Raw genomic sequence first — 142,335 nt, forward strand, 5'->3', positions numbered from 1 at the left:
CTGCCACTGAGGAGCCCCCACCGGGAGGCCACGAGCCAATTGTGTTCACACACAGACGCCCGACAAAGCCGGATGCACCATCGTGAATTCGAACCCACAACCTCCGTGGTGGTGCGTGGGCAGGGACTTTACCACTGCGAGGACTCCCACACCCCACTTTCAGAACCAATAATGAGCATATTCTTCTAACCTGGTTGATATGGAAATAAAGATGTACTTCTGTGGCAGTGGTTAATTCTCAAAGTGGGGCCTGGGTTCCCCCAGGGGGTCCTCGAGGAGGTTCCATGGGGTCCCCAGCAAAAGTAGTTAATATAGTATCACATCTTGTGGTCACTGGCACAACATATTGTCCGTGCGGTCAGTGCGGCTGAATACATTCATTTTGGGGGTCTTCCTTGACATGAAAAGGTTTGAGGGTCATCATGCCACTAGTGAATGTGAATCTATCCATCACATCATATTTGTAGGTTTCATAGATAAATGATTGTTCTTTGTTACGTTCTTTGTTTAATTTCTGCTACATTTTCAGGACAGGAGCATCATGTATAGAGTAGATATAACAAAAGGAAGTATTCTGTGGGTCCATAAATGCATGTTCCCATTTCTGAAGCAGCATAAGAGTGTATATGGGATCATGGCACATGGTTTTGAGTCTTAATTGGTTTCTGTGGGAGTGAATTGTTCATTTGCACAAAACATTCTTGGACTGCTTAGGGCTGAAAAATAGCAATTCCCATTTGAATACACGTTCAAATACATTGGATTTCAGTGATCACGTAGGTTAAAACAATTGCTCTGTCTCTTTGCTGCTACATCCGGTAATGTACTTTTACAGGCAGGCATTAAAATCACAATGCAGATAGATTTTACTGATTCAGGTGACAGGCTGCCATCTGGGTCCCAAAGCTATAATAAACTGTCATATTTAATATCCTTAATAAATCCTTCTAAACCACTTATGTTTCTAATTGTCCTCTGGTGTATCTGAAATTGTGTTTGAACGTGGCTTGGTAACGTCCAAAAGAGCTCAAAACTTAACTAAATGAGACCGTGTTTTCTTTTGTGTCATTAGCTCCAGAACCAAGCTTGACCCCCACATTGGAGCTTACTATATAATTATTATTTTGTACTCTTGCAGTCTGTTGAATAAATAACTGCTTTGACTCTGCGCACTTGCACATGTAGGCCTATATGGTACGCTCAGAACCGTAACAGACTGCACGAACTGACAAGAAATATACTTCAAATTCATTCAAATAGGCTATTCGTTGATGTTATGTATTCATTGGTGATATACTGTACATTTGTGCTCATTCATATTCAGGCCTATTGATGTTTGTACATGTTAACCCATTCATTCAAAGACCCATTGCAGATTGTGTCAGCTTCAGGCTAAAATGAGCAGTCACAGAGCAGCCTCTAGCAGACAATTATTTACCCCCCATAGGTTTCAAGTTCAACAGTACTGAATTCAAATGTACCGTTATTATGTATGAAACTTGTAGATTCCCAGTCACACAGAAGGTGCTCATTCTATTGTGACTGGAATGAGCGGCCTGTTGAAGCCTAGCTGTGTGTAGAACGGGTGATTGGTGCCTGAAGGTCTGATTGAATTTGAGGGGAGCCTGCTCAAAGTGCTCATCCTGTTAGTTGATTGACTAACATGGGGAGTGTCTTGGGTGGATTGCTATTATACTGTGGTTGGTTGATTAGAAAAGGAAGGGTGGAGTCTGCAGGTATAGGCTATATAAAGGAAACGGGCAAACAGCTCAGTAACACCATATAGGCTGCCATAGGGGTGGTGTTGACAAGCTGCCTCTCCATTTAGTTAAAGCCATCTGTTGGAGTTTCCCCACTTTGTGTTGTCGTGGCATGGGTTAAATAAAATCTTCATATTTATTTTCGGTAAGCTTGCATAACATGCAAATATGTTTTACTGCAGTTGCTGACACCTAGCTGGAATTGCAGGTTTATTTTATCTTATTATAACATGTAATAAGACAACTTTCACTAGAGCAGTTTTTTTTGCACTTTAAAATATATCATCTAATGAAATTAGTAGTGCTGTTTGCTGTATACGAGGATATTAGTAACTCTGCCATTGGTGGCCTGCTGCCTGTGCTTATTGCCATGCAAGACGCACTGGACGGACTACTTTGTGCTGCGCACAGTTTTATGCGGGCGGAAGGATACGTTTATAAACGTCGCGCCCAGGGAAGTTGCTATGGGAAGTTGCGGTTGCGTTATGAGAGGCCGCCTATGATTGGCCAGAGCAGACCTGCAATATCATGCTCATTGTACAGAGGCCGCAATTGGCCACGCAAGATCTGCAATGCGTCAAGGCATTGACTGAGAGTGCAACATGGGGTACTGTATTTTGCCTCATTGGCTGCTAGGCAAACCTCAAACTCACTGAAGGCTGCGAGTTTGTCTGTTGGTTTAAAAGGTGCCTTTAATTCTTGTTTTCAGGGCAAATAAATCCTTATGCGCTACAGCGCTAGAGTGGACCGTGGACGGATACGTTGTAACCAGATTTTATATGATCACTCACAAATAGTGCGTGTCTAATATGCTACTGACTGACAGAGTAAGTAAAGTCCAGAATTCAAAAAGTACAAAACACAATATATATTTATATAATATTTATTTCAAGTTTTCAAATGTATAAAATATGTTAAATAGCAGATCTACAAGCTCTTTGATATGCCATTTTCAAATGGATAAAAAGTATATTGGGCTGAAGTGGTTAATGTATGTTTTGTAATAAAAAAAGGAAAAAAATCGACAAAGTAAAGTAACTAATGTTTTCAAATGAATGTAGTGTAGTAGAGTAAATGTACAATATTTGGATCCGAGATGTAGTGGAGTACAAATGTAATGGAAATTGGAAATACTCAAGTAAAGTACAAATACCTCAAAATTGTACAATTTCCACCACAGCTGACTGACATCTCAATCCTGTCTGACAATTGGCTCTGTGAAGTTGATTGAGTGCTTATGGCTGCGATCTGCTGAGCAATGATAGAGATGATCATTGATTGAAAATGACATGTCAGGGTCCAACCCATGATGTTTAAGATTGAGGAGACACTATTTATGGACGAGACCCGGCTCCAAAATAAACTGCAGTTTAATTTGTGAATTAGGGACGGACAGGGTTTATACAAAACTATATCGCTTTTTTGGCCCAGATTTAATGCTGCAATGCAGATGGTGTGAGAAAAAAAACATCTCTATAAATGTAAAAACGTAAATTTAAAGGCTGGAGTTGAGAAATGTACATTCGAAGCCTTATATTAGTTTGCGTTTCACCCACTCAAAAAGGAACTGTTTTAAACAACGTTGAATAGACTACAGTATGTACGTCTATTGGTAACAGGTACCGTTGCCCATCCATCTCCCTGTCAAGTCATTCAAGGACAGCTTTGAGCCAAAGTCATATGGGACAATAAACAGCAGCAGACACCGGGCGTTCTTCATTACCATCTGGTCTCATTAAAATCATCACTCTTTATAGTAGTCTGGAACCGTGTGTTCAAACGATGCCAGGGGGTCCGTGAAAGAATGAAGACTTTTACTTACGTGCTACACAGTATAAAATGCAATATTAGGGCAACTTTCACACACACACACACACCAGGCACTCTTCCAAAATTCTGGTTTATGTGGGAGTCCTTCACATTTATTTTTGAACATCCATAGCGGCTGAAAAGTTGGATGGAGGATCACTCAGTTCTATCCATCTTGGGGTATTTTTTGGCAACGAGGCAGTGCTGATACATTTTCATTCTTGGCAGTTTCTCCCTCTCCGATCGCAGCATAGGCCTATTTATTCATTTTTATCCCCCACAGTACTTATTTTGTTCTTTGTTGAGCTCATTGAGGTTATGATTACTCAAGTGACTCATAAAGGAATACGCCGGATATCTACTTGACAACACCATTTTAACACGAGCCCCTTTATGTATGAGGTCACTTTCAAGAAATCATGTCCAAAGTATCTAATAACAAAGCTTCAACACACAAAATTCAACTTACATCAGAATATATTCTTTTATTTTACAATTTATAGTACTACTAGAAGCCATTTGTCTTGGCTTCAAACTATAGCCCTCTGCAAGAAAACAGTGTGTGTGCACGTCTGAATATCAACAACAGGGTGAGGCTGGGTTTCAAACTCATAGGACTGGAGTTCTAAACCTGCCAGGCAGTGTGTCAGAGTGCCACAGGTGCATTATCAATCAAGCTAACTGAAAACGGCCTCTATGCACATATGCCATTTTGGAAATAACTCTTACTACTTACAGGCGTCTTCCGAATTCCTTCACCGTTTTACCGATGATACTGATTAATCTGTTCCATGTAGTGTATAGTGGTTCTCAAACTTTTTAATTTCAAGGACCCCCATACCTCTGAGAGTGTACAAATGGAACTAAATGGAGTGGCGTCATTTTAGCAAAAGCTAAGGTATGGCAAGTTCCCAACATGCAGCGCGCATGCATGCGTCCTGCCCAATTTGTGTGGTTATTTGCCTCTTTTCTTCCATTTTGGTAGTTATGTGCAGTTATTTGCCTATTTTTTGGCATATTTTCTTTCAATTTATTATTTATTTGTTTCCCCTGGAGCTAAGGTATGGCACCTGCCATAGCTTAGCTAGCTTGCCGTACCCAATTGACACCACTACTTACCGGTTTTCATTTGGTTCCATGTGTACACTCTCAGAGTTACACACCTCTACAGGGCCATTTGGAACCCACTCAAGGACACTTTGAGACCCACTGGTGTAGCAGATTATCATCGGTAACAACTGTGATGGAAGAGGCCCGGAAGTAGGAAGAGTTATTTCCAAAATGGCATATGTGCATAAGAGCCTGTGTGTGTGTCCAGTATTTTAGTCCAGTGGTTCCCAACACTCCCCCAAAGAGAAATTGTATAATTTTGGGGGTCCTTGGGACAAACACTGATTTGTCCTTGGGACAAACACTGATTTAGAAGGCATGTTAATGGGTTTTATACGGTAGACCAGTGTTTGTGTGTGTGTGTGTATGCGTTCAGTCCTCTAATAGTATATCGAGCTCTTCTAAGGGCAGTCTGAGTCGTAGCTCTTTCTCCGTCATCAGATCCACAAACTCCTGCAGATGTTCAGGAAACAGCTGTACGGCGTCCAAGTAGAGACCCTGACCACACACACACACGCGTACACACACACACATACACACACACACACACACGGAAAGAAAGACGTACGGTACACACGCATTTGAGCATGAACGAATGCAAACACACATGCATAGATGTGTCCATACACACACCCACACAATCAAACGTAGATGACGGAGACAATACATTTAAATATTATAGTAAGGCAAGGGGAACACTGGTTGACATAATGAGGATATGATGGCTTTGTATAAAGTGTGTGTGTGTGCATGCACACACCTCTGGTGCATGACACCTCTGTGCATGACACAAAAATAAAGAATATATCCATCCATCTATCTATCATGGGGCTCACCTTGGCCCAGGGAATATTCTGTAAAGCCCTGTAGAACATTCCTCTTGCCTTGTCCACGCTTCCCTCTGACACCTACAGACAGACAGACAGACAGACAGACAGACAGACACACAGACAGACAGACACACACACACACACAGAGACAACCTTTTAATTTCAATTAAACCCAAGTTCGGTATCGTTTAGTCCAGGGGTTCTCAACGTTTTTGGCTGGGGACCCCCAGAAATGCTTTGGTCGTGTCTCGTGACCCCGCCCCGCCCTCCTCCCCACCCCCAATACAAATTGGCCGCTACAATAACCATAATAATAGTGGAATACATCATAAATAAATACTGAAACCAGATATAATCATTAAGGAACGTTTATGCATGTACTATTTGTACTATGTAAACTCTTACTTTCTCTTTTCCAGCCATTCAGTTACAAAAAAAAAAAATTTGGGGACCCTCCAAAATAATTTGGCGACCCCCCCGGGGGTCGCGACCCATGGGTTAAGAACCCCTGGTTTAGTCGACACTCAACAGACCCCCATAACTCTGAAAGTGTACAAATAGAACGTTGTGTGCTCGGCCTAATACGCAATCGTCACAAATGTTCCCCATAAATACTGGAACAAATTTGTTTCTATTACCTCCGCATTACCACCCCATGTTTTCTTTTTAACAATTCAAAAAGGGGAGAGTCGCACAGAAATGAAAGTACAATGATTTCTGTTATTGTTCCATGTGCCTCCAATTGACAACAGACGGTTCAGACATCCAACCTTCATCACCCCATAAATTATGTTAGTGGCCACTGTGTTCTCAAAAGTAAACCACACAGTCATAAAACGAGTAAACAGTGTTTTGGTGTGATTTGTTACACTTTGAAATCTTATTGACAATGTAGCATCTGCATGGCTAAAGTTTTTATCATTGCTTTACAGAACTGATCGATAATTTAGATATGCTAAGTTAAGTATAGAGTTAAGGCCTAACAACCAGTGCCACTGGTAAACTAAACTAAGTCTCCTATACAACATGAGAAACAAGCCCTGTGAAAAGGCTTAGAAAGACAGGTTCTGAGGCAGACTGGCTCTATTTTAGGAAGTTAGAAATCATAAACCAAAATTATCATTCATGATATAAAAAATACAATTCAAACAATGGACATTCCTGAAAGCCATCAAATCTTCATCTGCCGGTGGAAACGATAATGAGTTGTGCTAATGAGCATTTTGTCTTGTGTTCCGTGGCTCACTGCTCACCGTTTGATTCTATCTCCAACTCTGCATCTGTGAACACCGCAGTTTGTGATACAGACTATCTATGCTAGGGGTTCTCAACCCGTGGGTCGCGACCCCTCGGGGGGGTCGGCAAAATATTTTAGGGGGTCCCCAAATTATTTTCAAAAAAAAGATTTTTTTAAAATTTTATTTTCACGATTTTTCAAAAATAGCAGACCTACAAGCTCATAGCGCGCCACCGAGTGGCGCGCTATGAGCTTGTAGATCTGCTATTTTTCAATAGCTAAATTATAACAATGCTTAAAACATCAAAAGGGGTTCCCGCCCAAAATGGTTTAAGGTTATTGTAGCAGTCAATTTATATTGGGGGTCGGGAGGGGGCGGGGGTCCCGAGACGTTGCCAAAGCATTTCCGGGGGTCCCCGGCCAAAAACGTTGAGAACCCCTGATCTATGCTACTGATCAACCCTTTCTCCTTCTCTCCATGTTCTGTTGATGAAGTACATAACAGCCTTAGACGAGTTATTAAAAACCTGCTGGTCCAGCCGCCGACGTTCAGATAGCTGCATGTTGAATTACACTCTTCCATACATATCATTTCAACGTCACCCTAAGCATTAAGTTGAATTGCAAAACATGAACGCTGCATATGTTATAACACTATTAGCTCAAACCCACCCTAGCACTAATGATTCCCAAAATATACAAGGCAGCCTAAGAATAAAGAGATCCACTTCATTAAATAATCATATACTGTAGGCCCATCTCTAAGTTGTCAGTTCTGGTTAAGATCACTGCAAAGCTGCTTGTAAGAGAACAGTTATACGTAAAAAAATAAAATATATCTATTCTAAACATCAGTCTGGTTTCAGAAAGTAACATTAGCACCATTACCGCGACGCTGAAGGTGGTGAATAATGTCATTGTCATTTTTTGATAAGAAGCAGAGTTCTGCAGCTCTATTTACCGACCAGTTCAAAGCTTTTGACACCATGTTAGGAGAAACCTGCGAACACTTTATTACAGCTCAGGGAAAGAGGCATTTGGCTTGATGACCGCCTTTCAGCCATGAAGCCAAATACCATACCTATTGTTTGCCGCCAGATGGAAAGGACATTAAAGACCTAATGAAATGAAAAATATGTTTTCCCACACTTTCAGAGCATATCTGCGGTTATAATGAGGATCTAACAATAGATGTCCCAAAACATTGAGTGGGAACATTGGAACGGTGAGGATGCCAGGGGAGTAGAGGTGGTGAAGGTAGTTTAAATGCCTGGGGGAAGTAATGGCGAGTGCGGCAGAGAGGTGAAGAAGAGAGTGCAGACAGGGTGGGGTAACCACTTGTATGTGGAGGAAAGTGTCAGGAGTGATTTGTGACAGAGAGTGAGAGGGACGATGTATGAGATGATAGTGAGACCAGCCATGATGTACGGCTTGGCAGCGGCGACAGGAGCTGGAGGTGGCAGAATTGAGGATTCTACGTTTTGTATTGGGAGTGACAAGGAGGTACAAGACAAGATCTCTCTTTTTTGAGTGGTGTAAACCACTCCTACAACTGGCTTTTGTGTGCAGAAAAAAATGAGCATGGTTGCTATGTTCAAAATAATTTCTGACGTAATTAAATCACACCCGGGTGAACTGGATGACCGTAGCAACCATGGTAATTTTCTCTGCACAAAAAAAGCCAGTTGTGAAATCACATCCAGGTGTGATTTCATTACGTCAGATCAGAGCTGATCAGGCTATATAATACCTTACCTTATATAATACCTCACATCGGACAAAAACTCCAGCTGAATCAACTTCATGGTCACAAATCATCACATCAGAAGACGAGTCTACCTAGCCAAAGATCTTTAACGTCAGACATTACGTCAGACCACAGCTGATCATGCTATATAAAACCTTACACCACTCTGTTCACACGGGTGTGATTTTTATTTTGACTACATTAGAGGATCAGCCCGGGTTAGAAGGTTTGGAGACAAAACAAGAGAGGCGAGGTCGAGATGGTTTGGACATGTGCAGAGGCGGGACGGAGGGGTTTATTGGGAGAAGGATGCTGAAGATGGAGCTGCAAGGCAAGCGGAGAAGAGGAAGGCCAAATAGGAGGTTTATGGATGCTGTGAGAGAGGACATGCAGGTGGCAGGAGTGACCGAGGAAGACGCAGCGAACAGACGCAGCGAACAGACGCAGATGGACACCCACTGTGGTGATCCCGATGGGAATTATTAGGCAAAAGGAAGAAGAGAATACACTAACCACTTTCAAGTTAACTGTCCCTATTTTTGGTACGTAAGTATAGGAGAAGGTATATCCTTCTATATAGGTGTGTGTGTGTGTGTGTGTGTGTGTGTGTGTGTGTGTGTGTGTGTGTGTGTGTGTGTGTGTGTGTGTGTGTGTGTGTGTGTGTGTGTGTGTGTGTGTGTGTGTGTGTTAGAACAAAAGAGTACTCCTGCACATCCAAAAAATCCTACAATACTGTAAAAACGGACAAGGAAGGAACTGCAAACCCCAGAGAACAGAGGTGGACAACTTACTACTGCATCAAATGATTTATTAGCATGGCGTGTTTCATGTTTATTAGCAAGCTCACTGCAAAACTTGATGCAGTAGCAAGTTGTCCATCTCTCTTCTCTGGAGTGTGCAGTCCCTTCCATCCACTTTGACAGCATGCATCACCAAAGCAGGAAGCACATTTCTCTGGAGACAACAGCGTGGTTTTCGGGAAGCTGGTCACTGGCATATGTTTTGGGACTGTCCAGTGATAAAGCCTTTCTGGGCAGAGATCCACAAAGCACTAAAAGGCATACTTAACATTGATCTGCCCAGCTCAGGCAATTCTACATTCTGTACGGCCTATTTTTAGGACATGCAGATTTCCAGGAAGGACAACCTGATGAATATGTATTTGGTCTTAGCCTGGCCCAGCCACGTTGGAACATATCGGTTCACCGATATGATCTTTTTATTGTTAAAATAATATTTTTTTTACTTTGTAGGGCAACGGCAACAACTAAGTATGCATCTAGGACTTATTTCAGAAACAAGTCCCGTTTCTCCTTTGGACTGGTCCCTGAAACCTTTTCACCAGTACCACTCATTATGGTGATCTGCCGTTACGCGAATGCACATGTTAGATAACCGCAGGGCACTGAGATTTGTCACAGACATGTGAAGCCCTGGCTCATCATTATACTCTTTATTGCGGAGCTGGTCGGACATCTCTGACCTTTCGTAGCTTCAGTCATCAGTGCTTGTTCCATTCATGCAAGCTATGCTAGGGGAAACGCCCATCTCACAGTTTGCACTTTGCACAGAGATCGGACTGTAGTCTGCATTCACAATTTGTACTAGAGATTTAAAATCAGGCAGAGAGGCCAATTCCCTTTAGTTTCACGTGGTCTTGTGGCTGGTATTTTAATTATATCGGATGCTTTTATTGTACATTTCCTTTTTGTTTATTGGTGTTTTTGTCCGTTACATTTCTATGTTGCTGTCTTGGCCAGGCCTCCCTTGTAAGGGAGATAATTGATCTCAGTGGGACTAACCTGGTAAAATAATCCTAATGTCAGAGGAGAAAGTGAGATGGGATGTTCTCACAACGCTATTAAAACAGATGTGTGTCTGCGCGTATGTGCGTGTTTCCCGTCTCACCAGAAAGTGCATGTACATCCTCCAAAGTAGTGGACAGTGAGCTCCAGTCTCCGTTGCTATGGTGCTTTCAAATAGGCCCCGGATGCGGTTGCTAAGGCCATTCTCTGGCAGGATGGGCAGGGTATCGCCATAGGAACCAGGCCTACGGAAGCAGGGGAACAGGCTTAGGGCAGTATTATGCGTGTCTTAAGTACCAGGTCTTATTACTTCACGCCTCCAGGTCTTAAGTTAAGTAATAAGACCTGGTACTTAAGACACGCATAATACTGCCCTATGACTCTAAGGGCAGTATTATGCATGTCTTAAGTACCAGGTCTTATTACTTAACTTAAGACCAGGAGGCGTGATCAATGCCATTTGGCTATTCTGAGTGGCCAAACAGCATTGACCACGCCTCCAGGTCTTAAGTTAAGTCATAAGACCTGGTACTTAAGACACGCATAATACTGCCCATAGAGTACTAATACAGTTATATAATAAATAGTCATGCAGGTAGTGGCAGTCCAAGTGCTAAAGAAAGACCATAACCACTTATACCCTCCCGTATCTCTGTACGTGGTCTGCTCTTTTTCCGTTTACACCAAATTAGCCATTCTACAAACTTAGACAAAAAAATAGCCGTTCTACAAGCTCACAATGCTTACTACCTCTGCGCGGCGTCGACCAGTCGCTTTCTTTGTTGTTCGGCGACGATGGCGAAGAGACGAGGCACGACGCTACCGCTGCACCGGGTCACGGAGTGGAAGAAGCGGCGCGCCCGGCCTGCGCTATGGTAACGGTTCTCCACCTGCGTCACGTGAGAGGTAGCGCGCCGAAGAAAGACAGAACGGAGACAAGATCACAAACCAGATAAAACGATTTGACACAAAGGGACAAACAGTCAACCAAAGCTACAATAAAAACAAAAGACTAAAATATGCCAAAAACTAAATTTGAATATGACTAAAATTGCCGTCAAAATGAAGCTTCGACGGGAGCTCAGAAAACAAAACGTGGTCTTTATCGTTATTCGTTATCAAAAAACTCCCAGCATTACCTGCGTGTACAAACTCCACAAGGGGGCACTGCCGGGCCAGGCAGAGAGGGCAGACGTCAGAGTCCGTCTCAGCGTCGCCAGGGGAAACACACTGGTGACGGTGTGGCGCCTCAGCAAGGCCGCCTGTTGCAGCGCCAGCGCCTCACACTCGTGAGCTAGCCGCCACTTAGTGGCAGTTGCAGCGACCGCGCCCGTCCGGCTGCTTTCCTCGCCAACAGCGGCCGGGCCGGGCGCGGCGGTGGCGGCGGCCTCCTTAGCGTAGCCTAGCGTGCCGTGCAGTCCCTCCAGTCTCTCTCTGGCCTCGGCGTAGACGCCGTCGGCGGCCTGGATGCCGACGGTGAGGTACTGGAACAGAGCGTGGCAGCCCACCAGACCGCTGAGACGCAGCCTCTCTCCTAGAACGTCCTCTTGAAGTCCTTTTAAAAAAGAAAGTTAAAGAGGAGTTCTTACTGTATGGTGTGTGCGTGATGTGAAAAGTGAGTTTACCGTGATCACAGTAATCCTTAATCATGTTCCATAATATTCAAGGGCTTTTGGAGAGAAATGAGACAGACTCCAGTCACTTTCAGTTCAGAGCATTGCAGAGGGCAGGTGTGTGTGTGTCTGTGTCTACCTGACGCTCGTTAATGTTACATGCATCAAGACAATTATGTTTCTGCACTGTCAAATAGGCCCACATCTAATCTATAGCATTAAAGCCATAATATTTTTTACAAGCAAGTGACCCTCTCTGGTTTATAGATATTTTGTTCACGCTGTTGTTAATAACTAGGCTACACTGTTGGTAAGGTCCAGATGACAAGAATATGATTTTAGTGGAAATTATATTTATGCAGTTACAGTTATTATATTTGTCATATGTCCTTAAGCTTAAGGAAATGTTTTCGTGAGACAGACAGACACACACAGATTAATTTATAGGAACATCTACCTGCATTCAGAACAGTGTCATGTTTTGCTTTTAGTGTTAATATTGGTACTCAAACGTTTCAAAGTGTGTACAATATCTTGTCCTTCGCTTGTACCTTTTTCTTCGTCGCGCGAGTTGTGAAGAGTTTGGTCCAGTGCCGACAGACCGGCTGCTAGGCTCTGCTCGTATGTCCTCCTGGCTTTCAGAATGGAGACGGGGGACAAGGGTTGGGACGAGGCAGGGGAAGGGGCCGTACCCTCCGCTAGCGAGGTCAGCACGCGCACCGCCGGAGAGCTGGTCACCTCCCGTTGGGCTCCTCTTCCACCTCCCTCCGCTCCTTTTCTCCTCGCCTCCTCCTCCTCCTCCTCCGCCTCGACCTCTAGCTGGGCCCACAGCAGGCAGAGCTCGCAGAGGGCGGGGTGGTCGGCCAGTGGCGGCGGCGCCGCCTTGGCCCCGGGTGCGCCACCCGCCGCTGCCACCGCCGTGGAGAGCACCTTGCGGGCGTCGTCGCGGTTGCCCAGCAGCCACTCCAGGTGGGCGTACTCGCGCCAGAGCGCCAGCGACGAGCGGTTGTCCGTTTCCTTGAGCAGCCGCTTGGCGACGCGCTTGCTGCCCTTGCCCTGAGAGCGGAGGCGCTTCTTGCTGCTGCCGCGCACGCAACGCCAGACCTGGTGCACGCGCGTACACAAGCGCACACACACACACACACACACACACACACACACACACACACACACACACACACACACACACACACACACACACACACACACACACACACACACACACACACACACACACACACACACACACACACACACACACACACACACACACACACACACACACACACACACACACACACACACACACACACACACACACACACATTTTATGTGAGACACTTTTTCATCCAATCTCATCTCACAGATCTATTATCTATTCAGGGAAGACCATTGAGAGCAATCTCTCTTTTTCAAGGACGCCCTGATCACATAATGTAAAACATGTACAGTTATACAATATACATCATATAATGAAAGACAATAAGACACATTTAAACGAATCACAGATGCAGATAAATATAGGGTTACGTAAAGCGGGTGCAGTCACTATGTAATTAATTAATTAACAAGTCTCTATGGAGACCGATCGAGCCAGTTTCAGGGAGTCCTGAAGTGTGTTCCATTTTTGTGGATGCATATTAAATGAAAGCAGTCTTTCCTTGTTCACTGTTCATTGGATTGATACATCTAATGTGTGTCTGTGAGCATATTACATGTGCAGTATTATTTTATTTTACAAGCAAAGACAAATACAAAGGAAGCTTACCATACAAGGTCTTATAAATAAATACAATACAATGTTGCTCTAATTGGACCTGAATCAAAGTTGAGGTATTTTTTTCTTGCAATGTCAGCTCAGCTACTGTTTGAGAACAGTTATATCACCATATTCATTCATAGACCACAAAAACGGTATTCGATATGCCGCCATTGTGTCTTGTTACCACTAAACCTTAACTACACAATTCTACAACACACAGTACATTTCTATCACACTTCTGACTGAATGAGACAGCTAAAAGTAGAACGACGGAGAGATAGAAAGGAGAAATTAATTTTTCACCTCATTCCCTCGCATCAATAATAAATGTATTACTAATAAATAATACATGGATTCTTCTTATAATAATATCTCATGACTTTTTCCGACTATCAAGGGCAACTCTAGCCCCCCCCCCCTCCTCAAGGGGAAGTTATGCCAAAGTGACGTGTGTGTGGCTCTCAAAAGTTTTAATTTCATATTTCCTATAACTCTGAGCGTGCACAAATGGAACCAAATGGGCCATTTGGAATCCCCTCAAAGAACCTTAATGGCACTTAGTTGAGACCCACTGGTGTAGCAGAGTGTTTCCAGTGAGCCAACATGCACGGTATCGGCATTAGTATCATTGATAAGACCTGTGAAGGAAGTAAGGACAATTAGTGTAAATTGTCCTCACCTTGAGTTTCTCGTAGCGCATCCAGCTGAGCGACAGGGCGGCTCGGTGGCGGGCGGGGACCAGGGGGAGGAGCATGTAGAGCGCGTTGGCGACAAACTCTTCGCCCTGCTTCCCCAGCCCCGCCCACTTCCTGCTTCCCAGGAGGGTGGTCATGTGACCCACGGGGTGGACGCCGGCGTTCAGGAGGTCGTGGGAGGTCAGAGGTTGCTGGAGGTCGTTGTTGCCTGGCAGAAAACAGGAAGTGAGACTGGCGACTTTGTGGAGACTGTACTAGGCGTACAACATAATAGATAAACAAACTAATCGATGACGGTATAGGGCGGCCTACAGTATATATATAAGTTGCCTTTTTCCCTTTTAAAATAATAAAAGCTCATAATAAAAGCTCACAATGCATTTTGAGCTTGTGGATCGGCTATTTTAAAGATTTTTTTTTTTGCGTTTTTTGCCTTTATCGATAGGGTACAGTAATTAGACAGGAAAGGGGAGAGAGATGGGGAGAAGACATGCAGCAAAGGCCGATGGCCTCGGGACTCGACCAGCACAACTTAGCTGTGTTGGTCACGGAGAGGATGGCAGATAGTCAGATACTGGACACACTAAACAACCCTCTGTATCTAATATAAATGTATTCCAAGGCAGCACGCGTTGCTCTTCCATAAGGCAAGGTCCAGGGCACAATGGATTATGGATAATGGATCTCTTAAAGGCAATGGCACCTGGCACACTGATTGGTTTAAGTTGCGTAACGCCCAAACCACACCTATGCATAATGTAATGGGTAGCGGAGGTGTTTTAAGGATTTAGGTGGTGGCATAAGATAGCCAGTTGAAAGCGGGAACGCCTCTCACACAATACTAAACCCCCAAATTAAGGAAAAAGGGCCCCTGCCGCAAGACAGAGCCCCTAGTCTAAAATCGTAGATAGACTAAACTAAAACATTTCATATGACTAAACTAAATGGCATTTTATTCAAAAGACATAAATAAAAATGTGCCGTCAAAATCAACAATGAGTGTAGTGCACAAATATACAATAAAGCATTCACTGTCAATACCCTGAGAGAGCAGAGAAAGGTCGTCCAAGAGCAGGCTGGGCTGACAGGGGGCGCCAGAGAGCACAGGGTCCACGGGCAGACCCAGGAAGGCCAGGAAGGAGAGGAGAAGACGCAGCCGGAGGTCTGGAGAGGACAGCCGGATCAGAGACGGGCCGACGTCGTCAAACAGGACCTGCGAGGTAGGACACAAGACACGCAAGGAAGAGTTAGAAAAGCTTGAATTATCCTCTTTCTATCTTCAAAGTGTTTGTTTCATTAAAAAAAAATGTTATGAGCTACTTTCTGTCAGGAAATTTGTGTTTGAGTTTGGAAGTGCTTGTTGGATATCACTCAACAGCCCTGCAAACCAACTGTTTTGAATTTGCACATAATGCAAGAGGCAGCAGGATGGTGCTTTACTGAAAACGAGTGCTTCCAAACTCCATTGGCAAGATGGCTGAGAGGTCTGAGGCTCATGCTCTTGGCTGAAATGCATAACCGTTACATTTATTGGCATGGGCTGATACAAAAAATGAAAAAGTGAGTAGCTTAGTCCAGGGGTTCTCAACCCGTGGGTCGCGACCCCTCGGGGGGTCGCCAAATTATTTTGGGGGGTCCCCAAAATATTTAAAAAAAAAAAAGAAAAAACATTTTAAATTTTATTTTCACGATTTTTCAAAAATAGCAGACCTACAAGTTCATAGCGCGCCACTCGGTGGCGCGCTATGAGCTTGTAGATCTGCTATTTTTAAATAGCTAAATTATAACAATGCTTAAAACACCAAAAGGGGTTCCCGCCCAAAATGGTTTAAGGTTATTGTAGCAGTCAATTTATATTGGGGGTCGGGAGGGGGCGGGGCGGGGGTCCCGAGACATTGCCAAAGCATTTCCGGGGGTCCCCGGCCAAAAACGTTGAGAACCCCTGGCTTAGTCCTCCTGATTGATAGATTGGGATGTGTTACCTTTTGAGTGTAAGTTGTTACAAAAGAGGACTGTGACGTCTTTACATCCACCCACATGGTCTAATAGAAAGCCAGTGCATTACACAGTAAAATACAGAGTGTAAAAATGGACCCATTTATGTCAGACTTAAAGTAACACCAGATATTATTGTATGGAGAGAACCCCAAAATCTGATTAAACTACTACTACATTTAGTAGTAGTAATCTAATTATATTATCTTCTTACTCCACCCATATCTCTCTCTCTCGGAGGATGGAGGGAGGCTCCATCCATCTAGCCTGGCTAATAAGCCAGACCGAATCAGCCGTTGGCAAAAAAAATTGCCTGCCGGCGGATTACGGTCTGGAGAGGCTCAATTGTACACCCATTTCCTACACCAGAGAACTGGTGTGGCCAATCGGGACACGGTATGCAATATGGGCGGGCTTTGGTACAGTGACGTTCAATGCTTGAGACCTTTGACTGACAGTAGCTCTGACCAATTGCGTCAAAGAGAAAATGTTTGAACCCGCCCCCCGGGAAACAAGATCCATACACAGCATCTCCAGACTCAAATACCACACGACAGTGTGATTTGAGTCTGGCTTATTAGCCAGGCTACCATCCATCACCTGTCTGTCTGGGTCTTCACAGTCCTCCACTGATTGGCCTTTGGTTTTGTCCGGCCTCCAGGGCAGCCAATGAGCTGCTTCGCGGGAAGTCTCCACGTCCAACCAGATCCTCCATCTGGGCTGGCTGCGGTCCTTCACCTCCTCTACATCGTCTTCCTCCTCATCGTCCTCCTCTGAGGACACGCACGCACAATTATACAGAAAGACAGACACAAAATGGTGCATGAGTTCAAGTCCAAATACTAACGTACATTTCAAGTATTTTTGTCAGCCAAACAAGACCACAAAGGACCTTTACAATACCACTGTCTTTGCTCTATTCTTCCCCTCATTTAATATTGGAAGAACTATGAATATATACTGCACGTTTGATTCTCCAGAACTCCAATAAGATTGAATATTACGAGTATCCACATAGAACAGCCTAGCAGAAAAAACAAACGCCTTCATATTACCTATGCTGCTGAATTTGTCTGAAGGAAGCGAGTTGCGTGCCCTGCTGCATGAACCCAGTGCTACGTCTCTAAAGAGCAGATTTTAGTTGTAAAATACTACATTAATGCTTTGGATATATGCAGAGCACAAGAAAGTACCAGGATTTTCACAGCTTGAGGGGGAGCCGGACTTTAGGTTCATGGGTATGAGTGTGTGTCGGGTGTGTGTCGCTACCTGCGTCAGGTTGAAGCCATCCTCCTCGCTCCTGCTGGAGCATCCAGGCCTTCCAACCACGGGCTCCCACCTCCCCGACCCTCGCCTCTCCACTGTCCCAGAACGTCTCAAAGAATTCCACCTGTTCTCACACACACACACACACACACACACACACACACACACACACACACACACACACACACACACACACACACACACACACACACACACACACACACACACACACACACACACACACACACACACACACACACACACACACACACACACATTATGCACATACAGCTAGACTAGCAGGCAGTTACTTTGTCACCACTGGTGTATGTCTGTGTGTACCCGTGTTCACTTTGACAGCACATTTTGATTTAGTTTTAGCTAGTCTTTTGAATAAAATTTAATTTCATTATAGCCATATTTTACTATCACCTGCAATGTTTTAGTTTTTGTCTAGTTTTAGTTTAGTTACTCTATAATTGATTTAGTCAACATAATTTTATTTTGGCAGGCCTTGATGTTGTCGTAATGCCAGCAGTGCCTTGTATACCTGCAGTGTGTGTGTGTGTGTGTGTGTGTGTGTGTGTGTGTGTACCTGCTGCCTGGTGGACAGGTGTTGGACGCTGTCAGGCTTGTAGAAGGTAAAGTCGACGAGGGCCTGGAACAGAGCGATGGCCTTCTCCGACTGACCGCTCTGGCGCAGGAAGTGACACTGCTGCGTGAAGATGTCTGCACACACGCACACGCACATGCACACACACACACACACACACACACACACACACACATACCAAACAACGTGCTGTTTATTGACGTAGCATAATGTTGGGAGGAAACCACCTTTTTTGCATAAATCAGTGCTATTGAAGTTGAACACCCTTTGCGTCTGTGTGTTGGTTAAAACAATATTGAAACAATGAAAAGTAGTAAATAGCGCTTCGGACAAAACCTCTTAACTCCACTGGAGCCTCACACACAGCTAAATCAACTAACTCCACCACCTTTCCCCCTCTCATGCAAGTAATTGACAATAATATAAAGTCACATTTGATGAAGCAGTATTGCAATGACATGCCAAGAAATAGGGATGTGGACCAGGTTGAAAGTAGCCTCGGAAACCCAGACGTTTTTATTTCCAGGGAGGAAAAAAAAAGTCTGGGGCCGAGTCCACTTCAATTCGGCATACATTAGCGCAAACGTCGCTCACTCTCTGCTGATTTCTGACACACACACACACACACACACACACACACACGCACACACACACGCACACGCACACGCACACGCACACACCTCTCTCTCTCTCTCTCTGTCGCTCTAATTAATTAGTCGCATGTCCAGCAGCTGTGCCTAGTTTCTCCCGGTGGATCCTGCCGGGAGCTGCCTATGCCATAGAAAGCATAGGTGAGTTCCAGTCTAGGTTGAAAGTGGTTAAGCAGCATGAGCAGAGGTTCAAAATAAAAAAGAGTGCCTTGGAGACACCCTGGTGGCCCTGACCTGTTAATGCACCTAGCCACAATGTTCTGGGTTTGAACTGAAGCCAGACTGAGAGTTGATGTTTATGTTGTCTTTATGCTACGTCTATCAGGCCCTTTATGTTTCCTGAGAGTCAATGTATTTAAACTGTATTTTCTTATATGACACGATCTAAGATCACCCTATCGTATTTCCAATAGAACAAATACTTCTGTGACTTCCGTCAGGACTTCGGTACTCTATAAGCCAGTGGTTGCCAAACTTTTTCATGTCAAGGACCCCCAAATTGACACTAATTATCCTGCGGACCCCCATTTGAAAATATATGCCAGGGACAGGACCCCCATAAGAGAAGGCTCTAGCAGTGATTCTCAACCCGTTTCATTTCAAGGACCCCCAGTTTGACATGCATTAGTCTATACGGACCCCCATTTAATGGCATTTCTATCTCTGGAACCCCAATTTATATTGTAAAATCAAAGTTAATTTAACTCGGAGTGTACAGATGGAACCAAACGGACCCTAACTGGTCCGTTTGGTTCCATTTGTACACTCTCAGAGTTACAGATCCATAAGGGTCCATTTGGTTCCAAACTATCATTTAGCTGTGGAGTGGGGACCCCCTGAAACTCCCTCAAGGACCCCTGGGGGTCCCCGGACCCCACTTTGGGAACCACTGCTACAAGCGTTCAAAACCAACAAGACAGTGTGTGTATTATTACCCAGCATGCCCTCCTCAGTCCCCGGCAGGTTGGGATGGGACACCATGCTGCCGTCCTGGACCGCACTGAGCGTGCTCAGACACTTGCCGTACGCGGCGTTGACCTTCGACACGGTGAAGGTGCTGAAATGGCTCTGGGTGAACAGGAGGTACCGCCGCCACAGGGGGGCGCTGTTTGGGTGGAGGAACACCTACGACGACAGAAAACAGTTAATTGTTTACCTGGTATCCTATAGTTCCACTGTACTGTATAGTTACAGTATGTTTTTCAAACGTAACAAATTTTGTCGATATGTCTGCTAAATCGCCTAAATAGTAAGAATTAGTCTCGACTGGAACAACGGATTAGGCATCTAGAGAAGACTGCTTATATTACTCAAATATAATATCTAAATGCCCCATTCACCATTTACTATTCAGTGTTGAACTGAAATAGCTCTTGAAAGTGCAAAGCAAAGCATTCCTAGATAATACATAGAGTGACTACATATAGATTTAACTACGTGTATGTGTGTCAAAGATGCATAATCGTCATCAATCATTTCCATTCCCGTTTCATTTCCAAAAGGTTTCAGATATTTTCAAGCATTTGAAAAAATGGTGGAAATAGCAGATCTACAAGATTCAAACAGTCAGTGTGGCACATTTTGAGCTTGCAGATCAGCCATTAACACTTTTAGTAATCAAAGTAATTCATTTGTATGTTATTTGTCATAAAAGCCAAAACAGAAATGTAATTGGAATTCATAACGTTCCAACGTTCAAAGACAGAAACGAATTTCAATTGTTAACCGCATTCTTTTGAGACAATTCATTGTCAAGTAACATTTCATAATTCCGTGACAGCTCTTACCAGTTTCTTCCACTCTTTGGCCAGGGCAGAGGGTTCCCACAGCTCTTGGCAAATGTTCAGCCTCTCCAGCTGCAGGGCCACGCAGCTGGGGTTGGCGGCCAGCGCGCGCTCCGCTATGCTCAGCTTCTTCTCCTGGACCGCCCGATGCGAGGCCCTGTGGTGCTCCACTCCCTCCCCCTCGGCCCCAAACGCCGCAGCACTCTGCTCATCCTGGGGGAGGGGAGGGAGAGAGGGGGGGGAAGGTAAAGCAGGACGGAGTTTGGTCACATCTTAATCTATGGAAAACATTGTATTGTCATAATAACATGTTAAGGACCCCCAAATTCGTAGGTATTTGGTAACGGGACTAATTGTTTTGAAGATAGCAGTAGATCGGCTATTTTCAAGTAGCCAAAGTATAAACTAGGGGTGAAGTGGTTCAACTGATTGAATGCTGTATTAACTCTGTATTAACTCACCCCCTAAACTCTGAAAGGACCACTTGGGGGTCCCCGGGCCCCACATTGAGAAATGTGCGTACTGTACCTGGTATTGTATGAACTCTATCCACAGCTGAGTGTCTGTTGGCTGCTCTCTGAGCCTCCTATTAAAGCCCTCGGTCCTCCCGGCCAGCAGGGGGCCACCCTTGTGTGTGTCCTGCGGCTGGCCGTCCGTCTGCTCCCGCTGTCCCTTCCCTTGCAGCCAGCACTCGGTGGAGGCGTCGTACACGCCCAGGGGATTTACACGCGACGCCTCCGCTCTCGCCCCTGTGTAGACAAGCAACAAGTCAGTGCTGCAGGTTGGAGGGTTATGGCCGGCGGCTAAGCGAAAAGTCAGTTATTGCCCTGACAGACAGCGACAGGTTGATTTCTTATAAATGTAAACGTTACACATTTTGAAACTAAATCCCCTTCCGTTGTATACCAGGCATCCTCTACTTTCAAATCAATGTACAGATTATCATTCTTGATATTATATCGTTTACACTGATGCCAGGTTCTTGATTTACCTATGATACTAGTTCGTATTCATTCGTACTAATTTGTATTCATTAGCCAGATTTTGATGAATATCTCATTTTAAATGAACCACCTTTCATGTCTATGTGTGAATATGCCTGCATTCATGCAAATAAAGCACAATTAATTGAAAAAATCACACCCGTGTGAACTGAGTGGTGTAAGGTCTTATATAGACTGATCAACTGTGGTCTGACGTAATGTCTGACGTAATGAAATCACACCTGTGTGAACTGGGTGACCATAGCAACCATGCTCATTTTTTGGTACGAACAGACACGTAAACTAACAAAGCCAGTTGTAGGAGTGGTTTACACCACTCAAAAACAACAACATTCTTACCCATCGTTCCTGTGACCTCGCCACCCAGAGGGAGATAGGAAGTGGGGCTGATGACATCATCACTGCCCTCTGGAATTGTGGGTAACGTAGGCACGGCGGGCTCAGATCGCAGCATTTTGCGACTGGCCGAGGAGAAGTATCTTTCCAGCCTCCTCTTGTCTGTGGCCTTCTTTTTCTTGTTTGCCTCGGAATCCTCCCAGCTCACTTGCTGTTTGCGAGGGTCCAGACCCAACGATGAGCTGCCCTTTCTCCTGTACCTGCAACACACACAAGAGGAATGGGAGACCCACCGAGTGACACAGAGAGAGGAAAAAGTGTCTTTGCTACTGCAATTGCCTGCCTGCCTACGTCTGCCTAGACGAGTGGTTCTCAAAGCAGGGTCCGGGGACCCCCAGGGGTCAGTTTGGGGGTCCTTGATGTGATTAAAAAGGTTTGAGAACCACTGGCCTAGTCATTCAGAGAGGACGACGCGGCTCGCGGCAAAAGTGAAAAATCAAAAGGACAAAAAGAAAGTGTTTCGGAGGACGCCCGCCAACGGTGTCGGGTACGCTTCATAAAATATGGTGTACTCCGATTGGGAAGACGAGGTTAAGCGCATTCACGTTCATTTACGTTTTCTGCGTACGGATGTGACACGCAGTGCGACGCAAATTGGCCTTGGGGTGGATGCGAGTGTGAGGGTGTAGCAGAGGCCAGAGAGTGGGGTACGTACATGGCTACGTCTCCCCTGTAGAGGGACCTGTAGGTCCAGTTGGAAGCGTCAGGTTTGGGGTCCACGCAGAAGGGCTGCTGTGTGGGAGACTGTAGGTCATCCAACCAGGAGAAACGACTGGCCAACGGAGCAGCCTGAGGACTGGTCACACACACACACACACGTTTGTTAATCAAAGTCATCAGAAAGTACCACAGCAATACAATAAAGATCTACCTCCTCGCATAAACGGTACAATTATCAGTGTCTCGTTTCATTTGGTTCCCAGTTTTACACTCGTGTTGATTTAACACAAAATAGTTCACTGTGTACTGTATAGATCTGTGGTTTTTTCAACCCGTTTCAAATCAAGGTTCAATATTTATTCGGATCAGATAGGACTTTTCTGTTTGGATGTATGGGCTGTCAAGGCCAGAAAGTAGTTTTTTGACACTCGGTAGACATTCCCGCATAACGTCAAAAAACAGATATTTAGTTTGTTTCTTTCGGGAGCTCCTCAAACCTACGTTTTTACATGGTGCTGCACACACCGGAAGTCCCCTCGATAGACGAATCCACAGAACGGCAATCGTAGCTGCGGTGCGGAGCGGCACCGCTTGAATACAGCGACATACAGGGCAGCGCTCTGTGGATTTGTCTATATGCAAGCAAACTATCATACAGATATATCGAGCGCAATTTAGATATGATAACATATATACATAGGCATCGGTGTGTGTCCAATGTCCATGTGTATGATATTTCAACATCTCTCTCTGTTTGTTGTTTAGTGTATGCAGATGTACAGTATGTATAATGTGTGTGAATTGTTTAAGAGTACTAACTGCATGTGTATGCTGTTAATGGATGTTTAGTATTAGTATTATCGACCGATACGTTGGTATGCCCGCCGATAATCAATAGATCAGCTGATGTCTAATGGGAGATTGATTTTCTTTTGCGTTATCGCTGGTGTGAAAACACCAGTGATTCATTCTGCCTGGCAAAATGTAAATGATTAATGAAAGGGTAATAAAGCAAAATGAGTCAATTAAAAGTTTTATCAATTATGGTCGACTTTGCCTTGTTGCTCGCTAGGCGTGCCATTCTGCTCAAATGGAAGGATGCTGCCCCGCCCGTGCTCCGTCAGTGGCTTCGTGATATAATGTCCTGTCTCGAGTTGGAGATGTTAAGGTTTTCAATTGCCGGCTCTGAGAAAAAGTTTTACAAGACCTGGGGCCCTCTACCACAACACACAAACTGCATAGTGTGCCGTGCCTATGCCTCGGCCAACGCCAAACCACAACAGAAACAAAATCTGCTCTGCTATGAAAAATCTGCATTTTATTTTATTATATTTTTATTTTTTGTAATTATGTATGCATGTATTTTGTGTGTATATATATATATATTTTTTTTATTTCCTCCAGACTGTTTTTCCGACTATCCTTGGGATTGTGGGTGGGGGGAGGGTGGGATAGGGGATTGAGTTTTATTTTTATATTTTATGTCTGTTTAATACTTGCCCCTGGGCTACTGTCAAAAACCTGAATAAAAAGATTTTGAAAAGAAAGAAAAGTTTTATCAATGGAAAATGCATTGGAATATGGAGCAATATGGAGCATGGGTCTCTGGTGTGTATAGTATGCGTGTGTGTGTGTAGTACCTGTCTGTGTCCCTCTTCAGGTCACTGGGGTAGATGGTGTCAGAGTCAGAGGCGCTGCTGTCTGAAGAGCGCTCACTCCTTTTCTTGTGCTTTTTCTTCTTTTTCCTCTTCTTCTCCTTCTTCTTTTTCTTCTTCTTCGGTGGCTCATCTCCCTCTTCGTCTTTCTCCCCCTTCTTCCTCTCCTCCTCCACCTCTTCTTCGGAACTCGCCTCTCTGCCTAGGCTGAGGATCAGGAAGGTTGAGCACAGTTGTGATGTAAGTCAAAAGAATGACAAGGTGGGCCAGCATTCTGAAGCAGAGTGGGGTTATGATTGTACACGGTCCATTTCGTTACGTTTGTACACTCTTGAGTTACAAATGGATAATACATTAAATGATTGAATACTGTGTAATTGCCACTCCAATGCTACATTCAAGACAACAAACAGCATTGGGGGTACCAGTGGAGTAACACATTATGATAAACGCCGGACCTCCTTGAGGTCCCTAAAAGGATCAAACGAAAAACCTGGGGCGACAGGGCCTTCTCTGTGGCCGCCCCTACCCTCTGGAACGCTCTCCCCAAACACATCCGAGATGCCCCCTCACTTCCCACCTTCAAATCTGCACTGAAAACCCACCTGTTCACAATCGCATTTCCAAGCTGATGTGTTTTTAAAACTTGTTATATGCACCGTTTTATTGGTTTTATTCTTATAATTGTTTTTTCTAATAAAGTTGTCCTTTTTCTTGTTCCCCCCCTGGCCCCAACACATGTAAAGCGTCTTTGAGTGTCATGAAAAGCGCTATATAAATCCCAGATATTATTATTATTACAGTATAGTCGCTTATTTTGGGCTTGTTTTTCGTAGAACTGGGTGCTTACTGTAGTTCTCTCGCAAAATGTGGCACCACTGTTCCAGAATCCTGTTTTCTCTACCTTGGGTGCTCTTGGTCTGGCCTCTCGGTGGTCTTCTTCTCCAACGTCCGTAGGTGGAGAGAGAAGGCATCATCGGTCCGAAAACTCTTATTGCTCAGCCAGTCTAAATCTGACAGGTGGTGGGAGGGAACACAGAGAGAGAGAGAGAGAGCATCAGTAATCAGCTACAAAAGCAGTGCATACTGCATATTCTGGGTGATTATTACCAGTTGTCTACATAATAATGTAGACAACATGTGATGTCTTGACTTGCTGTTGTCGCCACATATTATGTGGCGACAACAGCAAGTCAAGACATCACATGTTTCCATTCAATGTGATTTGGAAAAGCATCCACTGCACCTCCAGCATCCATATTCTGGGGAGAACATTAGCCACAGACAAAACGATTTGGTCTACATACAGTACTGTATGTATATAGGTACGTCTATAAGTACAGTACAATACAGACAGAGACAGTCGTTATGTATGTCTCTAAATGTTATGATGAATTGAACATGGTGGACCCTATTGTAAACAAGTGTAATGCTTTATGGTGTCGTCCACAGTTAACAGTTTTGTATTGAGTTGTGCTTAAATTGAAACTGTAATTCTCCAATCTATTAATCAATCAATCAATGATCAGGGCTGGCTGGGCTAACCACTGAGATATGATATAACACTAAACATGCATGGCTATGGCTATTTATAGCCGCCCACCCATAGCCTGAGATAGTAGACAGACAGCCACGGTGCAGCCTGAGCTCACACGAAGTAACATTCAATCTGTTTGTTCAACGTAGTAGCCCATGTTGGCTAATAGTTTAATATCAGCTAGCCATATATGGTTCACATGACGCTCGTATGACAGCTAGTCACTCATGCTTCAGGGCATCAGCTAATAGCTGGCTTTGGGGTTGCTATTGTCTGATTTTGACAGAGCACAATAAGACGCAATGGTTCAATTAATACTTTGAATTGAGTTTTGGACACGGAATGTATGATCACCTTTAGTCGAATCTTCAACTTTGTTCGCCGCTCCTCCTGCAAAAGCTGGAAACAACGCCATGTTGGTTTTGTCGCATGTAAACAACAGTCGCGAGGATATGACGCCTATAACAGCTAGCCTATCTATATGTAGTAATTACTATGTACTACTACTACTGCTGCTGCTGGTGTAACTATTCAACAACACTGTCTATGAATATACAACTCATATATACTATCTATGATGATCTTCCCCCAAGAAGTGTTGAAACAGTGCTACTGCTACACTTGTTTTTGGCAACGTCCATTTCTGTAGACTTTTCATTCATTAATTCCTTAATTCACTCACTCACTCACTCACTCACTCACTCACTCACTCGATCGATCACTCACTCACTCACTCACTCACTCACTCACTCACTCGATCGATCACTCACTCACTCGATCACTGCTGGCTATTTATAGCCTGCATATTATATAGAATGAACATCTAAACTTACAGAACTAATTTTCCTATTATTATTATTATTATTATTATTATTATTATTATTATTATTATTATTATTATTATTAACTTGAAGATTTTTTTATGAGAAAAAGAAAAGAAAAGAAAAGCATCTGTAAAATATCGACGCAAAAAATCTGTACAATTATGATGAAATTGACACCATCAGATTTATTTTGAAAGATAAATTGTAAAACGGTTGACTAACCAAATACTTTTACTCTTCAAACAGGAATCCGTAAACCGGAAGTAATCTTCGTGACAACACGAGCATCAGCTGACTTGACGAGGCTGCTGATGAGAGATCCATCTGACTGCAACATTCCTCATGTCTGCACTGGGCGGTTTAGAACTCACAGCGGTGAGGTCGAGGTAATGTAGACATTTATGCACAATATATTATCTTTACCAAGACATGTGATTATATTCTGAAAGAAGGAACTGTTATATAATAACATGCATGCTGACCGACTAGGCAGCAGAATGGAGGATATACAGCAGCAGCTATATTGGCCCAATCCATCATCATAATAATGTGCCCATGGAGTAAACATAACATAATGTTGTTAATGAACTGTTTGGTATTAAAGTGTAAAACTTGAGCATGTAGCAACTGAAGAGGTTTATTCCAAATGGTTTAACTGTCACTAGCTTTCCACACTAGCTAGCTCACTGTTTTGCCTAGCTAAACAACAGGTAGGTTAATGAATGATGTAATTGTGAACACCCTCTCTTCACTTAAGTTCTAATCAAACAATTGTATATATAAGCCTACATATTTAATTTATTCGGAGAGGGTACAGAGTGGAATCAAATGGACCTGTCCATTTTTGTAGAGCTAATAAACATCATGGATCAATTGTGACATTTCTTAAAGGTGTCTGACACATGAAGAGCAGTGTCTAAATACTCTACTGTCTCCTTAAAGCTTGTGAAAGTTGTCATATTGTTTGTGTAGCATATATTGGAAAGACATTTGCCTCAGTTACAAATAATACTAATGAAGTCTCTGTTCCTCTGTAGTGGTTCTCAAACTCCTTATTTTAGTTTCCAGGACCCCCATAACTCTTGAGTGTGTACAAATGGAATCATTTGGTTACATTTATTTGTACACTCTCAGAGTTACACACCTGTAAGGGGCCATTTGGAACGCGCTCAAGGGTACCTGGACCCCACTACTTTGAGACCTAATGTATAGCACAGTATTTCCAGTGACCCAACATGCACAATATCGGCACCCTGACTCTGTTTGACCACAATGGAACACAGCCAACGTTCTTGTTTTCACTCTAGGAGCATGGCATGACACGCAGCTGGTGTTATAATGCTTCCTGGACTTGCATCAATGACATTGACGCTGAAAAAAAAAGAATATAATTTTATATCAGTGAGTGGTGTTTGGTTTGTAACAAATGTACAATGAACAGTGTTTCCAGGGCATCGTGTCACACACAATGTCCCCTGGTTTGTGATAGAAATGCACTTCAGTAACAAACAACATGGCAAGGCAGGGAACTTCCATTCATAATGCTTCTGGCCTTTGTTGTCTCTGAGTAGGGAGGATGTGTTCACCATGACGTCATGGGTCACAGTAAAGCGGAGCAGCCTGGTTGTTCAGTTGTGGAACTAGGCCATGACAGTTGGAAGACATAATCCTTGGCAAAGCTGGTTTGGGACATAACAGCCATAGGGAATTGCACATCACCCCTCTCCACAGGGTGGTGTAGACTCTGCTCAAGCACAAAAAGTAGCCACCATTAATAGACCATGTACAAGTAAAGTGGGGTTTGGAGACCCACAGGGGTCCTTGACGGGGTTCCAGGGGGTCCCCGGAAAAAAATAGTTGATGAAGCATCCAAATCAGTTTAAATCCCCTGATTCATCCCCTGATATGGATGTGCGATATGACATTTCAATATCCAATATAAACCGATGTAAATATGTCATTGATATGTCAGATGTCATTCAGATATCATTGTCATTCTGTATTAAAAAAATGTTTTTGTCCATTCTGAAAAAGGCATATTATGAACACTGAATTTGAAAAAGCAAATGAATCTTTATTCCAAAACAAGGTGTGCAACGTTATTGAAATGTTGGGCCATATCCCAACATCATCCGCTTGAAAACACTGATCGAATCTGCAGCCTTCATCATTACAAAAGCCTTTTTCAGGCTATTTCCTTTATAAATGTCAACATAATTATTATAAAATAATTAAAATGTCGGCTAAAACCGATATTCTTTTGATATCGGTTCGATACCGATATTGCATTTTAAGGACAACATCGTCCGATACCGATATGATGAACAATTAATTGTCCATCCCTATCCCCTGAGCAAGCAGGCATGCTCTATGGTAAAAAAAAAAAAAAGCTAGGCCAGCGGTTCAGGCCAAATATATATTAATTTGGGGTCTTCATGAAAAAAAAAAAAAACATTTTGAGAACGAACCACAGCTGAGTTGTGATTGCACCCTTTTTAACCACTGAACTCTCATATAACGCCCGCATTCACCCCCTTAACACAATGTTTGTTTGCACTGTCACCCTGCTACTGCCACATTCTCCGCCATAGCGTGTCTCATTGCTGGTGACTGACCAGCCAGCTGAGTAGAGTGTGGTGCGTGGTGACACTGGTGACTGGGGTCAACACGACACAGGAGGGCAGGGCAAGGGGGCATCATATAACTCACTCGGGAGCAAGAGTGACATCCTAGAGGCTCGGGAGAATGTTGCGCCTTGAGAGCCGAGCATCCACTCTCTCTGCATGCTGTAAATAGAGCTGCTGATCCCATGGGAGATCAACAGTGGTGCTATTGGAGATAGGGGGGAGTCCACCCCCCTCTGTACTCATCAGTTATTTTGGGATGTTGACCTGGGCAGAAACTTTGTGTTGTCCGAACACAGGTTTGATTCTCTCTTTTGCCACCTTGCCGGTGTGATTTTCGTATCTTAGCTGGACTTGGAGGCACTTATGGAGGTCAGCAGGGAAGAGGATAAAGGAAATGAAGACAGTGAGTGTGTGAATTGGTTGGGCAGCTTTAGGCCGAAATGTACATTTCCCACGCTTAAGCCTGTGTACTTGTTTCTGTTCCCGTTTCTTTATTGCTCTCTCTTGAATAGCAGCATAGCATACAGTAGGTTTTTGGCATGGCTTACTTTTTAAAGCCTGTAGCTCTGAGACTCTCCTGTATTTTCTCTGAATAAGCACAGTGTTTCATATTACATACATAGGCTTAACACTGGCATTATTCATGCTCCACAAGCTTTGGTGTTGTGCGACTAGTTTCCAAGCTCCTCTCCTACAACTAAATGGGTGATAAAGTGATATGGTTGTCGTAGCTATTTGAGTTGTCCAAGGCATGGTGGATTATCCTTGTGCTTCATGATTAGTGATGGAATATGCCATTCTGGGCCAGCAGCACTGAAGGAAACGTATCATATCAGGGCAGTGTAGCATTTTGAACCCCGCCAGTGCGCTCTCACCCACCACCAGAGAACCAACGGAACAAGACTGTTTGATAAATATTATTGTCTCCACCAGGCCGAAGGCATGGGGAGAGAGTATGTTTTGCACTCCGTCCGTGTGTGTGTGTGTGTGTGTGTGTGTGTCCGTCCGTCCTTCCGTCCGTCCGTTATCAGCTAATCTCTGGCACCATTGGCCCGATCCATGCCAAACTGTGCACACACACTCCCTGGATGCCAACGACGAACCTCTGCCCCAAATATTCCTCAACGGCCTGTTATAGCGCCACCATGAGGCCGATTTAGGCAAAATCACACGCACATCGGTACACATTATCTCTGTAGTCATGTGATCAAGACGAGCCACTGATTAGCTAAGATTGCCTTCCAAAGTTTTCAGGAGTAGCCCGTTTTGTAAAAAATGCTGCACATGTCCTGCTCATCCAGAATTCTATCCTCAGAGATGCTATGAGTGATTCTCAACAAAACGAAAAGAATTGTTGCAAGAAACAAACAAACAAAAACATGTTTATATTACTCCGAAACATTTTGCCAAACATCACACACACTCCTATCCTCCTGGTGGAGACCTGTGCCCAGAAGGGCACTTTTTCTAGTTATTATTGTTTCGGTTTTCTTAAAATAAGAGAACCAGAGTTTGGACTAAAAACAGACATTTTGGCCGTTGGACTTTTCTAAGATGGAGAAGAAATCCACATTGGGTGCATATGTATAGACGGGTATGAGAAGCATTGGAACATGGTATTATTAGTGGGACCCCGTAGAGCTTAGGCCCGATTATTACTTTGTTGCTTTTCGTTATTGTGCAACTCTATCTTGCATCAATTATTTCTGTGTACAGCGTAAGTTGTGTAACCCTCAAGCACGAAGAAGACTGAAATCATCAATTATTTTTGTTTTGTTTTGAACTATGCAATGGCAGAATTCCATTGTATTATGTTTTAATTTGATTGTATGTCTGGACCCCAGGAAGAGTAGTCTTCACTGTAGTGAGGACTAATGGGGATCCGTAATAAACAACAACAAGCGCAGTCAGCATACTTGTACGCACGGTCATAAAATCTGGTATACACACACTCAGTTCCCCCTCAGACATGAGCTGGTGATGAAATTGGTGCTCAGCAGACCCTCGCAGATACACGATACACATTCTGCTGTGAATATGCTATGCACAGCAGCCAAAAATAAATTAGGCTCTTTATTACTTCCTTCAGGTCTTACCAATGATACTAATTAAAGCTCTGTTCCATTCTGGTCAGAGTCGGGGTGCATGTTGGCTCACTGAACACTGATACCGTTGGAAACACTCTGATAGTGTACAAATTGAACAAAATTGGTCCTTTTGATTCCATTTGTCCACTTTCAGAGGGGGTCCGTTTGAGAACCGCTGTGCTATACTAAACGGAACAGTGCCTTAATAATTTAGTATAATTGGTAAAGCCCTGTGAAGGGGAAGAGGACCAATTTCTTTCCAATATGACTGCTGTGCATAGAGCTTAATGTAAACAAGATTTGTGTGTATTTAGACACGTGGCCTACTTCAGAAGAACATCTAAAGAGTTCAGGGCAACGCTTCACCAAAGAGGTGCCAGACAGTTAACCTGAATTGAAGTGGCACTCCCTGCCATTCAAAGACACATTTGTTTTGTTCTTGGAATAAATGGCACAGGCACTTACAGTTAAGCCTGTCACAATTTTTACATGATGGCCTAATTGCAATACATTTTTTTTTGCATAATGTTTTTTTGCATAATCCTCATAATTCCATTCATCTGTACAAATTCATCTGTTGCAACCTGTTCATACCTTTTCAAACAGTATAAAATTATACAAATATTTATTGGTAACATTCATTATTAGTATATTTAAGACAGAATTTTTTATTTTATTTATTATGTTCCAATGTTCAACGACAAAGAACACAATGAAATCATTAATCGCAATTATCTGTATGACAATTATTGTCAAGCAAAAGTTCAGGATCGTGACATTTTACAATTTAAGCATTTAGCAGTCACTCTTATCCAGAGAAGCGTGCAGTAAGCAAGGTATTCACATACATTGTAGTACTATAGTGTACAGTGTAGTGCCTGGGGGAAAAAAATAGGATCCCAGGTAAACCAGAACCTGTACATTGAAACTATAGCATACCACCAGGTATGCTAGCTCTCGTTCAAAACACACATCACAGCTGTCACTAGATCCTGTAGGTTTACACTCTACAACATACGACGAATTAGACCGTTCCTCACCCAGGAGTCAGCCCAGCTCCTAATCCAGACAACAGTCTTGTCAAAACTTGACTATTGTAACTCCCTCCTTACTGGCCTACCGGCATGTGCACTTAAGCCCCTCCAACTGATCCAAAATGCCGCAGCCCGCTTGGTCTTCAACCAGCCAAAATTCTCACACGTCACCCCCCTTCTCCGCTCCCTCCATTGGCTCCCGGTCGCTGCCCGCACAGAATACAAAACTCTGATGCTGGCATTCAAAGCAACCAAAGGCATATCTCACAAGTATGATCGTACCCTACAAACCCTCCCGCGCACTCAGATCAGCCAACGCAGGGAAGCTGGAGGTACCTTCACTAAAAACGCCGGGACAACGCTCCACACGTCCCAAACTCTTCTCCCTTCTGGCTCCAAAACTATGGAATGCACTTCCCATCACAGTCAGAACTGCAGCCTCACTCCCAATCTTCCGCCGTAGTCTGAAAACCCACCTCTTCAGACTCCACCATGGCCCGTAGCACTTGCCCTAGCCTAGCCCCTTAGATAGCACATTATGTAGACTTAGATAGTATTTTAAACAGACTTATAGCTTGTTACGTAGACAGCTCTAGAATTGCACTTTATGTAGTCATAGCACTTTATAGTACACATGTATAATATATTATATAGTATAGTATGTATAGTTTACATAGATACTCCACTGTTACGTTCTTAGTCTATGCATGATTCATGATAACTACTTTTTATATATGTGATGTATGCCATGCTTTTGTTATTGCTTAATGTAAATCGCTCTGGATTAAGAGCGTCTGCTAAATGCCTAAATTGTAAATTGTAAATTGATGAACATCTGCTTAAGTAACATACTATCTAAATGAACATTCTTAACATTGTGGTCAATAAAACAAATCTACAGTAAGTAGGGTTGACACTATGCCGCAAAAACCAAAAATCCCTAAAACGAAAGCAAGCAGCAAATTTCTCTAATGACAACCTAAAACATGAACCTTGGTTGAAAAAAACTAAAGTTGTCCTTTAAGAAAGTACCTAGTTTTTGTTCTCTTAATAGCTCTTAAAGCTGCGTTCAGACTGGGATGGTTAGAGTGGCGCGATTACTTACAAAGTCAACGCAAAGACGAGAAGTTGAGCGAGCGCTGCGAATGGGCGCGCCGCAACCTGCCGCAGCACAAACGGGACGAACCGAGGCGAATATTTAAATCCAAGCCTGAACGCACCTTAACACTAACGGTATACAATTTCCTCTCCGTGGCTCAGGTCCTGAGGGGGAGATGACTAAGGAGGATGTTGTGGAGCCTTCCGAGGGGGACTCTGCACTCGGCCGCCACAGTAGGCTGTCGTCTGACCGCCACCCCGGCTGTGGCCTGGAGAGACCCACCGTCCACCAGGTGGCGTCAGCACCCATGCCCACCGACTGTGGTGAGGACCCATACTGGAACACAGTGCTTCTCACTGCTAAATTTGTTACTATAGCATCAAAATTTTAACCCTTTTTGACGTTTTTTTTCTTTGACAATGCATGACGCCAATGGTGAAAAGAAACCAAACCATTAACCCATGTTGACCTGAGATCAGATTCTAAAAATGTCTTCTACATCCTGACAGTTTTCTGAAAAAGCTATGTTTCTATGTCAGTCGTTCTTCGATTTTTCAAAAATAGCAGAGCTATAAGCTTGTGGCGCGCTATGAGCTTGTAGATCTGCTGTCCTGTGTACTGTACATACACAGGACAGATCAAAAGAGGACGGTATTGTAAATTGTGGTATAAGAAGTAAATTATCCACCATAGTCCACAGTCTCACCAGTGCTGATGTACAGTACAGTAGTAATTCAACAGGGAAGGCAGCGAGATTTATTGCTTTTCTATGTTCCTCACTGTAAAAAAAAAACATCGCTGTCAAGCAGAATGTCTACATGTTGTGATGACTCTGAGATAAATTGGACATGGGGCACTGGTCAACCAGAGTCTGGGCCTTTTATGGCCACGGTTTTTATTTTGCACAAATGATTCTCAGGCAGTCTGAGGGACAGTTCCGTGGACAGGTGGTGGGGCGAGGCCCTTTGTCCTCGGGCTCCAGGTGTCTGTCCAGGCTGCAGGGGTGAGAAGGCACTGTTAGACACTTTGTGTAGCGGCCCTCGGTTTTGTGAAAGAATACGATGTGGATGGTCTCAACGGGTGTTTATTTCAAACTTCTCAACATAGATGAAGCTCCATTAGAACACCGTGAAAACTATAGGAATCAAATAAATATGACAATTAGAATAAATACAAATAATTGTCACATCATTTCACAAACAATAAAATTATTCAATGCTTCATTCAATAAAATCAGTGCATTCCAATCAATGACCTTTCAATAATTCAACAATAAGAATTAGATTATAATGCAGAGATTTCATAATTCTATACCTTAATTTAAATTCAACTTATTCACTTCAACAATATAATTCCATTGTGTTTTCAATAAGCCAATTCATTTACATAACAAACAAATACCAAACAAAGAAGAGAACAAGACAGAATAAACCATAACCCAAAATGAAGTACCAAATAACAATTAACTCTAAAGTAAACCAAAACAAACAATCCTGTACCTCACTCCGCTAACCAGGGGCGCTAGGTCGGTGCAGAAAGCTACTGGAACTCTGGGGTTCAAACATAGCACAGCAAGCAACAGGCAGGCACTGTGGACAAAATGAACCATTTCAAAGCTGCATCAACATTTGAAACTGCTTCAATATTACTTCAACTAGTGTGAATTGTTGCATACAAACTAACAGACATTTCATACCTTGCCACAGTTGCCTTCACCCATGCAGTGCTTCCACCTGTCTCACTCTCTTGGTCTGCTCATGTGTTTGTGACTGAGTGAAGCTAACAGGCTTCAGCTATGTGCACTCTAACAGGAAGTTTCAAATCAGGTGACAGGAAGTTTCAAAGTAAAAGTATGCCAAAATACAGGAAGTATCAAAATAAACAACAAAATAAGACAGACAATAAATAAAGAATATAACAACCTTCAAACTAAATAAATGATTGCAAAACCATGTGTCACCGGGCAGTTACACTCCCACCAATCATGTTATACCAAAACAAAACATAACATGATTTAAAGCATATAGTTTCCCACGGTCAAAAGGTGAGGAAAGATCTTACATTACTAAACAATACTCTAATCTTGTGTCAGTCTTTCAGGGCGGGTTTCTTCTTGCCAAGTTGCCAAAGTTAATGCTGTAGTTAGCCAAGATATGTATGCAATGGCAGGGACTGGACTTAGGGATTGTTGCTCATAGGCTGTTGGGTTTTCCTGGGATTGGGGAGGACCGGGGCATGTGGCTTCAAACGGAACAGGAGGGATGATGGTGAGGCTCTTCATCTTAGCCGGTGGGAAAGCAGGACGGCTCCCCTCATCAATGGCTCCCGATCTCCAAGGCTCTTTGGGCGATTCAGTTTCTTCTCTCACTGGTTTCTTCTTCTGCTCCAGTCTCTGTCTCACTGGTTTCTTCTTCTGCTCCAGTCTATGTCTCACTGGTTTCTTCTTCTGCTCCAGTCTATGTTTAACCATGAGGGCAGCTCTACCCACAAAACTGCTGCTCATGGCCAACTCCTCAGGGGTGCCCAAGTCACTCTCCTGCTCTGTTGACTGCTGCGAGCTGTCCTTTACCTTCACATTTAATTCTTCTTTCTGCCTGCTGTCCCTGAGAAGCTGCACAGAGTTAACATCTTGTGATACATAGCTGTTCTTATTTGCATCTCTCTTTTCATTAAGGTCTGGTTCTAAGACCGTCACCACATTGGTAGATGGAGTTGACCTTTTATTTACTGGGATTTGATTTACACATCTCTGGTTCTCCTGATCAGTAGGGTTGTCTGTGGAAGTGGACTCTGCTGCCATTTCGCCCACAGTCACATTTTCTCCCACAATCTCCTGACCTTTAGGGTTATGTGTGGAAGTGGACTCCTTTGCCCTCTCTCCCACCATGTCAGTTTCTCCCACCAGTCTATTATCTTTATCCTTGAGTCTCCTCTCCACCGTGGTTACCAGGCATTTATCCACCAGGTCGCATAGCTCTGTGGTCAGGATGATAGAGGTGTCCATTTTCTGACACATTACTGGGGTAACAGTGCAGTCAAGTTGAATAGATTCATAAATATCACATATTGCATTGTGTTTGTTACAAATATTTTGTTTCATCTCATAAAGTTCCTCTTCTGAACAAAGTGTCCTTAAGGCTGTTCGAACTGTCTTTCCTGTTTGCATCCAGGTTCTAAAGGCCTCAATGAATGCCTTTTCAAGTTTCTTTACTTGCATCTTCTGAATTTTAACTGCAGTCTCTTCAGAACTCAGCTGCTGCATATTGACTGCCATCTTATCTGGGCTTGACATTTGTTTGAGTTTATGCTGTTTGATCACTTATACTTTGGGGTTTTTAGTCTGGGTTTTTATAGTAACTTAAACCATTTACGAAGCCCCACAGACTACCACTTTAACCCCCAAAGGAATTTTATCAAACAAAACGAACCGAACTAATACATTGCAGATTATACAAAAGTCCACTTTAGTTTTCACATATATAAATGCAGCATGAACTGAATAGTTCTAAAGTTGACATTAATACATGTCTTCAAATCGATCGCTTCATATTAGATAATACACTTCTTCTCATTTTTTGTTTTCCTTTTTTATCCATTTTATAATTTTTTTGCTTCCTTTTTATCCATTTTATAATTTTCTATTGTCCTTTTGGTAACCTGGCCTTGCTTCAGTCCAAGAAGAGATGGAGGCTACCTGTTAGAAGTCCTAGGGTTACTGTGGTGTGGCAAACTTGAGACGATGGGTTGATGACTTGATGGAAGACAGGGTGGTTGTAGATGGAATGTTGGTGTCGAGTCGACGTTCGTTGAGTTGAATCTGCGATGAGTTTTCACTGTAGCGGCCCTCGGTTTTGTGAAAGAATACGATGTGGATGGTCTCAACGGGTGTTTATTTCAAACTTCTCAACATAGATGAAGCTCCATTAGAACACCGTGAAAACTATAGGAATCAAATAAATATGACAATTAGAATAAATACAAATAATTTTGTCACATTTCACAAACAATACAATTATTCAATGCTTCATTCAATAAAATCAGTGCATTCCAATCAATGACCTTTCAATAATTCAACAATAAGAATTAGATTATAATGCAGAGATTTCATAATTCTATACCTTAATTTAAATTCAACTTATTCACTTCAACAATATAATTCCATTGTGTTTTCAATAAGCCAATTCATTTACATAACAAACAAATACCAAACAAAGAAGAGAACAAGACAGAATAAACCATAACCCAAAATGAAGTACCAAATAACAATTAACTCTAAAGTAAACCAAAACAAACAATCCTGTACCTCACTCCGCTAACCAGGGGCGCTAGGTCGGTGCAGAAAGCTACTGGAACTCTGGGGTTCAAACATAGCACAGCAAGCAACAGGCAGGCACTGTGGACAAAATGAACCATTTCAAAGCTGCATCAACATTTGAAACTGCTTCAATATTACTTCAACTAGTGTGAATTGTTGCATACAAACTAACAGACATTTCATACCTTGCCACAGTTGCCTTCACCCATGCAGTGCTTCCACCTGTCTCACTCTCTTGGTCTGCTCATGTGTTTGTGACTGAGTGAAGCTAACAGGCTTCAGCTATGTGCACTCTAACAGGAAGTTTCAAATCAGGTGACAGGAAGTTTAAAAGTATGCCAAAATACAGGAAGTATCAAAATAAACAACAAAATAAGACAGACAATAAATAAAGAATATAACAACCTTCAAACTAAATAAATGATTGCAAAACCATGTGTCACCGGGCAGTTACACTTTGTATACGTCACAAATAATAATACTGGGGCCTCGGGTCCGCCCGAGGCGATCTACCAGATTTTGGAATTAAACTCTCTTGTCCTCTTTCTCTCTCTCTCTCTCTCTCTGGGCGGCAATAGCGGCAGCGAGCCGCCGGGTGGCGCTCTCTCGCCAACAGACAGTTCAATAGCGGGGTCTAGGCCCAACGTTCTCTCCTCTCACTCTTCAGCCAAATCAAACAACAAACGGGCTTCTCTAAAGTCTCTTCAAAAGGTGCGCTCTCTTCTTTCAGAGCGCATCAGAATAACAAAGGGGGGGCGGTGCCCGTTTAGCGACACTCGAACAAAAGCTGGCCAGGCTCGGTTGCTATGGTGATCTTCGACATTCTTCTATATGCCAGAGTAGAGAAAGAGGGGGGGGGGCGTACAACCTGAGTGGCAGGTAGGCGGCCGGGAGGAACGAGGGGTCCTCTAGTCACTCTCCTCCTCCACCTCGGCGTCCGGCCCGCTGTCGTCGCTGCTGCTGCTCGCGTTGCTGCTGCTCGTGTTGCTGCTATTATTGCTGCTGCTCCATAAAGCCTGTGAACGGACAGAGGAGTGAGTATTCGGATAGCCATACAGACATGTGTGGTGGATGGTGGCGGGGAGGAATAGCTCTGTTCACTTACCACCCAAGGCTTTTGCTACGAGCGTGCTGTCTGTCTAGCCGCCCTGCGTGGTGAATCAACCTGCTCTGACCCGCGAGCCGGCCGGCGGTTATATAGTGGTTCAGACGCGCAGGTGCGTGTGGTTACCTGACGAGTAGGCATTAGTGTCAGCTGGCCGAGTAGGAGGTTGGGCAGGTAGGCGTGTTCTGCTACGATGCCTAGAGCGGCTCTCTGTACTCGGCGCGCCTGTCTGAGTGGCGCGCTACTGGTTGCCATGGCAACGTGTGACTGTGTATGCCGGTGGTTGTCGCCGGAGACGCCACAATGTATATTCTAACTTTTCATGTTTTCCCCCCCCGTAAATTAGTCTACATGTATATTCTAACTTTTCATGTTTCCCCCCCCCCCGTAAATTAACGCCGAACTTGATCATACTACATCGTCACACAAAAGTAGTATTTGATCTGCTGCTTTTGAATTTGAATCCTGAAACGTAACAGTTTTGGACATACAATATGAGTTTTCCACCCGACAGAGACAAATATATTTAAATATGTAAGTAAAACTATGAAAACCTATACAAATGAAGTCCAAGAAAGTACCGATACAAATTGAGGAAATAAAAAGTAAAGTGAAAGAGTGTGCGTCTGATTGTTTGTGTTCTCCTCCTCCTCCTCCTCGCCAGAATTCTCGTTCTTTGACCCCAGTGATCCTCAGTGCAGAGAGGTGTTGCTGGACCCTGGCACCACCGTGCCGGAGCTGTTCGCCGTGCTCAGACAGTGGGTCCCCCAAGTCCAGAAGAACATCCACCTCATTGGCAACGAGGTGAGCCCACCTTTTTAGCCAGGTGCTTGAAATGCGCCTGGACTACAACATTCAGCAATTTAATTGAAACTGTAAACCAGTGTTGTTTTCGTCGACTAATACTATGACGAAAAATGTTCCTTTACCTTTTTTTCACTGACAAAAAGGACATAAAAACTAAGCTATGATGACTAAAACTATGACTAAGTATACTGTCGATTTAGTCAACAAATAAAAACTAGACTAAAATGTTAGGAAGGGACTAGTGGACAAGAGATCCACTATAAATAAAAAACAAGTCATTTTGCAAACTTTGTTTCATGCTGAAAATAGCAGATCTATAAGCTCACATCGCGTCGCAGCGTTTCAGAAAGTATACGTCATTACGACGGCATCAAGGCCCGCCAAAATACATTTTAGTCGACTAAATCTACAGGTGATTTAGTCGACTAAAATCTTATGATATTCAGTCGACTAAGACTAGACTAACACTAAAACATTCTGGGTGACTAAAATGTGACTAAAACTATTCAAGAGACTATGGGCTCCATTTTCGTCAGCGCTAAACCCCTTATCCCTAAACTTCTTTGCCTTTTTTACTATTTTGCAAAACTTTTTTGAATAGTTAAAATGGCCAGTCTACAAGCTCACAACGTGTCAATGTAGATTGGCTAGTTGAACTATTCAAAAATGTTTTTCAAAATAGTAAAAAAAGGCAAAGAAGTTTAGGGATAAGGGGTGTAGCGGTGACGAAAATGGAGCCCTATGACTAAAACTAAAATCAAAATTTTCTGCCAAAAACAACACTGCTATAAAACACACCTTGGTGTCCCTATTTTGGGCAGATTTTGCATTTATTTTCTTTCTCTATTTCCCTCCAAAGCAGATGTAGAGAAAATGTGAAGAAAGAAATAACAGTAATTCATATTTTTGTGTGTGTGGCAGTGGCACAAAAAACCACTCTCACAATCCCCCCACACAAATTGCCCTCGGTAAACAAAAAACTGTTTTAACCCATTCAGGCCTGACGTCGAAATTAAAAAAGAAATGTTTTCTAAATCATGACAATTTTCGGAAAGATTTGAGGCACATTTTAACGATTTTTCAAAAATAGCAGACCTACAAGTTCATAGCGCGCCACTCGGTGGCGCGCTATGAGCTTGTAGATCTGCTATTTTTCAATAGCTAAATTATAACAATGTTTAAAACACCAAAAGGGGTTCCCGCCCCCAAAATGGGTTAATGGTTAATGTGGTTAAACGCTAACGTGACATGGATGCGTTCCAGGTCTCAATGGATTAAGTAGTGCCATATAAACATACCGCCAACTGAAGTTAAATGTGTTTTCATGATGGAAACAATTGCCTGAAGGCTGTTGCCTTTTTTAAGAATAGCAAACAACAAGCGCTGATTTCTTCCACCTCATAGCTGTTTTGTTTTGTTTGTTTTTTATCCATGAGAAATGCAGTGGATGTCATTTTGGTCTTGTGTGATGATTGTTTTTCTAAAACGTGTTTCGAGCGTTGCTTTTTAATAGGGCCAACCTCGCCTGTGGTAGGCGACTGCTCACGCAGTTGCAATTTACAGATAACGTTACATAACGTCGCTGTTGCAGAAACCATGCATCTCCTATTATTTCATTTTTTTCCCCGTTTTCTTTTTGAGCGTTGCCTAACCACTCCAATGATTGGCTGTGTGTTTCTGTGTGCGTGTGTGTGTGTGTGTGTGTGTCTGTCTGCTGCAATACCGCTCAGTTGTGAGCTTGTAGATCGGTTATATTCTCTGCTTTCTTTTAGACCTGAGGACGATTCTACAAATGTCTTCTAAATCCTGACAGTTTTCTGAAAAAATGTTTTTGTCAGTCGTTCTCAAACATTTTCATGTCAAGGACCCCCAAAAATATCTGTATTTGGCCGCCGACCCCCCCATCTGAAAATATGTTGTTCCAGGGACCCCCAAGAAGCAAAGATTTGAGTTGAAAACGTTCACTGTGAAAGAATATAAATATATTCAAAGATTTGCACTACATTTTCACGATTTTTCAAAAATAGCAGATCTACAAGCTCGTAGTGCGGCACTCGGTGCCGCGCTACGAGCTTGTAGATCTGCTTTTTTTCAATAGCTAAAGTATAACAATGCGTTCCTGCCCAAAATAATAACTACCTCACAGCGTACATTGGATCCACTGGGAACGCATGTTCCTTTTTTTTACTGCTTCTTGACAGCACAGCGCAGTGACGGGAGAGTCTGAAGGAGAAATAATAACGCAAATCCTTGGTGTTTTCACAGATCTTGAAGAGAGGCTGCGGTGTGAACGACCGAGACGGCCTGACGGATATGAGTCTCCTGCACTACTGCTGCAAGGCAGGAGCCCCCGGCATCGGTTAGTACGGTTGATATGAGTCTCCTGCACTACTGCTGCAAGGCAGGAGCCCCCGGCATCGGTTAGTACGGTTGATATGAGTCTCCTGCACTACTGCTGCAAGGCAGGAGCCCCCGGCATCGGTTAGTACGGTTGATATGAGTCTCCTGCACTACTGCTGCAAGGCAGGAGCCCCCGGCATCGGTTAGTACTTACTACTGCTGCAAGGCAGGAGCCCCCGGCATCGGTTAGTACTTACTACTGCTGCAAGGCAGGAGCCCCCGGCATCGGTTAGTACGGTTGTTATGAGTCTCCTGCACTACTGCTGCAAGGCAGGAGCCCCCGGCATCGGTTAGTACGGTTGTTATGAGTCTCCTGCACTACTGCTGCAAGGCAGGAGCCCCCGGCATCGGTTAGTACGGTTGTTATGAGTCTCCTGCACTACTGCTGCAAGGCAGGAGCCCCCGGCATCGGTTAGTACGGTTGTTCACTACTGCTGCAAGGCAGGAGCCCCCGGCATCGGTTAGTACGGTTGATATGAGTCTCCTGCACTACTGCTGCAAGGCAGGAGCCCCCGGCATCGGTTAGTACGGTTGATATGAGTCTCCTGCACTACTGCTGCAAGGCAGGAGCCCCCGGCATCGGTTAGTACGGTTTATGAGTCTCCTGCACTACTGCTGCAAGGCAGGAGCCCCCGGCATCGGTTAGTACGGTTGATATGAGTCTCCTGCACTACTGCTGCAAGGCAGGAGCCCCCGGCATCGGTTAGTACGGTTTATGAGTCTCCTGCACTACTGCTGCAAGGCAGGAGCCCCCGGCATCGGTTAGTACGGTTGATATGAGTCTCCTGCACTACTGCTGCAAGGCAGGAGCCCCCGGCATCGGTTAGTACGCTTGTTCCCAAACTGGCGCTCCCCGAATTATTTTGCCGCGGTCCCTAGATCAGGGGTTCCCAAACTTTTTTGGACCAGGTACCCCTTTTGGGGTAGACATTTTTCCAGGTACCCCCTCATCTGAAGCGGCCGCAGAAACCTTTTAAGTGTCCTGAGTCTTTTTGTTGTTTCTGCAGCATGCGTCTTGCTGTTACTGTTTGGGGTCACGGCAGGTTGACTGATGTTGTAGTTTTAGTAATCATGTCAGCTATAGAGCACCGAAGTCTGACGTCCCTTTCAGTAGAGGGCGTCAGTCCCCAGGTTCATGTATTTTTTTATTTGCATTGTAATCTCCATAGGGGGATTTTAGGTCGCTTCATATAAGAACTGTGTTTGAAAAATAAACCGACCACCCCGGCCTTTCTGTCAGGGGAGTGGCTGTGCGTCGTTAATGATTTCCATTCATATTTGATACAGCCAGTTTCTGGAGAAAATGCAATTAATGTGGCCGCAAAAGCCTTGAAACTACATATGAAGGCAATGTCGCTGCTAATATACCATAGTCCATAGTCTCTTGCAATGTGTTGTCATGCCCAGCTGACAACACATTGCGTTCCTGAGATTACTCGTTGACATAAGCTCAGCTGGTGGTGACTCGACTCGTACTAACCACGAAACATTAAATATCAATAAAATAATAAAAATTAACATTCAGTTTCTGTTGTGCGACGGGCAGATGCAGCCACCTCCTACCCGGAAATCTAGTCTCTGGGTTGTTTGGCTCTTTTCTAACGCTTATTTTGTTACTCTTTGGGTATATTTGTACATTTCCACCTTCAGTCGATGCTTCATATCCATATGAGTGAAAAGGCCGGGGTGATCGGTATATTTTTCAAACACAGTTCTTATATGAGGCGATCTAAAATCCCCCTATGGAGATTACAATGCAAATAAAAAAATGAACCTGGGGACTGACGCCCTCTACTGAAAGTGACGTCAGGACTTCGGTGCTCTATTGGCCCAAAGCAAACATGGGAGAAACACAATGAACAACACAAAAAATGTTTATTGCGCAACTTGGCAGAAATGACCACGTAGATAAACATAATTTTAATGTTAAAAAAAGTTTTTTTCTGGGAATTATTTCAGGTACCCCCTGGCTATGCGTCGCGTACCCCTAGGGGTCCGCGGACCCCACTTTGGGAACCGCTGCCCACAGGTGCACACTGTGCACCTGTGCACAGTGTGAAGCTCACCAGTGCCACTTTGTCACCTGTTGGTGTAAGGCTATCCAACGTTGAAGCTGCCACTACCTACTGGCGAAATGTGGAATTGCAGCACTTTCATGGAGGTGGACGGACGTTCATGACGCCACGTGCGTCTCAAATTTGAGGTCCGGGCTAGGCTAGGCTAAACTTCCGCTCGCTTGAGCCATTGAGTTATAATTGTACTTCCGGCAGTCTTATCCTTTTATTACTCTATGGTTGGTACCCTAAACCTACAGACATACATAGGGACATACAGACATACATAGGGACAGACATTGCTGGTCACTGGAGTTGCTGCACCACTCAAAAACCCTGTATGTCTGTGTCTCTGTCTCTCCTCCTGGTCCCCCTGCAGGCGACGCGGAGACGGCGGCCGCCTTTGCCCGTCAGCTGCTGGCGCTGGGGGCGGAGCCCAGCCTGCGCTCTCGCTGGACCAACATGAGAGCGCTGCACTACGCCGCCTACTTCGACGTGCCCCAGCTCGTCAGGGTGGTGCTACAGGTCTCCCACCCCGGAGGTGAGTGTGGTGCTACAGGCCTCCCACCCCGGAGGTGAGAGGGGGCGACGGGCAGTGGTGGACAAAGTACTCAAATGTTTTATACTTAAGTACAAGGACCACTTCACCACTTTTCAACCTATCTTCATATAATTGGTCCTCATGATAAAATACCCCAAAAAATATTCTACTTGGGCCTGGGCTACGTGTCTATCTATGGATCTTTTGCAAAACAGATCTTTTCGTCCTCCGTTTTAGAAAAAATCCCTGCCCATACGACAGAGATATCGGAGTCCACACACAAACGCAGAAACGCATTGAACACAGGATAAAATCACTGCAGTAGCAGGTTTCAATTGTAGGCTATATTATATTTGATTTTATATTTACACTGCCAATCATATTTTTTAATGAAGGAATAAGTACAGCATTTTAAAAGCCACCTTAATTGTGAGTGGAAGTGGAACATGTTTCTTTCATTGTCTGTCAGCATGTCACACTATGTGCGTAAATCTCCAAATCCCGACTCTCGACTTTTCTCTCCATATAATTAAAAAATGATAGGCACTTTACCATTGCTCTGGCGACTTGGCAAGTCCAGCACAGAAAATAATAGCAGAGTCAGACCTTTAGAAGTGTCTACAACCAGTTGTGACTGTGAGCTTGTAGAGTGGCGAGGTGTATAATAAATGTCACGTTATAATGTAGGCTAATAAAAGTTCACGCGCGCACATTGTCGGCATGCAGGCACAGTGACAACGGAATGCAGTCAAGGTTGCGCCGTTTATCACCTAAACAGGAGAGAGATGTGCCATATATGCGCACGGCGACCCACTGTATTCTTTCTTCTCACCAACCACGCTATTTGATGCGATTGCATTCACACCTCTCTCTCTGCACCCTCTCTCTCTCCCTCCATGACCATGAAATGTAGAGCAAAATACAGCACGAGAATATAGTTTCACATGGCTATGCACACACCACGCATAGACTTGTTCTTGGTGTACTGCGCAATGGCATTTGGCCTGGGTCCTTTTTGGTAGGTTAATATCCACAGTTTATCTGTAGCGGTTCGCAATTAACTTATTGTTCAAGCTTCGCACTCGGCACGAATACAAATGAAATCACCAGTCCGCACTGGATAAGTTTTAAAGTTGTTAACAGTGATATATAAACATGAACAATCGGATAGATATCCATATAGTTTCCATGCAGGCACAAGCTGCATTTCTCACCTAATTATAGTAAAAATTATATGTGCTAATGAGCGGTGACGTCATCGTTTCTCAAAAGCTCCGTTTCACATGACCACTGATCCGGATATTTTAGAAAATCTTCACTTATTTATCCGTTTCCAAAAACCTCTGTTTGAGTGGCCGAAAATGCCGTTTGCGTGTGGCTGAAAGGCCCAAACGCACACACAAATGTGCGTTTTGCAAAAGATCCATATACGTGTATATGCGCCCAGGCCTGAGTCTGTGTCTCATTGGAGGGCTGTGGGCAGTTCAGAAACCCGTCCACCAGTGACATCATCGTTAGGCAGATTTTTTTTAAACAAGATTTAAAAATATATGTGATTTTTATTATCGTGTGAACGATGGCTTCTATTATCGCATTGCAACTTTTCAGGAATATAAATCTTGTAGTTTCTAGGATTCCCCATTGATTAGAGTAGAAATAAATTGTGTCATTTTATCATGAACATTAGTGAGGACCAATTTACTAATTTACTTATTAATAAAGTACAAACGTATTGACCTCAGAATGCAGAATGTCCCATTTCAAGTTTTCAAACGTATACAAATCTTTAGTTTTGAAAATAGCCGAACTACAAGCTCACAATGCGTTGTAGATCGGCTATTTTCAAATGGTCTAAATGTATATAGGGTTGAAGTGGCATGTTCTGTAATATTAATCAAAATCTACAAAGTAACTAAAGTTTTCAATAGTGGAGTAAAAGTACTATATTTGCCTCTGAAATGTAGTGGAGTAGAATTAAAAGTACAGACAATTTGAAATACTCCAATAAAGTAAAGTACCTCAACATTGGACATAAGTACAGTACTTAAGTAAATGTACATGGTTCCTTTCCACCACTGGCGATGGGCTCAAAGATGGTGGAAAGGTCAGCCATCCCAATTGTAGCCATTAACCCATTTTGACTTGAGATCAGATTCTACAAATGTCTTCTACATCCTGACAGTTTTCTGAAAAAGCTATGTTTCTATGTCAGTCGTTCTTTGATTTTTCAAAAATAGCAGACCTACAAGCTCGTAGCGCGTCACTCGGTGGCGCGCTATGAGCTTGTAGATCTGCTATTTTTCAATAGCTAAAGCATAACATAATGCTAACACCAAAAGGGGTTCCCGCCCCAAAATGGGCTAGAAGAGAAATGGTGCACACATGACATACAAACGTATCTCCTACAAGCTCCTACTAGCTCCACCAGCACGCAACCAAGCATCAAACGAATTGTTTTAGTTCTCCTGGATCTCTTCACTAGTCCCTCCGTAACATTTTCATCTATCGTCTATTTGTTGACGAAATTATCAACATGTATGAAAAGTTATTTAGTGTTCATCAGTGAAAAAAGGACAAACATTTTCCGCCATAGTTTCAGTCGATGAAATTAATTCTCTTTTGCCATCTTTTGCACCTTCAGAAGGCTGTTTGGGGGATTGTTTTTGTGAGTAATTGTGTATATTCTTTTCAAGTCAGGTACTGTTACCACAGCACCAACCACACACATTACAATTTTAGATTTTCGCTGTGTGTGTGTGCGTGCGCGCATTCGTGCGTGTGTGTGGTGCAGACTTGAAGGCTTCTGAGTTTGGAAATGAGCAGATTGGGAGATTGTAAATTAGTTGGAGAGGCTCTTTCCCAATGATTGCTTTTTGAAGCACTTTCAACCTGGTCTGAGGCGGACATTTTCCGAAATTGTCGAAAGTAAAAAAGAAGAAGCAGGTAACCGCATGAAAATGTGTGCAAATCTTTGAATATATACAGTTCATTCACAGCAAACGTTTTTAACTCAAATCTTTGCTTCTGAGGGGGTCCCTGGAACAACATATTTTCAGATGGGGCCGAATACATATAATTTTGGGGGTCCTTGACATGAAAATATTTGAGCACCACTGATATAAATCTATATGATTTATAGAATCGGGGCCTCGAGTCTTAATGGGTTAAACCCCTGGCGGGTCTCGGAGAATTTGACTCACATTGCCAGTAGAACATTTTTCCGTCTTCGCCAACAAATAGCCGCTCTAAAAGGCGATCTACTAAGCTCACAACAAGCTTGTAGATTGGCCATTTTTGGTCTAATGTTCCCCCCGCAATATGGACGCTGGGGTTCAAGTGGTCAAGGCCATGCAAGTTATTATGTGTGAATACATGACGAGCAGCATTTTGAAAACCCATCTCTCTCCTTTTTTTTTTCTCTCTCTCTCTCTCTCTCTCTCTCTCTCTCTCTCTCTCCCTCTCCCCCTTCACAGAGGTGGATGCCACCTGCAGTGACTTTGACTTTGGCACGGCCCTGCACATCGCCGCGGCCAACCTGTGCACCTCGGCTGTCAAATGCCTCCTGGAGCTGGGAGCCAACCCCGCGTTCAGAGTGAGTTCTCTTCAGTGGCCGAGACAAAAAAAGTACTTGCGTGTTGTTTTACTTCAGTGAAAGTATCAATACTGCAATGTAGAACTATGCTCCGTTGCAAGCAAAAGTCTGGAATTCAAAATGTAATTGAGTAAATGTGTCTAAATGTACTTAAAGTACCAACAGTAAAAGTACTCATTACACGGAATGTCCAATTTCAAGGTGAAGTGGTTACTGTATGTTTTGTAATAATCTAAACCTACAAAGTAACTAGTAACTAAAGTTTTCAAATAAATGTAGTGGCGTAAAAGTACAATATTTGCCTCAGAGATCGAGATGTAGTGGAGTGGAAGTAAAAGTACTGGAAATTGGAAAGTAAATTACAAATAACTCAAAATTGTACTCGTAAGTACAGTACTTACTGTAAGTAAATGTACTTACTGTAGTTACTTTCCACACCTGGTTCTCTTCCTGCACACACACACGCACGGGGATGCGAGAAGCAGAAGAGACGCTACTAGGGCTGTTTAGCGGAGACAGCCCGTCAGAGTCTAGACCGGAGGAAAAGCCTTCCGTCAGCAGCAGTGTTGTCAGCCCCTTCCGCGCCGCTCACGCTTAGGCTGAGCTCACACCTTTCATGCAATTCTCTGTGCTCGTTGGGTGTTGTGTCATGGCCGCCCAGCGGCCCAATGCATTTCCAATGGAGGTCACATGGTTTGACCCAACATTGTGTTGTGTGAGGGGGAGGGGCGCAGTCGTCCGCCCCTCCCCCTCATGAAAGGTGTGAGCTCAGCCTTACTCTTTGTGTTCCCGCGCTTTAATTTGCTTATGTCAAGTCAGTCAGTCACTCTGTGTCACACCGAGAGACTCTGGCGGCTGCGGTTAGAACTCGCAGAACTCAACACAAATAAAAGTCAAGCCTGGCGGAGGACAGAATGACACACGCCGAGAGATCATGCACAGTGATCCGTCAAATTTACCACTGGTGTAAAGTAACTAAATACATTTTACCCGAGTATTTTGAGGTACTTTTACTGTAATTGAGAAATTTCATTCATATTTTATACCTCTACTCCTCTACATTTCAGAGGCACAAATAATTACTTTTTACTACAGCTTTAATTACTAGTTACTTTGCAGATTTAGATTATTTCGTTGCTGTTGGGCAGAAACCTTATATCCAAATTCATTCATTTTGGCCATACCTGATCATACTACAGTGTCACACAACGGTATCAAAAGGAGCAGATCCACAGAATCTTGGCTCTCTCTGAAATGCGGCGCGGAGAGACCCGCTTTGAGTTAGTCGAGCTGCTACTTTTGATACCCATTTTGACCTGAGATCAGATTCTAAAAATGTCTTCTACATCCTGACAGTTTTCTGAAAAAGCTATGTTTCTATGTCAGTCGTTCTTCGATTTTTCAAAAATAGCAGACCTACAAGCTCGTAGTGCGCCACTCGGTGGCGCGCTATGAGCTTGTAGATCTGCTATTTTTCAATAGCTAAAGCATAACATAATGCTAACACCAAAAGGGGTTCCCGCCCAGAATGGGTTAAGTAACAGTTTTGGACATACAAGGTTTCCCACCTGACAGACGATTTATAACCTTCGTCATGTGGCATACCTCCACGTTAGCATGGAATTCACCGCAACGGGAGTTTGTGTCTCAGTCAGTGACGTCATGGCTGATCACCTTCCTCCAGAGTAAAGGGCGGTTCCAGGGCGTCCTCTCGCTCTAAAAGTCTTAAATCGTTCAGCAGTGTGCCTACTGCCTAGTGAAACGTGCGGCGCTCATTACAGTCAATAATTCACCAGCTGTTTGTTTCTCTCTCTCTCTCGACATCATCATTCACCGCCCCCCCCCCCCCCCCCCCCCCCCCCCCCCCTTTGTGTAAAGCTCAAACTGTCGTAAAAGTAGATAAATGCTCAAATCTGTGATGTATGGATGCAATTGCTAAGTGCCTCATATATTGGCAGCAGCGCCGGGGCCACTTGTATGACAACCCCGGTGGCATTTATTTTCATTGCTGCTGTTTAGACTTGTTGGTATGTGTGTGCGTGTGTGTGTGTGTGTGTGGTGGGGGGGGGGGGGGGGGGGGGGTGCAGGAGGAGTTATTGGTCCCCGGCTGCTCATCTGTCCCCCATGTGTTTATCGGGGGGGGTACACCGCTATGGTACTGACCAAACCCTTTCACCGCTATGGTACTGACCAAACCCTTTCACCGCTATGGTACTGACCAAACCCTTTCACCGCTATGGTACTGACCAAACCCTTTCACCGCTATGGTACTGACCAAACCCTTTCACCGCTATGGTACTGACCAAACCCTTTCACCGCTATGGTACTGACCAAACCCTTTCACCGCCATGGTACTGACCAAACCCTTTCACCGCCATGGTACTGACCAAACCCTTTCACCGCCATGGTACTGACCAAACCCTTTCACCGCCATGGTACTGACCAAACCCTTTCACCGCCATGGTACTGACCAAACCCTTTCACCGCCATGGTACTGACCAAACCCTTTCACCGCCATGGTACTGACCAAACCCTTTCACCGCCATGGTACTGACCAAACCCTTTCACCGCTATGGTACTGACCAAACCCTTTCACCGCCATGGTACTGACCAAACCCTTTCACCGCCATGGTACTGACCAAACCCTTTCACCGCTATGGTACTGACCAAACCCTTTCACCGCCATGGTACTGACCAAACCCTTTCACCGCCATGGTACTGACCAAACCCTTTCACCGCTATGGTACTGACCAAACCCTTTCACCGCTATGGTACTGACCAAACCCTTTCACCGCCATGGTACTGACCAAACCCTTTCACCGCCATGGTACTGACCAAACCCTTTCACCGCCATGGTACTGACCAAACCCTTTCACCGCTATGGTACTGACCAAACCCTTTCACCGCCATGGTACTGACCAAACCCTTTCACCGCCATGGTACTGACCAAACCCTTTCACCGCCATGGTACTGACCAAACCCTTTCACCGCCATGGTACTGACCAAACCCTTTCACCGCTATGGTACTGACCAAACCCTTTCACCGCCATGGTACTGACCAAACCCTTTCACCGCCATGGTACTGACCAAACCCTTTCACCGCCATGGTACTGACCAAACCCTTTCACCGCCATGGTACTGACCAAACCCTTTCACCGCCATGGTACTGACCAAACCCTTTTTTCTGTGTATTACCGGTTCTTTCAGGGCCTTTTTTATTTACTGCAGTAAAAAATAAAATGGCCATGAGGTGAAATTACATTGATTCGACAGAGACCTTTTGCGGAAAGCAGCAACACATACCTCAAGTTAATGAATTGCAATCTCTCTCTCTCTCTTCACACGCAGGCCTGACCTATAATGCCATTTCTGTTATTCCGGGAGAAGGGGGGGGGTTGATCTTGCTTGATTTGTTTGGAATACAGATTTGGCCATGCTTTGAAGATCCCCCTACATTCATGAACTTTGTGCAAAAGGTTGCCTTTGTGCCCCGCGCGCTTTTTAGAAGGTTCTCAGAAAAGATCCCCGATTCCAGGTTTGACATTTACCTTGAATAGGAGGGATATATAGGCCAGGTTCTCTGTAGGTGATTAGAAATGCTGTCAAGACCCGCAGACATTGGGGAGGCTGTGCATTCTAGCTGATAAGCCCCTAAAGCCGCTTGTCCCCGAGGATTCCATTTATCAACTTCTGATGGAACAAAGTGCACGGTTATCGTATGTGATGATGATGATGCTCGTGTGACGTGACGTGGCATTTCATATTTCTTTTGGGTTTGTTGTTGCAATGAATTAATTTCGCCGCCCCGTCGTCCTCCTGTCCTCCTCTGCTCTCAGGGTTGTGTGCCTTCATCTGTGGCATGTCCTCGTTTCCCCACTGGAGGTCAGCAAAGCACCACACAAGCACACATCTCACCAACCTCGTGGGGATGAATGGGGAGGGAGGGAGGGAGAGAGAGTGCCTCACGTTGGACCCTGTCCTATCTCACAGCGCTGGCATGTGTGGAACGCACAAGCTCCAAGCTCCGAGAAGAACATATTATCTGCGTCGGTGGATGAACATGAATCATTATCCGCTTTAACCTGTTTAAACCCGTGGACGATTCTACAAATGTCTTCTAAATCCTAACCGTTTTCTGAAAAACCCTATGTTTCTATGTCGGTGGTCAAGGACCCCTAGAATTATATGTATTTGGCCTCCGACCCCCATCTCAAAATCTGATGTTCCAGGCCCCCCCCCCCAGAAGCAAAGATTCGAGTTTAAAACGCACGCTCTGAAAGAATATATATTCCAAATTTGCGCCACATTGTCACGATTTTCCAAAAATAGCAGACCTACAGGCTCGTAGCGCGGCACCGAGTGCCGCGCTACGAGCTTGTAGATCTGCTATTTTTCAATAGCTAAAGTATAGGTGAAGAAAATGCCAGCACTCATATGTATGTCCTTTTACATGATTTTATTTACCTCTGAGACTGGCCGAAACGCGGACGTCTTCAGTCTCGGAGGTAAATAAAATCATGTAAAAGGACATACAATGAGTGCTGGCATTCTTCATCTCTACTTATATCCTCGAGCCTTGCACCTATAAGGATTTTGTTTGAACCTGGAGTGCTGCGGGTTGTCTGCTACGGCAGTACTATTCTCTCAATAGCTAAAGTATAACATAATGCTTAAAAAAACCCAAAAAGGGGGTTCTCGTTCAGAATGGGTTAACCCTTTTATTTTGAGAGCCAGCGGTCTGTAAAATGTGTGTACTCTGCTACTCATCTTCTCCCAAAACCGAAAAGCAAATCGCCGTTGAGCGGGGATTATTTAGATTTGGGCTTTTATCTTTTTGAGGTTGTGTTGACTCTGGGGTCGGCTACGACCGGCCCGAGACCCCTCCTGGAGAATCGCGGGTTTCTATAGCGCGTTCTGTTATCGCTCCGTCAGCGATCACTCAACAGAATATTTATTCCTCCCTCGTCGCCAGACCTCTAGCTGGCACCAACTGTGAGTCAGCCAGTCAGAAATAAGCGTGCGTGTGCGTGTGCGTGTGTGTGTGTGTGTGTGTGTGTGTGTGTGTGTGTGTGTGTGTGTGCGTGTGTGCGTGTGCGTGCAAAATGATGACTGTTTCAGTCGAATCGACAGCCTTGTATTTTGTTATCAGTTTTCTAAATGCCCAAAGTTCAATCTTTGTGCATTTATATACTGTGCACTGTTGACCTTGTGCAACGTGAAAGCGACTATCAGGCCAGTGATTGATGCTGCACACAACACCAAACAGCATTTCATCGCTTTCGGTCCAGAAACCTATTATCTCCATATTTTATTTTTTATTTTTTTTCTCCGTAAATCGGCGCCCTACTTTATCACACTACAGCGTCGCACAAAGGCATCGAAATGGCAGCAGACGCGTTTTGATGCTTGTAGATCTGCTACTTTTGAATTTGAATCCTGAAAAGTAACGGTGTTAATTGGACACATGAGGTTTCCACTCGACAGAAGATTACTTTTTTTTTAAAGTCAGATCAGCGGTTTTCAGTTTTCTGAAATACCTACAGTATGTTATTGTATCGGTGGTGCTCAATATTTCATGTCAAGGACCCCAAAGATTATATGTAATATGCCTCCACCCCCCCCCCCCCCCCCCCCATCTGATATGTTGTTCCAGGGACCCCCCAGAAGCAAAGATTTGAGTTAAAATGTAACAATATATATTCAAAGATTTGAGGCACATTTTCACGATTTTTCGAAAATAGCAGACCTACAAGTTCATAGCGCGCCACTCGGTGCCGCGCTATGAGCTTGTAGATCTGCTATTTTTCAATAGCTAAAGTATAACATGATGCTTTAAAACACCAAAAGGGGTTCCCGCCCAAAATGGGTTAATGTTATCATTAACATCGTAGTGTTTTGCCAATTATTTGGGGGCCCACTTGCTAATATCCTCACAGCCTACCAGCGGGGGCCCCGGGGCCACATGTTGGGTATCGCTTGGCTCTGCTAGAAGTCCAATCTTCTCCACACAGCTGTGTTGACAGTCATGCGGTTGTGAAAACGTGCAGCGCTGGCCGTTGCATGATGACTATGAGGTCAGAGGTCACCGAGAGCCTCGGCATCAGCACCTTGGGTCAGCACATCCTGTGAACATTTCGGGGCCTCGGGCAATCCATCATCTGGACGCGTTCCTTCAGTCGCTGCTTGTCCACCTGTGTCACAAGGGACTGGAACATCTCTCTCTATATATATATATGCCATGCTATACCGCAGATATCGACTAATAACGTTTTGCCGAGTATAGCTATGCAGCTATGCATTCATAACAGGATGTCCTTTTGTTGTAAAGTGGCAGTCTTTGTCGCGTTCCATTGCACTCAAGACGACCATTATTAACACCTTGGGTGTCCAAGCCGGAGTTCTCCGTCCAAGTTCAAGGTCATGGTCAAGTGCCCAAGCCGGAGATTAATAAACAGGACGGAGATTAATGAAAACAAAACCGTTCGCATCGCTCTAGAGCCTTGGAGTGCTTGTTGCCCGATCCGATGACGTGTCAAAAAGTGACACGTCATCGAAAATCTCCCCTGCCTGTTTAGCTGACGAAAACGAAAATCTTAAAACGATCATAACTCCCGATCTAAATCATCCCGTCTAATTCTGAAAAAAGATCCTGTGTTAGACGGCGCTCAGCGGTCCAGTGGCTAGTCGCGATAGATTTATTATTACCTCCCGTTGTTGTCGATTGACTCAAGAGTGGTGTGGCTATTGTTAGCTGCTACACAGACATGCACACCAGCTTCCGGTGCACCGGTAAAAGTGGTCCGTGCGCTACAAATGATGGGCACCCTGGATGAAATGGATTAAATAGTTCCGGGCTTCTAAGGTGTTAACAGTCAATACTGTAATGGAAAGGAAAATGCCTTGGTTATACCACATCTAACTATAAAGGCAAGTCTCTGTCTCTCCCTCTGTGTGTTTGACACACGCGTTCGAGAATTAGACACACGCGTTCCACCCTACCACAGGAGGTGCAGTGCCCGGTGTTGAGTCGGTCGGACCCACGGTGGTCCAGAACCGCCCCAAAAAGGCCTCTGCCCGGGCTCTGGACCGGGCCCCTGCCCAGCGTCCATATATGGAGCTGGCCTGTTCTGACATCATTCTGATGTCTGCATAGACTCCATATTTGGGCATGCCTGACAAAGAACTCCATATATGGGCATTAAAGGGAGACCGACATCGTTCCAAGTAGGCCAGTGCCCAACGGGCACCGCTGTAGAGGCTCCAACGGGCACCGCTCTAGTTTTACTTTGAACTGAGAGCTGACTTTGACCACGTTCAACCCGGCAACCCCAAATGTAGGCATGTCATTGTCACGATGGAACATATAGTATAGTAAAAAATGAAAGATTTCAAAGCTCACGTGTCTCATAGCGACACGTGGGCTTGCATACCGTTTTCTTCCCGCCATTTGTGGTATATAATGGGCTTAAGTGGTTAATCATGTCCATTAGCAGAGGGCTGTTGTCCTAGAAGAGCCATCGTCACTTACTTGGTCCCGAATTATCACGTTAACTCGCCTGCCATTATCTGCAATTCGCCGAATCCTCCGTCGCTGGAAAATGCACACCGCCCACGATGTGACCGCAATGATGGGCTATCCCGATAATAAGACACGTGCCTTTGGCATCTCGAGAAAATGACCCCCAGGGAATTTGAGGGATTTCACTCATTTCCTTGCAGCCACTCAGCCATTTGTTTTTCGGCTTCCTTCTCAGTTCTGTAGACAAAAAGGTGGCTGGCCTCTGCACCGCGGTGCCACACAAACTCAGTTTAACCCATTCAGGCCTGACGTCGAAATTTAAAAAAAAAAGTTTTCTAAATCATGACAATTTTCGGAAAGATTTGAGGCACATTTTAACGATTTTTCAAAAATAGCAGACCTACAAGTTCATAGCGCGCCACTCGGTGGCGCGCTATGAGCTTGTAGATCTGCTATTTTTCAATAGCTAAATTATAACAATGTTTAAAACACCAAAACGGGTTCCCGCCCCAAAATGGGTTAATGGTTAATGTGGTTAAACGCTAACGTGACATGGATGCGTTCCAGGTCTCAATGGATTAATGAGAGCTTATTTTCTTTTGGGGGCTCTTTGTCTGACAGTGTTTACTGGCTGCCGCAGTGTGTGTGTGTGTGTGTGTGTGTGTGTGTGTGTGTGTGTGTGTGTGTGTGTGTGTGTGTGTGAGGAGGCGCGGCGTTGTTGTGACGTCTCCAGACAACACTTGAAAGGAAGCGCGTTGGAAGTGTCTAAATGCAGCTATTGGAACGAAATCTCCTTAACTTCCCATCAGCGCGGGCGGCATAAGGGGGAGAAAAGTGGCAAGGTGACAAGGTGTCCCACTGAATACTATACCGCGAGAGGAGGAAAATGCACAAGGAGCGTTACTTTGTGTGGGTTGACATTTCCATTCAGTACATGACAGAGCGGTGTCACCGTGATGGGCGAGATGGGGGGGGGGGAAAGGAAAATGAGTCACAGCTTCCTACAGTATCCCCGTCCCCGCCACCGCCATTACGCGTCTCTTTGGTTACTTAACCCATTCTGGGCGGGGACCCCTCGTTGTGTCTTTTGACCTGAGATCGGATTCTACAAAATGTCTTCTACATCCTGACAGTTTTCTGAAAAAGCTATGTCAGTCGTTCTTTGATTTTTCAAAAATAGCAGACCTAATCTGCTATTTTTCAATAGCTAAAGCATAACATAATGCTAACACCAAAAGGGGTTCCCGCCCAAAATGGGTTAATAATAATAATAATAATAAAACTTTATTTGTATAGCACCTTTCATGACATGAAATGCAGCTCAAAGTGCTTTACACAAAAAATAAAAGAAAAGCAGGGCATAAACAATACAGTGAGGACATGAATAACATTTTTTTTAAAAGACAGATAAATCAATTAAAAGCAAGGGTGTAAAAGTGGGTCTTGAGCTGAGCTTTAAAAATGTCTACAGAGGCTGCCTGTCGAAGGTACAGTGGGAGTTTGTTCCACGCCGTCGGCCCGTAGAAGCAAAAAGCTGCTTCCCCGTATTTTTTAGTTGCCATTTTTTTAGGCAAAGCGAGCAGGCCAGCAGTGGAAGACCTTAGGGGGCGGTTTGGGACATATTTCGGCAGGCAGTCATGTAGGTAGGAAGGTGCGAGACCATTGAGAGCTTTATAAACAAGTAAAAGAATTTTAAAATCAATCCTAAAAACAACCGGAAGCCAGTGCAATGAGGCCAAGACTGGAGTAATATGTTCTCTCATCTTAGTTCTAGTTAAGACTCTGGCTGCTGCATTTTGGACAAGTTGTAATCTGTCAGTTGATTTCTTAGGCAATCCAGAAAAAAGTGCATTGCAGTAATCAAGCCGAGAAAAAACAAAGGCGTGGATTAGCGTTTTTGCATCGTCCAGTGACAAATAGGCTCTGATTCGTGCAATATTTCTAAGATGAAAAAAGGCAATCTTGGTAACATGATTAATGTGTGAATTAAAATTCAGTTCAGAATCAATAGTGATCCCCAGGTTCTTTACTGTACTGTTACTTTCTACAGTCAGGTTGCCAAGTCTGCTTTTTATCGATTCTTTCTGCTCACTAGAACCGATTATGAGAACTTCTGTCTTATCCTCATTTAGCTTGAGAAAGTTCTCACTCATCCAGCATTTAATGCTAGACAGACAGGTCAACAGCGGGTCTAAGGCACAGAGATCATCTGGATCTACAGAAAGATAAAGTTGGGTATCATCAGCATAGAAATGAAAATTGACTCCGTGATTGGTAATGAGTTCTCCCAATGGCAGTATGTACAGGGAGAATAACAGAGGACCAAGAATTGAGCCCTGTGGAATACCAGAACTGATGTTGTGTTTGTCTGAGTCAAACTCAGCTAGATTGACAAAATAGCTTCTGTTTGTTAGGTAGGAGGAAAACCAGGACAGGGCCGTGCCAGACAGGCCTACCCAGTGCTCCAGACGCTGTATTAAAATTGAATGGTCAATCGTGTCAAATGCAGCCGTTAGATCTAGAAGTAAAAGAACGGAAACATGTTTCTTGTCAGCAGACACCCTAAGATCATTCATTACTTTTACAAGTGCTGTTTCTGTGCTGTGGCCTTTCCTAAAGCCAGATTGGAATTTGTTATGCACATTGTTGTTCTGTAGAAACACATCCAATTGATGAAAGATGCATTTTTCTAAAACCTTGCCCAGAAAGGGCAGATTAGAAATGGGTCGGTAGTTACCCATCACAGAGGGATCAAGATTGTGTTTCTTGAGTAAGGGCCTAACTACAGCCGTCTTCAGTGAGTCTGGAAAGACGCCTGATTGTAGAGAGCTGTTTACAATTTTTAGGATATCTCCAATCACACTGTCTAAAACCTCTTTGAGAAAGGTGGTGGGAATTGTGTCCAATGAACAGGAGGATGATGTCATCTGAGATATGGTTTTTCGGAGTTCGTCTTCATCAATTGTACAGAAAGACAATAGGCTCCCCCTGGAGAGATCAACCAGGACCACTTCACCATTTTTCAACTTCTCTTCCTATAATTGGTCCTAACTAATGTTCATGATAAAATACCACATTGTTTTTCCCACTCTGTCTCATAGAAAGGCTGTGGGCAGTTCAGAAACCCTTCCACCAGTGACATCATCGATGGTGAATCCAAGCTAATAGAAACGACAGGCTTTCTTTTCCTGAAAAGTTGCAATGCAAAAGTTGAAGCCATCGTTCTCACGATAATACAAATCTAAATATATTTTAAAACAAATCTTGTTTAAAAAAAATCTGCCTAATGATGATGTCACTGGTGGACGGGTGTCCGAACTGCCCAAAGCCCTGACACAGACTGAGTAGGAAAAGAATGGTGGTGTTTTATCATGAACATTAGTGAGAACCAAGTATATGAAGAGATGTTGAAAAGTGGTGAAGTGGTCCTTTAAGCATCATGTTATACTTTAGCTATTGAAAAAATAGCAGATCTACAAGCTCATAGGTCTGCTATTTTAGAAAAATCGTGAAAATGTGGTGCAAATCTTTTGAATATATGTTCTTTCAGAGCAAACATTTTTAACTCAAATCTTTGCTTCTGGAAGGTCCCTGGAACAACATATTTTCAGATGGTGGTCGGCGGCCAATTACATACGTTTTTTTGGGGTCCTTGACATGAAATATTGAGAACCACTGATATAGAAACATGGGTATTTCAGTTGACTACAATTTACAATTTAGGCATTTAGCAGACGCTCTTAATCCAGAGCGATTTACATTAAGCAATAACAAAAAGCATGGCATACATCACATATATAAAAGTAGTTATCATGAAACATGCGTAAGCTAATAACGTAACAGTGAAGTATCTATGTAAACTATACATACTATACATACTATACTATATTATATATTATACATACGTGTATTGTGTACTATAAAGTGATATGACTACATACAAATGCAATTCTAGTGCTGTCTACGTAACACGCTATAAGTCTGTTTAAAATACTATCTAAGTCTACATAACGTGCTATATTTAAAAGACTATCTGAAGTCTAAATGGGTTAAGAAAACTGTTGCAATGGAGCACAACTTATGAACATATTAATGAGCCATTGGCTGTGGTACAGTACTGTATATGCATGCAAAAACCAGCCATCAAGGGATTGCTGGGGACTCTCAACATGCATGAAATTAACATGAAATTTGAGTTTTTTTTTTTCTCCAATCTCTTCAACACATTTTATATCACCGTAACCCCGTAACCATTATCCGCACACGCACAGATGTTGAACTCCATCAGCACATCACTAAGCAAGGTGTCCATTAGCGCAGCGTTAGCATTATGAAAGAGGGGCCTTGGCTCAGACGGCGCCCCCCCCCCCCTTTTTGATGATTCATAAAGAAGCACTCGTGTTTGCCTGCAGCAGCCAGTGGTGAGTGAGTGCGCCCCAATTACTCCGGCGCTAGTTCCGAATGAGCTCCATTCGTCTGTCACACCTCCGCAGCCATCACCCTCCTCCCCGCTAAACACCCACCCACCCACCCACAACACTCCCGCCTCTGTCTCTGCTCTCGCTGACAACAGTTTCTCGGAGCCACTCCATGTGGCATGTCCCTACTGATTAGGTGCTCCGGAACGCACTGATGGGCAATTTTGCACTCGGGCCAGAGGAAAGATTAAAGTAACAGTTTGCGACCGGCGGCGGCACTCATCTCAACGGCCTTTTTTTCTCAAGTGTTTTTTTTTTTGGAAATAAAAGTCCACCAGTGGTCAGGTTCTTGCGTTTTGATGTTTTTTCCTTATTGTGTTGTGAGATTAGTATGTGCATGCTTCTTTATTTCTTTCTTTCTTTCTTTCTTTCTTTCTTTCTTTCTTTCTTTCTTTCTTTCTTTCTTCTTTCTAAGATACATTTTTGGGCTTTTATACCTTGTATTGATATGACAGTAGACTGACAGGAAATGGGGAGAGAGATGGGGAGTGACACGCAGTCAACGGTCGTCTGGATCGGGATTCGAAGAATTTCAAACCCGCGACACGCTGTCAGGCTGGCATCGCAGCCTAGGGCCTCTTGTTTTCTTTCTAATCCAGACGGATATCCCCACATCCATTTCCCCTCCCTCCCCCCTTCACAATTTCACACCTAAATCCACACCTAAATCCTTCGCCTTGTGTCGTCTTCCAGAATGAGAGAGGGCAGTGCCCAGCAGACGTGGTGCCCGACCCTCTGGACATGCCCTTGGAGATGGCGGACGCAGCCGCCGTGGCCAAGGAGCTTCGGACTCTCCTGAGGGAGGCCCTGCCCAGACCCTGCTCTCCTCTGCCTCTCACCGTGTCACCTCACCCGCCCGCCGCGCTCTCGGATAAGGCCCGGGCACAGCTGACCGCCATGGGAATCCGACTAGGCGACCGCGTGGTCATCGCTGGTCAGAAGGTGTGTGGGATAAACGCAGGGGGGGGGAGGATACTGCGAAAGGTGCCATTAACCCATTAAGACCTGAGGCTGATTCACTACAAAAGAACAGGGTACTACTGCATCCCAGGACCCCCGAAGGGTCACATGATTGCGTCATTTCTCAATTTAGTGAGTCTTAAGGATGCAGGCTATTTGCATCACTGACACTTTCAAGATTAAAAAAAAAGAGAATGTTCAATAATGGCAGATGTACAAGCTTGCAGTGCGGCACAAATATTGTATATCTGATATTTAGAACCGCTGTTCTAAATCCTAAGTGTTTATTTTCTGAAAAATGTATGTTGCTATATCATACAGTATACTGTAGCAGTGTAGCCACAATCTAAAATGACACGGATGCTTTCCCAGATTGAATGGGTTTGTCAACGGCACGGATTTCATATTACTGGAGGTACGATTGGTTCTGCTTTGTTACAAATATCACTATGAACTCTTTGCTTTCTACCATCATTTGTGAATATCATTAAAACTATGTTTTACTTACTTTGAGATGCTCTTTACAGGGACATGTGTGTATCTCATTTTAAATGAGAAACCAATTTTGGAAAAAGGCATAGTGAAATGGCCACCAACTCTTTTTTGGGCAGATTTTGTATGCATTCTCTCTCTCTCTCTCTCTCCACGCTTGCTCGCTTGCTCACTCACTCACTCACTCACTCACTCACACACTCACTCACTCACTCTGACACTCTCAGTCAGTCAGTCAGTCAGTCAGTCAGTCAGTCAGTCACACACACAGAATACTCATTCATGTCACCCAGTTGCACATTGCCACTGAAAATAACAAATAAGCCATTAATGAATTTTCGTGCCACACACTGGGAGCAAAATCGCAGAGCGTCGAATTCTGCTGATTGGCTAATCAAAACCCTATTATCTCCCCTGCCGCGCTCTCATGCAGTCCCACACTTTGATCTCTATTTTTCTGTTTAATTATTTCTCTCTTTGGCTGCTTTTTTATAACTGTAAAGAGACGCATCAAAACATAGTTGAGATTCTGATAGGGGGGTTTGCCCCTGCCACGAATCAGTAGCACACCAAAATGAAAACATATCGACTTTTTCTCTCTCACTATTGTCCTGAGGCCACGGGCACTACTGGATGACCAAACGTGCGTACTGCGCTGCAATTAAAAAAAAAAAATCATCGTCACTGTCGGGCAGAGACCGCTTATCTCCATATAACTTTGTGTTTTTTCGTAACTGAATGCCATAATTGATCATAGCAGATCGGCAAGCTCGAAACAACGTTGCGTCACGCCGCGTTTTCAGCTTGTAGATCTGCTACTATTTCCATTTTTTAATTTGAATCCTGGAAATGAACCGTTTTGGACATGAGGTTTCCACCCCGCACGGAGACAATTACAATAAAACAAAGATAAATTAAAGATAGACAGCGGGGGGGAAAAGCTGATCTACAAGTTCAGTTCGTCTATTTCAGCTATTCGTTATATATTATATGTTACAGTACAAGTGAGAAACCAATAGAAGTGAGAAAAACGCGGAACGCCCCGACCAGTCATCGTGGGTTCGGGTGGCCGTTCTCCGTCGTTTTATTTATTTGTTTCAACCGTGGCCACCCGCACACTTACCCCGGCCTCGTCCATTCCTGTTTGGCACACCGACCCCACCCCCAACACCCCCCCCGGCCCACAGCCCGACACCGGGCACCCCTTTTTCTCACTTGTACACTGGTTACTCACCTGTACTGTAACACAGTGGTTCCCAAAGTGGGGTCCGGGGACCCCCAGGGGTCCTTGAGGGGGTCCCCAGCTAAATGATAGTTTGGAACCAAATGGACCCTTATGGGTCTGTAACTCTGAGAGTGTACACATGTTTTGTACACTCTCAGAGTTAAATTAACATTGATTTTTCAATATAAATTGGCGGTCCCAGAGATAGAACTGCCATTAAGTGGGGGTCCGTAGACTAATGCATGTCAAACTGGGGGGGGTCCTTGAATTTAAAGGGGTTGAGAATCACTGCTAGAGCTGTGAAAATCTTCTCTTATGGGGGGTCCCTGGCATACCTTTTGAAATGGGGGTCCGTGGGCTAATTAGTGTCAATTTGGGGGTCCTTGACATGGAAAAGTTTGGGAACCACTTCTGTAACATACAACAAAGCATAATTAATGATATACGGCATGAGTGGTTAACCCATTCAGGCCTGACGTCAAAATTAAAAAAAAAAAATCTAAATCATGACAATTTTCGGAAAGATTTGAGGCACATTTTAACGATTTTTCAAAAATAGCAGACCTACAAGTTCATAGCGCGCCACTCGGTGGCGCGCTATGAGCTTGTAGATCTGCTATTTTTCAATAGCTAAATTATAACAATGTTTAAAACACCAAAAGGGGTTCCCGCCCCAAAATGGGTTAATGGTTAATGTGGTTAAACGCTAACGTGACATGGATGCGTTCCAGGTCTCAATGGATTAACCTTGCCAAAATGACTGAAGGTGTTTGGCTCTGTGCCCTGCCACACAGGTGGGCACCCTGCGGTTCTGCGGCAGCACGGAGTTCTCCGGAGGCCTCTGGGCGGGAGTGGAGCTGGACCACCCCGAGGGGAAGAACGACGGATCGGTGGCGGGGGTGCAGTATTTCACCTGTCAAATCAAACGTGGTGGGTTCACCAACGGCACCACCCAGAGAAACGCTTAGCTGCGCAACCTGACCTAAGTTTTCTGAAAAACTTCAAATATTTATATACCAGCATCAAATATATATATTTTTTTAATACTGTACATACTGTACAGAACCCCAAGAGGGGTTCCCGTCCAGAAGGGTTCTAATACCAAAATGGGTTCCCGCCCAGAATCAAAACCACGGAGAGCGGGGTCGAGCTATTGTCTTTTAAGTTGACCAATGGGCTGTCTGGAGGTGTGAAGTCCACTCCCGTGTGGGGGGAGGAAGGGTGGCAGGGGTCATTATGACCAAAAACGAACAGTCAGAGATGGTATAAGTATGCTAAAATTCATATTTATAAAATGTTTCAGATGAAGAAAAAAACAGAGATAATTTGAATTGAATATTTAGTCAGTCATGGAAGGGGAACCTTCTGAGAGCTTCACGGGCAAAGATAATCAACTTGAAAATCTCAAAATGGGTCAGAAAGACCTCATTATACATCTTCATAGCTACCGGAACAAAGGACTGTCTTCAGTCTTCAGTCTTTTAACTGTAAAACGTCAACGTTTGTCAGTAGAAGTCAGTATTCTCTGTACAAACAAATCATTCATTCTGTGGGGAACACAACACCATATAATATATGCATTCTTGGCTTCACCTTTTTGAATTGTGAGTTTGTGAGAATTTGACAAAATGGCAGTCAATATGTGGTCCTGTGGGGTTCATGTGATTTTAATCTTCCCTGGTTTTGAAATTGATTTTTATTCCTCACGGGGCTGCGTCTCCCCTACAGGAATCTTCGCTCCCCTCTCGAAGATCAGCAAGCCAGTGGAACGACGCAAAGCCAAGGCCTCCGCGCCCGCACGGCCCCCTCGTCGCATCGACCTGTCCCGCGTCACTTCCAAGATTAACACAGGTAACTCGCCACCGGCGCCAATAGGTTGCCGAAAGCCCAAGGGCATTCCTGTGAGATGATTCTAATCTGCTCTCGTCCGGGTTTAGCTTTGTGATCAAAACGTTGCTGCCTGAAGGTTCCTTTGGGAATAACGCTGGAGTCGAGGTTGGGTCTGCAGGTTTTCTTTTTGGGAGAATGGGGGTGTACTTGAATGAGCAAAAGATAAATCAAAATGTATTGCCTTTCTTTTAAACCCACCAACAATGGAAGCCTTTAACACAGAGCGTAGTGCCTGTCAGTCCAGAGGGGGCAACACAGTGAGCGTGGTCCTGTGAGCGTGGGCATGAAAACCTGTCACCAGGTGGAAGCCATTTTCCTCGTGTCACACTTTTATCGCATTACACAATCTCCTCCAGGACCAGCTTCCGGGGACCACTGCACTTTAATGTGTTATTGCAGATCGCAGATCACTGGAAGTGCCAACGAGAACCTGTAATCCAACAACACACGCCGGGGTAACCGCATTAGACTGATGAAATGGACAGACTCCTCCCAATGTGTCCCCATGGCAAGACGAATAACTGTTGACGTTGACTCGACTTCAGGGACTTTCAGACAGGAGGTGCCAATGCTGACAATAATCATATAATAATGGGAAATCTCTACACGGTAAAAGCCTCAGTGTTAAAGGACAATTCCAGGCAACAACATTTAGCCCCATTTTCCTGTTTATTACCTATTGTGTCCGTCGTGTAAAAGATTAAAGTTATGCTAGTAGCTTTCCCTAGGCCAACCAGCTTAGTACGGGAGCTGTTAGGCCATCTACGTCCCACAAAACGGCAATTTGCTACAGGCCGCATCAGATGCTTAATCAACCGTCTGACAACCAGCGAGCTCAACCAACCAGCGAGACTGCATAGTCGGTCAGGATTTGAATCGATATGACCGGGCTGATATTTCTTTGTTTATTTGGCATTGATCTTATTATATCTCCACAGGTTCCGCAGACTACTCTGAAGTGCAGAGCTGCACATTGTTAGAAACAACAGAAGCCTTATACATTCCATTCTCCATTAGTTTTTGTTTTGATTATTATTTTAATATAAAGACATTGAAACACACAAAAAAAAACATCTATTCAAACTATTATTTGCATGATAGCAAGCATGTGGTCATATTCACTGTTATTGTTGTATAGGTTGTAAAATATTGTAACGGCCTAGTAAAGTAGTCCATAAAAGATCAAAATGACAATATATGACATACAATTCTTTGCAATACAGTAGTAATGTTGTGGCTTTCAGCCAATATAATAAACATTTCATTCAGTGACAGCACGCAAGTCCCCTCTCACGCCCACTCATACTCTTGACAGTTACGTTGCCAGTTCCGTGGTGCTGGTTGGCTGGTTGACGTTCAGTATGAATGGCGTCTGAAGTTTTATTCCTTACCCTGTGAGCAGTAGTAGCACGAGCAAGGTTTGCGGTTCATCCCCATCCATCCATCCATCTTCAACCGCTTATCCGTAGTCGGGTCGTGGGGGCAACAGCTCCACCAGAGAGCTCTCCAGAGCAACATTAGTGACTTCCTCCTGGGGGATCCCGAGACGTCCCAAGGCCAGTGAGTCGATGTAATCCCTCCATCTGCGCCTTGGTCTGCCCCGGGGTCTCCTCCCAGTGGGACGTGCATCGAGGACCTCCCTATAGGGAGGCGCCCGCGAGGCATCCTAACCATATGCCCGAACCACCTAAGCTGGCTCCTTTCCAGGCGAAGGAGCAGCGGCTCTACTCCGAGTATCTCCCGTGTGACTGAACTTCTGCCAGCCACCCGTCGGAGAAAACTCATTTCGGCCGCTTGTATTCGCGACCGTATTCTTTCGGTTCATCCCCGTTTCATTGAATAAAAACATTGGACGATCGCCTGACATTAATCCAGTGTCGACCGAGCCAGTGTTGTCCTAGACCGGCAGCTACATACAGCGGCTTGACTGACAGTGTTGCTGCGTCTCCGTCTACGTAGAGGAAAGCATCCGAGTCAGCATCTTTTGAAGAGAAGCTGAGGTTACTGTGGGTGAGCTACAAGGGGCTAGCCACGGAGAGTGGTGCAACTCCGTGTGGGGGTCCCTGGAGGGTCCCCGGAAGTTCCAGATCCACAGGAACGCGCCCACGGTGCCGGCCCGGTTCCCACGAGCCGCCCGCGTCCGAAACGGTAGATCCCGAGCCCCAGGAGGCCAGGCCGGTTCCGGCGAGCTGCCCCGTGTCCGAAACGGTTAAGAAATGACAGTTAATGTGTGGGGGTTCCCACAAAAATGAAATCAAATCCGATGACTTAGTGTCTCTCAGGTTTGGTCACAAATGTAACTCAAATGGGTCCATTTGGTCCAAATGGGTCCATTTTTCCAATCTCTTCACATGCCGTCACGTGAAAGTTGATGCGTTAGTGGCTCTATTGTCCACTAACAAAATGTAATGTAATTTTCACATAAGAGAGGATCTGATAGGGTGGCAAATCCTTTTTTCCATATCGGCTTACATTTAACAAAATAATACAATTATTTGTTTTGCTTACAAAAATCTGGCAGATCGTAATATTGACATTCCGTTAATCCGTTCACATTACAGTTGTGACCATACCGTACCTTTGGTTGGATGTAAAACCTGGAGAGAGAGAGCATAGTGCCAACCATTGCTATAGCTTTGTGTCATGCTGCTTTTATGGTTATTGTGGGTGGAGACGGAGTCGTTCTATTTACCCGGAATGGATTCCCATTCTGACAGCTCTTATAAAACCTCAGTGTCGGTTCCCCCGAGTCACGACGCCAGCTGATGGTTTCATTTGTGCCTCAAAGAGGCGCTTTCTTTTCGGTTTCTTTTGTTCTTCATAAATAAAATGTCATAACCAGTCTGAGGTGTATTACTGCATGACTTCGGCAGTGTCAGTATTTATAGCATCTTGACCTCGTATAATTTCTCGCGAGCCGTGCCAAAGGACCATGTTTACCGCTGACAAGGCCCTTGGTTTCACAGTTCATTGGATGTTTCATTTCCCCCAACTTCTTGACGGATGCCACCTCATTAGAGTTCCCCCGCTCGCTCAGCACAATACTTTCCGGGCCCCCTTTATCTTGATAGTTGTATTGTAGGTGTTGGCGCCCTCTAGGGCTTATAACTTTATTGTGGCGGTGTATTATATTCAGTGCTTTTGAAGGCCAATTGATCTGGACGTGACTGGAATAGCCCAAATCAAGAGTGGCCTATGGAATTCTGTGATTGATAGTCCAATTAAGCAGGGGTTTAATAACCAGGCCATAGACGGGCTGAACAGCTAGGCAGCCATTCATCACGAGGTGTGTGTGTGTGTCGGTGTGTGTATGTGTGTATGTGTGTGAGCGTGTGCGTGGGGGGATGGGGTAAGGCCACGAGGACGCGCGTGTCAGCACCTCCATATAACCTAGGCAGCAAACTAATTTATGACCATGCACTTTTCAGGGTTTTTTGTCAGGCATTTACAGCCCCCAAACCAACCAGTTCTCTGGCCACCTACGCTTGTCCATCGTCCCATCAGACTGCAGATGGCGCACGCCAAATGCATCTGCGGCGGATGGGCCGGGGTGTTCTCGCTTTAACCAAGAGAGACGGACGCACAGCGACAGGCTGCACCATACGCCTCCTATTAGAGCGTGTCAGCCCACAGATCAGGCCTCAAACATGGGGGGAAAAAAAAAAAAAACATAGTCGGTGCTCACAAAGCGACACAGAAAAGCCTTGGTCTTTACTTGGGCCTGTCACTTCAGGTGAGCGTCAGTCAGCGTGTGGAATGGAAAGGTGGAGCCCCCCCCCTGGCGGGTCCCGGCGAGCTAAAGGTCACGCGGCAAGACATGTTTGGAGTGCTGGGGTTTGAGCACCGTGACCGTGTCTCTGACCTCCACCCTTTTCCCATCCACAAACAACTCTTGAGCCTGAAGCAAACATTAGCGGACCTAGGCCGGCGTTTTTTTGGCGTCCGACACCGCCGTGCGACGGAGAATACATTTGGCTTTTTTTGTCTTCTAAACGGGAACTGAAGTGGCAAGCCATAATCGCCCAGAGTTATTCACACTTTTAATATTTTTTGAATTAGTCAGCTCTTTCCAGTGCACAATATTTATTGCCCAGAGTTAAAAGGCATCTTAATGAGTCAAGAGCAATTTATCTGCTCAATTATGTGCAAGTTTAATCCCCATTAGAGGTCATTAGGGGTTTTTATTGTTGGATCCGACAGATGTGGTAGATCTTCCTTTGACACGTCTTGCTGAGTGAACGTTTATCTTTCCTTAAATGCTTTTTTTGGTTTTCACAGAAAATGTTACTGTAATTAATTATAGCAGAGTCAAAACATCTTCTAGATTGCCGGTCAGGTGGTCTAGACCACTGGTTCCCAAACAGTGGCTCTGGACCCATTTGTGGGTCACGGACCAATTTGTATGGGTCACAACTCGAGTAAAATGTTATTTTTACTAAAAAAAAGTACATACTGAATAAAGTATATACTTCTATACTATATAACGAATCTATTAATTTCCATTAAAAATATATATTGGGTCCCTCTTTTGGGTCTCGACCTGAGACGTTTGGGGAAGTCTAGACTGCGGTAAAGTAGCTGCCCACCACGGCGTGATCTCGGGGTTCGAATCAAATGTTCTTCGTCCTCACAGTGGGGGCTGTTAGTCGGTAGGATGCAACCGCGTGACAACACAGGAATCAAGGAGGCATCAATTGGCCCAACAACAAAACCTTCAGAGAAAAAAATCCTCTAGCTACAGCCATTCTTTACGACAAGTACTGTAGGCCTACAGGTATTAGGGAATGGCCAAATCTGCCATTCTCTTGGAGGCGCAAAGTGCAAACAACACGGGTATCAGCATTGCATTAAAAGAATAGCTCTACCATATAATATTTGAGAGTCGAGTCTTTTGAGTGTAGTGACGAGTGTAGAGCACGGGGGCATTAAGCTGGTTCCAGGGGGGTCCCCAGCCAAATCACTGACATGTCTATAACTCTGAGCACGGGGGCATAAAGCCGGTTCCAGGGGGGTCCCCAGCCACGGGGGCATTAAGCTGGTTCCAGGGGGGTCCCCAGCCACGGGGGCATTAAGCTGGTTCCAGGGGGGTCCCCAGCCACGGGGGCATTAAGCTGGTTCCAGGGGGGTCCCCAGCCACGGGGGCATTAAGCTGGTTCCAGGGGGGTCCCCAGCCAAATCACTGACGTGTCTATAACTCTGAGACAGGTGGAGCCTTCCGGGTAATTTCCCATTCACGCAAAAGTAGGGTATTGGGACACCGGCAGACATGAAAATCATATCAAATGGGGGTCCGTGGCCTAATGCAAATCAAATTGATGTTCCGTGAATTAAAAAAGAATTAATGCTTTAGAGCCGTGGTTGCCCAAATGGGATGTCTCCCAGGGACCCAAACTAGTGAAAATAGCAAATCTACGAGCTCGGCTAATTTCACTACTACTTAAACATTTGTTCTCTAGTCTAAGTTATGCAGTTTATTTTTTCTGCGTAGGAGAAGGACAGCCAAGTGCCCGACGTACTGAAAAGGTAGGATGTCTTGTCTTACCTGAGGTGGACCTATCAGGTCATATCAAAGTTAAACGTTCCCTTAACCCATTTAGACCTGAGGTCGATTCTACAAATGCCTTCTAAATCCTGACAGTTTTTCTTTAAAAACCTATGTTTCTATGTCAGTCGTTCTCAAACATTTTCATGTCAAGGACCCCCCAAAATATATGTAATTGGCCGCCGAGCCCCATCTGAAAATATGTTCTTATACAGGGACCCCCCAGAAGCAAAGATTTGAGTTAAAAACGTTCGCTCTGAAAGAATATATTCAAACATTTGGGCCACATTTTCACGATTTTTCAAAAATAGCAGACCTACAAGCTCGTAGCGCGGCACTCGGTGCCGCGCTATGAGCGTGTAGATCTGCTATTTTTCAAATAGCTAAAGCATAACATAATACTTAAAACACAAAGGGGTTCCCGCCCCCACTGCATTTTAAGACAGTGTGCCAGAGTTCTTTCCTTTGTCATAACATTATGAAAAGAGAAAAGAAATCATTGAATTTGTTTTTATTTTTTTTAATGTTTTGAAACAATAATTATAATCAAAATGTAGGAAAACAAGAATTGATTCAATATGAATAATAACCAGCAGCTTCCGTATAGATGTGTTTAATATAAGGGGGGTCCCTGCGGAGGTTGGTGCGGTGGTCCGCGGCAATGTTCCCTCTAATTTGTTTTCGGTCTGAGTAAACACTCAAACCTCCTGAGCAGACATCAGCAACTGCTGAGCAAACATACATCACCTTGACACCAACTAGCCCAACATGAGAGAATGCGAAGTGAGCGCCCCACACTTCACACAGGTGTGATTTTTTTTTTTTTTGCCAAATGGATTTTGGGAGTTAGATAAGGCAACAAGTTACAACATTTTTTTTGGTAATATCAAGGTGGTAGGCTAGCAATTTTAGGAGCCTTTTCAAGCTGTGACCCGCCAAAGTAATCATATTTGAACTGGGGACCCCCCACCCAGACAAGCAACAGAATGGTTCCACAGATAAATGTTGTGAAATAGCAGATGTCCAAGGTCGTTGTGAACTTGTGGATTGGCTATTTGCACAATTGTTGCCTCTGTCTTATATAATAATAGGGCTGTCAATCGATTAAAATATGTAATCGCGATTAATCACATGATTGTCCATAGTTAATCGCAAATTAATCGCATATTTGTATCCGTTCTAAATATACCTTTAAATCAGTGGTTGTCAAGATTTTTCATATCAAGGCCCATTATTTATTCTGCATTTGAGCCACGGACCACCATTTGATGACATTTAGCCTTCCAGACCCAAACTAAAGAACTGTATTGATGTTGGTACCATTAGGAGAGATAACAGGCCAATGTTGATCAAATTAATTTTGCTACATTCTCAAATTGTGTAGAAGTAATGCAGATGTTTAACAATTTTTCAACTGTTGAACCAAATGGACCCACTTGGTTTAATTGTACTCGCAAGAGTTAAAGATCTCTAAGGGTTCATTTGGTTACCAAGTCTCCATCATGTAGCTGGGGACCACCTGGAACCCCCTCAAGGACCACTGGTGGTCCCCAGACCACAGGTTCAGAACCACTGCTTTAGTGCTTTTCAAAATACTCTTATCAACATGGGAGAATGCTTTTTTTTTTGCAAATGCCATGGAAGAGGGCAGAAATTCTCAAAGCATAAACTCCACACACATGCTGCGCGCACTCCCAGACGAGACCCCTCCGCTCCGCCTGCCTCTCTCTCCTGCAAGCACGCACACACACAGGCTGTCAACATTAGCTTTAGCAGGCATTAGCATGGTGCAAAAGTAACTGCTGTGTTTGTCTCCCGAAACTGTTCAGTTCAGCCTGCATGAACAGCGCTCGAGCGCTCGGTTTCTGCCCCCTCAATGTCGTAACTCTTCTATGAGTTGGCTCTGGGTCAAACCACCGCGATGGGAAATGGCTGTAAATGTGCGTGGCAATGGAATTGGCCAATGCGAACTCTATAATCGCAATACTTTGGCACAAACCAACTATTGGCGAAGAACAATATTGATGTAACTAAGAGTTTCGATGAGTTAGCTATATTTTCTATACAGAGATTTAGAAGGAATACAGCGCTCGAGCGCTCGGTTTCTGCCCCCTCAATGTCATAACTCTTCTATGAGTTGGCTCTGGGTCAAACCACCGCGATGGGAAATGGCTGTAAATGTGCGTGGCAATGGAATTGGCCAATGCGAACTCTATAATCGTAATACTTTGGCACAAACCAACTATTGGCGAAGAACAATATTGATGTAACTAAGAGTTTCGATGAGTTAGCTATATTTTATATACAGAGATTTAGAAGGATTAAGCAAAATCGTGAGGCGACAATTCCTCCTCCTCCGCTGTTTCTCTTCGGCGACAATTCCTCCTCCTCCGCTGTTTCTCTTCTCCTGAGGAGATCACAGTGGGCGGTGGCTTCCAGGCGTGTGTGTGTGTGTTGTATGTGTGTGTGTGTGTGCGTGTGTGTGCGTGTGTGTCTGAGCCAATGGCGCGAGGGGAGGCAGTGTTGCCAGGTCCGCGAATTATAAGCGAGTTGGAGTGTGTGTAAGTAGTGTGTTGAAAGGTGTTTTTTGTGGGCTTTTGAAATATGCGGACTTGGCAACACTCAGCAGAATGATCGGCAGTATGGTTGCCAGTGTTGCCAACTGTCTTGACAGAAATAAGCTAAGCAGCCTCCACGTTAGGCTGGAAATATGCAGGCTGGAAATATGCAGACTTGGCAACACTCAGCAGAATCATCTAACGGTCGACTACCAGTATGGATCTAGTGTTGCAAGTTTCCAGGGCTAATACTGACCAGCCACCTTCTACGAAGGCTGCTGGTAAAAATAAAATAAAGCGACCCCATTGTGTCTGCGACGCAAAAAAGGATGGAGTGTTTGAGAACCAGTGCTTTAGAGAACCATCTGTCACCAGTGACCAGTCAGCTAGGATAAGGTATCTAGGATAAGACTTCGGTGGCCGAGCTCTTCAAAATAAAAGTACCCGCTAAAGTAAACAAAAACAATTAATTTGCACATTAAAACAATACATTAAGTATTTAAACGAAAATATACAACACAAATTATGTTTAAGTGTATTCAAAACTTAATGTATTGTTTTAATGTGCAAATGAATAATTTTTGTTTACTTTAGCGGGTACTTTTATTTTGAAGAGCTCGGCCACCGAAGTCTTATCCTAGCTACCTTATCCTAGCTGACTGGACACTGGTCCATCTACCAGCATGGCCAACAAATGTTTCTTGTTTATTTTGTCTTTTTTTTAAATTGAGTTTAGGCTTACAGGTGTGAGTTTTCATCACGACTGTTAAGGGGCCTATTGTCTTCCTCTGCTGGACATTGTTGCTGCTGTTCTTGTCATGTAAATTCGGCACAACAAACTACCTCACCTCAATCACTGGAAATTGCTTTTCAGCTTCGCCCTGCCAAGTCGTGCCATCCTCCCTTCCCTTCGCCGTCCTCCCATTCTCTTCATTATCGTCTTTTGTTCTGCATCTCGTTCTGCTCCTATCACGTTGTTAGCGTAGCTTTAATCCATCTTCTCCCATGTTGCTTGTTTTTACACATTTTCTACACCCCTCCCCCGCCGATGTGCTTATGCACATATCCTCATTGTGGTGCTTTATTATTTAAATGGCTACTTCCACATGCAAATCAACGCTCCTATTTGAGCTGCGTTCAGAATATGCCGTGGTAAACACAATGTTGTTTACAGACTTTTTGGATGAGCTCAATTTCCTCGTGTTAGGCTGCATTATTCTGATTATACTTTTTCGGTTCACCGAATAATCTAACAAAATCTGACAAAATGGATTCATGGTATTCCTTATTTTATACTTTAAGAATGGTGAAGCCGATCTACAGATCTGCTATTTTCACTATTTACAATAAAAAAAACATGCAGAATTCCCCCCCCCCCCCCCCCCCCCCAAATAGCTGATTCACGTACTCGCAACGCGTCACATTGTGGCTTATTGCTTTTGAAAAGGGATTTGTGTGCATTTTATTTTTGTTTGCTTGTTAAGTTACTTTTTATTTTTAGTACTTTTGTTTGCTTAGAAACTTTAATCAAATCCAAGTTTTTCCAATAGATTTTAAGTCTTTCTATGCAGAAAACAAAACGCCAAAACACATAATTAATCGGTGGTCCAGGACTCTCCACATTGTCCAAAATAGTCATCGCCACTGTTTGGTCTGATTGAAGGATTGATTATGGATTGTTCTTTATTAACAGTTTGCAGAAAAAAGCACGGGAAAGTACAGTAGGTCTAACCCTAACCCAAGAAAGCCTATTGGCTTGATTCCATTGGGGTCCTTCATACTTAATTAATCGAAACAGGCTCTATTGAATATTTTGTTCAGCCTTCTTTTCCAGTTATTGAGGGGTGCTATCCCCTCCTATATACAGGTTTTAATGTGTGTTTTTAGTTCAATATTGTTTTAAATTCACCATTGACAATGAAGGGAAAATTTACGTCATATTGTCCCTCATATTACGTCATATTGTCTCTTTATTGTTTATGGCATTTAATGTTTGTGTTGGTACGTTTATGTTACATCACCATATCAACATGAGTTAGACTTTGATATATTTGCGCCCCTCACTTCACATTTTATATATAAATATATATACTGTACATGTGTGTGTGTGTGTGTGTGTGTGTGTGTGTGTGTGTGTGTGTGTGTGTGTGTGTGTGTGTGTGTGTGTGTGTGTGTGTGTGTGTGTGTGTGTGTGTGTGTGTGTGTGTGTGTGTGTGTGTGTGTGTCTATGTGTGTGTGTGTGTATATGTGTGTGTATATATATATATATATATAAAATCTGCTACTAACTATGCAGTAGGCTATCTCCCGGTCTGAACTCCAAACTTTGAAATGATCCCATCAAGATGAGGGGCATTGATCTCCGCATACAAAGTAGTCAACGTGTCTTTTCTTCCCCCTCTTTGTCTGCTGGTGGAAAAGGTTCGCCTCCACCTGTCACAAAAACACCAGACAAACAAAAAAGGCCGCCTGGTGCTGAGCAGGGTGCAGCGGGAGAGGCTCCAGAGATAAAAACAGGTACTGCGGTCGGCCACGGCCGACTGGGCTGTGAGGCACTGCGAGAATGAGTCAGCAGTTCCTTTTTTTTTTTTTTTTTAGTGCAGTCATTCTTTGTTGGGTTTAAAGTAGCCAAGTTGATTGCCGCCATTTGCTGGTGTGTCACGCTCCATAGTCTACGCTACCAGTGTTTCTCCTGCATTCCTTAATACTTGAACCCGACATCGATTCGTCCACCCCGTGGGCAGTAAGAACAGAATCCTTTTAAAAGAAAAGAAAGAAAAAAACGTCTCAAATGGAATTCATGACTAGTGTACGTCAACCGTGACCTAAGACAAAGACAAACGTTTACGACATGACATAAAAAACATTCACGGGTGAAGTGTTTATAGAAGCAAACGTTCTGTGCTTTGTGTGTGTTTTCTTTGCTTCTTCTCTAGACCGTGTACAATGGTGGCCATGATGGCAAAAGTCTGACATTCAGCATCTGTCCTGCAATAGTCGCTGTTCAGTAGGATGATGTACTGTAGTAGACTGGAGTAAGCATATGCCCGGCCAGGACTCAAAATGAACTTTCTTCCCCAATGTACCGCAACTGTCCCAAAATACTACTTTTAACCATACCAGACATTGCTCCAAATTTATCTCACCATTTTGCAACCCAGCGCGTGGAAGGAACATGGTTTTCCAACCAGTTCCTTTCCCCTCCATCAGGCGCCCCGGCTGGCCAGGGGGAGGTAGTTTAGAGACCAGGATTACTGCATGTTTTTTGTGAGGGTACCTACCCTAGGGGGCACAGGGAGACCATGCCAACTCCACACAGAAAAGCCCTTTCGCCAACCCTGCCTCGGGTATGGGCACTGATGACGCGGAGGAGAGAGCATGCCCCCTAGCACCCACAGCGTCCCCAGCGGGAATCGAACCCAGGACCTTCTACTGTAGCTGTGAGGCAACAGCACTACTGACTGTGCCACCGTGCCCCCTACATAATAATAGTTTCATGACTTTTGTGTCAGCAACTCTCATCACTTCACTGATTCGTATGGAAGTTCTGCTAGTTGTTCCCTGCACTTACATCCGAAGAATAACATTTTTAAATCATCCTAGAAGGTGTCTGGCTACAATTGGCATTCTCAACTTTTATTCATGGCCGAGTTACTGTCTCTCTCTTTCTGTTTGATCAATAAAGACGTGACTGCAAAGTGCAGTTTTAAGTGCAAACATGTTTCTGATTGGCGATGGAAATGTGTACACACACGCGCAAACACACACACACACACACACACACACACACACACACAGCTTCATGTTTACCATTTAAGTTCATATAATGTACGTGATCCTACATCATTCTTACCACTGCACACGCTAATGCCTAATAATCTGTCTGTCTCTCTGTCACACTCGCATTGCTCGCCTTCATCCGATGCTACTTTGTCGCCTCTTATGTATTCCAGATTGTGAAGCCGTGTGTGAGGTGACAGTCAGTGTCATTATTGGCGCTATACATTGATCATCCTTCTGTCATTGTGAGAATGTGTGTGCATAATGATGACCGACACATCGCTGCATTGGTTTAATGGTATGTGAGCCATACATGTTCACTCATAATGTCAGTGGTGACAAGTATCGAGGTACAAACGGATGTACCTCGAATTTCCCTTTTGTGGAGAACCATGCAGTCGTAATCAGGCTTGTGTAGATGTGGCCAGTTCAATGATTAGGAATTTTGATGCAGAATCGGGCGAATGTGCAGCTTTATAAAACTGACAAACAATGTATACAGCTATATATGTTTCTGTCTTTGCGGGGAAACAATTTTTTTTTCTTCAAATGATGATCTAACAATTAAAGTGGTATATTGTTGCTGCCTGTCGGGCAGAAACCTCTTATCTCCATATTTTACCTTTTTTTTGTGTGAAGTAGCAGATCTACAAGCGACACTTTTCGAGCTTGCCGATCTGCTACTTTTGCTATTTTCGAATTTGAATCCTGAAAAGTAACAGTTTTGTGGTGGTGACGTTTCCACCCGACAGAGACGACAATATATTTCTTGATGCATAAACGCAATCTTTTCATTTGTATTACGTTTTCTCTACTGTCCCAGAATGGTCCCAGATGCCATATCTTTGTGTACATCCGTAATTCCGAGCGCTACGCACGGCACATAACCATGTGTTTTAGAAGTGACAAGGGAGTTGAAACAATAGAATCTGAAAACGCAAGAGTGGTTTGGGGTAAAAGAATATTACCCCAAATATTACAAAAATATTGTTGTGCAGCACAACACACATGAAACCAATAATCAATTCATGAAATGAGGGATTGATTAGTTCAAATGACGTTGACGGAATCAGCAACATTGACTGCCTCCTGTTCATATCCATGCACACTTAAAGACCCCATTAGCGAATGGCAACGATTGAGTGGAGTTTTATTTTTTTCCTTTTTTTTTGTTTGGCATAGATTATGCCTTTTTTTTACCCCCCTCATAATCAAAGCCCTAATTTGTTTGTAGCTGAATCTTCCTTTGGTTTAAAGCACTTTTGGACGGATTTAATCATTAATTATCCTTTTTTGAGTTGGCCACGTAATGAACTTGTGGCCTGTGAAGGTCTGTGAATGTTAAGAACCCATTCTCAGGCAGGACCTCATTAAGCTTTTAAGAGTGAACTTGGGCGACCCCCTCCTGTAACTCATTACGCAAAGTTGGGGAGGGAAAATTAGAAAGTTGGCCCTCATGTTAGACCTTGGTACTAGAACGAGCCAAAAGAGAGAGAGGGCACCCACTCACATGTCACAGCCTCAGATTGATGTGATGGGGCTCCTGGGGGAAAGTCGTTTGAAAACCTCCCGCGGGAGGAGAAGAAAAGAAGGACGCAGTGGGTACATTAGCATTCTGAATGAGAAGGGAGAATGGGGAGGGGGATAATTCGTGCAGAGATTCATTATTATTACTAGGCAATGAAATGATTTTCAGGTCAAAGCACGTACGGAACGGAAGGACGGAGGGTTCAGTATTTCAGAAGAGGGGCACACAGTTTGTGCCGTGTGATTCTTCTTTTTCTCTTTTTCTTAGGATGAATTTGTCATGCTGTAGTACATTAGTACACATCTAGGCTTTCAGCAGAGCCCAAATGCCTGTTGTCTGCTCCCCTTTATTGATGTATGGTGTAATATACTTACACTCAAATGTTATTCATTAATTTCCATATGCACAGCTCTACAATTTTTTTTCTCTTCATCCCCTGTTCTGTAGCACCTTCCATTGATCATTTTCTATTTCTTTTAACAACCTCCACGCCATTGCCGACGATTAAAGTCAATTGAAGCCTAATTTTGATACTGACGCTTAACGCTATTGTGTTTGGTGTGTTCACTTCGTCCTCGCGGGGCATCCATCTTTACTGCTAAGAGCTCACTTCTTCCCTCCTCTTGGGTTGCAGGTGGTCTCTCTCGGTCTCTCTCCTCCTCCTCTTCCTCGCTGGACTCCCGGCACGGCGCGGCGCCTCGGCCCCGCCCGGCGCCCCGGCAGCGGCCCACGGCCAGGCAGCGGAGGGAGCGCGCCTCGCCCAGCCCCAGGAACACGCCGCCGCCCGCCCACCACCGCACCTCGCCTGGTGCCACGCCGCTTTCTACCACAGGTGCGGTTTCACTGCTACGGCCACTGGGGGAAGCGCCTCGCTATAACTACATATGAGCCCTAGCTGCCCTATTCTGGAGCTATTTTCCGTGTACTTTCCAAGTACAGACTCCTGGCGGACTCCGGTTAAAAAAGTATGTAGGGTTTAAGTGGTTATGGAATGTGCAGTAAAGTAAAGTCCATCGGGAGTCGAACCCGCGGCACACTGCCAGACTGGATTGCCAGCCAAGGTGCCTGGACCGCTGAGCCATGGCCCAGGCCTGGATATGTTATTTTAACCAATGCATGTGCTAGAGTATGTTAGCCAGATATGTTAACTAACCACATCAGCAGTGTTTGGAGGTGGTCTCCCTACTCTCCCATTGTCAATTATATGCAAAAAGGTTTATTGTATTACATTATTAGGAAACCAACATTTCGTTCGACCTGACAAAAGGTCATCTTCTTCAGAGAATCTCAAATCCCGAGCAAGACGTGAAACTTAGCGATTGTGGCGTTAAACTACAAGTTGATCATAGTTGTTCTTTGCCGCAGGCCCCCGGAGCCGGACGCCATCAGCAGGCCCCCGGAGCCGGACGCCATCAGCTGGCCCCCGGAGTCGGACCCCTTCAGCAGGCCCCCGGAGCCGGACCCCTTCAGCAGGCAGCTCGGTGTGCGAGAGCCCCGAGGTGCGGCTGGGGGAGCGCGTGCTGGTGGTGGGTCAGAGAACCGGCATGGTCCAGTTCTACGGCAAAACCAACTTCGCTCCAGGTTAGAAATCTCCCCTGCACTCATTACACCAGAACCATGCTATTAATATGTCACATACCATATGCTATTAATAACTTGTATACATAATATCTACGCTATTAATACAATAAAGACCTGAATATGTAAAAAAAAAAAAAAACATCTAAAGAATTTAATAAACGGAATGTTAAAGACCATAATATCTATACTATTAATAACTTATTTATATGCCATAATACCATAACATAGTGTCTATGCTAGTAATAACTTGTATACAGTCACTTACAGTGATATTTGTGCTATGTATAACTAATATAACATATATTTGCTATTAATAACATATACCATCATATCTATTATATTAACACATTAACTGGTTTAGTCCAACCGACGTGCCCACACGTCGTAAGCAATCCAATCGACGGGTTGCAATGACGTGTGTACATGTCCTAGCACATCTTCAATGATATCAAACGAGAGAAGGATATTCTGAATTTTTTGGGACTTGTTGGGACTCCAAGGCCACCATACGCTTCGCCTTTCGTTCATGCGCGGTCCATTCACTTCCTAGTCTACCGCAAGGACTGTCTAAAGAGGACGAGACGCGAAGACCGTACGGATGACGCCATGTTGCTCCATGGTGCTCCATGGAAGGAAAGAAACATGTGCAATGGGCTATATGCAGCCAACACTTCCGCTTTCAGCTTCCTTGGTCTCAACTGCGTATGTTTCTTTCCTTCCATGGAGCAACATGGCGTCGCCCGTACGGTCTACGGTGGCCTTCGCGTCTCGTCCTCTTTAGACAGTCCTTGGTCTAGCGCTGCAGAAACAATGCCTCGTCTCTCCTAATCTAGGGCGATCTCCGTGGTTTTGATCTGATGGATATACTAAGCTCTTCATTTCTGACTTCTCAACTGCCTCCGTTTTTTTCTGTAACAGAAGGGGGCGGGGCTTTACAGATTAAAAGCAGCCATGTCTTCCCGGCACCCCAGAGCTTCTATTTTGAAGGAATCCCGGCGCTGATTGTGTTAATACCTGAGGCTGATTCTACAAAATGCCTTCTAAACGTTTGGACCCCCAAATGATTTGTATTTGGCCGCATACCCCAATCTGAACATGTTTTGTGCCATGGACTCACTCATCTGCTATTATTGAATAGCCATTGCAAAAATCTAAAATTACATGCTTTTCCGATTTTAATGGGTTCAAATATATTCAGTAGTGTCTATGCTATTAATAACATATACAGTAGCATGGCATAATAGTGCTATTATATATATATAGTGTGTGTGTATGCATTCACAGTGCTGTATATCTGTATGCTGTTGATCGTCTGTACTGCAGCGCCCTCCCCACTTTGAATTGAATTAACAGCACCAAAAATGTTTGAAAAAACACACATTAGAAAGAAACTGGATGTCTAAATAACTTATTTCAGGAGAATGTATATTGCTTTGTGTTTCAAACACGTATAAAACAAACAAAAACGTACATTATGCATGCATTATTTTTTTTATTTTATGTTTTAATGTAGGCATCCCAACAATTAAATAATGCATGAGTCAGAAAGACTAATTTCCTCTGCCCCTTTTTTTGTAACTTAATTTTTATTTGCAGAAAAACATAGAATTGCAGACACACTGTAAGGGTTCTTGTTCATCATTAGCAACTTTAACAAGCAACCTAGATATTCCAGTCCATTCATGAATGTCCATTATTATCATCAGTGTCGACCTGTTGAAATCTATACTCAGTCCATTTCTCCCATCTTCTGTGAATATATCCTCTTGCAATCTCAATGTATGTTAATTTCTTCATTACAAATCTTTTAATTAGACTATTTAACCCATTAATATTTAACGACATCTCCCTTAAATCGTTACGTTGCATCTTGGGTTTTCTTTCCCCTCATTTGTATCCCCCTCACACTGCAAATACAACAAACACAACTTTACAAAACAAGACAAATAAAATAAATAAAAAAAGACTCCCAAAACAAAAGGGGCTCCTTCCCCTTGCCCCAAACCCCTGTTGGTGGGAGAGGGGTATAGCCTCCACTAGTTGGAGGGCCCCTCTCTAGCGATAGAAAGGTCCTACAAAGGATCTTTCCATCCTACTAGAAAAAGTCCAACATAATCAACATTCACTCACAAACCCTTACCCCCGTCATGACAATTTGTATTTAAAACGAGAAGTATTTTATTTGGTTATCTTATTTTCGGAACTCCTGCAGTCTCTGCTTCGCTCGCCTCAGAGCCCTGGCTCGATTTTCTGGCGAGAGCACGTCACTCCCCCCCATCTCCAGTCCCTCCTTCCTTCCAGCGCGTTGCCACTGTGAAGCTGCCGCTCCTCTAATTCTTTCCTCCACCGTGGCCTCTGGCTCCCTCATTCCTCTGCCCCTTTAAGCGGTTCGAGTAAACAGTTATGGGTCGGAACTAACACTTGTGAGATAAAGCGCTCTAAAGCCCCCCTGGGGTAGTCATACTGCATGCAATATACTGTAGCCCATAGACGTGTAAGTCCTCGATTCAATTTCACTAGCAGGTTAGGAATGGTTCTGAAAATGGCCATGGCAGAGATGCATTGCAGTAAACACGGTACTGACTGGAACACGAGTGTGGACATCAGCTGTCTGTGTGAGGTGGAAAGACGCTTAAGAGCACCAGGCTTTTGTCTTCTATTTTCTTCACCCCATTTTCCACCCCAATTAAGTAGTTATGCCAAAGTATTCTTCCCCACACACATTTCTGTGTTGTCAGTGTCACTGCTGTTGTATCCTACTTGCTCACCTGCTAGTGAGGAGCCCCCACCGGGAGGACGTAGAGCCTTCATACTACTGCTGCCCAACACTCCCTGCTGACAAATATCACCTTCCCTACCCGGAACACAGGCCAATTGTTTGTATAAGTGGATTTGAACCCTCACCAGACAGGTTATACGTCGTATATAATGGTGATTTCTAGAGACTGAACTGGTCTAGTCGTAATCCCTGCACAGTTACAGTCAGTCGAGGATTAGCCTTCACATTGTCGTCATGGACATTTTTCACCACTAAAGGCAGCGATCCAAGGTGAAGGTGAAGTGATGACATCTGCAGATAAGGGCCTGTATTGTCTGGTGTCTCCTCTATACAGTGTGTGGGTGGGTGTGGTGTGGTGTTCCCCAATCTGGGAACCCATTGGCAAAACAAAGGAAAAACAGCGCCGCGTGAGTCAACAGTCTGTCTTGAGAGACTAGGTGTTCCCGGATGCAGTCAGTTACTTTGCAAACTAAAATCATATTTAGGAATCATAGAAAAACAATTTTCTATGTTGTGCTGTATTTTAACCCATTTTGGGCGGGAACCCCTTTTGGTGTTTTAAACATTGTTATAATTTAGCTATTGAAAAATAGCAGATCTACAAGCTCATAGCGCGCCACCGAGTGGTGCGCTACGAGCTTGTAGGTCTGCTATTTTTGAAAAATCGTAAAAATGTGGCGCAAATTTGGAATATATATTTTTTCAGAATAACTCAAATCTTTGCTTCCGGGGGGTCCCTGGAACAACATATTTTCAGATGGGGGTCGGAGGCCAATTACATATAATTGTTGGGGTCCTTGACATGAAATATTGAGCACCACTGCTATAGAAACATGGGTATTTCAGAAAACTGTTTAGAAGACATTTTTTTTATTTAGAAGTCGGGCCTAAATGGGTTAATGCTAGTGTTGCAGCTCTGCACAAAAAGGCACTTTCATTATCTGATCAAGGGTTGGATTTCTGTGTAGAATAATAGATATACTGCTAAGGCTTCAACCATGCAGATTCTCATGGGCAAGCTCACCCCCCTACTCTAAATCACATTTGATGAATATTTAAGGATTCATTACATTCTTCCCTGTGGCCAACATTGCATGCTCCAAATCACAAACCATTACAGTTAGTTGCATTTTTTTATTTATTTTTTCAGCACAACTCGTATGAGAATGTGGGCAGACAGAAGCCATATACAGTACAATTGAGGGTACAGTATATTGTAGTCCGTGGGAGTGATCGGGTATGAATCGATGCAAATGTCACCACTAAAGATTGCTGCCGTTCTTATAGTTCCTATTGACGGTCTAATTTAAACCAGTGCTCAAACGCCGCGCATCGCTCCAGCTACTGCGCAGCGAACACCGATGCTCTTTAGATGAAGCGGTTCCTTTCCTCTTGTCATGTTTGTGTGTTCAAGGTGTGAACGGTGCACTGTAAAATGCCCCTTTTTGCTTTTGTCAGCAACCGCCGCATTGTCTATACTGTCTCGTCTCAGAGGAATACACCGTAGCTCGTTGAAGAAGAAAGACCCTTACAAGTCACTTTGTTCCTCGGAGCAGAGTCTTGTGTCATTCTAAAGGGCAACTCAAAGACTCAAAGGGAACAATGGTGTTGTATTTAAAGAATATGTGGTGGGGGCAGACTCTAATGATACCAGCTGGCTCTTAGCTCTGTCTGGCAGCTTGTCTGCGCTACTTCAGGCCTGTCTGCCTGTCTGTCTGTCTGTCTGTCTGTCTGTCTGTCTGTCTGTCTGTCTGTCTGTCTGTCTGTCTGTCTGTCTGTCTGTCTGTCTGTCTGTCTGTCTGTCTGTCTGTCCAGGTTTCTGGTTGGGTATCGAGCTTCCCACTCAGTGCATCCATCGCTCCTTCTGGTTCCTCTGTGATCCACACGCCCAGTTTGAAGTTGATCGATCGGCTACTGGCACACCCACGCACATACAGTATATGTAGGCTAACACTGTCTGTCTGTCTGTCTGTCTGTCTGTCTGTCTGTCTGTCTGTCTGTCCGTCCAGGTTTCTGGTTGGGTATCGAGCTGGACAAGCCCAGCGGTAAGAACGACGGCTCGGTGGGAGGGGTGAGATACTTCAGCTGTCCGGACAAGCACGGCGTCTTTGCCCCCCCGTCACGCGTCGAGAGGTGAGTGCTTGATTGATTGATTGGTTGAATACTTTATTGTATGTTTAAGGTCAGCCATTCTTTTAGGTTAGCTTTGAGTTCGGGCAGGCACGCGAGAACCTTAATACTTTCAGCGCCATTGCCGACGATTAAAGTCAATTGAAGCCTAATTTTGATACTGACGCTTAACGCCATTGCCGACGGCCTTCGGCAATTGGGCTTTTAGGCCTACCCAGCTCCGTGTAGATTCCAAGGTTATGACTACTGCTCATGGACCGGAAATGGCGGCTTTTCAAAATAAGAGCTCAAATAAAAAAAATGCTGGCGTGAATTAGATCCTAATTTTTCAATAAATGCTAGCGGGCTAAGTGTTAACGTATTTTTGGGTAGGTCTTTCCACATTTTGGGGTTCGCTTAGTAGAATGCATTTTATTCCCCATGCGTGAGCCGGATTTTGGGGGAACAGAGGAGCTCCTTCCTGTATTATGCCCATGGGCATCGCTCACATGTGCACGCTTGTGCCGTAGAGACGCCCCAGCGTGAGCGAGTTTTGTTTGCCAGTAGTGTGGCAGCTGCCAGCGTTGACGTGCCTCAAACTGACCAAAAAAAAGATCTCGACGAACAAGCTCAAATCTCATGTTCAAAGCATGCTTTGAGAAGCAGGGTTGTTGTTGTTGTTCATCGAGGTGCCCCATCTGGAGAACGTGGCCGGAGGTGATGTTTGGGTTTGGCGTCATCAATACATGTGATGGCACTAATGAGCGCCGTTGACGGTGTCATTTGTGGGAGCGGTGACATGTTTGATTTTGCCCTCTGTGCTGCAAATAGTACGTCTGCGCTGGTGACTAACGAGAGTCAGGGTTGTCAAACGTTGGGCCTGAGGCCCCTTTCCTTCCCAGCATGCACTTCTGATTTACCGTGGCGCCCATGAACCCTTTTAACCCATTTTGAGCGGGAACCCCTTTTGGTGGTTACATACATTATGTTATGCTTTAGCTATTGAAAAATAGCAGATCTACAAGCTCATAGCGCGCCACCGAGTGGCGCGCTATGAGCTTGTAGGTCTGCTATTTTTGAAAAATCGTTAAAATGTGCCTCAAATCTTTCAGAAAATTGTCATGATTTAGAAAACATTTTTTTTAAATTTCGACGTCAGGCCTGAATGGGTTAACACCCGAGGCCAATTCTACAAGTGTCTTCTAAATCCGTAGTTCTCACACTCAGGATTATTCTGAACTTGTCAAAAATAGCACTGCAGATGTGCTGTACGAGCACTGTGAGCTTGTACAGTTGGGTGCCACCGATATTGTCCCTTATCATTTGACCCATTTAGGCCTGACCTCAAAATTTAAAAAAATCCTTCTAAATCCTCCAGTTTTCTGAAATAAATATTTTCACGATTTTTCAAAAATAGCAGACCTACAAGCTCGTAGCGCGCCACTCGGTGGCGCGCTATGAGCTTGTAGATCTGATATTTTTCTAGCTAAATTATAACAATGTTTAAAACACCAAAAGGGGTTCCCGCCCAAAATGGGTTAACTGTCCTTTTGCGCAGATCACGCAAACCTCAGCAAAAATAAAAGGACAATATCGATGGCCTCCAACTGTATATCTGCTGTTTTTGAATGGCCTACACGGAAATCTAAAATGACACGGATGCTTTCCCGGTTTTAATGGGTTAACGAGCAAAACACTAACGCCATGTGACACGAAAGTATACATCTGGTTTAGAATGTGTAGAATGTCCTCCTTGCTCTCTTTTCACTTATCTGGTGCAAAAGTTTGAACACGTGGCAGCCGTTGTTGACCTATAAAAACAGCGCATGAAACAAAGGCAAATTCCACCGGAATTATTATTCCTCCAGATTAGTGTGGGTTTCGCTTCTCTTCCAAAGTTGTTGACTCGACAGCAAGCGCAGAGCGCCAGCCTGGCTCGAGCTATATTTGGAAGTCTCTTAATCCTTGGGAAATAGAGAAAGTATTGTCTGACACTCACATTCACCTAAAGGTGTGAGGAGGGCTGGCGGTGGGGCATCTTGATGTATTGCTGTTCCGCATTCTGCCTGCAAGTGAAACCTTTAGCTCTTATTAGATAATAGTGTAGTAATGCCTCAAGCCTTAAGCTGAGTGTGAGCGAACGTATAAAGGAATCAAAGGCACAGTCGCTAGCTTAAAAAAAGCCGGTGTGACGTGCTGAAAGGTGTTCAATCAAAGCGCGTATATGCTTGCTACACCCTTTATTGGTTGTGCCGTCTTTTTGCCGTTTTGCCTCCCTCGATGTAGACCACACACACTTGTCACGAGTATGTTTTGTCTTAAGTCACATTCCCTGGCTTATCTCTTTTTATTACCTCTTCTTTTTTTCTTCTTTCAATCCAAACCTTACCTGTTCCGTGAGATAAAAGCCGGACGGCACTCAGTTTCCCTCATTGGTGTCCCCTCCTCTTGTTTTTCTAATTAACCCAGGGGGCACTCTGTGCGCTCAGCCAGGCATGTGCCCTCCCGTCGAATGGAGAGTCTTTCCCATTCTCAGCACCCAGCCAGTCTTCTCTCTCTGCTTCGCTCTTCTCCTGCTGTCAGCAGCTATCAGGACCCATTAGGAAAACAAACAGCAAGTCCTTGTGCTTTTTCTTCCCCTACCCCACACTCGTATTATTTTTTTTCTTCTTTTCGTTTCTCTCCCGCACTTTGCACACCTTGGCAAACAAGATAAGACCCTGCAGACTCACACATACAGTATACACACACACACATGCCCCCCCCCCCCCCCTCATTTCTCTACATTGCCCGTCTGCCTCGTAATGGCTTTCGGGGCTCAGCCATTATCACAGGTACATAGCGGCTTAAAGAAACACTAAGCCGGACACGTACTCTGATGTTGGCAACCAAAATGGAGGATTTTCTCCCCTCATGCTGTTGCACTCATTGTCAGACAAGAGAACATCCTAAGCGGAAAGGCCAGGACACTTTCCCCGAACGTTACACAAACCCGCCAAAGGATCTGAAAACAAACCGAGATGGTTTAAAAGCTATACTGGGGGGTGGGGCCAATTAAGAAGTGCAGGAATGAACTAAAGACCTGCAATGATGGTAGTGAGGAAAGTTACCCAGTAAGGCGTTTAAGTTATCATCCATGAATTGAATGGATCATTCTCTGGTTACCTTTTTTGTTGTTGTTGGATGGAACCCCTTACCAAAGTTAGTAGAGTTAACTTCCGACCTCAAATAAGAAGTGTAGCACAATACTGCCATGTTTATTATAAGATCTGTCAAATAAATATAGCTTTCATTTTGTTTGTTCATAGGATCCACGGGTCGGTGGATTGCCTGTCGGAGCTCTCGTCATCTCGGCTCAATCGTTCCTTTAGTGGTAAGCTGTGTTTTACTTGCACTCATTGATAAATCAGATAAATCTGTTAAATTGCGGGAAACCAGTATGTGTGGGGAGAATTCGAATGAGGAGCGAACCAGGAGGGCTGTTCGCCGTGCCAAACGAGAAGAGGAACCTTCCCGTTTGGCACAGGTTTCCAGTGCCCCGGACGGAAAAAAAGAAAACGTTTACGGCGATAATCGGGAGGCTGACGGGCTAATCAGTTCCGCTAAGTGCCCCTAATCACCACCCCGGCCTCGAGGACGTATATTACCCCGGCAGTCGGGGGTTGTTTTGTCTCCCTCGAGGGACGAAAAAACGAGCGCTCCTCGAGTCCTCGTTGCACTTTTCCCACATGTACTGCTCTCCCACATGAACTGTAACATAATATGTATCTCTGCTGTTGGAAAGAAACCACCTAACTCCAAAATGTACATTTTTCAGGAAATTATTATTATTAACTCATTGGCCGCCTGCGGTCGGCTACTGCTGCCACCATAGACTCTCGTTCTATTTCTATTAAAAAACATCAAAGATGGAGTTGGGAGGTTTCCTCCCGACAGCAACGATATGACACTGGGGGTAATGTACTCTGTTAAAGACATGTCAATGTCATGACGCAGGGGGGACCATCCGTCGCAGTTTCAGCACGTCGTCTGCGATCGCCGTCCAAAAGGAGACGAGCAGGAAGAGCCCCGTTAGCAGGTGCGTCTCTCTCTCTCTGTCTGTCTGTCTCTCTCTCTCTCTCGCTCCCCCTGTCCCCTGCTGCATTTTCCCACACAGTCCTCTTTTCTTCGCTCTCACACTGCTTTTCAGTGTCCCCTTAATAGAGGGGAAAAATCGATGCTGATAAGGACCAGTGGTATTAGTCAGCAAAAGTCTGCTTTAGTTCTACAAATTGGTTCTCAGAAGTCGTGTCCATATGGGGACCTTCGGGATTCCTTGAGGAACTCTGAGAGTGTACAAATGGAACCAAATGAAAAGTTTGAGAACCACAGTTCTAAATGAGAGCCAGCAGAGAAATCCAAGATCAATTCCACAACCTCACCTACACACAATCTGATTATCTCCCATCATACATAATACCTAACAACTGTCTCCAACTCATTATCTGTTTTTGAGCGGTGACAAGCACTGTGTGTGTGTCTGTCTGTGTCTCTAGTGAGTAGTAAGGAGGGGTCTTTACACCCCTCCTGCTTAAGTCCAACAACTGTGCTTGAGTCCTGATTGACACGCACGCGCGCACACACACACACAGGACAACTGAATGTAATCCATGTTTGTGTTTAAATTGTATTGCTTTTCTTTTGCCTTTTTATTTGTATGGGGTAGGGCATTAACGAGTTGAGATTTTTCCCAGTCGACTTGTCAGACAGTGCATCGTTTTATGACGGGTGGGGGGCAAAGCATATAATATGGCAAAGCGCTGATTTTCAAAACATAAAAATGTAATAGTAAATACTAAACAGTGCAGGCACACATGCAAGTGTGCGTCGCACACTGGTACACAGACCAGAAAAGAGAACACAACAGGAGAGGGGGCATAACTGGCACACAGCGCAGCACAGCGGCCCGAGAACACAATACAAAATATAACATTAACACTAGTGGCAGTACAGCAGCCCGACCTTCAGAACACAATAGAAGACATAGATCTATATTAACATTTATAGCAGCCAGCAGCAGTTAGCACTTCACCAGAATACAATCTGCTGTTACCGTCCACGTTCACGACGTGAACATGTATTCCTCCTCCGACAACAACTCGATGACGTTTTCATGTTACTTATTTTCTGAGCCATGCAAATAACAACCCGCACTGACCGGAGACGGAGAGATTCATGCGTCCCGCGCGTAAAGAAGAAACAGGACAGTGACAGTCATTGCGTCAGCACGGAGGTGGTGGAGGATATAGTTTGGGGATAAAGTTTGCGGCCTTCTATCTGTTACTTTTCTGACACAGCGCAGTTCAGCTTCAGTCAGTCAATAGTGGGACACCGCTGAGAGCCACTCACAGCTGCAGTTATGTTCTTAATTAAGGGCGCGTTCTGAATGCAATGCAAACTAATAGGCACTCGCCTATTAGTTTGCATTGCATTCAGAACGCTCTGGTGGCCTATGCAAAGGGAAATAATTACTTCTGTCCGTGACAATAACCAATCCTACAGTTTGAATTATGTACACACGCACACAGAGCAAAAAATATGATATGGGGAAAACAATTGAAAATATTTTTTTCATTTTCATTTTTTTCGACTTGTGAATTGACTTGTGTTAATGAAATCGATGCATCAATTGTTTAATGAATGCCCTAGTATGGGGTCTACATTATATGCTGATCTTTGCACTTTGGGTCAATTTCTTTTTCTATTTAAAAAAATAATATTATTTTCTGATTCACCGCTCTCCCCCGATTCATGTCACGTCAACAGGAGCCGCTCCACCCCCCACCGGCATTGGAGCACGCTCAGCACCAACACCACCACCCCGCCGCCGCCGTCCGGCCCGGACGGCCGGGCGCTCCAGCTCCGCGCGGGCATGCAGGTTCTGCTGAGCAGCGCCAACGAGATGGCGCTGATCCGCTACCTGGGCACGGCCCACTTCGCCCCGGGCCTGTGGCTGGGCCTGGAGCTCCGTGGCGGCGTCAAGGGCAAGAACGACGGCTCGGTGGGCGGCCAACGCTACTTCACCTGCCGCCCGGGCCACGGCGTGCTGGTGCGGCCCAGCCGCGTCACCTACCGCGGCATCAGCGGCGCCCGCCTGGTCAACGAAAACGGCTGACGGGAAGGACCCGAACCGGAGGGGAGGGGGAGGGGGAGGGAAGGGGAAGAGGCTTTTTTTTGGATGCACTGATAATATTGGCCACATAGCAGTTGCCGGTTCTCGGTCAACTTCGGTATTGGCAAATATACCGATGGCAGCCTATCAAGCTGCCATCATTTTTTTTAAATAATGAACATTTATTTGTTTCCCTGGCACAAAAGAGGGAATTAATATAAAAAACGACTAAATAAACTACTAAATAAACAAATGTCGGTAGAAGCTATCGGCTAAATTGGTATTTATCGGTATCGATGCCGAACTTCCATATTGCTGCATCCCTAGTTTTGAGTGGTGGAGGCATCATTGCACATCAGTGGAAAGTCTGTCCTCTCATTTGATCCACTACTCTAACTTCACTACCTAATTAGTTTGTCTTCTACACTGGTGGATGTTTTGGGCTAATTATTATTCTATCAATTTGTTTTGTTTGTTTCTTTATTTCTGTTGGTTTTGTCTCATAGTCATTTGTTGAGTTTTCTTAGTTTTTTTTCCAGTGCTCCCTCCAAAAACTGGGACGGGTTGCAGTAATATTGCACACTAAAGGTTTGAGCTGACACTACTAGGTTTGTACTGGAAGAAACTAGAAAGCAAAGGAAGCACTTTATATAAAAAAAAAACAAGAAAAAAACAAAACAGCCATGGGTGAGCATAGACTAAAAAGTTTTGTTTGGCAGGGTTGGAAAATAAGTCTTTATAAGACATTAATAAGACACTGAAATCACTGCAAGTCAGTGCAATCTGATTGCATTGGTGGGCAATGACAAAGTGTGCCGTTAGGCCAGATGTGTGTGCACATTAGAAAAGTATTTCAATACATGGAGCAAATGTTATTTCATTCAATAGATATTTATCAAGTTTGGCAGGGAACTAACTCAAACTAATAAATATTACCTAGAAAAGGTGAATAGAAATATGCAGCACTTTGGAATGAATAACAATGAGGGAATTATTAAACTGCTACAGGGTCATAATGAGAAGTTATGATGTGGTGTGCTTCCATTCTATTGTGCTCTCCGGTTAATGACTGGTAAGGAGTTACATTATGGTGGTGCTAAATCACTTATTGTCAGTGATTTATTTTGGTGACGATTGTATTGGCGCCTCTGCACAAGCCATTTTCAAACGGGGATTAAGTGTTCATCCAGAGGTTTCAAGGGCAAAGTTGACTTTTTTTTTTTTTTTGAAAAGTGCTTCTCAAAGTGGGGTCCAGGGTTTAACTCTGAGAGCGCAAATGGACAAAAGGGCCCATTTGGTTCCTTTTGTGCTCTGAGTTATGGGGTGGGGGTGGGGGCCTTGAAATTAAAATGTTTGAGAACCAATGGATTAGACCCATTGTGGGCAGAGGAATGAGCCATTGATTTTGTGCGTGTGGAAAAACAGATGCATTCTGCTCGGTAAAACCTTCGTGTACCACCCAATTAGGCGGGGAGGCACACTACAACAGTAGCCCCTAGGACGCCGGAGCAGGATGTCTCTGTCTCTCTCTCTCTCTCTCTCTCTCTCTCTCTCTCTCTCTCTCTCTCTCTCTCTCTCTCTCTCTCTCTCACATTGATCCATCTGTCTGCTCAAGTCTGCTCAGGCCTCGGGAGTGATTGAAAAAAGAACCGGCACTCACAACCCCAAGGTTGTCTGAAACATCCTGTTGCCAGGCTTCAAGAAATGAAAGCGGAGTGGTTGTTTGGGAACGGGCCCGGGTTGACGGGTTGAATCTCTCGTAGCTAATTTCGAAAGGTTTCCATCAATAGTGTCTTCCCCTTGACAGGCACTCACTTGATGGTCATTTGCACCAAGGCCATTTTGGTGATCATTTCTGTGTCTCTTCCTCTGTCATCTGCCATACGTTTACTTGCCTTTGACGCTATGGCTGAAAGCCAAGAGTCGTCGGAGAGTATTCTTGAAATTGCACTGATTGGTATGTAAGACGTGTGTGGGTATTATAACGGATTGTGTCAATTCCTGAATTTGTTCTTGGCGCGTTCTTTGGAGCTGCAAGCGTGATTTTAGTGCAAGGGTCTCATATTGATGCGTTTGTCTCACGGTGCAAAAACGTTATTTGTAAACTATTGAAATAAAGATTCTATTCTAGTTTCACCCCTACTCTTTGACTTGTTTTTTTGTTTTGTTTCAAGCCTTCATCGACTGTGGGTGTGCTGCTGTGACATAAATGTGACTATTTGATACAGAGACATTGGGGCAAGACTAACTGTTCAGGAGAGGACTGTTCAGGCAGACTCTTCACATACTAGAGCATGTCTGAAATTAATGTCAGAGCTGAAATTGATGTCTAAATATGAAATAAATGCTTAAACATGTAGCTAGGTGTAATGTTAGACCACAGAAGCGAACCTTTCAAGCCTGTTTTCGCAACTCGCTGTTTTCTGCAAGACATCACTCTATACGCCATATCTCCAAAACTGGTTGGTCAAACTGAACAACCAATATGTCAATTTGAAGCTATGATTCCCTGCTTTTCTTCGCGGTCACTGTATGTTATTGCCCATTATCTGCCCATTAGTCTTGACGTATTGATAGTAAGTATTCTTTCATAATTTGACGATATAAAGAAAATCATAAATGTCATACGCATGTTGTCAAACCATTTTACAATCATTGTCAATTTAAATTTAAAATTACAATGAAAATCATGAAAAACGACAGTTTATAGTCATTTTTCATGATTTTCTTTTTATCGTCAAATTTTAAATGTCGTTTTTCATTATTTTCATTGTAATTTCCAAATGTGAAGACATACTGTAGTATGTCGTCGAAAACCATGAACTATAGTATGTCGTTTTGTCAATCATGAAAAGCAACATACTACTATAGCAGTAGTCTCGCGTTGCAATTTCCAAATGCTTCCATCACCATCATACACTCTGGAGCAACGGAAGTTCTATCATGAGTAAAATATAAAGCGGACGTGGAGCCTCCCCACTTCCGTTTCCTCTTTACAGTCGTGCAAATTTATCCTAGTATAAATCAAAATCATCTAAGCATATATGGCTTGCTGCTTAGCAGAAATGGAAATGAAAAAATAAGCTCCAAAGATTTTAAAATCTATTTTCGTGATCGGAAATGGCAGCTTCCTTACTCGGATTTTGGAGGTGTAGTTCCAGACAATATGATTGTGGAATAGTTGTCTGGCTACAAGACTACTATAGCAGGTGTTCCCAAATTGTGTCTCAAGCACCCCCTGTGGTGCACGAGCACTTTCTAGGGAGTGCGTGACATGAAAAGGCTAATAATGGTGCTATGGTTTTATTTTTGTGACCGCAGGTTAACTATGAAATCATGCATACGCCCCATATATGGTCATGCCTCGTGACATCTCGTGATGTCATCAATATTAAGCCCATATATGGAGATCCCTGATGTAATCAATATTGGCCAGCAACTCTACATATGACCTCAAACCCTTAGATCTCCATATATGTTCTGACATTCCATATGTTGATCCTTCCCCATCCATCCTTCCTCTTCGACGTCTCCCTTTATTTTGACTGATACCTATCCATTTAAACCCTTGACGGGCCTGCCCCAAAGTTATTAGTGCAGCCACGCCCGGAAGCCGGCGAAGACTAGAGTTCTCAACAGGCTCGAAAATTAAGGCCCGGCCCTACCTGGGCCCTCATCAAACCATGTACACTCAAGACACTGCCCCCGCTGCCACCCTTAGATCTCCATATATGGAGCTGACCTGTTCTGACATTCCATATGTTGATCCAGGCGGTGAGGCAGATATGTTGATCTGATCCCCCATTCCAAAGCAGTCTGCTGTCACCCAGGCAAATGTGTGCCGTGCACGCGACCTCGCCCTTTAGGGTGCGGTCGTTTCTCGCCCTCAGGCGTCTTAACAGAGATACATATATGCATATACACAGTGTGGGTGTGTATACTGTATATATTTATCTTCATCATGCATTGCTTGTACAGATTGTTATTCTCATATCTCTTATTTATATTTGACTTGGTTCTTCCAACATATTCAATACTTTATTATACTTTATGTATTATTCCGTATATAGTACTGCACATACTGTACATCTTCTGTATTTATTCTCTCATTACTGCATTACTGTATTGCACTTCTGGCTAGACGCCACTCTATTTTAACCGTTTCCGTCCACCCAATCGACGCGTACATCCGACTTGTGAGGACGTCTTAGCGCATCCTCAATGATACGGGGCGAGATAAGAATATTCTGATTTTTTTCCTTTTTTTTATTTGTCAGTTCGGCTACCGTATGCTCCGCTCTGTCCCCATGTTAGCTTACCATTGACTTAGCCGTTAGCGCGGCAGAAAGAATGACTCGTCTCTCCTAATCCAGGGCGCTCTCCGTGGTGTTGAACGGATCGATATACTGGCGCTTCATTTCTGCTCCTCATCCGTCTCTCCCACAAAATATGAACGCTTTTTGGATCATATATCGTATAAACTAAAACGATCGCAATGTAAGCTAGCTATGTAAAGTACACTTTTTTAGTAGATTGTTTCCGGGTCATGGGTTTCCGAGTAAAAGCGGCCATGTTGTTCCGGCACCCCAGAGCTTCTATTTTGAAGGACTTCCGGCACTGATTGTGTTAATATGTATATTACTGTTGCTTCTTGTCCAAAGTGACTATAAACCCCAGCATCCGTATTGTGGGGAAGCTTACACCTTACAGGTGTCACTGATTAGCCCCTCCCCTATAAAGCCTATGGTGCTCATGCTAGCTTTCCTGTTTGGTCATTCTTTGTTTGCACTGACTGAGCAAAGTAGGGAACTGCTTGTAATTGCTTTAGCACTTTTTTTTGTTTGACATGCTGGATGCCATGAGTGTATAAATTGTTATTTTTTTCAAAATGAATTGAGCTATTCTATATTTTTCTAAACATAATTGAGCTAGTCAGTCTGGCCAAGATGGGCAGTAGATCAACAATATGGCTGAATATCCTTTCCCGGTTGTCTGGAGCAGTGGTTCCCAAAGTGGGGTCCGGGGACCCCCAGGGGTCCATGGATGGATGGATGGATTTTATTTTGGCTACTTACTTACATGTGTGTATGTCAACACATACACACATGTAAGTAAGTAGCCTTGCCGAGCCATGAGGCCAGGAGCCTATCTCCTGTTTCTGTAGCGTGAGGCAGCTTGATGTACAAGTACACCCCCAGACATGACGCTAGTATGTCGCAGGGTATGTCGCAGGGTATGACCTGGCCGGGGATTGAACCCCGACCTCCCAGTCTCAGGGCGGACACTCTAACCACAAGGCCACTGAGCTGGTATTGTTACACACATGTACAACGTAATTAATCTGTTGGCATCAATCCAATGCAGTACAAAAAGCAATCATAGTTGTGTTATTAGTAGTAGCACCCAGTAAGGTGCCAATAATAAAAATCACGCCTGTGTGAACCACTGCACTGTGAAGTGAGGGGCGTTAATATATTAAAGTCTAACTCATGTTGATTAGGTGATGTAATGATGATGTAAAACAAATGGTGTCAAAACAAACTCTCTTTATTGTTAAATGGTGCATTTATATAGCGCCTTTATCCAAGACGCTTTACATAGATTGTGCATTACATTCAGCCATTCACACACACATTCATACACCGATTGCGGCGGAAGCCATGCAAGGTACCAACCAGCACATCGGGAGCAATTTGGGGTTCAGTGTCTTGCCCAAGGACACTTCGACATGTAGACAGGAGGAGCCGGGATTCGAACCGCTGACCCATGGATCATTGGATGACCTGCTCTACCTCGTGAGGATGAGTGAGAGGATCCGAGGGGCATGGATGTATGAGTGAGGAGGGGTAGGTGGGGTGGGGGGAGTGAGGATGAGAGGTGGGATGAAGTGACGCTACAGAGGGAGTGAGGAGGGGAGGATGAAGGTGAAGATTAGGCCCCTGGGGGATAGGTGAAGGATGAATGGCGAAGCCCTGGGGGGTAGGATGATGGCCGGGGCTCCAGGGGGGTTAGGATACCCTGAGTGTTTGGCCTGGGGTCTGAGTAACGGGGCGTCCTTCTGGTCGTATGGACACGCCTCCAATCCGAGACCCCCGTCTGGAACCTGAAACTGGAGAGTGTGAGTACAAGAAATGGGAGGGAGGGAGGGGGTACGAGATACAATGCACAAGTGGCAGGTGAAAGAGACTGGCGTATACTCTTCCCATGATGGAGCGAGGGCGGAGAGCTTGACAGTTGCCATGGCAGCGAGGCCTCTGTGAGTGGCGAGGGTGGAGCTGAGATCAGTTACCATGGCAGGTAAATGGAGGAGTTAACTTGTAACTGTGGTGAAGTTGATTGAGCTGGATACCTGAGGCAGGCCTAGGAATGGAATTAGCATGGAATAGGTGGCGGAGGTAACCAACGATCTTATCTTGACAGTTTGTGTTAGGGACAAGATGACGTCAATTTCAGTCAGTCAGTCTGGCCAAGCTGGTCAGTAGATCAGTAAAAACTCATGTTGATTAGGTGATGTAAAACAAACGGTGCAAACACAAACATTAAACTCCATTAACTAGAATTGCACTCTGTCGAGGGCCTACTTGCGCTTTGCACACAAGTAGGCCATAAATGGGCTTTCAAATCTCAGCCTCTGTAAAACATTGGGAAAAAAAAGTCGGGTTAATCTTTCACTAAACAGCACGCAAGAGAATAGGTGATGTATGGACTGGTGGTGCAGTCGTGAAGATACAGGCCCAAGGTTCCTGGTTCAAATCAAATCCAGCAACGGCTATTTTCCAAGTTTGTACCTGCATTTCCACAAGCAGAACCTTTTATTGTTTCTTCTTTTATGTTTTTTGCATCTTTCCAAATTTGTACACTTGTACCTGTCTCTAACGTTTCAATGAAGAGGTCACAAGAGAACAAACAATCCTTGAACCAAGATGGTGCAATAGCATGCAATAGCATGAATTCTGTATGAGAAGTGGTGGTGCAGTGGTGAAGATATGGGACTTCCAAACAGAAGGTTCTGTGTTCAAGTCCAGCAAGGGTATTTTTTTTCAAACTTGCATCTTTATCCAATATTTCACTGTAGAGCATGCAATAGCATGAATTCTGTATGAGAAGTGGTGGTGCAGTGGTGAAGATACAGGGCTTGCAACCAGAAGGTTCCTGGTTCAAATACAGCAAGGATGTCTTTCTACTTTTACCTGACTCTTGCACCTTTATCTGATCTTTCACTGAATTGTACACAAAAGAACAGTTCAGATATGAACTATGGTGGTGCACTGGTTAAGATACTGGCCCTGCTATTTCTGCTGCAAATGGGACTTGTTTGATTAGGCTACTTACACCTGACAGGGAGACCAGGCCACACCCCAATTACTCAGGTGTAAGTAGTCCCATGCCCATGGTCTATACTATAGCACGCCATTTTTCATCATTTTTGAGGATTTGAAAAAAAGACGAAAATCACTCCGAGACAATGGACTATAGCCCATGGTCTCTGAGTGATTTTCGTATTTTTTTCAAATCCTCGTTTTTCATAATTTTTGACCATGATCTCAGACGGCATACTATAGCACGCCGTTTTTCATCATTTTTGAGGATTTGAAAAAAAGTCGCAAATCACTCCCCCCCCCACTCCAACACACTACTCTAACCAGTGTCCCCCCCCCACTCCAACACACTACTCTAACCAGTGCCCCCCCCACTCCAACACACTACTCTAACCAGTGCCCCCCCCACTCCAACACACTACTCTAACCAGTGCCCCCCCCCACTCCAACACACTACTCTAACCAGTGCCCCCCCCCACTCCAACACACTACTCTAACCAGTGCCCCCCCCCCACTCCAACACACTACTCTAACCAGTGTCCCCCCCACTCCAACACACTACTCTAACCAGTGCCCCCCCCACTCCAACACACTACTCTAACCAGTGCCCCCCCCCCACTCCAACACACCACTCTAACCAGTGCCCCCCCACTCCAACACACTACTCTAACCAGTGCCCCCCCCCACTCCAACACACTACTCTAACCAGTGCCCCCCCCACTCCAACACACTACTCTAACCAGTGTCCCCCCACTCCAACACACTACTCTAACCAGTGCCCCCCCCCCCCACTCCAACACACTACTCTAACCAGTGCCCCCCCACTCCAACACACTACTCTAACCAGTGCCCCTCCTCCAACACACTACTCTAACCAGTGCCCCCCCCACTCCAACACACTACTCTAACCAGTGCCCCCCCCACTCCAACACACTACTCTAACCAGTGCCCCCCCCCCCACTCCAACACACTACTCTAACCAGTGCCCCCCCACTCCAACACACTACTCTAACCAGTGCCCCCCCTCCAACACACTACTCTCAGTGCCCCCCCCACTCCAACACACTACTCTAACCAGTGCCCCCCCCCCACTCCAACACACCACTCTAACCAGTGCCCCCCCACTCCAACACACTACTCCTAACCAGTGCCCCCCCCCACTCCAACACACTACTCTAACCAGTGCCCCCCCCACTCCAACACACAACTCTAACCAGTGTCCCCCCCACTCCAACACACTACTCTACAGTGCCCCCCCACTCCAACACACTACTCTAACCAGTGCCCCCCCCCCACTCCAACACACTACTCTAACCAGTGCCCCCCCCACTCCAACACACTACTCTAAACCAGTGCCCCCCCCCACTCCAACACACTACTCTAACCAGTGCCCCCCCCCACTCCAACACACTACTCTAACCAGTGCCCCCCCCCACTCCAACACACTACTCTAACCAGTGCCCCCCCCACTCCAACACACTACTCTAACCAGTGCCCCCCCCACTCCAACACACTACTCTAACCAGTGCACCCCCCCCACTCCAACACACTACTCTAACCAGTGCCCCCCCACTCCAACACACTACTCTAACCAGTGCCCCCCCACTCCAACACACCACTCTAACCAGTGCCCCCCCCACTCCAACACACTACTCTAACCAGTGCCCCCCCCACTCCAACACACTACTCTAACCAGTGCCCCCCCCACTCCAACACACTACTCTAACCAGTGCCACCCCCACTCCAACACACTACTCTAACCAGTGCCACCCCACTCCAACACACTACTCTAACCAGTGCCCCCCCACTCCAACACACTCACTCTAACCAGTGCCACCCCCACTCCAACACACTACTCTAACCAGTGCCACCCCACTCCAACACACTACTCTAACCAGTGCCCCCCCACTCCAACACACCACTCTAACCAGTGCCACCCCACTCCAACACACTACTCTAACCAGTGCCCCCCCACTCCAACACACCACTCTAACCAGTGCCACCCCACTCCAACACACTACTCTAACCAGTGCCCCCCCACTCCAACCACACCACTCTAACCAGTGCCACCCCACTCCAACACACCACTCTAACCAGTGCCCCCCCACTCCAACACACTACTCTAACCAGTGCCACCCCACTCCAACACACTACTCTAACCAGTGCCCCCCCCACTCCAACACACCACTCTAACCAGTGCCACCCCACTCCAACACACCACTCTAACCAGTGCCCCCCCACTCCAACACACTACTCTAACCAGTGTCTTGTATCATACCATACTACTTGTATTATTTCCCACCACGGAGTAACCTCGCATCAGACTATCCAGGATTCCAGGCATCCAGCATATACGCCTCGGACGGAGCTCGGAGGACAGTCAAGACGGGCAGTGTCGGTAGGCCAATCACAGGCAGGCGGGGCGTATACCATGCCTATGCTCGGACACAAACGGCACTGTAGGCACCTGCTGTGTGAGTCTAGTTTAGATGGAAATCAGGTAAAAACATTAATGTTGTATCTTCTTTGTTGTGTTTGTGTTGAGATTGAAAAGGTTTTCCCCGGGAGCCCCCAGGAAGCACATATTTTAGTTAAAAAGGTTCACTTTATGAACATATGTTGAGCCAAAAGTTGTTGTTTTTCTGTGCAGGACTGGCATTGTCTACAACAGAGACCTGACATCATTCTGCCCCCTAGTGACTTAATTTGGGGAGGGGCTAAAAAGGAGGAAGGAAGAGAGTCTGAGTCTGAGAGTAAGAGAAACAAGTGAAAACAGAGATGTTTATAAATTAAATAACCTGGTAAATGTTGTCACCAAATGACGAGCCAGGGATTAATATCAGTGTGGATATTTCAGCATGTTTGTGTATTTGGAGCAGGATTTCACTTAGTATTTCTACCATAACTAGCTGACATTAATAACAACAAGATGGACTGTGGCTGCATGGTCAACTAACACACTAGCCTGGAGGAGAAGAGAGTGTGAGAGACATTCCAACAAGTTTCTGAGTGAGTATGGATGCTATCTGAGAATTGTAATGACATGGACATTTTAGTTAAAGTGACCTTCACGTGGCCTCCCCCAGTCACTGATGGGAGGAGGAAGCGACGCCCGGCCGTCGGGAGCCCCCTCAAACACACCACCAGCCTGGGCATAAGGAATATATACACCACAGGTGGTGGTGGCTCAGGGGTAGAGTGGCTGGATGGTAACCGCAAGGTTGCCTGTTCGAACCCGGGCTCCCCCAGAGTTAGTGTCGAAGTGTCCTTGAGCAAGACACTGAACCCCAAATTGCTCCCGATGTGCTGGCTAGTGCCTTGCATGGTTTCTGCCGCCATCGGTGTATGAATGTGTGTGTGTGTGTGTGTGTGTGTGTGAATGGGTGAATTGATGCACAATCTATGTAAAGCGCCTTGGATAAAGGCGCTATATAAATGCACCATTTACCATTTACCATTTACCACACGACTTTGGGGCAACACTTCATATTTGCCCTGCTCTGTAACCAACAACAACCAACTCTCTCCACTCCACTCAGGTTGAACAGCGCATCGCTGCTTGTCTGGCTGACATCTCGCAGTGGAAGCAGTCTTGTCTTCTCACCACCTCAAGCTGAACCCAGACCAGACTGAGCTGCTCTTCTTCCCTGGTAAGTCCTAGCCCACGCAGGATCTCACTGTTGGCAAACGATGTACTTAGACAGGTTCATTGGTTACCTGGTATTTCAATGTATATGATATAATACTTAGACAGGTTCATTGGTTACCTGGTATTTCAATGTATATGATATAATACTTAGACAGGTTCATTGGTTACCTGGTATTTCAATGTACTGATATAATACTTAGACAGGTTCATTGGTTACCTGGTATTTAAATGTACAGATACAATTGTGTTGCAGATTAAACTTTCGCATAGATTCCATAGATGGCTTGCCTTCACAGACAGACTTGTTTGACAGTTGTGTTGGATTCATGTTAATGTGTATTTTCAAAATGTCATCAACATTTTGTACACTCTCAGAGTTACAGAAGCTCTTTGTGTTTCTGGTGAGATTCCGCTCATTTGTATGTCTGGCAAAATTTTAATTTTGACAAATGTCCACCACACTCCAGCATGGCGATGACACCTGAATGTTACAAAATGTTAATGAAGTAAGTCCATATGGGGTGGGATTCCTTGGAAGCATGACACGTAAAGGACAACTTTAGTTTTTTTCAACCAAGGTTCATGTTTTAGGCTGAATTCGAGCATGGGGCTAAATATGTATTTTTTTTACACCATTTTATAGCGATTTCTTTTTTTATTATTTAATATAGTCCTACTAGACCCCAAGAAATTACATCTGGCCACAAAAGATCACGAGATCTACTGAATGTGTCAAACTGACATATTGAGCGTATGACACAGTGTGGCTTCCCTAGGCCTCCTTCACATTCAGTAGATCTTGTGATCTTCTGTGGCCAGATGTAATTTCCTGAGGTCTATTAGGACTATAGTAAATAAAATAAAAAATAAATCGCCATAATATTTTGTAAAAAAAATACATATTTAGCCCCATGCTCGAATGCCCCCGTCCCCCTGTCGAAAACAGCTAAAATCCCTAAAACAAAAGAAAGCAGCAAAATGAAAATTAACACTCATCTTTTACTTTCTCTAATAACAACCTAAAACATGAACCTTGGTTGAAAAAAAACTAAAGTTGTCCTTTAAAGAAAATTCATCAATCAATCAGTTACAACTTAAACCTTCAATACTTAGAAAACCTTATGAACTTTGGCTCTGTACTTGGTTGGTTCTGTTCTTTTTCTCCCTCTAATCCAGGGGTAGGCAAGCTTAGGCATGGATGCCAACATTGGTACAGGGGAGGGTGATCACTGGCACCCTGGAAAAAAATATTTTAAAATCAAATTAAGTCTCCTCACATCAGTGTGAAAATGACATCCTGCACATAATTCTACATTTATTCAAACTTTGAACTCTGACTTGGGAGGGAGTCTTATTACTCTAAGTCTAATCATCAGTACAATGGCCTAATGTTAAGGAAATATTTCAAAAGAAGAAAAAAACAAGGTTGTCATGAATATGGGAATCAAAATCTGTTGGAAGTAGGCTAATTGTATTTTGGTACACTGACTATCAAGAAACTTAAAGCATGGAACTTCATGTCAAAAAGGGTGCCCGACCCGTGCTCTATCTACACCAAATCGTTTGTGAGTCTTGGTCTTTACTCGGTCTCGCCTCGCGGCTGTCTTGGTCTCGACTCTCGACTCGGACTCGACCCCTCCCAGACTAGGTCTTGACTTGGACTCGGCCCCCCTAGGTCTTGGTCTGGTCTTGGACTCGCTTTAGGTGGACTCGACCATAGACATATAAAGGTAGACGCCCCTTCGGCTCTGGAGCGTATGTGCTCAAGGGAGGGCAAGAAATTCCAGAGATTCATTGCGAAGCCCTGCGGAAGCATGAGTGTGCATCACAGAGCGCATGTTCGGGTCTGATAAGTCCTGGAATAGATGCGCTGTGATTGGCCAGTAGTCACTTGAGTGGCAGCATGACGTAGTGTGCCGTCCACTCTTCCGGCGTACCAGTGTAAATTATTCCGCCCTCCCGTCAACACACATGGCTCCAACGAACTGCAGCAGCCAATGAGGCACAGCGACGGCTCCAGAAAATTGTGACTGGGGGTGCTATGGAGGAGCTGGCTATTTAGCGGGGGGGCTAATGAATCTTGGTTTACATAGAAGTCAGTCAATTTGGTTTACCTGTGATCCTAGTTAACTGAGACACTACCCTGTTCCTGGTTTACCTGTGATCCTAGTTAACTGAGACACTACCCTGTTCCTGGTTTACCTGTGATCCTAGTTAACTGAGACACTACCCTGTTCCTGGTTTACCTGTGATCCTAGTTAACTGAGACACTACACTGTTTTTATGTGATCCTAGTTTACTGAGGCACTCAACTCGGTCTCACCCAAACACAGTGAAATAACACAGATTGGCAATTCCGTACATACACTAATACTAGTACTAGTGAAAGCCACGCCTCCGTCGCGGTCAAAACAGTAGTAGTGTAATATGTACGGATTTTGGGGTTTACTAGTCGTGTGTACGGAATTGCCAATGTGTGTTATTTGAACGTGTTTGGGTGAGATCGGGCTGGAGGCACTACACTGTCTCTATGTGGTCCTATAGTTTACTGTCTCTATGTGGTCCTATAGTTTACTGTCTCTATGTGGTCCTATAGTTTACTGTCTCTATGTGGTCCTATAGTTTACTGTCTCTATGTGGTCCCATAGTTTACTGTCTCTATGTGGTCCTATAGTTTACTGTCTCTATGTGGTCCTATAGTTTACTGTCTCTATGTGGTCCTATAGTTTACTGTCTCTATGTGGCCCTATAGTTTACTGTCTCTATGTGGTCCTATAGTTTACTGTCTCTATGTGGTCCTATAGTTTACTGTCTCTATGTGATCCTATAGTTTACTGAGGCACTACACTTTCCCTATGTGGTCCTCCATTGCTCTGGTTTGTTAGTTTAAGTGGTGTTTAATATACTGCTCAATATACCACAGTAACTTTGGGTCCTGGACCCCCCTGTTGAAGACCCATGGTTTAGAGAACTTTAGACCGATGTTATGTTATTGGTTTACCTGTGATCGTAGCTAGTTAACTGAGACAATACACTGTCTCTATGTGATCCTAGTTTACTGAGGCACTACAGTGTCTCTATGTGATTTATGAGTGGCGCATGCCACTCCTATAGACAGCTATGTGTGCCCCTGGGTCTGTCCCTGGGTCCCTGGGTCTGTCCGAGCATGAAAATAGCGTTATAGCGTTTGAAACCAGGCGCTCCTCCCGCGTTTTTCTCACTTGTACTGTAACATACTGTATATCAAATGGAAGCAGGACACCGATTCTAATTGAATGTGAGTTGTTAACTTCTTTGAACACAGGCATACTTTAGAGGTGCAATCTGAATCACTCACAAACGGCCGTTCTTAACCCAACATACCACAGGTGGGCGCTGAACTATAATAATAATGTTGCCCACCACCCCCCAGGCCCCAGTGTGACCGCTCTGGCTGCTCTGTCTATAGCTATAGGATGTGATCATTATTCTACTGTTGAAATGAATGGATTATAAATATAACTGTGTGCTTCGCTTTGTGACCCATGACCTTTGTGTTTGACCTCAGTGGATCCATTGATGAGGGAGTGGATCAGGATCCTGATGCAGAGGATCCACCTTCTATAGTGTTACCAGAGGGTAAGAATGTAACCCTAACACCACCCAAAACACCACACCCTGCCTGAGGGTAATAATTTAACCACAAAACGACTATTCAGGATTAAAAACTGGTTCTATACACGCAATTGTTTTTTAGTTGTGTGGTTAATTGGAAATTGTATTAATACACGTATTTTTGATTTAGTTTTACTGTAATAATTATATCTGCTCTCCTCCCAACAGACAGACAGACGCACGCACGCACGCACGCACGCATGCACGCACAATGGAAATCGTTATGCATTTGTGTCAATAAAGATGTTTTGAAATCAAAACCCATCTTTTCATGGTTTTTGACAACATAAGTGTTTTTTTACAGTATTATATTACAGGATGTTTTCATGGGATACTAGGGGCCCTATCTTGTGCCACGCCTTACCCCTTATCCCTAAACGTATTTTCCTTTTTGTTTTACTATTTTGAAAAACCTTTTAAAATAATTTAACTATACAGTAGCCGATCGACATTGACACGTTGTGCGCTCTTAGATCGGCTAGTTGAACTATTTTAAAAGTTGTTTTGTAAAAACTGGAAAATATGTTTAGAGATAAGGGGTTTGGGCAAGATATAGCTCCTAAAGTGTCCTATTACATGAAACGGAAGTGGTTGGAATCAATTCAATGTACATTTCAGATCAAACAGGCAGAGTGCTGTCTAAAATCTGTTAAAGAACAGAATGCAGTTGATAACTATGTGGCTCAGCTTATTCATTGCCACTAATTATTGTAATGTAAAGACTTAAATGTAAAAGGAAATAAATACAAATAAACAGCTAATGTGTTAGATCGTCTAAAACTAATAATGTAATTACTTAAATATTATGAGAAACATCACATTTAACACCACAAATATGCTATAATATGGAAATATTGAATATTTGCATCTTTTGACTTGAGCTTTTCCTTCAACCTCAAATATGAACAAAAATTTGTATTTAATGTGAAAGTCCTGGTGGCATGAAGGTAAAGCACAGGACTCATGTGCAGAAGGTTGGGGGTTTGAATCCTGGCTATAGCAATTTTAGTTTTTTTTGTTCATAAGGGTGTTTTAGCCCGCATTCCTCAGGTTTTAGAGGGAGGGGCTTAAAAATTAATTAAAAAAAATATTTAAAATGCTTTTCCTGCTTTTCTTATTCAACTCTGTGCCTCCTTTCATCTCGGACACTCTGCCTCCTCATCGCTCCAGGCTGTCCCTTCCAACTTCCTCGAACTCTCTCATTTCTGCCACTGCCTCTGTTCCGAGCTCCGTTACCATCTTTCGGAATGTTGCCTTTTATCAACTTTTGGGTCTCTGTTACCATCTTTCGGAATGTTGCCTTTTATCTACTTTCGGGTCTCTGTTACCATCTTTCGGAATGTTGCCTTTTATCAACTTTCGGGTCTCTGTTACAATCTTTCGGAATGTTGCTTTTTATCAACTTTCGGGTCTCTGTTACCATCTTTCGGAATGTTGCCTTTCATCAACGTCCGGGTCTCTGTTACCATCTTTCGGTATGTTGCCTTTTATCGTCTTTCGGGATCTCTCTCTCCATCTGTGAGGTTTGAACTCACAGTCTTTGCGTAACGAGCTGCTTACCTTAACCACTGTACCACAGTGGTTCATACTTAACCTGTTCTTTTGCACACTGTAAGGGTAGAGGTACAGGTACAAGAGTACAAACTTGGAAAAATGGCATCACTGTATTTGAACCAGGAACCTTCTGGTTGAAGGGCCAGTGTCTTAACCAGTGCACCACCATGGCTCATGCAGACTTGATGCAATTGCACACTCTACAGTGAAAGATTGGATAAAGATGCAAAGAGAAAAATGCCTGTGCTGGACTTGAACTCAGAACCTTGCGTTTGCAAGGCCTGAATCTTAACCATTGCACCACCATGGCTCACGCAGTAATTATGCTAGTGCACGCTCTACAGTGAAAGATTGGATAAAAATGCAAGACAAGATAAACAGTTAGAAAAATGCCCAAGCTGGGCTTGAACCAGGAACCTTCTGTTTGCAAGGTCTGAATCTTAACCATTGCACCACCATGGCTCATGCAGTAATTATGCTAGGGCACGCTCTACAGTGAAAGATTGGATAAACATGCAAGACAAGATAAACAGTTGGAAAAATGCCCATGCTGGGCTTGAACCAGGAACCTTGCGTTTGCAAGGCCTGAATCTTAACCATTGCACCACCATGGCTCATGCAGTAATTATGCTAGTGCACGCTCTACAGTGAAAGATTGGATAAAGATGCAAGACAAGATAAACAGTTGGAAAAATGCCCATGCTGGGCTTGAACCAGGAACCTTCTGTTTGCAAGGCCTGAATCTTAACCATTGCACCACCATGGCTCATGCAGTAATTATGCTATTGCACGCTCTACAGTGAAAGATTGGATAAAGATGCAAGACAAGATAAACAGTTGGAAAAATGCCCATGCTGGGCTTGAACCAGGAACCTTCTGTTTGCAAGGCCTGAATCTTAACCATTGCACCACCATGGCTCATGCAGTATTTATGCTAGGGCACGCTCTACAGTGAAAGATTGGATAAAGATGCAAGACAAGATAAACAGTTGGAAAAATGCCCATGCTGGGCTTGAACCAGGAACCTTCTGTTTGCAAGGCCTGAATCTTAACCATTGCACCACCATGGCTCATGCAGTAATTATGCTAGTGCTGCTAGTGCACGCTCTACAGTGAAAGATTGGATAAAGATGCAAGACAAGATAAACAGTTGGAAAAATGCCCATGCTGGGCTTGAACCAGGAACCTTCTGTTTGCAAGGCCTGAATCTTAACCATTGCACCACCATGGCTCATGCAGTAATTATGCTATTGCACGCATTACAGTGAAAGATTGGATAAAGATGCAAGACAAGATAAACAGTTGGAAAAATGCCCATGCTGGGCTTGAACCAGGAACCTTCTGTTTGCAAGGCCTGAATCTTAACCATTGCACCACCATGGCTCATGCAGTAATTATGCTAGGGCACGCTCTACAGTGAAAGATTGGATAAAGATGCAAGACAAGATAAACAGTTGGAAAAATGCCCATGCTGGGCTTGAACCAGGAACCTTCTGTTTGCAAGGCCTGAATCTTAACCATTGCACCACCATGGCTCATGCAGAATTGATGGTAGTGCACGCTCTACAGTGAAAGATTGGATAAAGATGCAAGACAAGATAAACAGTTGGAAAAATGCCCATGCTGGGCTTGAACCAGGAACCTTCTGTTTGCAAGGCCTGAATCTTAACCATAGCACCACCATGGCTCATGCAGAATTGATGGTAGTGCACACTCTACAGTGAAAGATTGGATAAAGATGCAAGACAAGATAAACAGTTGGAAAAATGCCCATGCTGGGCTTGAACCAGGAACCTTCTTTTTGCAAGGCCTGAATCTTAACCATAGCACCACCATGGCTCATGCAGAATTGATGGTAGTGCACGCTCTACAGTGAAAGATTGGATAAAGATGCAAGACAAGATAAACAGTTGGAAAAATGCCCATGCTGGGCTTGAACCAGGAACCTTCTGTTTGCAAGGCCTGAATCTTAACCATAGCACCACCATGGCTCATGCAGAATTGATGGTAGTGCACGCTCTACAGTGAAAGATTGGATAAAGATGCAAGACAAGATAAATTGGAAATATGCCCATGCTGGGCTTGAACCAGGAACCTTCTGTTTGAAAGGCCTGAATCTTAACCACTACACCACCATGGTTCATAATTTTTTGTCCTCTTGCACGCTCTTCATTGAAACGTTAGAGACAGGTACCAAGGTAAGGATAACAGTTGCTGAACTTGAACCCAGAACCTTCTGTTGCAGGGCCAGTATCTTAACCAGTGCACCACCATAGTTCATATCTGAACTGTTATTTTGTGTACAATTCAGTGAAAGATCAGATAAAGGTGCAAGAGTCAGGTAAAAGTAGAAAGACATCCTTATATTTGAACCAGGAACCTTCTGGTTGCAAGCCCTGTATCTTCACCACTGCACCACCACTTCTCATACAGAATTCATGCTATTGCATGCTCTACAGTGAAATATTGGATAAAGATGCAAGAGAGGTAACATTTGAAACAATGCCCTTGCTGGACTTGAACCCAGACCATTCTGTTTCCAAGTCCTATATCTTAACCACTACACCACCATGGTTCATACACTCAATGTTCTCCTGCGCACTCTTCATTGAAATGTGACCGGTACAAAAGTAAAAAATAAAAAACAAGGAACCTTCTGGTTGCAAGCCTTGTATTTTCACCACTGCACCATCATGGGTCACGTGTACTCCTTCGTGATCAGTGAAACATTAGATAATGTTAAATGAGCCAGGTAAAGGTCAGAGAAGATTTCTTGCTGGATTTGAACCCAGAACCTTCTGTTTGGAAGGCCTGTATCTTAACCACTACACCATCTTGGTTCAAGCATTCTTTGTTCTCTTGCGACCTCTTCATTGAAACGTTACAAACAAGGGTACAAATTTGGAAAGATGCAAAAAACATAAAACAAGAAACAACAAAAGGTTCTGCTTGTGGAAATGCAGGTACAAACTTGGAAAATAGACCTTGCTGGATTTGATTTGAACCAGGAACCTTGGGCCTGTATCTTCACGACTGCACCACCACATTCCATACATCACCTCTTCTCTTGCGTGCTGTTTAGTGAAAGATTAAATAAAGGTAACAGAGCCAGATAAAAGTTTGGGAAAAAAAGTACCTTGCTGGTTTTGTACCAACAGTGTTCTTCTTACAAGGCCTGTATCTTAACTAGAGCCCTGCAAGCCCATTGGGACCCGACCAGGTCCCGACCCGCGGGCCCGGCCCGCCAAAGCAGCCCGGGCCCGGGCCGTTTCTGTCCGTGACCAACGCTCACGTGCTGTTAGATTAATTTTCCGATGTGAAACCTCCCCCCACAGACAGACAAGCACAGTTACCACACTAAAATCTGGTAAAGAGTTTTTTGTTCGGCTCTCTCTCTCTCTCTCTCTCTCTCGGAGCATGTCACATGTCAGTATGTAAATATTTGCCATAATTGAATTGTATTTCTGCTGCAAATGGGACTTGTTTGATTAGGCTACTTACACCTGACAGGGACACCAGGCAAAGTAGGAAACTGCTTGTAATTGCCTTAGCACTTTTTGAGTTTAGGCCATCGATTAATTTTTCGGACTTTGTGGTCCTAATGTATGTTTCTCAGGCGTCCCCTCTCTACGCGTCAGTGTCGATGACCAATGTGCAGAAATGTTGCCTTTGACCATCATATTGTGGTTCTTCTAACAAGCCTCTGCTTATAGGCTTGTCTACTCTCTCCATTGTGGAATGCATAAGCAGTGTGGTTACCTTAGCACTTTTAATGGTTTCCCAAGATGGCATACCATCAAGTTGAATTTAAGACATGGTCACACATACAATTCCACAGTACTTAGTTCTTAGCCCAAATTGTTGTTTGTTTTTGTATTTAATTGATTGGTGTTTGTTGTAATAAATACATACAATGGAATTTGTTTGATTCAATTAAATAATGTATCCTTGAGTCACTAGAATAGCTCAAAACAGAATGCATATCACAAGTATGGAGCTCAGCCTATACTTGATTTGATTGACATGCTGCATGCCATGAGTGTATAAAGTGTTTTTTCTAAATGAATTGAGCTACTCTAAGATGAGCTGTGGTCATAACAGCACTGTTTGAGAAACTAGTTGAAAACACTTTAATGACCATTTTATTGTAACAGTCAAGTGAGAACAGCAAATGTACTTAACAAAATGTAAGTGTAAAAAAATGTACACTAATCACAAAACACTTTAGCTTTTGATAAACAGACTACAGTACATTTGTTGTTCTCTCTTTAAAGTAAAAGTCTTAAGTGAGAACAAAATATACTTAACTTTTGATCATCGGAAACTAATATGATACAAAGGGTATGAATTTGAATGACAGTACTTAGGCTGAAAGGAAACTTCTCTATTTTGTTTCAATGAAAGTGTAAATCCATGTGCAGTCTCTAACAATGTTCTAACATATGGTTTTAAGCAATAATCTAAATCTCAGTTGAACCCTGATCATCAGAGGGTGTATCTAGCAGATTCTTAGATTTTCAGTCATTCTGTCAGGGGTAGAGGTATTTTCTATGGATTTTCATCTTTTGACATGTCACCTCTCCCTTCAACCTTAAATACAACCTCCAAAATCTTATTAGTGTGAAAAGCCCAGTGGTGCAAGAGGAAAGCATAGGTCTCACAAGCTGAAGGTGGTGGGTTTGAATCTTGCTCAGGGTAAACCTTCATTTTCGGGCTTTTTAGGTGTAGAGTGCAGAGGCCCTCCTCCCGCTCGCTTTTAGCTCCGGTTGAAGAGGGAGGAGCATGGAGGGTACACCTCCAGGAGGAGGATTTTTTTAGAAGCCCGCCTCCATGGGGAGGAGCTCCCCCTGAAGGTGGGCTGGAATTTGCATATTAAATTAAATTGTTTTTTTTATTAAAAATTGTTTTTTTTTCCACTTTATTAACTTGATTGGCAGTTGTCTTTTGATGCATTGGTGCTACTTTCGAGGCATTTTAGTTGTTTGGAGGATTTTTTGTTTTTATATTGAGTTTTGTGAGTTTTGAACCTACAACCTTTAGTTTGTGAACCATTGACTATTAGACTGCACCACATGAACGACATTGCGGGAATGTTATACTTGACCTTTTGGAATTTAGGTGAGCAGCGAAAGACAGTTGACAGAAAATATGTTTAACTGGGTTTGAACCACCGACCTTCAGTTTGCAAGGCACGGTCATATCCTCTGTGCTACAGAGACATGAAAGAAGTTGCGGGAATGTAATACTTGAACTTTTGGAAATTAGGTGAGCAGCGAAAGACAGTTGACAGAAAATATGTTTTACTGGGCTTGAACTGCCGACCTTCAGTTTACAAGGCATGCTCATATCCTCTGTGCTACAGAGACATGAAAGATGTTGCGGGAATGTAATACTTGACCTTTTGGAATTTAGGTGGGCAACAAAAGACACTTGACAGAAGTGCTTTATTCTATTATTACTAATTGTTGTTTGACACTGAGGCATTTGATGTTTAAGGTTGTTTATTTTGTGGAGTCACTTTTGAGGCATTTTGTTTGATTTAGTGTTTATATTGAGTTTTGTGAGTTTTGAACCTACAACCTTTAGTTTGTGAACCATTGACTATTAGACTGCACCACGCTGGCACATGAAATATATTGCGGGAATGTAATACTTGACCTTTTGGAATTTAGGTGAGCAGTGAAAGAATTGACAGAAAATATGTTTCACTGGGCTTGAACCACCGACCTTCAGTTTGCAAGGCTTGATCATATCCTCTGCGCTACAGAGACATGTAAGATGTTGCGGGAATGTAATACTTGACCTTTTGGAATTTAGGTGGGCAACAAAAGACACTTGACAGAAGTGCTTTATTTTATTATTACTAATTGTTGTTTGACACTGAGGCATTTGATGTTTAAGGTTGTTTCTTTTTCATTTGTTTGATTGGCAGTGAGTGGAGTCACTTTTGAGGCATTTAGTTTGTTTTAGTGTTTATATTGAGTTTTGTGAGTTTTGAACCTACAACCTTGGCTTTAGTTTGCAAACCCCTGGCTTTTTGGCTGCGCCACGCTGGCACAGCAAATTATACCGGGAATGTTATAATTGACCTTTTGGGATTTAAGTGGAGCGTAAAAGACGAAGATGTTGGGGACAACAAAGTTCTTCACCTTATGGGATTTAGACTCACACTTCCAAAAGTTTTTCCATTCAAATGACTGTTTCATCACATGCTCAACGTCAGGGAAAATACATCTTAAAGCTTTATCGTTGGGCAACGAAAGACACTAGCCAGAAATTGTCTTTGACTGTTCTTGAACCACTGACCTTTGGTTTACAAGGAATGGTCATATTATCTCTGCCACAGAAAACTGGAAGATGTTGTGGACAACAAAGTTCTTAACCTTATGGGAATTAGAAGCACACATGCATGAGTGACAATATACCTTAAGACCTTATTCTGTGAGCCTACTTGTAGAAGAGCCTATTCTGTGAGCCTACTTGTAGAAGAGCCTACTTGTACGGAAGGCCAAAGAACATACATTTCAGTGAGATAAGCTTCACTCTACAAGGGAGGAGCTTTATTAATTTGCCAATTGCACATCTTCAATATTTGCATATTAAGTAAAGTTCTTTATTTTATTGTTTGACATTGAGGCATTTGATTTTTAAGGTTGTTTATTTGTGTGTGTGTGTGTGTGTGTGTGTGTGTGTGTGTGTGTGTGTGTGTGTGTGTGTGTGTGTGTGTGTGTGTGTGTGTGTGTGTGTGTGTGTGTGTGTGTGTGTGTGTGTGTGTGTGTGGGGGGGGATTCTCACATCGGAAAATTAATCTAACAGCACGTGAGCCCGGCTCGTTGGTAACGGACAGAAACGCGGGCCGGGACCTGGTCGGGTCCCAATGGGCTTGGAGGGCTCTAGTTAAGATACAGGCCTTGTAAGAAGAACACTGTTGGTACAAAACCAGCAAGGTATTTTTTTTTCCAAACTTTTATCTGGCTCTGTTACCTTTATTTAATCTTTCACTAAACAGCACTCAAGAGAAGAGGTGATGTATGGACTGTGGTGGTGCAGTCGTGAAGATACAGGCCCAAGGTTCCTGGTTCAAATCAAATCCAGCAACGGCTATTTTCCAAGTTTGTACCTGCATTTCCACAAGCAGAACCTTTTGGTGTTTCTTCTTTTATGTTTTTTGCATCTTTCCAAATTTGTACACTTGTACCTGTCTCTAACGTTTCAATGAAGAGGTCACAAGAGAACAAACAATCCTTTGAACCAAGATGGTGCAGTGGTGAAGATATGGGCCTTCCAAACAGGTTCCTTGCATCTTTATCCAATATTTCACCGTAGAGCATGCAATAGCATGAATTCTGTATGAGAAGTGGTGGTGCAGTGGTGAAGATATGGGACTTCCAAACAGAAGGTTCTGTGTTCAAGTCCAGCAAGGGTATTTTTTTTCAAACTTGCATCTTTATCCAATATTTCACTGTAGAGCATGCAATAGCATGAATTCTGTATGAGAAGTGGTGGTGCAGTGGTGAAGATACAGGGCTTGCAACCAGAAGGTTCCTGGTTCAAATACAGCAAGGATGTCTTTCTACTTTTACCTGACTCTTGCACCTTTATCTGATCTTTCACTGAATTGTACACAAAAGAACAGTTCAGATATGAACTATGGTGGTGCACTGGTTAAGATACTGGCCCTGCTATTTCTGCTGCAAATGGGACTTGTTTGATTAGGCTACTTACACCTGACAGGGAGACCAGGCCACACCCCCAATTACTCAGGTGTAAGTAGTCCCATGCCCATGGTCTATACTATAGCACGCCATTTTTCATCATTTTTGAGGATTTGAAAAAAAGACGAAAATCACTCCGAGACATGGTCTCTGAGTGATTTTCGTATTTTTTTCAAATCCTCGTTTTTCATCATTTTTGACCATGATCTCAGACGGCATACTATAGCACGCCGTTTTTCATCATTTTTGAGGATTCGAAAAAAAGTCGCAAATCACTCCCCCCCCACTCCAACACACTACTCTAACCAGTGTCCCCCCCCCACTCCAACACACTACTCTAACCAGTGCCCCCCCCACTCCAACACACTACTCTAACCAGTGCCCCCCCCACACTCCAACACACTACTCTAACCAGTGCCCCCCCCACTCCAACACACTACTCTAACCAGTGTCCCCCCACTCCAACACACTACTCTAACCAGTGCCCCCCCCCCACTAGAACACACTACTCTAACCAGTGCCCCCCCACTCCAACACACTACTCTAACCAGTGCCCCCCCCCCACTCCAACACACTACTCTAACCAGTGCCCCCCCCCCCCCACTCCAACACACTACTCTAACCAGTGTCCCCCCACTCCAACACACTACTCTAACCAGTGTCCCCCCACTCCAACACACTACTCTAACCAGTGCCCCCCACCACTCCTACACACTACTCTAACCAGTGTCCCCCCCACTCCAACACACTACTCTAACCAGTGTCCCCCCACTCCAACACACTACTCTAACCAGTGCCCCCCCCCACTACAACACACTACTCTAACCAGTGCCCCCCAACTCCAACACACTACTCTAACCAGTGCCCCCCCCACTCCAACACACTACTCTAACCAGTGCCCCCCCCCCACTCCAACACACTACTCTAACCAGTGTCCCCCCACTCCAACACACTACTCTAACCAGTGTCCCCCCACTCCAACACACTACTCTAACCAGTGTCCCCCCACTCCTACACACTACTCTAACCAGTGTCCCCCCACTCCAACACACTACTCTAACCAGTGTCCCCTCACTCCAACACACTACTCTAACCAGTGCCCCCCCCACTACAACACACTACTCTAACCAGTGCCCCCCCACTCCAACACACTACTCTAACCAGTGCCCCCCCCACTCCAACACACTACTCTAACCAGTGCCCCCCCACTCCAACACACTACTCTAACCAGTGCCCCCCCCCACTCCAACACACTACTCTAACCAGTGCCCCCCCCCACTCCAACACACTACTCTAACCAGTGCCCCCCCCACTCCAACACACTACTCTAACCAGTGCCCCCCCCACTCCAACACACTACTCTAACCAGTGTCCCCCCACTCCAACACACTACTCTAACCAGTGCCCCCCCACTCCAACACACTACTCTAACCAGTGCCCCCCCCCCCCCACTCCAACACACTACTCCAACCAGTGCCCCCCCCCACTCAAACACACTACTCTAACCAGTGCCCCCCCACTCCAACACACTACTCTAACCAGTGCCCCCCCACTCCAACACACTACTCTAACCAGTGCCCCCCCCCACTCCAACACACTACTCTAACCAGTGCCCCCCCCCCCACTCCAACACACTACTCTAACCAGTGCCCCCCCACTCCAACACACTACTCTAACCAGTGCCCCCCCCCACTCCAACACACTACTCTAACCAGTGCCCCCCCCCACTCCAACACACTACTCTAACCAGTGCCCCCCCCCACTCCAACACACTACTCTAACCAGTGCCCCCCCCCACTCCAACACACTACTCTAACCAGTGCCCCCCCACTCCAACACACTACTCTAACCAGTGCCCCCCCACTCCAACACACTACTCTAACCAGTGCCCCCCCCCACTCCAACACACTACTCTAACCAGTGCCCCCCCACTCCAACACACTACTCTAACCAGTGCCCCCCCCCACTCCAACACACCACTCTAACCAGTGCCCCCCCCCCACTCCAACACACTACTCTAACCAGTGCCCCCCCCACTCCAACACACTACTCTAACCAGTGTCCCCCCACTCCAACACACTACTCTAACCAGTGCCCCCCCCCCCCACTCCAACACACTACTCTAACCAGTGCCCCCCCCCCCACTCCAACACACTACTCTAACCAGTGCCCCCCCTCCAACACACTACTCTAACCAGTGTCCCCCCCACTCCAACACACTACTCTAACCAGTGCCCCCCCCACTCCAACACACTACTCTAACCAGTGCCCCCCGCACTCCAACACACTACTCTAACCAGTGCCCCCCCCCCACTCCAACACACTACTCTAACCAGTGCCCCCCCCCACTCCAACACACTACTCTAACCAGTGCCCCCCCCCCCACTCCAACACACTACTCTAACCAGTGCCCCCCCCACTCCAACACACTACTCTAACCAGTGCCCCCCGCACTCCAACACACTACTCTAACCAGTGCCCCCCCCCCACTCCAACACACTACTCTAACCAGTGCCCCCCCCCCACTCCAACACACTACTCTAACCAGTGCCCCCCCACTCCAACACACTACTCTAACCAGTGCCCCCCCCCCCCACTCCAACACACTACTCTAACCAGTGCCCCCCCCCCACTCCAACACACTACTCTAACCAGTGCCCCCCCACTCCAACACACTACTCTAACCAGTGCCCCCCCCACTCCAACACACTACTCTAACCAGTGCCCCCCCCACTCCAACACACTACTCTAACCAGTGCCCCCCCACTCCAACACACTACTCTAACCAGTGCCCCCCCCACTCCAACACACTACTCTAACCAGTGCCACCCCACTCCAACACACTACTCTAACCAGTGCCCCCCCACTCCAACACACCACTCTAACCAGTGCCCCCCCACTCCAACACACTACTCTAACCAGTGCCACCCCACTCCAACACACTACTCTAACCAGTGCCCCCCCACTCCAACACACCACTCTAACCAGTGCCACCCCACTCCAACACACCACTCTAACCAGTGCCCCCCCACTCCAACACACCACTCTAACCAGTGCCACCCCACTCCAACACACCACTCTAACCAGTGCCACCCCACTCCAACACACTACTCTAACCAGTGCCCCCCCACTCCAACACACTACTCTAACCAGTGCCCCCCCCCACTCCAACACACTACTCTAACCAGTGCCCCCCCCCCCACTCCAACACACTACTCTAACCAGTGCCCCCCCCACTCCAACACACTACTCTAACCAGTGTCCCCCCACTCCAACACACTACTCTAACCAGTGCCCCCCCCCCCCACTCCAACACACTACTCTAACCAGTGCCCCCCCCCACTCCAACACACTACTCTAACCAGTGCCCCCCCTCCAACACACTACTCTAACCAGTGTCCCCCCCACTCCAACACACTACTCTAACCAGTGCCCCCCCCACTCCAACACACTACTCTAACCAGTGCCCCCCGCACTCCAACACACTACTCTAACCAGTGCCCCCCCCCCACTCCAACACACTACTCTAACCAGTGCCCCCCCCCCCACTCCAACACACTACTCTAACCAGTGCCCCCCCACTCCAACACACTACTCTAACCAGTGCCCCCCCCCACTCCAACACACTACTCTAACCAGTGCCCCCCCCCCACTCCAACACACTACTCTAACCAGTGCCCCCCCACTCCAACACACTACTCTAACCAGTGCCCCCCCCACTCCAACACACTACTCTAACCAGTGCCCCCCCACTCCAACACACTACTCTAACCAGTGCCCCCCCCACTCCAACACACTACTCTAACCAGTGCCACCCCACTCCAACACACTACTCTAACCAGTGCCCCCCCACTCCAACACACCACTCTAACCAGTGCCCCCCCACTCCAACACACTACTCTAACCAGTGCCACCCCACTCCAACACACTACTCTAACCAGTGCCCCCCCACTCCAACACACCACTCTAACCAGTGCCACCCCACTCCAACACACCACTCTAACCAGTGCCCCCCCACTCCAACACACTACTCTAACCAGTGTCTTGTATCATACCATACTACTTGTATTATTTCCCACCACGGAGTAACCTCGCATCAGACTATCCAGGATTCCAGGCATCCAGCATATACGCCTCGGACGGAGCTCGGAGGACAGTCAAGACGGGCAGTGTCGGTAGGCCAATCACAGGCAGGCGGGGCGTATACCATGCCTATGCTCGGACACAAACGGCACTGTAGGCACCTGCTGTGTGAGTCTAGTTTAGATGGAAATCAGGTAAAAACATTAATGTTGTATCTTCTTTGTTGTGTTTGTGTTGAGATTGAAAAGGTTTTCCCCGGGAGCCCCCAGGAAGCACATATTTTAGTTAAAAAGGTTCACTTTATGAACATAATTATGTTGAGCCAAAAGTTGTTGTTTTTCTGTGCAGGACTGGCATTGTCTACAACAGAGACCTGACATCATTCTGCCCCCTAGTGACTTAATTTGGGGAGGGGCTAAAAAGGAGGAAGGAAGAGAGTCTGAGTCTGAGAGTAAGAGAAACAAGTGAAAACAGAGATGTTTATAAATTAAATAACCTGGTAAATGTTGTCACCAAATGACGAGCCAGGGATTAATATCAGTGTGGATATTTCAGCATGTTTGTGTATTTGGAGCAGGATTTCACTTAGTATTTCTACCATAACTAGCTGACATTAATAACAACAAGATGGACTGTGGCTGCATGGTCAACTAACACACTAGCCTGGAGGAGAAGAGAGTGTGAGAGACATTCCAACAAGTTTCTGAGTGAGTATGGATGCTATCTAAGAATTGTAATGACATGGACATTTTAGTTAAAGTGACCTTCACGTGGCCTCCCCCAGTCACTGATGGGAGGAGGAAGCGACGCCCGGCCGTCGGGAGCCCCCTCAAACACACCACCAGCCTGGGCATAAGGAATATATACACCACAGGTGGTGGTGGCTCAGGGGTAGAGTGGCTGGATGGTAACCGCAAGGTTGCCTGTTCGAACCCGGGCTCCCCCAGAGTTAGTGTCGAAGTGTCCTTGAGCAAGACACTGAACCCCAAATTGCTCTCGATGTGCTGGCTAGTGCCTTGCATGGTTTCTGCCGCCATCGGTGTATGAATGTGTGTGTGTGTGAATGGGTGAATTGATGCACAATCTATGTAAAGCGCCTTGGATAAAGGCGCTATATAAATGCACCATTTACCATTTACCATTTACCACACGACTTTGGGGCAACACTTCATATTTGCCCTGCTCTGTAACCAACAACAACCAACTCTCTCCACTCCACTCAGGTTGAACAGCGCATCGCTGCTTGTCTGGCTGACATCTCGCAGTGGAAGCAGTCTTGTCTTCTCACCACCTCAAGCTGAACCCAGACCAGACTGAGCTGCTCTTCTTCCCTGGTAAGTCCTAGCCCACGCAGGATCTCACTGTTGGCAAACGATGTACTTAGACAGGTTCATTGGTTACCTGGTATTTCAATGTATATGATATAATACTTAGACAGGTTCATTGGTTACCTGGTATTTCAATGTATATGATATAATACTTAGACAGGTTCATTGGTTACCTGGTATTTCAATGTACTGATATAATACTTAGACAGGTTCATTGGTTACCTGGTATTTAAATGTACAGATACAATTGTGTTGCAGATTAAACTTTCGCATAGATTCCATAGATGGCTTGCCTTCACAGACAGACTTGTTTGACAGTTGTGTTGGATTCATGTTAATGTGTATTTTCAAAATGTCATCAACATTTTGTACACTCTCAGAGTTACAGAAGCTCTTTGTGTTTCTGGTGAGATTCCGCTCATTTGTATGTCTGGCAAAATTTTAATTTTGACAAATGTCCACCACACTCCAGCATGGCGATGACACCTGAATGTTACAAAATGTTAATGAAGTAAGTCCATATGGGGTGGGATTCCTTGGAAGCATGACACGTAAAGGACAACTTTAGTTTTTTTCAACCAAGGTTCATGTTTTAGGCTGAATTCGAGCATGGGGCTAAATATGTATTTTTTTTACACCATTTTATAGCGATTTCTTTTTTTATTATTTAATATAGTCCTACTAGACCCCAAGAAATTACATCTGGCCACAAAAGATCACGAGATCTACTGAATGTGTCAAACTGACATATTGAGCGTATGACACAGTGTGGCTTCCCTAGGCCTCCTTCACATTCAGTAGATCTTGTGATCTTCTGTGGCCAGATGTAATTTCCTGAGGTCTATTAGGACTATAGTAAATAAAATAAAAAATAAATCTCCATAATATTTTGTAAAAAAAATACATATTTAGCCCCATGCTCGAATGCCCCCGTCCCCCTGTCGAAAACAGCTAAAATCCCTAAAACAAAAGAAAGCAGCAAAATGAAAATTAACACTCATCTTTTACTTTCTCTAATAACAACCTAAAACATGAACCTTGGTTGAAAAAACGTTAAAGTTGTCCTTTAAAGAAAATTCATCAATCAATCAGTTACAACTTAAACCTTCAATACTTAGAAAACCTTATGAACTTTGGCTCTGTACTTGGTTGGTTCTGTTCTTTTTCTCCCTCTAATCCAGGGGTAGGCAAGCTTAGGCATGGATGCCAACATTGGTACAGGGGAGGGTGATCACTGGCACCCTGGAAAAAAATATTTTAAAATCAAATTAAGTCTCCTCACATCAGTGTGAAAATGACATCCTGCACATAATTCTACATTTATTCAAACTTTGAACTCTGACTTGGGAGGGAGTCTTATTACTCTAAGTCTAATCATCAGTACAATGGCCTAATGTTAAGGAAATATTTCAAAAGAAGAAAAAAACAAGGTTGTCATGAATATGGGAATCAAAATCTGTTGGAAGTAGGCTAATTGTATTTTGGTACACTGACTATCAAGAAACTTAAAGCATGGAACTTCATGTCAAAAAGGGTGCCCGACCCGTGCTCTATCTACACCAAATCGTTTGTGAGTCTTGGTCTTTACTCGGTCTCGCCTCGCGGCTGTCTTGGTCTCGACTCTCGACTCGGACTCGACCCCTCCCAGACTAGGTCTTGACTTGGACTCGGCCCCCCTAGGTCTTGGTCTGGTCTTGGACTCGCTTTAGGTGGACTCGACCATAGACATATAAAGGTAGACGCCCCTTCGGCTCTGGAGCGTATGTGCTCAAGGGAGGGCAAGAAATTCCAGAGATTCATTGCGAAGCCCTGCGGAAGCATGAGTGTGCATCACAGAGCGCATGTTCGGGTCTGATAAGTCCTGGAATAGATGCGCTGTGATTGGCCAGTAGTCACTTGAGTGGCAGCATGACGTAGTGTGCCGTCCACTCTTCCGGCGTACCAGTGTAAATTATTCCGCCCTCCCGTCAACACACATGGCTCCAACGAACTGCAGCAGCCAATGAGGCACAGCGACGGCTCCAGAAAATTGTGACTGGGGGTGCTATGGAGGAGCTGGCTATTTAGCGGGGGGGCTAATGAATCTTGGTTTACATAGAAGTCAGTCAATTTGGTTTACCTGTGATCCTAGTTAACTGAGACACTACCCTGTTCCTGGTTTACCTGTGATCCTAGTTAACTGAGACACTACCCTGTTCCTGGTTTACCTGTGATCCTAGTTAACTGAGACACTACCCTGTTCCTGGTTTACCTGTGATCCTAGTTAACTGAGACACTACACTGTTTTTATGTGATCCTAGTTTACTGAGGCACTCAACTCGGTCTCACCCAAACACAGTGAAATAACACAGATTGGCAATTCCGTACATACACTAATACTAGTACTAGTGAAAGCCACGCCTCCGTCGCGGTCAAAACAGTAGTAGTGTAATATGTACGGATTTTGGGGTTTACTAGTCGTGTGTACGGAATTGCCAATGTGTGTTATTTGAACGTGTTTGGGTGAGATCGGGCTGGAGGCACTACACTGTCTCTATGTGGTCCTATAGTTTACTGTCTCTATGTGGTCCTATAGTTTACTGTCTCTATGTGGTCCTATAGTTTACTGTCTCTATGTGGTCCTATAGTTTACTGTCTCTATGTGGTCCCATAGTTTACTGTCTATGTGGTCCTATAGTTTACTGTCTCTATGTGGTCCTATAGTTTACTGTCTCTATGTGGTCCTATAGTTTACTGTCTCTATGTGGCCCTATAGTTTACTGTCTCTATGTGGTCCTATAGTTTACTGTCTCTATGTGGTCCTATAGTTTACTGTCTCTATGTGATCCTATAGTTTACTGAGGCACTACACTTTCCCTATGTGGTCCTCCATTGCTCTGGTTTGTTAGTTTAAGTGGTGTTTAATATACTGCTCAATATACCACAGTAACTTTGGGTCCTGGACCCCCCTGTTGAAGACCCATGGTTTAGAGAACTTTAGACCGATGTTATGTTATTGGTTTACCTGTGATCGTAGCTAGTTAACTGAGACAATACACTGTCTCTATGTGATCCTAGTTTACTGAGGCACTACAGTGTCTCTATGTGATTTATGAGTGGCGCATGCCACTCCTATAGACAGCTATGTGTGCCCCTGGGTCTGTCCCTGGGTCCCTGGGTCTGTCCGAGCATGAAAATAGCGTTATAGCGTTTGAAACCAGGCGCTCCTCCCGCGTTTTTCTCACTTGTACTGTAACATACTGTATATCAAATGGAAGCAGGACACCGATTCTAATTGAATGTGAGTTGTTAACTTCTTTGAACACAGGCATACTTTAGAGGTGCAATCTGAATCACTCACAAACGGCCGTTCTTAACCCAACATACCACAGGTGGGCGCTGAACTATAATAATAATGTTGCCCACCACCCCCCAGGCCCCAGTGTGACCGCTCTGGCTGCTCTGTCTATAGCTATAGGATGTGATCATTATTCTACTGTTGAAATGAATGGATTATAAATATAACTGTGTGCTTCGCTTTGTGACCCATGACCTTTGTGTTTGACCTCAGTGGATCCATTGATGAGGGAGTGGATCAGGATCCTGATGCAGAGGATCCACCTTCTATAGTGTTACCAGAGGGTAAGAATGTAACCCTAACACCACCCAAAACACCACACCCTGCCTGAGGGTAATAATTTAACCACAAAACGACTATTCAGGATTAAAAACTGGTTCTATACACGCAATTGTTTTTTAGTTGTGTGGTTAATTGGAAATTGTATTAATACACGTATTTTTGATTTAGTTTTACTGTAATAATTATATCTGCTCTCCTCCCAACAGACAGACAGACGCACGCACGCACGCACGCACGCATGCACGCACAATGGAAATCGTTATGCATTTGTGTCAATAAAGATGTTTTGAAATCAAAACCCATCTTTTCATGGTTTTTGACAACATAAGTGTTTTTTTACAGTATTATATTACAGGATGTTTTCATGGGATACTAGGGGCCCTATCTTGTGCCACGCCTTACCCCTTATCCCTAAACGTATTTTCCTTTTTGTTTTACTATTTTGAAAAACCTTTTAAAATAATTTAACTATACAGTAGCCGATCGACATTGACACGTTGTGCGCTCTTAGATCGGCTAGTTGAACTATTTTAAAAGTTGTTTTGTAAAAACTGGAAAATATGTTTAGAGATAAGGGGTTTGGGCAAGATATAGCTCCTAAAGTGTCCTATTACATGAAACGGAAGTGGTTGGAATCAATTCAATGTACATTTCAGATCAAACAGGCAGAGTGCTGTCTAAAATCTGTTAAAGAACAGAATGCAGTTGATAACTATGTGGCTCAGCTTATTCATTGCCACTAATTATTGTAATGTAAAGACTTAAATGTAAAAGGAAATAAATACAAATAAACAGCTAATGTGTTAGATCGTCTAAAACTAATAATGTAATTACTTAAATATTATGAGAAACATCACATTTAACACCACAAATATGCTATAATATGGAAATATTGAATATTTGCATCTTTTGACTTGAGCTTTTCCTTCAACCTCAAATATGAACAAAAATTTGTATTTAATGTGAAAGTCCTGGTGGCATGAAGGTAAAGCACAGGACTCATGTGCAGAAGGTTGGGGGTTTGAATCCTGGCTATAGCAATTTTAGTTTTTTTTGTTCATAAGGGTGTTTTAGCCCGCATTCCTCAGGTTTTAGAGGGAGGGGCTTAAATTTTAATTAAAAAAAATATTTAAAATGCTTTTACCGCTTTTCTTATTCAACTCTGTGCCTCCTTTCATCTCGGACACTCTGCCTCGTCATCGCTCCAGGCTGTCCCTTCCAACTTCCTCGAACTCTCTCATTTCTGCCACTGCCTCTGTTCCGAGCTCCGTTACCATCTTTCGGAATGTTGCCTTTTATCAACTTTTGGGTCTCTGTTACCATCTTTCGGAATGTTGCCTTTTATCTACTTTCGGGTCTCTGTTACCATCTTTCGGAATGTTGCCTTTTATCAACTTTCGGGTCTCTGTTACAATCTTTCGGAATGTTGCTTTTTATCAACTTTCGGGTCTCTGTTACCATCTTTCGGAATGTTGCCTTTCATCAACGTCCGGGTCTCTGTTACCATCTTTCGGTATGTTGCCTTTTATCGTCTTTCGGGATCTCTCTCTCCATCTGTGAGGTTTGAACTCACAGTCTTTGCGTAACGAGCTGCTTACCTTAACCACTGTACCACAGTGGTTCATACTTAACCTGTTCTTTTGCACACTGTAAGGGTAGAGGTACAGGTACAAGAGTACAAACTTGGAAAAATGGCATCACTGTATTTGAACCAGGAACCTTCTGGTTGAAGGGCCAGTGTCTTAACCAGTGCACCACCATGGCTCATGCAGACTTGATGCAATTGCACACTCTACAGTGAAAGATTGGATAAAGATGCAAAGAGAAAAATGCCCGTGCTGGACTTGAACTCAGAACCTTGCGTTTGCAAGGCCTGAATCTTAACCATTGCACCACCATGGCTCATGCAGTAATTATGCTAGTGCACGCTCTACAGTGAAAGATTGGATAAAGATGCAAGACAAGATAAACAGTTGGAAAAATGCCCATGCTGGGCTTGAACCAGGAACCTTCTGTTTGCAAGGCCTGAATCTTAACCATTGCACCACCATGGCTCATGCAGTAATTATGCTAGGGCACGCTCTACAGTGAAAGATTGGATAAAGATGCAAGACAAGATAAACAGTTGGAAAAATGCCCATGCTGGGCTTGAACCAGGAACCTTCTGTTTGCAAGGCCTGAATCTTAACCATTGCACCACCATGGCTCATGCAGTAATTATGCTAGTGCACGCTCTACAGTGAAAGATTGGATAAAGATGCAAGACAAGATAAACAGTTGGAAAAATGCCCATGCTGGGTTTGAACCAGGAACCTTCTGTTTGCAAGGCCTGAATCTTAACCATTGCACCACCATGGCTCATGCAGTAATTATGCTATTGCACGCATTACAGAGAAAGATTGGATAAAGATGCAAGACAAGATAAACAGTTGGAAAAATGCCCATGCTGGGCTTGAACCAGGAACCTTCTGTTTGCAAGGCCTGAATCTTAACCATAGCACCACCATGGCTCATGCAGAATTGATGGTAGTGCACGCTCTACAGTGAAAGATTGGATAAAGATGCAAGACAAGATAAACAGTTGGAAAAATGCCCTTGCTGGGCTTGAACCAGGAACCTTCTGTTTGCAAGGCCTGAATCTTAACCATAGCACCACCATGGCTCATGAAGAATTGATGGTAGTGCACGCTCTACAGTGAAAGATTGGATAAAGATGCAAGACAAGATAAACAGTTGGAAATATGCCCATGCTGGGCTTGAACCAGGAACCTTCTGTTTGAAAGGCCTGAATCTTAACCACTACACCACCATGGTTCATACATTTTTGTCCTCTTGCACGCTCTTCATTGAAACGTTAGAGACAGGTACCAAGGTAAGGATAACAGTTGCTGAACTTGAACCCAGAACCTTCTGTTGCAGGGCCAGTATCTTAACCAGTGCACCACCATAGTTCATATCTGAACTGTTATTTTGTGTACAATTCAGTGAAAGATCAGATAAAGGTGCAAGAGTCAGGTAAAAGTAGAAAGACATCCTTATATTTGAACCAGGAACCTTCTGGTTGCAAGCCTTGTATTTTCACCACATCACGTGTACTCCTTCGTGATCAGTGAAACATTAGATAATGTTAAATGAGCCAGGTAAAGGTTAGAGAAGATTTCCTTCTGGATTTGAACCCAGAACCTTCTGTTTGGAAGGCCTGTATCTTAACCACTACACCATCTTGGTTCAAGCATTCTTTGTTCTCTTGCGACCTCTTCATTGAAACGTTAGAGACAGGTACAAGGGTACAAATTTGGAAAGATGCAAAAAACATAACAAGAAACAACAAAAGGTTCTGCTTGTGGAAATGCAGGTACAAACTTGGAAAATAGACCTTGCTGGATTTGATTTGAACCAGGAACCTTGGGCCTGTATCTTCACGACTGCACCACCACAGTCCATACATCACCTCTTCTCTTGCGTGCTGTTTAGTGAAAGTAAATAAAGGTAACAGAGCCAGATAAAAGTTTGGGAAAAAAAGTACCTTGCTGGTTTTGTACCAACAGTGTTCTTCTTACAAGGCCTGTATCTTAACTAGAGCCCTGCAAGCCCATTGGGACCCGACCAGGTCCCGACCCGCGGGCCCGGCCCGCCAAAGCAGCCCGGGCCCGGGCCGTTTCTGTCCGTGACCAACGCTCACGTGCTGTTAGATTAATTTTCCGATGTGAAACCTCCCCCCACAGACAGACAAGCACAGTTACCACACTAAAATCTGGTAAAGAGTTTTTTTTTTGTTCGGCTCTCTCTCTCTCTCTCTCTCTCTCTCTCGGAGCATGTCACATGTCAGTATGTAAATATTTGCCATAATTGAATTGTATTTCTGCTGCAAATGGGACTTGACACCTGACAGGGAGACCAGGCCACACCCCAATTACTCAGGTGTAAGTAGTCACTGATTGTCACTGATTTGCTCAGTGACAGTAGTCACTGAGCAAAGTAGGAAACTGCTTGTAATTGCCTTAGCACTTTTTGAGTTTAGGCCATCGATACATTTTTTGGACTTTGTGGTCCTACTGTATGTTTCTCAGGCGTGTTTCTAGTAGTGTAATATGTACGGATTTTGGGGTTTACTAGTCGTGTGTACGGAATTGCCAAAGTGTGTTATTTGAACGTGTTTGGGTGAGATCGGGCTGGAGGCACTACACTGTCTATATGTGGTCCTATAGTTTACTGTCTATGTGGTCCTATAGTTTACTGTCTCTATGTGGTCCTATAGTTTACTGTCTCTATGTGGTCCTATAGTTTACTGTCTCTATGTGGTCCTATAGTTTACTGTCTCTATGTGGTCCTATAGTTTACTGTCTCTATGTGGTCCTATAGTTTACTGTCTCTATGTGGTCCTATAGTTTACTGTCTCTATGTGATCCTATAGTTTACTGAGGCACTACACTTTCCCTATGTGGTCCTCCATTGCTCTGGTTTGTTAGTTTAAGTGGTGTTTAATATACTGCTCAATATACCACAGTAACTTTGGGTCCTGGATCCCCCTGTTGAAGACCCATGGTTTAGAGAACTTTAGACCGATGTTATGTTATTGGTTTACCTGTGATCGTAGCTAGTTAACTGAGACAATACACTGTCTCTATGTGATCCTAGTTTACTGAGGCACTACAGTGTCTCTATGTGATTTTTGAGTGGTGCATGCCACTCCTATAGACAGCTATGTGTGCCCCTGGGTCTGTCCCTGGGTCCCTGGGTCTGTCCGAGCATGAAAATAGCGTTATAGCGTTTGTTCTCCACCAAGTGTCACTGTTGCATAGCCTAACACACAGACACACACAGTACAGTACAGTACAGTACAGTACAGTACAGTACAGTACAGTACAGTACAGTACAGTACAGTACAGTACAGTACAGTACAGTACAGTACAGTACAGTACAGTACAGTACAGTACCACTCACTTCAGATTCACGTCCATAGACGTGGCTGCCACATGTGATATCATATGACTAATCTTCAAAAGACATGCATTGGGGCGGCTAGCCACATAATGAATGGATTATGTTAAAAATCTAATTTAGATATCTTGCTACTTGAACATTCATTGTTCATTGGTTACCTGGCATTTCAATGTACTGATACAATTGTGTCGCAGATCAAACTTCTGCATAGATTTCATAGATGGCTCCACAGACTTGTTTTATTTTAAAGTTATGTTGGATTTATTAAATATGTGTATTTTCTAAATGTTTCCAGAGGTCATTAATATGTCCATACACGGACAAATGTGTCCATGGCAAGACTTGGTTTTGTCAGGGGGAGATTTTCCATTATAATGTTAGGCCGATGTTGTTATTGGTTTACCTGTGATCCTAGTTAAGTGAGACAATACTAGGTGATTTTTTATTTTTTTCAACCGGGGCCACACTTGTCCCAGCCTTCGGCACACCGGCACCGTCCCCCCTGGCCAACGGCCCGAAACCAGGCGCTCCTCCCACGTTTTTCTCACTTGTACTGTAACATACTGTATAGCAAATGGCAGCAGGACACTGATTCTAATTGAATGGGAGTTGTTAACTTCTTTGAACACAGGCATACTTTAGAGGTCTGAATCACTCACAAACGGCCGTTCTTAACCCAACATACCACAGGTGGGCGTTGAACTATAATAATAATGTTGCCCACCACCCCCCAGGCCCCAGTGTGACCGCTCTGCCTGCTCTGTCTATAGCTATAAGATGTGATCATTATTCTACTGTTGAAATGAATGGATTATAAATATAACTGTGTGCTTCGCTTTGTGACCCATGACCTTTGTGTTTGACCTCAGTGGATCCATTGATGAGGGAGTGGATCAGGTTCCTGATGCAGAGGATCTTACCAGAGGGTAAGAATGTAACCCTAACACCACCCAAAACACCACACCCTGCCTGAGGGTAATAATTTAACCACAAAACGACTATTCAGGATTAAAAACTGGTTCTATACACGCAATTGTTATTTTAGTTGTGTGGTTAATTGGAAATTGTATTAATACACGTATTTTTGATTTAGTTTTACTGTAATAATTATATCTGCTCTCCTCCCAACAGACAGACGCACGCACGCACGCACGCACGCACGCACGCACGCACGCATGCACGCACAATGGAAATCATTATGCATTTGTGTCAATAAAGATGTTTTGAAATCAAAACCCATCTTTTCATGGTTTTTGACAGTTGAAGTGTTTTCTTACAGTATTATATTACAGGATGTTTTCATGGGATACTAGGGGCCCTATCTTGTGCCACGCCTTACCCCTTATCCCTAAACGTATTTTCCTTTTTGTTTTACTATTTTGAAAAACCTTTTAAAATAATTTAACTATACAGTAGCCGATCGACATCGACACGTTGTGCGCTCTTAGATCGGCTAGTACTATTTTAAAAGTTGTTTTGTAAAAACTGGAAAATTGTTTAGAGAAGATATAGCCCCTAAAGTGTCCTATTACATGAAACGGAAGTGGTTGGAATCAATTCAATGTACATTTCAGATCAAACAGGCAGAGTGCTGTCTAAAATCTGTTAAAAAACAGAATGCAATTATGTGGCTCAGCTTATTCATTGCCACTAATTATTGTAATGTAAAGACTTAAATGTAAAAGGAAATAAATACAAATAAACAGCTAATGTGTTAGATCGTCTAAAACTAATAATGTAATTACTTAAATATTATGAGAAACATCACATTTAACACCACACAAATATGCTATAATATGGAAATATTGAATATTTGCATCTTTTGACTTGAGCTTTTCTTTCAACCTCAAATATGACCAAAAGTTTGTATTTAATGTGAAAGTCCTGGTGGCATGAAGGTAAATCACAGGACTCATGTGCAGAAGGTTGGGAGTTTGAATCCTGGCTAAAGCAAATTAATTCTTTTTGTTCATAAGGGTGTTTTTAGCCTGCATTCCTCAGGTTTTAGAGGGAGGGGCTTACATTTTAATTAAAAAAAATATTTAAAATGCTTTTACCGCTTTTCTATTCAACTCTGTGCCTCCTTTCATCTCGGACACTCTGCCTCCTCATCGCTCCAGGCTGTCCCTTCCAACTTCCTCGAACTCTCTCATTTCTGCCACTGCCTCTGTTCCGAGCAGTCTCTGTTACCATCTTTCGGAATGTTGCCTTTTATCAACTTACGGGTCTCTGTTACCATCTTTCGGTATGTTGCCTTTTATCAACTTTCGGGTCTCTGTTACCATCTTTCGGTATGTTGCCTTTTATCAACTTCCGGGTCTCTGTTACCATCTTTCGGTATGTTGCCTTTTATCAACTTTCGGGTCTCTGTTACCATCTTTCGGTATGTTGCCTTTTATCAACTTCCGGGTCTCTGTTACCATCTTTCGGTAGTATGTTGCCTTTTATTGTCTTTCGGGATCTCTCTCTCCATCTGTGAGGTTTGAACTCACAGTCTTTGCGTAACGAGCTGCTTACCTTAACCACTGTACCACAGCGGTTCATGCTTAACCTGTTCTTTTGCACACTGTAAGGGTAGAGGTACAGGTACAAGAGTACAAACTTGGAAAAATGTCATCACTGTATTTGAACCAGGAACCTTCTGGTTGAAGGGCCAGTGTCTTAACCAGTGCACCACCATGGCTCATGCAGACTTGATGCAATTGCACACTCTACAGTGAAAGATTGGATAAAGATGCAAAGAGAAAAATGCCTGTGCTGGACTTGAACTCAGAACCTTGCGTTTGCTGGGCCTGAATCTTAACCATTGCACCACCATGGCTCATGCAGTAATTATGCTAGAGCACGCTCTACAGTGAAAGATTGGATAAAGATGCAAGACAAGATAAACAGTTGGAAAAATGCCCATGCTGGGCTTGAACCAGGAACCTTCTGTTTGCAAGGCCTGAATCTTAACCATTGCACCACCATGGCTCATGCAGAATTGATGGTAGTGCACGCTCTACAGTGAAAGATTGGATAAAGATGCAAGACAAGATAAACAGTTGGACAAATGCCCATGCTGGGCTTGAACCAGGAACCTTCTGTTTGCAAGGCCTGAATCTTAACCATAGCACCACCATGGCTCATGAAGAATTGATGGTAGTGCACGCTCTACAGTGAAAGATTGGATAAAGATGCAAGACAAGATAAACAGTTGGACAAATGCCCATGCTGGGCTTGAACCAGGAACCTTCTGGTTGAAGGGCCAGTGTCTTAACCAGTGCACCACCATGGCTCATGCAGACTTGATGCAATTGCACACTCTACAGTGAAATATTGGATAAAGATGCAAAGAGAAAAATGCCTGTGCTGGACTTGAACTCAGAACCTTGCGTTTGCTAGGCCTGAATCTTAACCATTGCACCACCATGGCTCATGCAGTAATTGTGCTAGTGCACGCTCTACAGTGAAAGATTGGATAAAGATGCAAGACAAGATAAACAGTTGGAAAAATGCCCATGCTGGGCTTGAACCAGGAACCTTCTGTTTGCAAGGCCTGAATCTTAACCATTGCACCACCATGGCTCATGCTGAATTGATGGTAGTGCACGCTCTACAGTGAAATATTGGATAAAGATGCGAGACAAGATAAACAGTTGGAAATATGCCCATGCTGGGCTTGAACCAGGAACCTTCTGTTTGCAAGGCCTGAATCTTAACCATTGCACCACCATGGCTCATGCAGAATTGATGGTAGTGCACGCTCTACAGTGAAAGATTGGATAAAGATGCAAGACAAGATGAACAGTTGGAAAAATGCCCTTGCTGGGCTTGAACCAGGAACCTTCTGTTTGCAAGGCCTGAATCTTAACCATTGCACCACCATGTCTCATGCAGAATTAATGGTAGTGCACCCTTCTACAGTGAAAGATTGGATAAAGATGCAAGACAAGATAAACAGTTGGACAAATGCCCATGCTGGGCTTGAACCAGGAACCTTCTGTTTGCAAGGCCTGAATCTTAACCATTGCACCACCATGGCTCATGAAGAATTGATGGTAGTGCACGCTCTACAGTGAAATATTGGATAAAGATGCAAGAGTGAGGTAACATTTGAAACAATGCCCTTGCTGGACTTGAACCCAGACCATTCTGTATCCAAGTCCTATATCTTAACCACTACACCACCATGGTTCATACACTCTATGTTCTCCTGCGCACTCTTCATTGAAATGTTAGAGACCGGTACAAAAGTAAAAAATAAAAAAACAAGGAACCTTCTTGTATTTTCACCACTGCACCATCATGGGTCACGTGTACTCCTTCGTGATCAGTGAAACATTAGATAATGTTAAATGAGCCAGGTAAAGGTTAGAGAAGATTTCTTGCTGGATTTGAACCCAGAACCTTCTGTATGGAAGGCCTGTATCTTAACCACTACACCATCTTGGTTCAAGCATTCTTTGTTCTCTTGCGACCTCTTCATTGAAACGTTAGAGACAGGTACAAGGGTACAAATTTGGAAAGATGCAAAAAACATAACAAGAAACAACAAAAGGTTCTGCTTGTGGAAATGCAGGTACAAACTTGGAAAATAGACCTTGCTGGATTTGATTTGAACCAGGAACCTTGGGCCTGTATCTTCACGACTGCACCACCACAGTCCATACATCACCTCTTCTCTTGCGTGCTGTTTAGTGAAAGTAAATAAAGGTAACAGAGCCAGATAAAAGTTTGGGAAAAAAAGTACCTTGCTGGTTTTGTACCAACAGTGTTCTTCTTACAAGGCCTGTATCTTAACTAGAGCCCTGCAAGCCCATTGGGCCCCGACCAGGTCCCGACCCGCGGGCCCGGCCCGCCAAAGCAGCCCGGGCCCGGGCCGTTTCTGTCCGTGACCAACGCTCACGTGCTGTTAGATTAATTTTCCGATGTGAAACCTCCCCCCACAGACAGACAAGCACAGTTACCACACTAAAATCTGGTAAAGAGTTTTTTTTTTGTTCGGCTCTCTCTCTCTCTCTCTCTCTCTCTCTCGGAGCATGTCACATGTCAGTATGTAAATATTTGCCATAATTGAATTGTATTTCTGCTGCAAATGGGACTTGACACCTGACAGGGAGACCAGGCCACACCCCAATTACTCAGGTGTAAGTAGTCACTGATTGTCACTGATTTGCTCAGTGACAGTAGTCACTGAGCAAAGTAGGAAACTGCTTGTAATTGCCTTAGCACTTTTTGAGTTTAGGCCATCGATAAATTTTTTGGACTTTGTGGTCCTACTGTATGTTTCTCAGGCGTGTTTCTAGTAGTGTAATATGTACGGATTTTGGGGTTTACTAGTCGTGTGTACGGAATTGCCAAAGTGTGTTATTTGAACGTGTTTGGGTGAGATCGGGCTGGAGGCACTACACTGTCTATATGTGGTCCTATAGTTTACTGTCTATGTGGTCCTTTAGTTTACTGTCTCTATGTGGTCCTATAGTTTACTGTCTCTATGTGGTCCTATAGTTTACTGTCTCTATGTGGTCCTATAGTTTACTGTCTCTATGTGGTCATATAGTTTACTGTCTCTATGTGGTCCTATAGTTTACTGTCTCTATGTGGTCCTATAGTTTACTGTCTCTATGTGGTCATATAGTTTACTGTCTCTATGTGGTCCTATAGTTTACTGTCTCTATGTGGTCCTATAGTTTACTGTCTCTATGTGGTCCTATAGTTTACTGTCTCTATGTGGTCCTATAGTTTACTGTCTCTATGTGATCCTATAGTTTACTGAGGCACTACACTTTCCCTATGTGGTCCTCCATTGCTCTGGTTTGTTAGTTTAAGTGGTGTTTAATATACTGCTCAATATACCACAGTAACTTTGGGTCCTGGATCCCCCTGTTGAAGACCCATGGTTTAGAGAACTTTAGACCGATGTTATGTTATTGGTTTACCTGTGATCGTAGCTAGTTAACTGAGACAATACACTGTCTCTATGTGATCCTAGTTTACTGAGGCACTACAGTGTCTCTATGTGATTTTTGAGTGGTGCATGCCACTCCTATAGACAGCTATGTGTGCCCCTGGGTCTGTCCCTGGGTCCCTGGGTCTGTCCGAGCATGAAAATAGCGTTATAGCGTTTGTTCTCCACCAAGTGTCACTGTTGCATAGCCTAACACACAGACACACACAGTACAGTACAGTACAGTACAGTACAGTACAGTACAGTACAGTACAGTACAGTACAGTACAGTACAGTACAGTACAGTACAGTACAGTACAGTACAGTACAGTACCACTCACTTCAGATTCACGTCCATAGACGTGGCTGCCACATGTGATATCATATGACTAATCTTCAAAAGACATGCATTGGGGCGGCTAGCCACATAATGAATGGATTATGTTAAAAATCTAATTTAGATATCTTGCTACTTGAACATTCATTGTTCATTGGTTACCTGGCATTTCAATGTACTGATACAATTGTGTCGCAGATCAAACTTCTGCATAGATTTCATAGATGGCTCCACAGACTTGTTTTATTTTAAAGTTATGTTGGATTTATTAAATATGTGTATTTTCTAAATGTTTCCAGAGGTCATTAATATGTCCATACACGGACAAATGTGTCCATGGCAAGACTTGGTCTTGTCAGGGGGAGATTTTCCATTATAATGTTAGGCCGATGTTGTTATTGGTTTACCTGTGATCCTAGTTAAGTGAGACAATACTAGGTGATTTTTTATTTTTTTCAACCGGGGCCACACTTGTCCCAGCCTTCGGCACACCGGCACCGTCCCCCCTGGCCAACGGCCCGAAACCAGGCGCTCCTCCCACGTTTTTCTCACTTGTACTGTAACATACTGTATAGCAAATGGCAGCAGGACACTGATTCTAATTGAATGAGAGTTGTTAACTTCTTTGAACACAGGCATACTTTAGAGGTCTGAATCACTCACAAACGGCCGTTCTTAACCCAACATACCACAGGTGGGCGTTGAACTATAATAATAATGTTGCCCACCACCCCCCAGGCCCCAGTGTGACCGCTCTGCCTGCTCTGTCTATAGCTATAAGATGTGATCATTATTCTACTGTTGAAATGAATGGATTATAAATATAACTGTGTGCTTCGCTTTGTGACCCATGACCTTTGTGTTTGACCTCAGTGGATCCATTGATGAGGGAGTGGATCAGGTTCCTGATGCAGAGGATCTTACCAGAGGGTAAGAATGTAACCCTAACACCACCCAAAACACCACACCCTGCCTGAGGGTAATAATTTAACCACAAAACGACTATTCAGGATTAAAAACTGGTTCTATACACGCAATTGTTATTTTAGTTGTGTGGTTAATTGGAAATTGTATTAATACACGTATTTTTGATTTAGTTTTACTGTAATAATTATATCTGCTCTCCTCCCAACAGACAGACGCACGCACGCACGCACGCACGCACGCACGCACGCACGCACGCACGCACGCATGCACGCACAATGGAAATCATTATGCATTTGTGTCAATAAAGATGTTTTGAAATCAAAACCCATCTTTTCATGGTTTTTGACAGTTGAAGTGTTTTCTTACAGTATTATATTACAGGATGTTTTCATGGGATACTAGGGGCCCTATCTTGTGCCACGCCTTACCCCTTATCCCTAAACGTATTTTCCTTTTTGTTTTACTATTTTGAAAAACCTTTTAAAATAATTTAACTATACAGTAGCCGATCGACATCGACACGTTGTGCGCTCTTAGATCGGCTAGTACTATTTTAAAAGTTGTTTTGTAAAAACTGGAAAATTGTTTAGAGAAGATATAGCCCCTAAAGTGTCCTATTACATGAAACGGAAGTGGTTGGAATCAATTCAATGTACATTTCAGATCAAACAGGCAGAGTGCTGTCTAAAATCTGTTAAAAAACAGAATGCAATTATGTGGCTCAGCTTATTCATTGCCACTAATTATTGTAATGTAAAGACTTAAATGTAAAAGGAAATAAATACAAATAAACAGCTAATGTGTTAGATCGTCTAAAACTAATAATGTAATTACTTAAATATTATGAGAAACATCACATTTAACACCACACAAATATGCTATAATATGGAAATATTGAATATTTGCATCTTTTGACTTGAGCTTTTCTTTCAACCTCAAATATGACCGAAAGTTTGTATTTAATGTCAAAGTCCTGGTGGCATGAAGGTAAATCACAGGACTCATGTGCAGAAGGTTGGGAGTTTGAATCCTGGCTAAAGCAAATTAATTATTTTTGTTCATAAGGGTGTTTTTAGCCTGCATTCCTCAGGTTTTAGAGGGAGGGGCTTACATTTTAATTAAAAAAAATATTTAAAATGCTTTTACCGCTTTTCTATTCAACTCTGTGCCTCCTTTCATCTCGGACACTCTGCCTCCTCATCGCTCCAGGCTGTCCCTTCCAACTTCCTCGAACTCTCTCATTTCTGCCACTGCCTCTGTTCCGAGCAGTCTCTGTTACCATCTTTCGGAATGTTGCCTTTTATCAACTTACGGGTCTCTGTTACCATCTTTCGGTATGTTGCCTTTTATCAACTTTTGGGTCTCTGTTACCATCTTTCGGTATGTTGCCTTTTATCAACTTTCGGGTCTCTGTTACCATCTTTCGGTATGTTGCCTTTTATCAACTTCCGGGTCTCTGTTACCATCTTTCGGTAGTATGTTGCCTTTTATTGTCTTTCGGGATCTCTCTCTCCATCTGTGAGGTTTGAACTCACAGTCTTTGCGTAACGAGCTGCTTACCTTAACCACTGTACCACAGCGGTTCATGCTTAACCTGTTCTTTTGCACACTACAAGGGTAGAGGTACAGGTACAAGAGTACAAACTTGGAAAAATGTCATCACTGTATTTGAACCAGGAACCTTCTGGTTGAAGGGCCAGTGTCTTAACCAGTGCACCACCATGGCTCATGCAGACTTGATGCAATTGCACACTCTACAGTGAAAGATTGGATAAAGATGCAAAGAGAAAAATGCCTGTGCTGGACTTGAACTCAGAACCTTGCGTTTGCTGGGCCTGAATCTTAACCATTGCACCACCATGGCTCATGCAGTAATTATGCTAGAGCACGCTCTACAGTGAAAGATTGGATAAAGATGCAAGACAAGATAAACAGTTGGAAAAATGCCCATGCTGGGCTTGAACCAGGAACCTTCTGTTTGCAAGGCCTGAATCTTAACCATTGCACCACCATGGCTCATGCAGAATTGATGGTAGTGCACGCTCTACAGTGAAAGATTGGATAAAGATGCAAGACAAGATAAACAGTTGGACAAATGCCCATGCTGGGCTTGAACCAGGAACCTTCTGTTTGCAAGGCCTGAATCTTAACCATAGCACCACCATGGCTCATGAAGAATTGATGGTAGTGCACGCTCTACAGTGAAAGATTGGATAAAGATGCAAGACAAGATAAACAGTTGGACAAATGCCCATGCTGGGCTTGAACCAGGAACCTTCTGGTTGAAGGGCCAGTGTCTTAACCAGTGCACCACCATGGCTCATGCAGACTTGATGCATTTGCACACTCTACAGTGAAAGATTGGATAAAGATGCAAAGAGAAAAATGCCTGTGCTGGACTTGAACTCAGAACCTTGCGTTTGCTAGGCCTGAATCTTAACCATTGCACCACCATGGCTCATGCAGTAATTATGCTAGAGCACGCTCTACAGTGAAAGATTGGATAAAGATGCAAGACAAGATAAACAGTTGGAAAAATGCCCATGCTGGGCTTGAACCAGGAACCTTCTGTTTGCAAGGCCTGAATCTTAACCATTGCACCACCATGGCTCATGCAGAATTGATGGTAGTGCACGCTCTACAGTGAAAGATTGGATAAAGATGCAAGACAAGATAAACAGTTGGACAAATGCCCATGCTGGGCTTGAACCAGGAACCTTCTGTTTGCAAGGCCTGAATCTTAACCATAGCACCACCATGGCTCATGAAGAAATGATGGTAGTGCACGCTCTACAGTGAAAGATTGGATAAAGATGCAAGACAAGATAAACAGTTGGACAAATGCCCATGCTGGGCTTGAACTAGGAACCTTCTGGTTGAAGGGCCAGTGTCTTAACCAGTGCACCACCATGGCTCATGCAGACTTGATGCAATTGCACACTCTACAGTGAAAGATTGGATAAAGATGCAAAGAGAAAAATGCCCACGCTGGACTTGAACTCAGAACCTTGCATTTGCAAGGCCTGAATCTTAACCATTGCACGACCATGGCTCATGCAGTAATTATGCTAGTGCACGCTCTACAGTGAAAGATTGGATAAAGATGCGAGACAAGATAAACAGTTGGAAAAATGCCCATGCTGGGCTTGAACCAGGAACCTTCTGTTTGCAAGGCCTGAATCTTAACCATTGCACCACCATGGATCATGCAGAATCGATGGTAGTGCACGCTCTACAGTGAAAGATTGGATAAAGATGCAAGACAAGATAAACAGTTGGAAAAATGCCCATGCTGGGCTTGAACCAGGAACCTTCTGTTTGCAAGGCCTGAATCTTAACCATAGCACCACCATGGCTCATGAAGAATTGATGGTAGTGCACGCTCTACAGTGAAAGATTGGATAAAGATGCAAGACAAGATAAGCAGTTGGAAATATGCCCATGCTGGGCTTGAACCAGGAACCTTCTGTTTGAAAGGCCTGAATCTTAACCACTACACCACCATGGTTCATAAATGTTTGTCCTCTTGCACGCTCTTCATTGAAACGTTAGAGACAGGTACCAAGGTAAAGATAACAGTTGCTGAACTTGAACCCAGAACCTTCTGTTGCAGGGCCAGTATCTTAACCAGTGCACCACCATAGTTCATATCTGAACTGTTCTTTTGTGTACAATTCAGTGAAAGATCAGATAAAGGTGTAAGAGTCAGGTAAAAGTAGAAAGACATCCTTATATTTGAACCAGGAACCGTCTGGTTGCTAGCCCTGTATCTTCACCACTGCACCACCACTTCTCATACAAAATTCATGATATTGCATGCTCTACAGTGAAATATTGGATAAAGATGCAAGAGCGATGTAACATTTGAAACAATGCTCTTGCTGGACTTGAACCCAGACCATTCTGTTTCCAAGTCCTATATCTTAACCACTACACCACCATGGTTCATACACTCTATGTTCTCCTGCGCACTCTTCATTTAAATGTTAGAGACCGGTACAAAAGTAAAAAAAACAAAACAAGGAACCTTCTGGTTGCAAGCCTTGTATTTTCACCACTGCACCATCATGGGTCACGTGTACTCCTTCGTGATCAGTGAAACATTAGATAATGTTAAATGAGCCAGGTAAAGGTTAGAGAAGATTTCTTGCTGGATTTGAACCCAGAACCTTCTGTATGGAAGGCCTGTATCTTAACCACTACACCATCTTGGTTCAAGCATTCTTTGTTCTCTTGAGACCTCTTCATTGAAACGTTAGAGACAGGTACAATGGTACAAATTTGGAAAGATGCAAAAAACATAAAACAAGAAACAACAAAAGGTTCTGCTTGTGGAAATGCAGGTACAAACTTGGAAAATAGACCTTGCTGGATTTGATTTGAACCAGGAACCTTGGGCCTGTATCTTCACGACTGCACCACCACATTCCATACATCACCTCTTCTCTTGCGTGCTGTTTAGTGAAAGATTAAATAAAGGTAACAGAGCCAGATAAAAGTTTGGGAAAAAAAGTACCTTGCTGGTTTTGTACCAACAGTGTTCTTCTTACAAGGCCTGTATCTTAACTAGAGCCCTGCAAGCCCATTGGGTCCCGACCAGGTCCCGGCCCGCCAAAGCAGCCCCGGCCCGGGCCGTTTCTGTCCGTGACCAACGCTCACATGCTGTTAGATTAATTTTCCGATGTGAAACCTCCCCCCACAGACAGACAAGCACAGTTACCACACTAAAATCTGGTAAAGAGTTTTTTGTTCGGCTCTCTCTCTCTCTCTCTCTCTCTCGGAGCATGTCACATGTCAGTATGTAAATATTTGCCATAATTGAATTGTATTTATGCTGCAAATGGGACTTGTTTGATTAGGCTACTTACACCTGACAGGGAGACCAGGCCACACCCCAATTACTCAGGTGTAAGTAGTCACTGATTGTTTGCACTGACTGAGCAAAGTAGAAAACTGCTTGTAATTGCCTTAGCACTTTTTGAGTTTAGGCCATCAATTAATTTTTTGGACTTTGTGGTCCTGATGTATGTTTCTCAGGCGTCCCCTCTCTACGCGTCAGTGTCGATGACCAATGTGCAGAAATGTTGCCTTTGACCTTCATATTGTGGTTCTTCTAACAAGCCTCTGCTTATAGGCTTGTCTACTCTCTCCATTGTGGAATGCATAAGCAGTGTGGTTACCTTAGCACTTTTAATGGTTTCCCAAGATGGCATACCATCAAGTTGAATTTAAGACATGGTCACACATACAATTCCACAGTAGTTAGTTCTTAGCCCAAATTGTTGTTTGTTTTTGTATTTAATTGATTGGTGTTTGTTGTAATAAATACATGAAATGGAATTTGTTTGATTAAATTAAATAATGTATCCTTGAGTCACTAGAATAGCTCAAAACAGAATGCATATCACAAGTATGGAGCTCAGCCTATACTTGATTTGATTGACATGCTGCATGCCATGAGTGTATAAAGTGTTTTTTTCTAAATGAATTGAGCTACTCTAAGATGAGCTGTGGTCATAACAGCACTGTTTGAGAAACTAGTTGAAAACACTTTAATGACCATTGTATTGTAACAGTAAAGTGAAAACAGCAAATGTACTTAACAAAATGTAAGTGTAAAAAAAATTATACTTATCACAAAGCACTTTAGTTTTTGATAAACAGACTACAGTACATTTGTTGTTCTCACTTTAAAGTAAAAGTCTTAAGTGAGAACAAAATGTAATTTACTTTTGATCATCGGAAACTAATATGATACAAAGGGTATGAATTTTAATGACAGTATTTAGGCTGAAATGAAACTTCTCTATTTTGTTTCAATGAAAGTGTAAATCCATGTGCAGTCTCTAACAATGTTCTCTAACATATGGTTTTAAGCAATAATCTAAATCCTGATCATCAGAGAGTGTATCTAGCAGATTCTTAGATTTGTAGTCATTCTGTCAGGGGTAGAGGTGTTTTCTATGGATTTTCATCTTTTGACATGTCAACTCTCCCTTCAACCTTAAATACAACCTCCAAAATCTTATTGTGTGAAAAGCCCAGTGGCGCAAGAAAAAAGCATAGGTCTCACAAGCTGAAGGTGGTGGGTTTGAATCTTGCTCAGGGTAAACCTTCATTTTCGGGCTTTTTAAGGTGTAGAGTGCCGAGGCAGCCCGCCTCCCTCCTCTCTTTTAGCTCCGGTTGAAGAGGGAGGAGCATGGAGGGTACACCTCCAGGAGGAAGATTTTTTTAGAAGCCCACCTCCATGGGGAGGAGCTCCCCGTGGAGGC

The 142,335-nt window shown here is 44.1% G+C and overlaps 2 protein-coding genes across 5 annotated transcripts; one reads left to right on the forward strand and one right to left on the reverse strand.

Annotated features, from left to right (window-relative positions):
* Positions 1 to 4,048: 4,048 nt before the first annotated feature.
* nrde2 (NRDE-2, necessary for RNA interference, domain containing) lies at positions 4,049 to 26,369 on the reverse strand. Its single transcript, XM_079528981.1, has 19 exons — positions 26,283 to 26,369; positions 25,296 to 25,404; positions 24,377 to 24,598; positions 22,732 to 22,872; positions 22,020 to 22,276; positions 21,205 to 21,425; positions 20,680 to 20,889; positions 19,828 to 20,017; positions 18,225 to 18,358; positions 17,633 to 17,753; positions 16,964 to 17,136; positions 15,410 to 15,581; positions 14,353 to 14,576; positions 12,463 to 13,015; positions 11,438 to 11,853; positions 11,049 to 11,188; positions 10,402 to 10,543; positions 5,516 to 5,587; positions 4,049 to 5,177 (listed from the first exon to the last, which is right to left on the reverse strand). The coding sequence occupies exons 1-19, from the start codon at positions 26,341 to 26,343 to the stop codon at positions 5,052 to 5,054; spliced, it is 3,684 nt and encodes a 1,227-aa protein (XP_079385107.1). The 5' UTR covers positions 26,344 to 26,369; the 3' UTR covers positions 4,049 to 5,051.
* A 640-nt stretch (positions 26,370 to 27,009) lies between these two features.
* On the forward strand, positions 27,010 to 93,141 carry LOC306942489 (CAP-Gly domain-containing linker protein 4). Of its 4 annotated transcripts, XM_079528407.1 has the most exons (16): positions 29,665 to 29,782; positions 33,761 to 33,922; positions 39,684 to 39,823; positions 42,092 to 42,185; positions 44,660 to 44,805; positions 44,840 to 44,855; positions 48,295 to 48,413; positions 61,104 to 61,352; positions 63,882 to 64,017; positions 64,816 to 64,938; positions 79,020 to 79,217; positions 79,751 to 79,966; positions 84,755 to 84,878; positions 88,163 to 88,227; positions 88,851 to 88,932; positions 90,660 to 93,141. In XM_079528407.1, the coding sequence occupies exons 1-16, from the start codon at positions 29,743 to 29,745 to the stop codon at positions 91,006 to 91,008; spliced, it is 2,259 nt and encodes a 752-aa protein (XP_079384533.1). In that variant the 5' UTR covers positions 29,665 to 29,742; the 3' UTR covers positions 91,009 to 93,141. The 4 variants fall into 4 exon arrangements, with proteins under 4 accessions (XP_079384535.1, XP_079384533.1, XP_079384532.1 ...); XM_079528409.1 differs by lacking the exons at positions 29,665 to 29,782; positions 44,840 to 44,855 and adding an exon at positions 27,010 to 27,138 and having other exon boundaries at positions 44,660 to 44,821; XM_079528406.1 differs by lacking the exon at positions 44,840 to 44,855 and having other exon boundaries at positions 44,660 to 44,821.
* Positions 93,142 to 142,335: the final 49,194 nt, after the last annotated feature.

The sequence above is a fragment of the Electrona antarctica genome (genome assembly GCF_951216825.1).
Source record: "Electrona antarctica genome assembly, chromosome: 18".
In the NCBI taxonomy this organism is placed as follows: domain Eukaryota; kingdom Metazoa; phylum Chordata; class Actinopteri; order Myctophiformes; family Myctophidae; genus Electrona; species Electrona antarctica.

Coding starts and splice junctions, on each gene's coding strand:
- LOC306942489 (XM_079528406.1), top strand. CDS start 29,743: ATGGAGGTCAGCAGGGAAGAGGATAAAGGAAATGAAGACA. Junction 29,783..33,760: donor GGATAAAGGAAATGAAGACA/GTGAGTGTGTGA, acceptor TCCGTGGCTCAG/GTCCTGAGGGGGAGATGACT. Junction 42,186..44,659: donor GGCAGGAGCCCCCGGCATCG/GTTAGTACGGTT, acceptor GTCCCCCTGCAG/GCGACGCGGAGACGGCGGCC.
- nrde2 (XM_079528981.1), bottom strand. CDS start 26,343: ATGGCGTTGTTTCCAGCTTTTGCAGGAGGAGCGGCGAACAAAGTTGAA. Junction 20,018..20,679: donor CCAAAGAGTGGAAGAAACTG/GTAAGAGCTGTC, acceptor CTGTCGTCGTAG/GTGTTCCTCCACCCAAACAG. Junction 15,582..16,963: donor GTGAAGACCCAGACAGACAG/GTGATGGATGGT, acceptor CCTACCTCGCAG/GTCCTGTTTGACGACGTCGG.